The 121,093-nt window shown below is 53.7% G+C and overlaps 4 protein-coding genes and 1 long non-coding RNA gene across 8 annotated transcripts; 2 read left to right on the forward strand and 3 right to left on the reverse strand.

The window, feature by feature from the left end:
• Nucleotides 1-30,925: 30,925 nt before the first annotated feature.
• On the reverse strand, nucleotides 30,926-33,060 carry LOC119109080 (uncharacterized). Its single transcript, XR_005095389.1, has 2 exons — nucleotides 33,025-33,060; nucleotides 30,926-31,122 (listed from the first exon to the last, which is right to left on the reverse strand). It is a non-coding gene; the product is annotated as an uncharacterized LOC119109080 (long non-coding RNA).
• A 9,904-nt stretch (nucleotides 33,061-42,964) lies between these two features.
• LOC119109435 (serpin B4) lies at nucleotides 42,965-61,510 on the forward strand. Its single transcript, XM_037233051.1, has 8 exons — nucleotides 42,965-43,038; nucleotides 53,860-54,066; nucleotides 56,547-56,767; nucleotides 57,505-57,594; nucleotides 58,022-58,130; nucleotides 59,266-59,401; nucleotides 59,821-60,044; nucleotides 60,509-61,510. The coding sequence occupies exons 2-8, from the start codon at nucleotides 53,887-53,889 to the stop codon at nucleotides 60,824-60,826; spliced, it is 1,278 nt and encodes a 425-aa protein (XP_037088946.1). The 5' UTR covers nucleotides 42,965-43,038; nucleotides 53,860-53,886; the 3' UTR covers nucleotides 60,827-61,510.
• Nucleotides 61,511-61,997: 487 nt separating this feature from the next.
• LOC119109436 (pyridoxine-5'-phosphate oxidase) lies at nucleotides 61,998-63,858 on the reverse strand. Of its 2 annotated transcripts, none has more exons than XM_037233052.1 (2): nucleotides 63,796-63,858; nucleotides 61,998-63,066 (listed from the first exon to the last, which is right to left on the reverse strand). In XM_037233052.1, exon 2 carries the CDS (start codon nucleotides 62,997-62,999, stop codon nucleotides 62,280-62,282), a length of 720 nt encoding a protein of 239 aa, XP_037088947.1. In that variant the 5' UTR covers nucleotides 63,000-63,066; nucleotides 63,796-63,858; the 3' UTR covers nucleotides 61,998-62,279. The 2 variants fall into 2 exon arrangements, with proteins under 2 accessions (XP_037088947.1, XP_037088948.1); XM_037233053.1 differs by lacking the exon at nucleotides 63,796-63,858 and adding an exon at nucleotides 63,215-63,238.
• A 302-nt stretch (nucleotides 63,859-64,160) lies between these two features.
• On the forward strand, nucleotides 64,161-72,194 carry LOC119109438 (NCK-interacting protein with SH3 domain). Its single transcript, XM_037233054.1, has 9 exons — nucleotides 64,161-64,601; nucleotides 65,676-65,906; nucleotides 66,436-66,645; nucleotides 67,040-67,243; nucleotides 68,063-68,265; nucleotides 68,705-68,808; nucleotides 69,241-69,459; nucleotides 69,841-70,013; nucleotides 70,785-72,194. Exons 1-9 carry the CDS (start codon nucleotides 64,428-64,430, stop codon nucleotides 70,989-70,991), a joined length of 1,725 nt encoding a protein of 574 aa, XP_037088949.1. The 5' UTR covers nucleotides 64,161-64,427; the 3' UTR covers nucleotides 70,992-72,194.
• Nucleotides 72,195-72,276: 82 nt separating this feature from the next.
• LOC119109439 (RILP-like protein homolog) lies at nucleotides 72,277-96,668 on the reverse strand. 3 transcript variants are annotated; one of them, XM_037233056.1, is made up of 10 exons: nucleotides 96,574-96,668; nucleotides 92,825-93,138; nucleotides 90,470-90,608; nucleotides 89,809-89,939; nucleotides 84,839-85,042; nucleotides 84,360-84,526; nucleotides 83,723-83,827; nucleotides 83,174-83,266; nucleotides 78,159-78,171; nucleotides 72,277-76,228 (listed from the first exon to the last, which is right to left on the reverse strand). In XM_037233056.1, the coding sequence occupies exons 2-10, from the start codon at nucleotides 93,086-93,088 to the stop codon at nucleotides 76,001-76,003; spliced, it is 1,344 nt and encodes a 447-aa protein (XP_037088951.1). In that variant the 5' UTR covers nucleotides 93,089-93,138; nucleotides 96,574-96,668; the 3' UTR covers nucleotides 72,277-76,000. The 3 variants fall into 3 exon arrangements, with proteins under 3 accessions (XP_037088951.1, XP_037088950.1, XP_037088952.1); XM_037233057.1 differs by having other exon boundaries at nucleotides 76,197-76,228; nucleotides 78,099-78,171; XM_037233055.1 differs by lacking the exon at nucleotides 78,159-78,171.
• Between the last annotated feature and the right edge of the window lie 24,425 nt (nucleotides 96,669-121,093).

The raw sequence follows: 121,093 nt of genomic DNA on the forward strand, positions 1-121,093 counted from the left end.
GGTCAATCGTTGCATGAGAACGCCAAAATGACCCTTATTTTGCCACATCATTTGACCTTCAAGGTCAAAACCTGGGTCAAAGGACGGGAAACTCGATATCACCCAAAACCTACCGGCCGATTTGAAAACTGTGAGCACCAAAATATTTACAAGCGGAAGAGCCCACCAAAAGGTCCTAACATCTCAAGGTCACCCTTCAAGGTCAAACGCGGGCTCAAAGGACGGGGAACTCGATATTAACCAAAAATTACCAGCCATTTCTTAACTTACAAAAATCAGAACGTTTCTCACAGAAAGAACAAGCGTCCGTCAAAAAGTCCTGACCTCTCAACGTCACCCTTCAAGGTCAAACACGGGCTCAAAGGACGGAGAACTCCATATCGTCCAGAAATTACCGGCCGTTTTTTAGCTTACAAACATCAGGATATTCACCACAGAAAGAACTAGCGTCCGTCAAAAATTCCTGACCTCTAAAGGGTACCTTTCATGGTCAAATGCGGGTCCAAAAGACGGGGAACTCCACATCACCCAAAAATTGCCGGCCGAGTCCAAACTTACAACCATCAGGACATTCACCACAGAAAGAGCTAGCGTCCGTCAAAAAGTCCAGACCTCTCAAGGTCGCCTTTCAATGTCAGACGCCGGCGCAAAGGACGAGAAAGTCCATATTACCCAAAAATTACCGCCCGATTTTTAACTTACAAACAAAAGAGCTAGCGACCGTCAAAAAGTCCAAACCTCTCAAGGTCACCCTTAAAGCTTAAACACGAGGTTAAAGGACGGGGAACTCAATATCACTCAGAAATTACCGACCGATTTTTAACTTACAAACATCAAAATATTTTTGGGTGAAATCGACTTCCGCGTCCTTTTAGCCGGCGTTTGACCTTGAAGAATGACCTTGAGAAACAACCTTGAGAGGTCAGGACTTTTTCACGAACGTTAGTTTTTTCTGTGGAAAATATTCTGACAGTGGCAGGTTTAAAATCGGCTGGTAATTTTTGGGTGATATGAAGTTCTTCATCCTTTGAACCCGCGTCTGACCACGAAGAAAGACATTGAGAAGTCAGGACTTATTGACGGGCGCTAGTTCGATCTGTGGTGAATATTTTGACAGTTGCAAGTTAAAAATCAGCCGGTAAATTTTGGGTGATATGGAGTTCCTTGTCTTTTAAGTCTGCGTTTGACCTTGAAGAAAGACCTTAAGAGGTCAGGCTTTTTCACGGACGCCATTTCTTCTTGTGGTGCATGTTCTCATCGTTGAAAGTTAGTTTGACCGTTGCAAGTTTAAAATCGAGCGGTAATTTTATGGTGATATTAAGTTTATTGTCTTTGAGCCGATGTTTGACCCTAAAGAATGACCTTGAGAGGTCAGGACTTTTCAACGGACAATGGATTTCAATTTCTCTTGCGCTTGTAAATATTCGATGCTCACATTTTTTTTTTAATCGGCCGGTAGTTTCTGGGTGACATCGAGTTTCCCGTCCTTTGACCCAGCTTTTCACCTTGAAGGTATCGCAGAAGATTGAAGATATTGCAAAATAAGGGTCATTTTTGGTGTTCTCATGCCACAATTGATCTTCAGACCCTTTTTCAGAGAAATCGGACTCGACGCTGAAAAAATCGCTGAATAAATCGCTAACTTCACGGACATGGAGATGAGGGCGAATGACTCTTCTGCTGTCTTCGATATTTTGACATCACGACCATCCCAGCAGCATGATCACAGCGGTAGCGTGAACATAGAAATTCACAGAAAGCCAACACACATGGATAAGGTCAATGGCTACATCGCTCTTACAGAAAGTACAGATATGTTCATCAAGCCCCGACAAAAATAGGAAAGAGAATAAGCGCATTGAAAAAGCGTTAAAGTTGAATAATCACCCAAAACGCTTTGTTAAAAGTTTGCAAAAAGTTAATCATCGAAAAACACAAAACGCATCAGAGGACGGTCGGCCCTTCGTGACTTTACCTAGTGTGAAAACAGTATCTGAGAGGAGCAAGCGTCTTTTAACGCGCACTCGGGTGGAGGGGTCAAATTGACCCCCCCAAAGGTATGTCCAGAATGGTTTCCGAACGGCGCGGCGTAGCCGCGCCAAATTTTGCCTTGCTATAGACAATTGAATAGCGGATCTTTTGACATAAAATTTAGACGTGTCGTGTAAGGTCGCTGACCTATGGTAGGTCAAATTCAGGCCATGGTTTCAGCGAAGGCAATTTCTAGAAAATCGTTAAATCTGACACAACCACGGAGTGTTTGACGAAGTCATGCATCTCTGATATGCTTTTTTAGGCACCATAAATATTGAATAAGCAAATTACGTTGACCTAAGGTCAGGTACGAAGGTCAGACCCAGGTCAAAACAACCTTATTTATTACTCTAGGGCTTGCTGTATGATATAGTTTTGGTGCTCATTTCGAATTTATTGAGAGTAGGAACCGCATTATACATCTTCCATCGACTTCTTAGAGGTCAGAACAGGTCAATGACCTAAGATGACCCGGGTCGACATTTTGCTCCAGGAGCATACTGCCTAGCGTAATCTTGGCCGCTTATTCAAATGCAAAACTCAGAGCAGACTTGTATTATTTTGGTCAGCATGACCTTAAAAAGGTCAAACCAGGTCACTGACCTCAAATGGACTTATGAACTTTGCTTAGAAACAGTTGCCTATGTTCTGGGGACACTCTTGAGGCCAACCTGGAATTTGACCTTTTGTGACCATATTTGACTTGAAGGTCGTGACCTAGGAAGCTTAAACTCTAAGAGAATTCACGTAAAGGTCAAGACACACTGTAAATTTGGTGTTTCTAGCTTTCTTGGTTCCCGAGATCTCAGGGAGGTAAAATTGACCCCCACCCAAGCGAAGAGTATCTAGCCGGCATCCTGGGCGCGTGCTAACACCACATGCTTGTATAGTCACCAAACCGTGTCCAAGCTTTAGAACCTACTTACTTCGCCCCAAAGACAAGTTAAGAACGGGTAAAAGGCTGGAATAATTTACCGACACGCATGTAAATGCGAAAAGGTTTACGTGAGGGAGACACAGCAGAAGGTTAAAGACCAGAAGAGGTGATTAATCGAGAGCGATAAGAAACGCGAATATAAACCATGTAGGCTTATTGAAGCGCGTTCTGGACACATGTCATTGCAACACATGGGAGGCGGGGAAAGTTTAAACTATGAGGCAAACTGGAGAACGAGAAAGATTGAGAAGGATATTTGATTCCTAGAACGAAAAGTGACAAACTTTTGGACAGAAAACCGGGGCACCGATCGCGAGTGTGTCAAATATTAAAATAATATGACTGGAGCAGAAAGAGAACAATGCTTGGCGCAATGCGTGGGGCAATACGTGGTGCGGCAGCGGCCTTCGCGTAAGCCCAAATTATACACGTGTGCGTTATCTTGTTTTAGTATTGCGATATGCCGTATGCGTCACTGTTGTATCGATGCCGAAATGTGGAGTAACCATGCACATGTTCAAGAGGTATTCGCCGTGGCAGTTTCCATGTGGCGTAGGTAAGACTCGAAAGAAATGCGGTGAAACTGTATTGAATTGCGAGCGCACAGTATATGTTTTTTGTTAAAGGTTTGCACCATATGTCTGCGGATGAAACGCAAAATCGTTCATCTGAGACCAGTTTTATAAAAAAAAAAATACCGTCAGTGGAGGAAATTTTCTCAGGTTTTCCTCCATTGAGTTTTATAAACAAAGTGTGCGGCGAAAAGCGCAATGGTAAATGCGCAGTTATTGTTGAAAATGGGCTGATAAAAATCAACCTCATCGCTGCGCTTTTTTAATCAAGGCTGACGTACTTTTATCAAAATACGCCCCAAGTACGTTGCGAATGGCTCGGAATCCTAGCTTCAGGGTGCATGCATCTTCATTGCTTAGCTTGTGTCGTTTTGTTCCCACCTGACTGATGGTGAAATCAACAGCAGGCTATATCAGGCTATTGCTAAGGACTGTCAGTGTACATCATGCTCCGAGATGCCTATGTGGTGCTTTGGTTCTACCCCATGCGTGTAAGACGCAGAAACATAGACATAACATAGGAACATCGCTGGAACAAGCATAGGAACAAGCATAGGAACGTCGCTGAAAACATTTTCCAGGATTCAGCAACATGCTACAGCGTACAGGTGAACCTCGATTTATAAATATTCGCGCTATTGCTGGATACACTTACAGCTTTACCCAACAACATTTGTGCCAACATCTTGCTGCTTGTAGTATGCTAAGACACAGGGGGGAACGGATGGCGTAGCAGTGCAACCTCTGTTAAAATGCTGGATGGAGGGGGGGGGGAGTTTCTGTCAAAAGTTGCCCTTATTTGTGCGGCAGTTCTCCCTGCCCCCCCCCCCCCCCCCCACCTCCTTCCCCCCCCCGCTCCCCGTTCATGGTCCATGCTTGGGTAGAAGCCAGTGAGCTGATGATGATGTTGATGATTTGGGCTTTGGGGCGCACCGACTACGTTGGTGATACGGCGCCCATAACCCACTTTTTATCTAACAGTTGCATGAAAAGGCGGGGAGATAAGGTTACGTCAGATACATGGCATGGGGCTGTATGTCTTCAAGATAACAAAAAATGTGACCGTCATTTACTGAGCTCGAGTCGTCTCCCAACATACCCTAGAGCGTTTGACGTACGGACTCTGATCCAAAATGTCACATGCGTTCTGAGGCAAAGTGGGCACAATCTATCAAGGCACGTCGTACGGTGTAACGATCCCCGCAGCGAGGACACAGCGGTTGGTCTTCCCCGCATAACAGGTATCGGTGAGTTGCGTATGTGTGTCCTATTCTCAGGCGGCATAGCGTCACTTCCTCCCGCCTCACGTTACGACAGCTAGACCCCCATGGTCCCAACCGGAGCTTTATCTTTCTCAGTTTATTGGCAGCATGCACATCCCAACTCGCCTGCCACTGCTTCAACATGCATGCAGGTGCCACTGCATATAGGTCGTTAGCAGGGATTGTCAGAGTAGGGATGCCAGATGCGTTTGTGGCACGCTTTGCTGCGGCATCAGCTACTTCATTACCCGATATGCCAACGTGGCTTGGTATCCAGCAGAATACCACCTGCTTCCAGGATCGGGACAGTGTAGTAAGAAGAGTTAAAATGTTCTGAACGATGAGGTGGGATGAATCCAGAACCTGCAGTGCCATAAGGCTACTAAGAGAGTCCGATAAACCTCAGTGTTGGTCGTCACTGTCAACTTTTATGAAATGGAGTGCTTTAAGAATGGCTCTTAGCTTAGATGTGAAGACCGATGCGTGACCAGGAAAAGCAAAATACCGTGCGACAGGACCCTGCACAAAAGCACGTTCAACACCGGCATCCGCTTTCGAACTGCCCGTGTAGGTTTTCTTATGATCCGGGTGCGACGCGACCAATTCCAAAGACCTAAGCCGAAACTCTTCCGAAGACACCTGTCTATTCTCGAAATGGGAAAGTGAGACATTTACCGCTGGTGGGTAGAGCTTCCAAGGAGGGATCTCGGGTATTTCCCAACGAAACACATGCCGTGTGCGAATACCACATTCCTGCAAAAGTATGAACATCCGCACACAGAAAGGTGCGATCCGAGGTACCCTCCCAGTCAGAAACATACGTAATATTCGGCGAGAAACGACCCACTTGTATGTTGGGTGATCGGGGTACAGTGCCAACTTACAGGTGTATCTAATGCCCAGTATCTTTCTCCTAGTGGACAAAGGGGGCTTGTGGACCTCAACAAGGAGGCTCGCTGTCGGAGAGGTCCTGAATGCACCTGTCGTGATGCGTAAGGCAGTGTGATGTATGATGTTGAAGGAGCGCTTTACTGACTCACAAGCGCCGTCATAAACAAAAGAAGCATAGTCGAGCTTGGATCTGATAAGAGAGCGATAGAAGAGCAAGAGCGTTTTCCAGTCCGCACCATATGGCGTGCGTGCGATGCATTTCAGGACATTCAGGGTTTTAAAGCACTTGGCTCGCAAAGCTTTTATATGGTCTTTGTAAGTTAGGCGGTGATTCAATTACACGCCCAAGAAACGTACCACGTGCTCAAAAGGGATGGCTTCGCCATACAGTCAGATCGCTTCATTCTGTCAGTGACCACGACGGCGACAAAAGTGCACACCCGTTGTTTTTCAACGTGGAGAAACCAAAACCATTCAGCGTGGCCCATCTCTCCAGACGTGCTGCAGCTCGTTGTCACTGACCCTCCATCGCTGAGGTGGCAAGATGGCAAGATCGTCGACGAACAACGAGTGACCAATAGACTGAGGCAATGCATCTCCAGCGTCATTAATCATGAGCGCAAAAAGTGCGACTGGATTAAAACGCCACTTTGGGGCGCACCACTCCGTTGTAAGAAACGGTCAGAGAACTGATGACCAACACGGACGCGAAATAAGCGTTCTGCTAGGGAATTTTGTAAAAAAACAGCCCATTTTTGCACGAATGTCGTGCTTAAAAGCCTTCATGAGGGTACCATGTCGCCATGTGGTATCGTAAGCGCCATCTTTGTCAAGGAAGACAGCTCCCACATGGCGACGCTGTTTAAAAGCAGCACGAACAACAGTGTCCAAGGGAAGAAGATGGTCCAGCGTGCTACAGTGCTTCCTAAAATCACACTGAGAATCAGTAAAAATGGCATGTTTCTCTAAAAAACACGAAAGACGGCCATTGACAAGTCTCTCCATCAGCTTGCACAGTGAAGATGTAACAGAGATGGGCCTGTAGTGAACCGAATCTTTGCCGCTCTTACCTGGCTTTAAAAGAGGCACAACAACAGCTTCTCGCCAAAGGTACGTCCAGTCCGCAGATGGGTAAATGTCGAATCATTTCGTTATGTATCTCGTCAGGACCCTCTGACACGCTCCGAAGCCTGCTAACAGCAGCCCTCAATTCCACCGTTGTAAATGGTTCGTTGTAGGCAAGGTGCATGGAGGTGGAAAAGTCCACTGGACTGGCCTCACAGCGCGCCTTATGACGCAGGAACTGGGGATCAACGTCACCGTCTCCACACCGTTCCGCAAGCGCACGAACGATTTCGTTGGCGACGTCAGCAGGGTGTAAAATGTCCCGCCCACCAACTTTAAGAACCGGCAGAGGAACCGCGGAAAACTGACCAGAGATACGCTTAATCTGCGACCATACTTGCGACATAGGAGTGAAACGATTTAGGCGTCCCACGTACTCTTTCCAGGAGACGAGCTTCGCCTCCCGGATGGTGCGCCGGGCCAAAGCTCTAGCCTTCCTAAATGCAATTAAATTATCGATTGTGGCGTGACGATCAAGGGCCCGGAAGGACCGCCTACGCGCCTGGATAACAGCTCGGCACTCGTCGGTCCACCACGGCACTCGATGTCTTCGGAATGCTTGCGTTCGCTGCACGTAAAAGCGCGGACATGAAGTCTTTCATCGAGTAGTTTGCACCATCCACGTGCTGCGCACCAAATTTCATCTCTAGCTGAGACTCAAACTCACTCCAGTCTGCTTTTTTAAGATTCCATCGTCGTGGTCGACGGCCGAGGACCGCCCCGTCACAGTACTCCAACCACACTGGGAAGTGGTCGCTTCCTGTGGGGTGGTCGGTTACAGTCCACGTAAAAAGCTGCGCGAGCTGCGGGCTCACTAGGCGTAGGTCCAAAACCGCCGTCTGACCTGACGGTAACGTAAAATGGGTCGAGATCCCGTATTCAAAACACAGAGCAACTCCTCGTGAATAAATTGTTCTGAAGTACTCCCGCGCACGTTGCTTTCATTACAACCCCAAATGGTATTGTGTGCGTTAAAATCTCCCAAGATCACCAAATGCGGAGGGAGCTCTGCCATCAGCTGTCTGAGCTCCATTAATGGAAAACTAAGCCCCGGTGACAAATACACCGAGCACAGGATAACCAGGCGATGAATAAAGTGTACACGTGCAGCAACAGCTTGCATCGAGGTTTGTAGCCTGAGCTGATGCGCAGGCACACTGTGGCCCACTGCCAGCAGCACACCACCGTGCGCCACAGTGTCTGCTGGCACATCTTTTCTAAATACTGAGTAGCCTTTGATGGTGCAGTGAGAATCCGGCGCAATCTTCGTCTCCTGGAGGCAGACAGCAACTTGACAACGGTGATTAAGGACAGCATATAAATCCTGGGCACTGGTTCGTAAGCCTCTACAATTCCATTGTAGAATGACCTGCATAAAATCCGCTTAAAAAATGAAGTTTATAACTACGAAGCTAATATAAACATGGGGTGCGAAACAAGTTGACAAAAAACTGTTACAGATTGTAGGAAGGGCTAAACTGACTAGAAGTGTGCCGTTGCACCAGACGAAGGGCCCAACTCCCTGAAGCGTACCCGGGGGTGCACACCTCCACTTCGGCACGCCAACCAAAGTCCACTCTTCGCTCTCCAGCGACTCTCCAACTGGGGAGACCGGTGGCACAGGGGTTGCCGGCGCTGCAGCTACTGGCGGCGCTGCGGGCGTCGCGGACGCAGACGAAGCATCCGAACCCGCTGCCGGTCTGCAAGTCAACCCAATTAGCTGGAGAAGTGCGATAAACTGCGCCAGGTGCATACGGTCCGAGTTGATCTAACGATGAACCGCGTTTGAGTGGGAACAAAACACTGCACTTGCGTAAGACATTTTGGGATGTGAGCTATTGCAGATTTCTCGTGCCTGTCGGAAAGAGATGCGCCGGGAGTACATGATGGAGATAATCTATTTCTCTCGAGAATACGCCGGACAAGCAAGGTCAAATGTCGTGTGCGGATTCTGTTTTTTCTCGCAATTCACGCATTTCGGTCGCACAGCGTTGCAGTTCTCGCTAGTGTGGTCAGTCTCCGCACATTTCTCACTGGACGGCTAGTTGCTGCAGTAATCTTGTGTATGGCCAAAACGAAGACACCGAAAGCAGCGCATATGGTTCGGAATGTGCAAACGAGCGTTCACTTTTACGTAACCGACCATTTTTTCTGAAGGAAGATCCACACGGTTGAAAGAAAGTATAATATTGTTTGTTGGGACCAGGCGCTCTCCTCTCCTGACCCTGATCCGACGAACTTCCACGACACCGAAATCAGACAGGCCATCCACGATATCCCCATCGCTGACACCCTCCGGATCAAAACAGTTGATGATCCCGCGAGAACAGTTTTTTTTTCGTTTTGTGAGCCGTCACCGTGATGGGTTAAGTGACGTCTCGCCTTCCACCTTTATCTCTGGCCGTGTATGTGAATGAGGCTGCGTTCATTCTCTTTTCCGCTTCCGCTCCATTTAAAAATTCCTTTTCGATCGCTCCATTTTTATGCTTGTCATAGCACGTCACCTTGCCATGCCGATCACATTCGCTACGCCGCTGAAAGGGCGAGAGGCTAGACAAATATTTTTCTCTGCTGGCAAGCACAAGAATTTGGGGGCAAGATTGAGCACTCTGCCCGGCAGTCCCCGGTACTTCCACTCTCCCACCTCTAGTCCGCTCCAACGGGGTGGAACGAGAATCGGTCCGTGGCAGCGGTATTTCACCAGTGCCAGAAGGACCGCTTCGCCCCTCCGCCGAAGCAGAGGGACGGTCGTCTATCGTCGTCAACCGAGCCGTCTGAGCTGAAGTGTCATTTCTGTTGGGGTTGGTTGAATGAAAATCTGTGCGAGTTTTTGGAAGCATTCGGCACCGGGGCTCCCCACCCACCACGGAGCCCACCTGGGGGACGGTCCAACACTCACTTGGGAGGTGGTCGCCGCCAGGGCTAACCCGGTGCTATACGGGGCGCACGACGCCTCCCACACGGCCAGGTGTAACCGGGGAGACCCCTCTCTGTCCTGACCATGGTTCAGCGTCGCCGCCCCTTGACCCCCTAAGCCGATGTGAGCGGCCAGGCGCCCCAAGCGGAGACCCGCACGGAGCACCCAGCCGCAGCGCGAGCGACAAGCCGCTAGACCCATGTGGGGCCCCACGGGCCCCCCGCGCCCCCGGATATCCTGGCCAAAAGTGGGGTGTTGGAACGCGCCGTGACTGACCCGCGCGACACGCCCCTCAGCCATCCAGGCTCCGATCAACCCGGGGACGCGGGCGAGGGGGCGCGGCGACCCCGATGAAACGAGGATTAAGAGTAATGAGCGGGCCGGATGCAGGAAAGCGGGTAATGGGAAGGGAGCGGGAGCTCACGAACCGGCAGGGTCGCCTATGCCCTGAGAGGAACAGCTTGCGCTGTCCACCTGTTACCGGAGCTGGGACCCGAGAAGACGCTAGTCCCCTACACCGGCCGAAACCGGTGCCCCTGAGGGGCACCAGTGATCTGAAATCATGAATGAGTACCTGAAGCATTCGCATTATTTCTAGTGGCAAGGGAAACGGGAACAACACAATGCTCCAGCAGATAGGTATTGTATCGTGATGTTACCGGCGTGCGCCTGAGGCCGCCCTGCTCGCGTCGCCAGTGCTGCTGCACCTTGGTACGCCGCTGCCCCGACCGGCGGTGTACTGCCTGGGGTGCCGTCCGCCAGGGTCGGCGCCGCCTGCTCGCCTCGCCGGTTAATGCAGTTGCCGTCTCGCAGCGCTCGTGTCTGGTCTGGGCAGATAGAACACGTAAGACTTGAACATGGCGCAGCCACATAGAACCTAAAGTAAGCTTAATCAAGCGTGAGCAGCACAGTAATTCAAGCAGTGTGAGTTGTGAAACAAGTCAAGATGACTGGATTTCGTCCTCCTGAGGAATTCGACTTCACATCGCTTGAGAGGTGGTCGACCTGGCGTGATCGGTTCGTCCGCTACAGACTGGCATCGGGACCACACAAAGATGACGGTGACGTTCAAGTAGCTGCGTTGATTGACAGGAGGGGTCCGCAGGCTGAGCATATTGTACCAACATTAAAGCTTACTGCTGAGCAGAATGAGGATTTTGAAGTTGTCTCGAAGCTAGACGGGTACTTCATTCCGAAAAGGAACTTTATCGCAGAGCGTCACAACTTTGAGCTTAGATCTCAAAGCTCAAGCGAGACTAATGAATCGTGCATCAAAGCTTTGTTCTCTCCAGCTGAGCACTGCAAATTCGCTGACACTGATGAGCGTATCAGAGATCGCCTCATATCAGGAATGTCTGACAGGGAGCTGTCCCGTAGAATTCAGCTGAAGTTACTAGAGGAGGAAGTGTCTGTAAATACCGCCATTTAGATGATGCGTAATGTCGAGATCGTGAACGGCCGTGACAGCTCTGGTCCGCCTGACATCAGTAGGGTTTGTGCATCGGCGCAGCACAGGCAGCCGCGCCAACAGCAACACCCGCAACAGCAGCAGCACCAGCAGTACAGACGTCAACAGCAGCCTTTCACCGCGTAGCGGCAACAGCATAGTCAGCGTGCTGACTTTTCAACTGCATTCAGATACTGTAGAAGAGCACGTCATGTGTCTCCGAAATATTTTCCCGCTGAGGGAAACATCTGTGACAACTGTCAGAATATGGATCATTTTATATCTGTTTGTCGCTCCAATGGTGTCAGAGCGATTGAGCGGACAGAGTCCATTGAACAACTATCGCCGCCCAACATTTTTGTTGGCGAAGTAGACAAAGCTTGCGCGTCGTGGAGAATTACAGCCCTTCTAAATGGTCAACGAGTCGCTTTCAAAGTTGACTCTGGCGCTGATGTTAGCATTCTGACGCTGAAAACGTGCAAGAAGCTGAAACTGCCGCCGCTTCAACAGGCTTCAAATACTCTGACAAGTGTTGGTAGCATGCTAAAAGTAGAAGGAAAGATGCACGGAACACTCATTTTAAAGAACAAAGCCGAGCCTGAAGTGTTCTACGTTGTTGACTCAGCTGATGATCTCCTCTTCAGGTGTGCTTGCTCGCGCCTGGGCGTACTGAGGTTTTCAGGTGAAGTCAACGAAAACGTCTTCGGAGAGGCAGGTCTCCTGAAGACAGCACCGGTCGGCATTCAGCTCCGTGAAGACGCTGTTCCAGTCGCCCTCGCCACTGCAAGAAATATCCCGCTACCACTGATGAGGCCGGTGGAAGAGGAGTTGAAGAAGATGGAGCATCACGGCATCCTCACGTCGGAGACCGAGCGAACGGAGTGGGTCTCTGCGCTGGTCCCCGTCCCGATGCCGAAGAGCAGCGGTGTCCGTATCACGGTTGACTACAAGTGATTCAACCAGTCTGTGAAACGACAGGTGTTCCCGATCCCTACTCTGGAGCAGCTGACCTCCAAGCTGAGTTGCGCGACGCTCTTCACCAAGCTGGACGCCTCTTCCGGTTTCTACCAGATCCCGCTGGACGAGGCGAGCTCCAAGATGACCACGTTCATCACTCCGTTCGGCAGGAAGAGGTTCCTGCGACTGCCGATGGGGATTTCGTTCGCACCGGAGTGCTTCCAGCGGAAGACGGAGGAGATGCTGGACGGACTGCCCGGAGTCGTCGTCTACATGGACGACACCGTGGTGTTCGGAGATGCCGCCAGCCACGATGCACGTCTCGAAGCCGTCATCAGGAGGATCCACGAGTCTGGCCTCAAGCTGAACAGGAAAAAATGCGAGTTCCGGAAAAACGAGGTCAAATTTCTAGGGATGAAGATCAGCAAGAACGGCATCAGCATGGACAAAAAGAAGCTCAAAGCGATCCAGCAGCTCGAACCGCCAAAGAATGTCAAAGAACTAAGGTCACTGCTCGGAGTAATCAACTTCCTGGGCCGGTTCGTCCCACACATCCAGGAGTGCTTGAGACCACTGAACGAGCTTCTGAGGAAGATCGTAGCATGGATCTGGACACCACAGCAGCAGCGGGCGCTGGATGACGTGAAAGCAGCCGTCACTTCAGCTCCAGTCCTGGCGTTCTACGATCCGGCACGAGAGACGGTGGTCAGCGCCCACGCCAGCAGTTTCGGCATCGGAGGGATGTGTTCTCCAGAAGCACGGCTCCGTCTTCAAACCCGTCGCGATCTGCAGCAGAAGCCTGACTGACACCGAGATCAGATGGGCCCAGATCGAGAAGGAACTGCTCTCCCCAACGTGGACGTGCGAGAAAATGCACATGTTCCTGTCTGGACTGCCGTCGTTCGAGCTGCATCTGGACCATAAGCCTCTGATCCCCCTGGTTAACACGAAAAATCTCGTGGATGCGCCGATCAGATGCCAGCGCATGCTCATGCGCTTGATGCGATACAACGCCATGCGATATTCGTCTCCCCATCGCTCAGCCAACCGGAGGAGCGACTTGGCAGCATGCGAAACTCCGAGATCGGCAGAGGAAGAAGAAGCTGGAGACGTGCTTCAACCGGAGACGCGGTGCCCGCGATCTTCAGCAGCTGCAGCCCGGTGATCATGTTCGTATCAAGACGGAGAAGGGGGCAAGCTGGTCCGAGCCCGCCACCGTCATAGAGAAGCTCTCTAGACGCAGCTACTTTGTGGAGCCCAAGGGTGCTCGCTGTCGTCGCAACTGACGTCACCTGATGCAGATCCCTCCGTTTCAGGTCTTGACACAGCACGGTTCCACGCGGTGTGCTGACCGTTCTGCACACAGGGTGCCCGCTCCAGACCTCTTCTCTCGCTGTCATGCTGAGGTGGCGCCACCGGAGCAGCTGCAACCGCAGCCGCGCGAACCGGCGCCTGCACCACGATCGGTGGTGCCACGGCCACCACCAGCTGTGCCGTCGCCCGCGTCGACAGCGGCGCCGCCGCCGTCGCTGCCGCCGCTGACAGAAGCTGCGGCCCAGCCCTGCAACGCGCAAGTGCCCTAGACTGAAGACCCACCGCCACTGCTCAGTTTCAGTCAGCGTAAAACATGCAGTGGCCGCGTTTTCTGAGAAGCATGAAATGATGCTGATGATGATTGGGGTTTTAGAGCGCGTCCACTTCTATGGTCATTTTGCGCCCATAACAGCTAAGTGTTTACCAAGGTGTATAAACGGCTGTGAATCCTACGTTTTTCAAAAATGAAAACAGCTGTCCGGTGCCGAGCATGCGAGAATCGTCACCAATAGGTTCTGAAAGGGTAAGACCTGACGCATCTCGTCCGAAGTAAAGTGCCCGCTCTTCTCTGAACTGTGGGCAGGAGTGAATAACGTGGCGAACCATGAGTGGTGCATCACAACGAGGACATTTAGGGCGTTCTCCCCCGCACAAAAGGTAGCCATGTGTTGCGTGCGTGTAGCCAATTCGTAATCTGCTGAGGGTTACTTCTTCGCGTCTCAACTTACGTGAGCTTGACGACCATGGACCCAGTTGTGGCTTGATCACCTTTAACTCGTTGCTTACAATGGCGTCCCAGCAGCGTTGCCATTTTCCCTTCACAAAGGTCGCCATTGCAGGGTAAAGGCCCTTGCCGGCAAGGGTAAAGAACGGGTGCAAGGTGCACGCGCTGCCCGTTTTGCGGCCGCGTCAGCACGCTCGTTACCTGCGATATCCACATGACTCGGTATCCAACATAAGACGACAGTTTTACCAGCAAGATCCAGCGCAGTCAGGTGAACTAAAATACCCTGTATAATGGGACAAGGTGGGTTAAAGGTTGTCAGAGCCAACAGGCTGCTCAAAGAATCGGATAAGATCACGTGTGAGTTGCTCTCACCAACTTCGATGAAGCATAGGGCTTTACTGATTGCAACGAGCTCGGACGTGTAAACTGAGGCGTGTTTCGGTAAAGAAAAGGACCGGGTGGCTTGGTCATTCACAAATGCAGCACCAATGCCTGCCTCCGTCTTGGACCCATCAGTATATGTGTCTTGAAAACCTGTGTACGACCCGATGTGCTCCAGAGCCTTCGATCTCAGGTCGCATGGGATCGCTCCCTGTTTGCTGGTGCATGAGAGGGATACATCCACTTTTGGTGGGATTAGCTCCCATGGAGCCACTAATACGGGACGCGACCTTAGCACACCACGCAAACTTATGTCGCTTTCCCGGAACAGCTTCTTCATATGGCCACCAAATGGAATAGCGGACGGCCTTCCGCTACTTTGGAACTTGCTTTCCACATCACGTGAAAATATTGCTCGGTGAGTCGGATGGTTGGGAAATTGTGCCAGCTTGCAAAAGTACCGCATGCCAAGCATTTCCCTTCTCAGTGCCAACGCCGGTTCATTAACTTCCACGGTAAGGCCAGCAACTGGCGAAGTCCTGAATGCCCCCGTCACAATGCGTAATGCGGTATGGTGCACGGTATCTAATAAACGTTTGGAGGAACTCGGCGCGCGGTCATAAACAAAACAGCCATAGTCAAGTTTCGAACGTATAAGTGAGCGGTATATCAGTAACAGTGTTCTTCTGTCCGCTCCATAACTTGTTCGAGACACATACTTCAATATGTTCAATGCTTTAAAGCAGTTGTCACGTAGGGTTTTCAAATGCGGCCCATACGTTAAACGGTTATCAAACTGCAGACCCAAGAAGCGAGTACTGGATTCGTTCGGGATGGTCTGGCCGTATAGCCTTAAAGCCATGGCGGGGCATTGACGACGACGTCTGCCAAAGTGCATAGCGACTGTTTTCGAGGACGAGAAACGTAGTCCGTTTACAACACTCCATCTTTCCAGGCTGATCACAGCCAACTATAAGCGACGCTCCAAAGAAGCAAAGTTTGACGAGGCATACCAGATGGCGACATCATCCACGTAGAGAGAACGACTGACCGACTTTGGGAGGGAGTCACCAATATCGTTTATCATCACAGCGAACAAAGCGACGCTCAGAACACTGCCCTGGGGCACGCCATTATCTTGTTGGTACCTATCCGAAAAGTGTGAGACAACACGAACTCTGAAAGAACGATCGGTCATGAAGTTTGCTAAGAACGTGCCCATGGATCCTCGAATGTCATAATGAGAGAACTTTTCAGGATGCCATAACGCCACGTCGTATCACAGGCTTTTTCAACATAACAAATCACAGCGCCAGCATGTCGTTTTTCCCTAAAACTGGTCCGGATGTTTGTGTCGAGAGCTAAAGATGGTCCATGGTCCTGCGATTTTTCCTGAATCCACATTGAGCAGCCGTAAAAACGCTGGACCGCTCCAAAAACCACGATAGACGTACATTTACCATACGCTCCATCAACTTGCAAATGCATGATGTCAGTGAGATAGGGCGATAGTCGGCAGAGTCAGCCTCACTCTTACCAGGCTTGAGCATAGGGACAATGTATGACTCACGCCAAGACTCCGGAAAACCTCCATTCGCCCACAGTTTGCTGTACGTTGCTAAGAGGGCCTCAACTCCTGAAGTGGGGAGTTGCTTAAGCATGGCGTTGTGAACTAGATGCGGACCCTCTGCCACATTGCGCAGCGATCCGATCGCGGAAATTAGTTCGGCCATTGTAAAAGGTCGGTTGTACGACATCTGCTCCGCCGCACTGAAGTCGACAGGGGATGCTTCGCAGCGGATCCGGTGACGTATAAACTGTGGGACGGCATTGCCGTCACCACGCCGTTCGGAGAATGCGCGAGCGATTTCATTTGCTACGCCAGCTGGGTGTATAATATCACGTCCATTGATACGGAGCACGGGGTGTGGTACAGACGACTGCTGTCCCGCAATGCGTTTGATCCGTGACCATACATTGGATGCAGGTGTTTGGCAGTTAAATTGGCCGATGTACGATCGCCACGATGCCCGCTTAGCCTCTAGAATGGTGCGTCTAGCAGTCGCTCGTGCTCGTCGAAATGCAATAAGATTCTCAGTAGTGCTCCGACGGTCAAACTTTCAAAGGGCCCTCTTACGCGCACAGATGGCGTCGCGGCACTGGTCCGTCCACCACGGAACAGGGGGACGACATGGGGCACCGGATGTACATGGTATGCTTTCTTCTGCCGATCGTAAGATTGTGGAGGTGAGTTCCTCTATCGATGCAGGCGCATCCACCGAACCGGAGGCCAACCTAGTTTCCACCCGTGCCTGAAATTCATCCCAGTCGGCCTTTCTAAGATTCCACCGTTGTGGCCTGGAACCAAGAGCTGCTCCGTTCTGGTAGCGCAACCAGATGGGGCAATGATCACTGCCAAAGGAGTCCTTGTCAACGGACCATGTCAGGTGTACCGCCAGTTGGGGGCTTGCAAAACTCAAGTCCAGCGCCGATGTCTGACCTGACGGCAGCGTCATGTGAGTTCGGGTCCCGGTGTTCAAAAGACAGAGAGATTCATCACGTAAAAAAGTTTCGCAATGCCTGACGCGAGTGTTGGTCTGGGCGCAACCCCAAGATGTGTGGTGAGCATTGAAGTCACCCAGCAAAAGAAGAGGCGGGGGAAGCTCGGTCACCAGAAATCTCATTTCTGCCGTCGGAAATGGAGTACCAGGAGGTAAGTATAGCGAGCAGACGGTTATTGCACGACGCCCAAAAAGTACCTTAGCTGCAACAGCTTGCAGGTCCGAGTGTAAGACCACGCGTTGGACGGAGGCACTGTGGTGCACAGCCAAAAGAACTCCGCCGTGTGCAATTGGATCAGCTGGCATATCCCGACGCATTACGGTGTAGCTCGGGATAGTAAAATGAGAGCCAGGTGCCAGTTTGGTCTCCTGCAGGCAGGCGATGGCCGGACGGCGCTAATTCAGAATGACTCTGAGATCGTGTAGACTAGTTCTCACGCCCCTGCAGTTCCACTGTAAGATACTCGTCATAAAGCTAAGAAGTGAGGGTAGCCGTTACACACCTAGCTCACCAGCACAGCGCGCAGAATATCACAGTCAATACGCCTGCAAGAGGGCGTACTAAAAAGGTCAAAGTCACACTTAAAGACGCAACACGGTTCAAAAGAACAGCAGTTCCACTATAAAAACGTCTGTAAAAGGACGTGTAAAAGAAGATGCAATATCTCACACTTAAAAGATGAGATTTAAAAGAACTGCGCCGCTCCAGATGTAGCGCCAGATATATCAGTTCTGGAACCCAGTTCCACAGATCGGTGCCCCAGCCTGGGGCGGGACCTTCGGCTACCCCCGTCACTTGGGGACAAGGGCCCAGACGGGACACGCTTGGAGCCAGCATATCCCGTACGTGGTGGTGGCGGAGGAGGGGCCATCACTGGGCCCCTGCCCACCACCTGGTGCCGTGGTGGAGCCTCAACCGGTCTACGTGGTGAGGGAGTATTGCTCCGGGGAGCAGGCTCCTTGCCTGCTCTTGACAGCTTGTTGGCTGCTTTGGCCCGCTCCTGCTCAGCCAGACACGCCCTTTTAGCCTCACGGGCGCGCCTGTCTGCCTCGTGGCGCTCTAGGGCTTCAAGCGCCCTTCCAGAAGTGCTTGCAACGGGGGTCACTGGAGACGACGGCAACTGGGTGCTGGATGGTGAGGCCGGCGAAGTCCGCAGGCCCCGGTCACGCTGAACGACCGTCCACCCTTCTCCCTCCGCCGGCGCGTCAGATGATGCCGCGGAGGCTGGCACCACGGCGGCACCGGGCTCTCCGGCACCGGGGAGGGGTGAGACGGCGAGGCAACAACTGGCGAGCCGGCCTCTGCCTCAGAAGGGGCGCGGGGTGCCAACGGCACGGGGGACGATGACATTGCCGATACGGTGGTGTGCACCTGGGACGCCGGTACAACCGACAGCCCGAACGGTGTAAGTAGTTTAATGAGTTGGGTTCCAGTCATATGATCTAAGGAGGTTTCAGGTGCAACAGGAGCCTTGGCCGCTGTGGCATATGACTTCTTAGGGTGGCTCAGTTCATACAGATCCCTCGCTTCACGAAATAAGATGTTGTTCGTTGTTTTCAGTGCAATTATCTCCTTCTCTCTGGCGTACGTCGGACATGAACGATCGAAAGCAGAATGAGGTTTTGTTTTTTCCCACAGTTAACACACCATGGGCTCGCTGCAGTGCACTGATCACTCGGGTGCTCCGGAGAAGCACACGTACCACATGCTGGCTGGTTACGGCAGAAATCCCTCGTATGTCCAAACATCTGGCACTTAAAACATCTCATGGGGTTCGGAATAAAAAGGCGCACCTTCAGCTTCACCTATCCTACCCTTACTTCAGATGGTATGTCAGGACGGTTAAAAGTCAGTACGATATTGTTGGTGGGAGCCAACTCCGCACCCCTGCGCACCTTGACGCGGCGAACATCTGTCACCCCGAACTCGGCGAGGCCGTCGACTATTTCCTCATCACTGACATCTTTCAAGTAAAGCAGTTGATGATGCCCTTCAACGAGTTCTTTGTCCTGTGAACCTCAACGGTCATCGCCACTGACACGTCCTTTTTCCCTTCCGCATCTCGCACAGTACACAAACCTATCCGATGTCATTGCCCGTTTCGTCTCCTCTCCATTATGAAGCTCGGCCTCGAACCCACCGTCCTAAAGCTTATCGCATCAAAGCACCTTTCCAAACTGATCACACCCATTTCGCCTTTGAAAGGGCGAAAGGGACGACAGCGCCTTCTCGGAGCCTCGGAAAATCAAGATTCGAGGGGTAGGCGCTGACGCGCTACCACCTGTACTCTCTGTCCGCCCCCCTTTTGGGGTGCGGGTGTTTTTTTATTGAAGTTGCCATACGTTTACGGGTTTAGGTATTCGGCACCGAGGCTCCCCACCCACCTCGGAGCCCAACTGGGGGACGGCCCAATCACCCAGGGGGTGGTGGTGCCGCCAGGGCTACCCCGGTGCTATACGGGGCGAACGACGCCTCCCACACGGCCAGGTGTAGCCGGGGAGACCCCTCCCCGTCCTGACCGTGGTTCAGCGCCGCCGCCCCTTGACCCCTTAAGCCGCTGCGCGCGGCCAGGCGCCCCAAGCGGAGACCGGCAAGGAGCACCCAACCGCAACGCGAGCGACGAGCCGCTAGACCCGTGTGGGGCCCCACGGGCCCCCACGCCCCCGGATATCCTGGCCAAAGTGGAGTTTTGGGACGCGCCGTGACTGACCCGTACGACGCGCCCCTCAGCCACCAGGATCCGATGGACCCGGGGACGTGGGCGAGGGGGCACGGCGACCCCGATAAAACGAGGATGAGGAGTGGTGATAGGGCCGGATGCGGGAGTGCGGGTAATGAGGAGGGAGCGGGCGGGACAAGGAGCAGGAGCTCACGTACCGGCAGGGTCGCTACGCCCTGAGAGGAACAGCTTGCGCTGTCCACCCGTTACCGGAGCTGGGACCCGAGGGGGCGCTAGTCCCCTACACCGACCGAAGCCGGTGCCCCTACGGGAGAGAAGCATGAAAGAAACAGCATAGAAGCAGCAGGGAAGCAGCAGAGAAGCAGCAGTCTGAGAAGCAGCAGGGAAGCAGCAGCCGAGAAGCAGCAGAGAAGCAGCGGAGAAGCGGCAGAGAAGCAGCAGGGAAGCAGTGGGGAAGCGGCAGGGAAGCAGTAGGAAAGCAGCGGTATGTCGCCAGTAATTTCGTTCATAAGCGTATTAGCATTTATTTGCATTTGCTCAATGGGGGAGATGTATCGTGATGTTACTGGCGTGCGCCTGAGGCTGCCCCTGCTCGCGCCGCCAGTGCTGCTGCACCTTGGTACGCCGCTGCCCTGACCGGCGGTGTACTGCCTGGGGCGCCGCCCGCCGGGGTCGGCGCCGCCTGCTCGCCTCGCGGGTTAATACAGTTGCCGTCTCGCAGCGCTCGTGTCTGGTCTGGACAGATAGAACACGTAACACTTGAATAGGTATCTTGACAGGGCCCTTGATCTAGTCATCTTAGATGCATACACTGAATTAAATGTCTGTTTTATGTGCAACTTAGATGACATTTTCTATTTGCATCCCTAGCTGTGATTGCTTGCCCTCTTCCTGTGAAGTTAGTGATTTATTTAGTGATGCCCCCCCCCCCCCCACATCCAGTCAACCACCTTTACACTCCTTAGCAACAGAAATAGTTCCAATAAATAATATGATAAAGTTGCCTGTTGCTCCCCCCCCCCGCCCCCCTAGCCCCTGGTGCCCCAGATAGCCTCTCTCGCCCATGTGCTGACTTAGTTGTGACGAAACCGCGACTAATGGCTGCGTTCCTTCAGATTTGCCCTCATGTGCTGAAGTGCCTTGTTCAAGTATGTATAACGGTACTGCTTACATTATGGTATGAAATAGCAACATGACAAGCAAAAAGGGGGGAGGGGGGTGCAAAGGCTACCCCTCAGATCAAAGCAGCTAGGTTGATGCACACCTCCGCGTTGTCAAATTCCCATGCATGCAATGGCACAAATACAATGAGAACAGGCTAAGACTGTAACTGTTCCCCAATCGTTAGATTGATGGCTTATTTTGCTATTGACAATGCTAACGATATTGCCACAGCGCATAATTCAACAGGGCAGTCCCTACGAAACCCTGCTGTGTCCCTGTTCTGCATCACTTTTAACTAATGTTCGCTGTGGGCTCCTCGGCGATACTGTGGGCCACGGATTGCTTGAGGCTGCACGTGGGACTGGAAGATCAGGACACTGGCTTTCCATGATGTTTATGAGACCTTAATTTTATGCTTCATTAGTGGGTTTGGAGGTACTACATTTAATCAGGTGTAAGTCCCTCATCAGTCATATGATTCCTACCCCATTTTGAACTCAAGGTTTTTGCACTTTAGGATGATTGTTGAACGCCCCCTCCCCCTTACCGTTGTTGTGTGCCCTTTTGTGTTCAACTAACACATATTTGACGTGTAAACTGAACATGTAGGTGGAGCGTAACAGCCCGCAGATATTCCGGCAAGTGTATACGTAACTCTGATGATTATGCGTGATGTGTAATGATGGTCCGTCTCGCCGGCCCGCTCCTACGCTTCTGCCCCGAGGTGCGGATTGGAGCCGCTTGGCGGCGGGCCGGGAGGGGGGAGTGTTTGAGCGGCGGCCGAGAGGGGGGGGGGGGGGACGTTAATGTCAGCGTCTGACCAGTACAAGCTCTTTCGGCATTATGGCGGGACTCGATGTGAAGTTGATACCTGAGTTTGCTGGATCGGACGGGGCAAATGTCGTGCAGTGGATCGAGGAAATGGAGATGATATGCACGCTTTGTCAGCGCAATGAAGACCAAGCGGAGACGCGACAGGAAGTCGTCATACCGTTGAGACTGAAGGGAGGCACGCTGTCAGTATACCGGCAGTTGCCAGCAGCGGATAAGAAGGATCCATAGAAGATAAAAGGTGCGTTGAAGAGGGCCTTCGCGTTAGATAAGTTCACAGCTTATGCACAATTTATGGATCGTAAGCTCGGGGCGGGGGAATCGGTAGGTGTTTTTCTCGCGGAGCTCCAGCAGCTTGCGTCGCTTTCGGGGGGGGGGGGGGGGGGGTCAGCGAAGGTGGCCTGTGCTGTGCATTTGTGGCGGGGCTACCGGAAGCTGTGAAGCAGGTGTTGAAGGCGGGAGCGCGAATGGATTCGCTTTCCCTGAACGACGTTGTGGACCGGGCCCGCGCCGTGTTACGCGAAGAGTCAGGCGCGGCCGCCATGTTTGCTGGCGCGAGGCGGCCAGTGGCGCCGCCAGGTGGCGGCGGTAGGCGGCGAGGCCCGTGTTTTGCCCGAGGGGAGTTCTCACACATCGCCCGCGAGTGCCCACGTGACCGACGCCTCGGAGGCGGGCAGTCGGCTCCAGGTGGCGGCTCATACCCGGCCAGGGAACGCGAAGGTGATCCACCCGCCCTTCAGTCCTACCGTTGTCGGGCATGAGGACATATTGCCGCTCGCTGCCCAAACGGGGAGCGAGATGAGGTACCTGCGCCGGCCTCCTCTCGGGACTGAGACATCTTACTGGCGCGCTACCGTTGAGAGAGTTGGAAATCGACGGAGCACGGCGCACCGCGCTGATTGACTCTGGGTGCACACGGACGCTGATGCACGGGTCCGTGTGCCGTCGGTGGCGGAGGCGAACAATGCACGTGGTGACTGTGAGCGGCCAGCAGCTGGAGTGCACGGACACTGGGGACAGTCCAGCGCGCTGTGCCAGGTTGCCGGGCAGTGGTGGTGAGCGCCCTGGTGGTAAAGGAAAAGCACCTCGGGTTTGGCGTGATGATGAGGATGGACGCTCTTCAGGCTCTAGGGGGAGTGACTGTCCGCTCGCCCTCTGGCGTGCACATTGTCTGCGAAGAAGTGGGCGCGACGTGTGTTGCCGCAGCAGAATGGGAAACTGAGGGCTGAGAAGGAGGACTTCTACGTGGCATTCAACCCCATTCTGCTGCGCTGGGTGGTGTGGAAGTGGGCCGGGGGCAGCCCGCCGAGTGGGCTGCTGAGCGCAGTGGATGAGTACCCGGTGCCGGCGGAGGCGCGCGCCGAGTACGAGGCAGAACTTGACAATTGGATCAGGGGTGGCTGGCTGCGTGAGTACGATGAGAGACAGCTGGGTCCGCCCAAGTGATCAACACCGTTGGTGGCGGTAGTGTAAAGGACGAAAGTGCGGCCGGTCATGAATTTTAGATCCCTGAATCGCCATGTGACGGCCTTCACGGCCGACGCGGACGTTTGTGTAGAGTGTTTGCGCAGGTGGCGACAGATGGGGGCTGCTGTGGCGCTGCTGGACTTGAAGAAAGCGTTTCTGCAGAATCACGTGGAGGAGGCTCTCTGGCCGTACCAGACCGTCTGGCTCAGGGGGAAAAGGTTCGCGCTGACAAGGTTCGGCTTCGGGCAAAACGTTGCGCTGTCAATCATGCAAACGGTGCTGGACGTGACCGTGGCACAGGACTAGCGTGTCGCGGCAGCTGTTTCGACGTGCGTTGATGACATTCTGGTGGACGAGGCCAAGCTGCCTGCCTCCGAGGTGGCCAAGCATCTCCGAGCCTATGGCCTTGAGAGCAAAACCCCAGAGCGAGCGAAGGACGGCGCTCGCATCCTCGGACTGAGGGTCTGGGGAGGGGGGGGGGGGGAGCCGACTGAAAACCTGAAATGGAGCAGAGACAATCAGATCAAGAACGTGACAAAGCCATTGACGAGGCGAAAGGTGTTCTTCATCCGCGGGCAGCTGATCATCTACTATCAGGTCTGCGGCTGGCTCCGCCCAGCTACCTCGTTCGTCAAACGATTGGTTGGTGAAGTGACGAACGGCTGGGACTATCCCATCGAGGAGGTGAACGTGCTGCGGCTGGTTGAGGAGCTGGTAGCCAGAGTGAAGGCCAACGACCCGGCTAACGGTCGACGGGACGTGAGCGGCGATGCGATGGCTGCCTGGACAGACGCGAGCTCGCTGGCGCTCGATGCGGTCCTCGAAGTAGATGGAGAAGTGGTGGAGGATGCCAGCTGGCTCCGTCGGCAGGATGACGGGCTCATGTCAACCTCTCAGCGCTGGATGCTGTGCTGAAGGGGGTCAACATGGCTCTCCATTGGCGAGCCGTGAACATAGACATCGTCACAGACTCTCGCACTGGTGCTGTAGTGGGTTACGGATGCTCTCAGTGGCAGGGCACGTCTGAGATCGAAGGCTGCATCGGAGATGCTGATTCGAAGGAGGCTCTGTACGTTCAAGTCTTTGCTGGACGAGTACGACCTAAACGTTCGTGTTAGATGCATTCCCTCTGCATCCAGCAGAGCAGACACCCTGACCGGGGTGCCGGGGAAATGGCTACGCGTGCGAGACGCAGCGGATGTAACTGCCGACGTAGCCGAGGCGCGCGGCACTGTCGCTGCCTTTGGTATTGCGCATGTGGTTGGCGGCGATGGTGATGGAGACGGTGTCGGCAGTCTTGCCGGCGCGCCAGGCGCCGCGGACGAGTGCACCACTGTACCGCTGCCCGGGTAACGGCTGGCTGCGCTACTGAAGCTGGGACCGCGGCCTGCGAGACCGGCGCGGGAGTGAATGAGGCGGCCGCAGCAGCTGACGCAGTGGAGGTGCGCCTTCCTGCAGAGGATGATCACGGTGCCGCCCGGAGGGAGGTCAGGAAAATACATCACACGGCAGGACATCCTGGCATCCGGAGGACGTTCTTCTTCGCCAGACGTGTGCTACCGGGAGTAATCAAGGGGTCTGGTCAGGGAAGTAGTGTCAGACTGTGAACTCTGCTGCTCGATCGATCCTGCACCCTTGAAGTGGCGGGGGGGGGGGGGGGGGGAGCTGAGTGTGGACACGGTATGGGAGAGGGTGGCAATGGATGTGACCCATGTTCACGGTAGGGCATATCTAACTCTGAAAGACTGCGGTCCGAGCCGTTTTTCTATCTGGCGTTTGCTGATGCTACAGACAAGCGCTACAGTGGTAGGAGAGCTGGAGTCTATTTTTTTTTGGAACGAGGCGCACCCAGCGAACTGCTCGTAGACAATTATCCTGCGTTCCGCAGCAGGCGGTTTCATGCCTTCGTGACCCCATGGGGGGGGGGGGGGGGGCGGGGCGGAGGTGCGGCTCCGTTTCCGCTGTGCGCACGTAGCGTCGGGAAACGGAATCATCGAAAGATGTCACCATAGTATTAAGGTGATCGCTTCCCGTAAGGGCTGTACCGTGGCCGAAGCGATATATCGGTATAACTTGGCTCCGAGGGATGACGAGACGGCCGACTCCGCTCCAGCTAGTCTGTTATACCGCTGCAGAGTGCGCGTGCAGGGACTGCACGGATAGGGGGTGCAAGGGTCCCAGGGAATGTCGGGGGAAACAGAGCTAGCGGTAAATCGGTATCGTCCCGGGGATGGTGTTTGGGTTCGGCCGCCCCGTGCGCGCTGTGACACGAGGTATGAGTTAGGTGAGGTGACTCGTGTGATCTCTGCTCAGTGTGTTGAGGTGAGCGGCGTGCTGAGGCATGTCAGAGAGCTCCACCGCCGTGTGCTGTCTGAGGGCGAATTTGAGGACGCTGCAAGTGCAGCCGACGAGGACGATGGCGGGCCGCTGGTGATCTGGCCACGAGCCGTGGAACAGAATGACACTAATGATGATGTTGGGGGAGGCGGGCGGGAGCAACCTGGTCCAAGGACGTCCGCGCGTGCACGCAGGCCGAACCCGCGGTATGAAGATTGTTGTTGAGTGTCATATGACTTAAAAGTCAGGGGGGAGTGTGATGTGCAATGATGGTCCGTCTCGCCGGCCCGCTCCTACGCTCTGCCCCGAGGTGCGGGCTGGAGCCTCTTGGCGGCGGGCCGGGAGCGGGGGGGTGTTTGAGCGGCGGCCGAGAGGGGGGACGTTAATGTCAGTGCCGGGCCAATACATTATGTGAGTGAAACCAATGCGTTCCATGATAAATGTGCTGTCTCTGGTTGCAGATGAATGACAGTAGATGCTGCCCGATTTCGAGATCCCGGTATCGAACGGCCCCCATCATGTCTGTCAACTGGCAACGACAAGATCATGCAAACTGCTTGGAACTTTAAATGTTGTTGGCATTGCCATGAGCAAAATTTAGTGTTTTGTTTTTGTTGTCATGTTGGCATTTTCGTCTCCGATGCATATCCTAATTTGTGTTCAAATAGTTTGTGAAAGTAGAGGTAGGACATCATTTGCTATGTAACGCAATCAGGGCAGATATCAGACATGTTCAGCGAATGCTACCAGTTTGTGTGGTAACCGTGTTATTAGGAAGGTAGGTGTGACGCATTGGTAGTAGGTAGCTAGTAGTCTACCTACATGACCATCCTAGGATGCATTGTCCTCTCAGGCACCTGTAAAACGCGCGTTGGCTGTCGAACGGCCCGCCGTCGGCGCTAGCCATGACGCCCCTTGGGTGCCCATGCGCCAAGTAGTTGTAGTTGTAACGTTTGTTTCTGTTCACCACCGCCAAGCGTCGCTGTCAGCCCTGTCGTTGACCCATTCGGCACGCGCCGTCCTTGAAATAGCAGCTGTCGGTAGCATCAGTTTTGGCGGCGCGGTTGCAGCTGGGGGCATGTGATTCGCAGTGGATAAATGCGGGCTGAGATTTGGACTGGAAAGGATGAAAGCGAACAAAAGGAATAATTCGCTTGTCAGGTTTGAATTGTAAAAAATAGGGCATTTTGGCCACAGTAGAACCCTGAACTCCTTAGGATGTGATAATGGATGCCTACGTAGACCAATATACGAACGGGCTCGCGTTGCTTCGAGTGAAGACATGCATGACTGTATAACATAACATAACTGTAGACAAGCATAGCTGTAACTGGTTGTGCATCTGCAGAGAAGCTTACCTGCCTGCCTGGATCCTACATCCCACTAAACCTATTTGCTTAGATTCTACGACCTTTCGATTTCTCTGCCACCAAGGTAAGTTGGTCCTGGGGAGATCATGGAGAAAATGGGGAGATACCCTGGTGTATTTTTTGGTAGGTAGGTTACCGTGTAGGCATGCGCCAAGCAGTGGAATATTTATACGCGGGGTTGTAAGCAGTGTCATTAAACTAGGAGATGAATCGGGCAAGCGGGGGGGGGGGGGGGGGGCATATGCCACGAGATCTCAGTAAACGGTAGTGGATAGGTGCCTAACTGCATGGTACCATAATTCAAACGTCATTTCCGCTAATTTTGACTGGACTGAACCGACGCCGTCAGCGGCATCCCGCAAGGATCAGTACTTGGACCAACATTGTTCATAATTTTCGTGAACGATCTGCCAGAACGAATGCAAAGCGTGGCCAAGATGTTTGCGGATGACGCCAAGGTCTACTGTCGTGTCCTGAGGCCCTGACTAACACCTCTGCAGGCTGACCTCGACGCCCTGGCCAAGTGGTCAAAGGAGTGGCTGCTCCCCTTTAGTGCAGCGAAGTGCAAAATAATGCACATCGGGAACTGCAACCTACTTCTTGGACGGCGCCGAAATCGCGGTCGAGTCCACCGAGAAGGAACTCGGGATCTTCGTGGATTGCCGGCTCCAGTTCTACGTGCAGACGGCGGAAGCGATCTCCGAGGCCAACCAGATGCTGGCGGTCGTGAGGCGGTCTTTTGCCAACATCGAGGCTCGCACGCTGCCATTGCTCTTTAAGACTAACTGACGTTGACGTACTTTAAGTACGTCCGTACTTAGAGTATGTCAACGTCATCTGGGGCCCGTTCGGCAAACCGGGCCAGAAACGGCTGGAACGGGTTCAGCGACGAGCTACCCGGCTTGTCTATGAAGTGAGGCGCCAACCATACCCTGAGAGGCTCAGACTCCTCAGTTGCCCTCGCTGTACTATCGTCGTCGTAGGGAGACATGGTAACAGTGTACCAGCTGTTTCACGGAGGTATGTCGCCTGTCGGAAGAGGAGTTCCTGACAAGGCACAACTCGGAGGTGACGAGAGGACACCAATGGTAGCTCAGAAAACATCGAACTAGGACTCTCATCCGCCGTAACTCATTCAGTACGCGGGTTGTCAACGATTGGAACGTTCTTCCACACTCGGTCGTGTCGTCAACCTCAGTTGAACAGTTCAAGTCTGGGCTTGATGTGTACTGGGCTGACAGCATGCATGAGGTCCCACACTGAATCTTCCTTTAATTTGAGACTGTTTGGTTACCGGACCAGGAGCCTGACCGGGACCGGGACTGGGACCTACAGGCCTAGTGGCCTTTTATCATTCCCGATCACCATAAGGTAAGGTAAGGTAAGGTAAGGTAAGGTACGTTAGCGTCTGGCACTTCCGGTAGGCAACAGCTGCCTTTGAGCCTAAGAGTCGTCACCAGTGAAATTAACGTCGGGTGACAGGACCGTTTAAAAAAACTCGGTAAGCGGAGGAAACGCTTTTTGGTGGTTACTTTTTGGCAAGGAGCGGTGATATATTAAAAAACTGGCTTCTGTACAACTTTTTTTGTCTAGGAGGACGAATTTATTAAATTGCGCATGCATATTTTTTGGCCTCTGTACGGTTTTCCAGTATCTGCCATCAGCGTCAGCTGGCGTCAGCAAGCGTCAGCTACTTGCCCTGATAGTTTTTTCACAGCTCAGATGAGCGGACTTGCAAGCTTTGCGCCATGTCTCGTGCGTTTCTAATGCTTTGACTTGTTCAATAAGTGCCTTATGTTGGCAAAAGCCACCCGGCCTAAATAAATGAATGAGCTACAGACGAAACCATATTGAGGTGTTATTCTGTCGCATCTTATCCTCCCAATCTGTTAGATAGCCTTGGCCCAATTTTCTGTTTATGCGGCAATTTCATCTCACAAAACCATGCTTCAGTAAGATATCAAATTTTCTGAGGCCAGTTTTACAAAAGAGTATCGCCACCCCTTGCCAAAAAAACTCCACCGAAAAAGTTTCCTCTGCGTGCCGGGCTTTATAACCGTTCAGGCACCCAGGCGCCCGCCGTTAATTTCACTGGCGACGACTTTTTTAGACTCAAAATTGGCTGTTGCTCATCAGAAGTACCAGATGCTATCGTACCGCAAACAAACATCTTTTCATTTTTACGATGGTCGATTATGCTCAATGAGTACGGCATCTAGCTTTTGTTGCTACAAACTAGGTGCATCAAGGTCTTGTGCGTGTTGTGCGTGTTGTTTGTTCCGTTTTTTTGCATCGCAGTAGCATATTAACATGTACAATCAAAGCAATGTTCTACCCGAGCGGCAGGCAGTGGTCAAAGGTATACAGGAAGATATAGCTCGGCGTGCGAAACTTTCGCGTTTTCCGACTAGCTAAATACGGTATGAAGCATTCCGAGTCACGTAAAAAGCCAAAAATGTGCATGGCTATGTCGAGCAGAAATAATAAATGTGGTAAGTCACACATTGGTAAAATTCATTACTGAGGCACATGTCAGATCTGAATAAAATAGTACTGCATGAGAAGACGCTTGAGTATTATGGTCGCTGTTCTGTCTGCCTTTGCAGGAAGTCATGTGTTGAGGAACCTTAGCTGCCTGAAAGTAATCGGAGCACGGTAAATAACTTCATGTGAGAGGGTCAGCCCCCGTGTAGGGGAGGCTAGGGAGTGGTCACGCCCCGCCACCCCCCGCCCCCCTCCCCACCTCTTCAGTTTGTTGGTTATGAGTGAATACTCAACCACAAGCATATCACAAGCAATTCAATGAAAATAAGGAAATGCGTAGTTTGAATTATGTACCCAGTTGCTATCATATTGGCAAGATATTGCGCACAAAATGAGAAGAAATGGCGTTTGAATTACGATGCCATGCAGTAAGGTACCTATCATGCGGTAAGGTACCTACCCACTAGCATTGGCTGAAACGCCATGGCATATGCACCCTCTGCTCCCTCTCCCCCGCCTCGCCCGATTCATCTCCTGGTGTAATGACTGCTTACAACCTCGCGTATAAATATTCCACTGCTAGGTGCATGCCTGCACGGTACCTACCTACCAAGGAATACACCAGGGTACGAATACACCACGTCACTTATCTACCAAGGAATACAACCCATCCTCCCCATGACCAACTTACCTTGGTGGCAGAGAAATGGGAAGTGGGTCGTGGAATCTGGGCAACTGGTCTGGTGGGTAGTAGGACCCAGGTTGGCAGGTAGGCTTTTTCCAGGTGCACAAACAGGCGCAGTTATCCATGTCTTCACTCGGAGCAACGCGAGCTCGCTGATGTGTCCACGCTAGGCATCCATTATCACGTTCTAAGGAGTTGAGGGTTCTACTGTGGCTAAAATTCATGATTTTTTAAAAACAATTCAAACCTGACAACCGTATTGTGTCTTTTGTTCGCTTTCATTCTTTCCAACCGAATTTCAAACCGCATTTATCCGCTGCCGACCACATACCCTCAGCCGCAGCCGCGCCGACACAAGCAGATACTGCCAAGGCCCTAGAACAGAGATACCACCGACAGCTGCTATTTCAAGGCGGGTGCGTGACGGAGGGATCGACGACAGATTGACAGCGACGCTTGGCGGTGGTGAACAGAAACAAAAGTTTTACTATTTGGCGCATGGGCACCTAAGACGTGCTATGGTTAGCGCCCGCGATGGGCCGTTCGACAGCCAACGCGGGCTTTGCACGTGCCTGAGAGGACAGTGCACTCTAGGATGGCCATGTAGGTACACTACTAGCTACCTGCTGTCAATGCATAACGCGTACCTTCATAATGACATCGTCACCACACAAACTGGTAACCTTTACTGAGCATGCCACAGATCTACCATGATTGCATTTGCACAGCAAATGGTGTCCTGCCTCTACTTTCACAAGCTATTTGAACACAAATAAACGGCGGAGGCAAGGCTTTGTATTTGAGAAAAAAGGCCAGCATGCCAACAGAAAACATACAGCATTCTCCTCATGGCAATGCCAACAACATTTAAAGTTTCAAGCGGATTGCACGATCTTGTTGTTGTCCCCAGTTGGTAGACCTGATGAGGGCCGTTCGACCCCGGGATCTCGAAATTGGGCAGCGTCTTCTGTCATTCATCTGCAACCAGAGACCACGTCAATCATGGAATGCATTGATTTCACTCACAAAATCATCAAAGTTACGTATACACTTGTCAGAATATCTGCAGGCCATTACACTCTACCTGATGTTCAGTTTACATGCCAAATAGGTGTTAATTGAACACAGAAGGGCACACAGCAACGGTGGGGGGGAGGATTCAACAATCATCTTAAAATGCAAAAACCTTGAGTTCAAAATGGAGTAGGAATCATATCACTGATGAGGAACTTACACCTATTGAATGTAGTACCTCCAAATCCACTAATAGGGCATAAAATTAAGGACTCATAAATATCATGGAAAACATGACCCTGATCCTGAAAACCTGTGTCCTGATCCTCCAGTCCCAAGTGCAGCCTCAAGCAAGAAATCCGTGACCCACAACATCCTGGAGGAGCCCACAGCGAACAATAGGCAAAAGTGATGGAAAACGGGCACAGCGGGTCTTCGTAAGGGGAGGGGGAGGGGTGGAGCTCAGTGAGAATGCTAAGCTTTTATGGCTATTAATATTATATGCATTGATTTGCATATATGTATTAATATGCATATATATATATATATATATATATATATATATATATATATATTATAACCAAGCAAAATAACCAAGCAATATATATGTATGCATGTATATATATATATATATATATATATATATATATATATATATATATATATATTATAACCAAGCAAAATAAACCATCAATCTAATGATTGGGGGAACAGTCACAGCCTTAGCATGTTCTCATTGCATTAAGTGCCACTGCATGCATGGCAATTTGCCAACGTGAAGGTGTGCATCAATCTAGGGGGTAGCCTTTGCCCTCCCCCTTTCTCTTGTCATGTTGCTATTTCATACCATAATGCGAGTCATACTTGAACAATGGGCTTCAGCACATAAGGGCAAATCTGAATGAATGCAGCCATTAGTTGCGGTTTTCTCACAACTTAGTCAGCACATGAGGGTCTAGGTGGGGTGCCAGGGGTTAGAGGGGGAGGAACAGGCCACTTTATCAAAGCAGCTATTAAAACTAGTACTGTTGCCAAGGAGTGTAAATGTGGGTAGGCTGGATAGGGGGGTCTATTACTAAATAAATTAAATACCTCAGAAAAAAGGGCAAGCAATCACAACCAAGGATGCAAATAGTAAATGTCATCAAGTTGCACATAAAAAGAATGCATTCAGGTGTAGGCATCTAAGATGACTAGTTCAAGATGATTGTTAAGATATCTATCTTACACCTATAAGGCGCCTAAGAAGTACTGTGTTGTTCCCCTTCCCTTGCCACCAGAAACAATATGAATGCTTCAGGTACTCACCTATGATCTCAGATCACTGGTTACCACCCAAGCATGGGCCATGAATAAGGGGGGGGGGAGGGGAGGCAGCGAGAGCTGCCGCACAAATAAGGGCAACTTTTGACATCAACCCCCCCCCCCCCCTCCATCCATCCAGCATCTAGACAGAGGTTGCACTGCTACGCCGCCCCCCCCCCCTTCCCTGTGTCTTAGCGTACTTCGAGCAGCAAGATGTTGGCATGTGGGTGAAGCCGTGATATATCCAACAATAGCGCGGATATTCATAAATCGAGGCTCATCTGTAAGCTGCAGCATGTTGCTGAATCTTGGACAAGGTTTTCAGCGACTTTCCTTGACGTCTATGGTTCTGCGTCTTACATGCATGGGATAGAACCAAATCACTACATACACATATCGGAGGATGATGTACGCTGCTGCTCCTTATCAATAACCCGTTTAGCCTGCTGCTGGTTTCATCATCAATCAGGTGGGAACAAAATGAAACAAACTAAGCGATGAAGATGCGTGCACGCTGAAGCTAGGTTTCCGAGCCATTCCAATCTACTTACCTTACCTTACCTTATGGTGATCAGGAATTGTAAAAGGCCACTAGGCCTGTAGGTCCCGGTCTCGTCAGGCTCCCGGTCCGTTAACCAAACAGTCTCAAATTATGGGAAAATTCAGTGTGGGACGTCGTACATGATGTCAGCCCGGTGCGCTATCAAGCCTAGACTTGAACTGCTCAACTGAGGTCGACGACACGACCGGGCGTGGAAGAGCGTTCCAGTCGTTGACAACCCGCGTATTGAATGAGTTACGACGGACGAGAGTCCTAGCTCGAGGTTTTCTGAGCTTCCATTGGTGTCCTCTCGTCACCTCCGAGTTGTGCCTTGTCAGGAACTCCTCCTTCCGACAGCGACATGCCTCCGTGAAACAGCTGGTACACTGTTACCATGTCTCCCCTACGACGATAGTACAGAGAGGGCAACTGAAGGAGTCTGAGCCCCTTATGGTATGGCTGGCGCCTCACTTCATAGACAAGCCGGGTAGCTCGTCCCTGAACCCGTTCCAGCCGTTTCTGGTCCAGTTTGCCGAACGGGCCCCAGGTAACGTTGCCATACTGTGAGTACGGACGTACTAAGATCTTAAAAAGCAATGGCAACGTGCGAGCATCGATATTGGCAAAAGATCGCCTCACGACCGCCAGCACCTGGTCGGCCTCGGAGATCCGCCGTATGCACGTGGAACTGAAGCCGGTAATCCACGAAGATCACGAGGTCCTTCTCGGTGAACTCGACCGCGATTTCGGCGCCGTCCAAGGCGTACGTCAGCCTCGAGTTGCACTTTCGATGTGCATTATTTTGCACTTTGCTGCACTAAAGGGGAGCAGCCACTCCTTTGACCACTTGGCCGAGGCGTCGAGGTCAGCCTGCAGAGGTGAGTTCGTCAGGGGCCTCGGGACACGACAGTGGACCTTGGTGTCATCCGCAAACATCTTGACCACGCTTCGCACTTGTTCTGGCAGCTCGTTCACGAAAATAATGAGCAGCGTTGGTCCAAGTACTGACCCTTGCGGGATGCCGCTGACGTCGTTGGTCCATTCCGACTTCGAGCCCTGGACCCGCACTCTCTGCATCCGGTGAGTAAGGAAAGCCCTGATTCAGCGTAGCAAATTACCTCCCACACCGTAAGCATGAAGCTTGGAGAGCAGACGGTTATGGGGAACAGAATCAAAGGCTTTGCTGAAGTCCAGATACGCCATGTCCACCGGCTCTCCATTCTCTACCGCGGCGCTCCAATCCTCCAGGACCTCTAACAGCTGGGTGGTACAGGACCGCTTAGGGAGAAACCCATGCTGGGCTGCGTGAAGAAGTCCAGGCTCCAAGAAGTGATTAAGTAGGACATCACGGACGAAAGTTTCGAGTATCTTGGAGGAAATGGCAGTAAGGCTCATTGGGTGGTAGCTCGCTGGAGATTGTCCGTTACCCTTCTCGAAGATCGGGACTACCTCGCCAAGCTTCCACTCCAGGGGGAGCCTTTCGGATGCCAAAGATTTTTGGAAAAACATGCTGAGGGGTACTGCCAGGACATCCGCGGACTCGCGAAGAAGCCTTGGATGGAGATCGTCTGGCCCGGGGGCGCTCGAGATCTTCAGAAAGCTCAATTTATTTGCCACTGCCTGGGTAGAGATGCCCACGTCATCCAGTAACGGTCCAGTAAAGTTGCACGGTAACACAGGCATGACACTAGTCCCTTCGTCCGTGAAAACGCTGGCGAAGAATTTACAGAGGACGTTTGCCTTCCCTTCGTTACTGCTGGTCAACACTCCATCATCGTCAAGAAGATAACTTTTGACATCAACTCCCCCCCCCCGTCATCCATCCGGCATCTAGACAGAAGTTGCACTGCTACGCCGCCCCCCTTCCCTGTGTCTTAGCGTACTTCAAGCAGCAAGATGTTGGCATGTGGGTGAAGCCGTGATATATCCAACAATGGCGCAGATGTTCATGAATCGAGGCTCACCTGTAAGCATGTTGCTGAATTCTGGACAAGGTGCCATATTTTTTCACTCCGAACTTTATTTACTTAGGACGCATTTTAATCGTAAAAAGTACGTCGGTCCTGTTTAAAAAAAAAACGCATGGATGAGGTGCAATTTTTTTATCGTTTCATGTTTTACTATAATTGCGCGTTTACCATTGTGCTTCTCGCTGTACATTTTGTTGATAAAACTCGATGGAGGAAAATCGCTCCCGACGGCGGAGGATTTTGGTGAAGAAGATTTGTTTTTCTCCGAACTTTATAACCGTCGCAGGAGGAAAATCTGAAGTAAATTCCATTCATTGGCGGTAATTTTTTACAACGCTGGCCTCCTGGACATGAATTATCGTGCGCAAAGCAATCAACCAAGGTGGCACGCTGATGACTGATCACCTATGTGAAACGGCGGTATAACCAGCTCTCTGCGGTCCCACGCCCACGTCAGAATATTTCTATTCACTGCTTTGTGCAATAGATTTTGTATTGGTCTGGGCTTGACTTAAAAAGCAACCGATGCTTTTAAAATGTTTTGTAAATTGTTTTGCTGTCCGATGCGGTTTTGGACAGCAAGCGATCATATTGGTCGCTAATTACAACCAAGCAGGCTTGTCCACTAGAACGGGTTAATAATCCCCATGGCAGATATCCATAAATGGCATTGTGTCACTGGACTATTAAAATGCATGTGCCCACAATCTTATCACCAGTAACCTAGTCTCCAGTTGAGTGTTCCTATGGCATTTGGCAAGAGGTTGCACTACTGTTGTGACCAGTGCAGGTTTTAATTGTTATGATATTGCTTTATATCGAATATCATGGATTTGTTATTGATGAACGACATTTGTGTTAGCGCAAATGACCATTCACTAACGGCAGTCACGTTAAATGCGATATTTGATGATGCATTATTTTATGCTTGAGGGCCTTTATATCCGTCTGAATAGTGGGAGCATCCAGTTGCTCAATGTCGTACACAGTATGCATTACACTGATTGATTCAAGTGATGCCGGGTGGTATGGAGTGGTGGAGGGAGTGCCCCTGTCGTATGGCATTTCCTTCGCCTCCAAGTAACCCTGCTGTCGTAATCATCAATGTTCATGTCGGAAATCATGAATGCCTCGAACTGTCTGTTGGGTTCCTTGGCCCTGACATCATATGCAACCACAAATTAGAATTTGACACTTATCGACAATTTATCAGGGTTTACGCACTGCGCCGCATGGACAAAATGTTGAGTTGCTTCGCCCCTCCCCCCATGCAATCATCGGCAGGAGGTTGATAGCTGCAAGCAGTCCACGTTTTTTTAAAATACTATTTTCCATTGCCGCTCTCCAGATGTCACATTCAAACTCTTTGCTGGATCTTGTTCTCCACTGATGGAGCAAGTAGTAGCTTTAAAGGTTTCCGAAAAAGCTACTTCTTAACACGCGTTTCGGTCAGGGGAGAACCCTACCGCCGTGTCAACAAAGGCGTCTACTGGCACTCCACTCGCTCTTGATTCAGGTAGTGATTCAGAATTCAGAATCAGTAATTCAGTGAAATAATTAATTGTCATAACCATTAATAATTTAAAGTCACAGTACGGGATTCAGTATAAGGATTCAGGAATCAGGATAAGGATTCAGGATTCAGAATTCATGATTCATGATTCATACCTCCATTTTGATTCAGCCAAACACGTTTGAAAAATGGCAATTAGGAATTAATTAGCTTAAAGGAGCAAGATGCCAGAAGGTCCGCGAAGTCATCTGATTGTCATGTCATTTATAATAATCTTAAGAGGATGCTCCACATTTGAAGATATTGCAGCAAACATCAGATTTGAAAAGCTCACTTGTAACTATTAATATGCTTTAGGGTAAAAATAGTGCTCAAGACAGCACGATTTTTCTCGTAAGTCAATATGCTCCTCAATACGTCATTGCTTGATTACGCCATCGTATCTTGCACAACATTGATTGCGATCCAGTTGACGGCCCTTGTGTCTGGAAATCGTGCTCACAAACGCCAGGTGTAAACGATTAAAAAATTATGTTGTCTTGGCCTCGATCGCCGAGTGGCTAATACAATAGCGGGATTTGAATGATGTTACTATGACGTCATGGCTCCCCGGGTGACCTTAAAATAGTCTCCGCGAGATAGTCCGCACATCTTTGCGGGCGTGTAGCTCATAAACTAGGGGGCTTAGGTTTTAAGAAGAGCAGGGCTGTGAACTGCACCAAATGATCTTCCAGATGGCTATTCAGTTCAAAGCCCTATACAAGTGTACAACATTCTGTTTGATATTCTGTCCCGGGAATCATTCGGCTTGTTTCGGTAAGTTGAGGACGTTCTTGCTTTTGATTATGAGGGTAAGACCACGCAAAGAAAGACAGGAGGGAAAGATGATTTAGAAAAACAGGAACTGCCGCTGACCTGATGACCATCTTCTATGAAAAATTGCCTGATATGGGGTAACCGGACAAAAAGTCAAAAGCCAGGAAGTCAGGGAACAAAAAGTCAAATGACGAAGCTAAATTGGGGAAAAGCCATGTAGGATAAATGTCAAATGGCAAAAATGCAAATAGTCAGAATTCAAAAGAACAAAACAGACGGTAAAAAGCCAAAAAGATAAAGTCAAACTCAAAAAGTCAAACAGCAAAAAGTTTAAGGGCTAGCAAGCCAGATGACAAAAGTGCAATGCTTAAGATTCAACAGTGAAAGTCAAATGTAGCAGAACAAAAAATAACAATAAAATGTAAAATATCCCAGCGGCAGAAGCTAACAGAAATAAAAACTACGGCAATAACAGGTTTCTCGCTCGTCCCCCATTCCCCTCGTAGCATTCCCTACCTGTATGTCAAAAGAAAAAAAGAAAAGTGTAAGTATTCCAGTCAAAATGAAAAAGGCGTCTGAGAGCCCTGAAGCAAGTAAGCTAGAACAAACTCCCATCCATTGCGCGAATTATTCCCACCTCAAATCCAGGGAACTCCAAGGACTCGACACAGCCACGAGGTCTGTGCGTCTCATTCACGTTCAGGCTGGGCCTGCTTTACATGCCAGCATGGTCCCTTGCACGCCTGAAGAGACCCTTTGTTATAGGTGCAGTCAGTGACGGCACAGCAGGGCGGGAGCAAAAGGGCAATTACCTACCCCCCACCCCCAACCCCACTGCCCATCCATAACTGAGCCAGGAAATCCAAATTCGTTTTTCTAGTGCTTCCTGCAACGAGTCGCAAATTTGACTGAGGCTACTACATTAGTACTACTTACAGAGCTCATGGAAAACCAAGCAGCTAATCCCATCCCATGTGGCCATACTATTTCTTAAACTTCATCACTTTATCGAAAAGCTTGATAGAAACCAGCGGAAAATTGTTAACAGTACCTGTTGCTTTTTATTACTTCAACCTGTTACAAATTTTAGCAGGTGCCTTATGTCTAGCATTGTTTTTTTTATTGGTCTCAGAAGCCCAACAAGTGGGGTTACCTATGCCTTTCTAAAACCCAAGATAACCGAGAAACGTGGCACACACTTCTTCCAACTTAGAAAGACATGGTACTACTCTGATGAGCTGGAATAGATTAGAGAGATAAAATTATTGTGCAGTCTTCCTTGTCTACTTCCCGTCAAAGTTCAAGAGACCAATTAGAAAGCCTCGCTTAGGAAGATTCTCCGAGATGACTCCATTCTGTCTAGAGTGTCCTAAACCACCTACGACGTTCTTCCGTAGCTCAAAACCTGTGGCACCGCTCGTCGGCGGGATGTTCTTTTATGGCCATGGGTTGCTATGTTTGAAGGGACTGGAAGCCGATCAGATGAAAGACGTCATCGCGAAAAAATCGTCGTGATGTAAGACACTTGCCCAGGAAGACACAGCTTCCTATCGAGTTTTATGAATTACCTATGCCTTCCTAGAACCCGAGATGACCGAGAAATGTGAAACACACTTTTCCAAATTACAAAGGTGTGGTATTTTTCTGAAGGGTTGTAATAGAGAAGGACGGTAAAAATGTTGTGCGGGTTCCCTTGCCCTCTTCCCACCAAAGCTCAAGAGACCCATTAGACAGCCTCGTACGGGAGGATTCTCTTTGAGGAGACCCCAATTTGTCTAGAGCGTCCACAACGACCTGAAAAGGTCCTCCATAGCTCAAAATCCGCCGCAGTACTCCTCGGAGGAATGCTCTTTTGTGGCCATGGTTTGCTATTGTTGAAGGAATCCAAAGCACATAAGCTAAAAGACATCACATCGTGAAAAATCATCGTTATGTAGGGCACTTCCTCCGGGTTGTAGTTTTCTGTTCAGTTACCACAAGACATCACCGCGCGAAAAAATCTGTGAGTTATGACACTTACCCAGAGGTGTGGTTTCCTATTCAGTTGGGGGAGGGGGCTTCAGCCCCGTCCCCTTTGGGCTTCAGTCTCACAAACTCTGGGAAGAAAGGAAGACTAAATCTGGGGAGAAACCTATTGGTTGGCACATTTTGGGGCAGGTTGGGTCATTGTTTACTGTTCAGCCCCATATCATTTTGAGAAACTACACCCCTGCACTTCCATTACGCTAGAGGGTCCTTTTTCGATCCAAAGCTGGGACCCGGCCTATGCTCCTTTTGCCGAGTTACAGACCCGATAAATAGCTTATTCCAACTGGCTGAGCGGCGCGGGCTCTTCATTTCCTCCCTCCCTCCCCCCCCCCCCCCGCCCCAGATAAGCCTTCTTCACGAATGCCTGACCAGAGGACTTCGGTGTAGTTGGAAGCTCTGGTAATATCCAGGGAAGGGATTTTTATAGCTTGTTCTTCCGTTATCCATTGTACGTTTCCCCTTTTTACTTTGTGTTGCTTGAATTTTTGCGTTTGACTTTTATTGTTTTTAAGTTGCATCCATTTCACTTTTTGCCCCTTTCGCTTTTTGCCTTTGGCTTTTATTTCTTTGACTTTTATCGCTTTTGAACTTTTGAACTTTAACTTTGAGCTTTACGCTTTTGAACTTTAACTTTGAACTTAACGCTTTTGAACTTTAACTTTGAACTTTACGCTTTTGAACTTTAACCAATGCACTCCTCGGTGAATGGCCTTCGCCGCCAGCTTTGCCAATCACAAGCGTTAATTTGTACAGACGTCGTTCATATGTCATCAGTCAGAGGAGAGGTGCTTATTTTAAGCCGGCGGGCCCGTAGCTGACAACGGCCCTAAGCAGATTATGTCGCCAGCTGTCACGACTGCCGCCGTCATGGCGACGGCAGAATCTGCTTAGGGCTGTCGTCAGCTGTTGCGGACCAGGGGTACCACTGTCTAACTTTTTTAACCCTCACAATGGAGGCTACAATGGGATTAAAATGGCATCTCCACCGGTATGAATGACTTCAGCACAAATGAACGTTTATGCTTGGCAGAGTGGGTGGTAAAGGCCATTTACCGTGAATGCAATTGGTTGACGTTTGAACCAGTGCGTTACTATGAACCATGTTATACCCTGCTTCCTGAATCCAAAGTGCATTTTGAAAAGAGTTGCTACTAGAAGCCATAGGAAAGGAATCAAAAGCCATAGTATAATATTGTGTTGAATTCGCGTGGATAGCTAATAGCCTTATTTTTGTACGTCGTTTTCCCCTATTAGTGTCTCAATCTTTGTTATGATTTATTATACGACCATTTTGACGAGAAAGTGTACTGCAAACATACCAGAACACCAGCTGGAAAAGCAAAGCAAATGCAAAGTTTTACTTTTATAGTGGTAAGCAAGGAGTCAAGCCATATTTCTCCCTCCGGAACTGCCACCTCAAATCTAAATTTTAAGTTACTCGGGGAGATTTCTGAGAGAACTGGTGTTACCGATTAAATCGCACGTGTCTGATCTGATCTGATAAGAGAGATCTGATGAGAGGCAAGTGCAAAAAGATGATGTACTCCTTTTAACGAGGTAGCGTGCATACGAAGGACCAAAGACCTTCAAGTTTAACGTTCTGGTGTGTGAGGTAAGGGATTATGTGTATGTTGTACATGGATAAACACTTCTATGTTCAGGCGGGGAGTACATGCACGACGCCACAACAGCAATCGTGCGTGTCGGCAAGGCGAAGTGCCTTGAATATAAGATGATCGTTGTTTCGAACTACGCAAAAAGCTGACACGACACTTTACGAAAAAGCTGCAGCGTTGTAGCTAGCGGCTGCAACGTTTCAGCGTTAAATAAACAAAACGGCTTCAAGCTATACGTCCCTGTGCAGACGCACGAATGCATTGATGACGGTCCCAGTCGTCGACAAAACAGAACCGAATGAAATGAATCATCCAGAAATGTTCAAAATTGGCCAGTTTGGATGAATGATAACAGGCCGAGAATTGCTTAATGCGTTCAATTTAAGGAGGATGCAACGTTCTTAGGCGCTTCATTTGCTAATCCAGGTTTAACCTAGGTTTAGGGTTTTGGGATTAGATGCTATGGATTATTACGATTTTGGTTTTCCTGCCTTGGGTTGTATTTGGTAAGATTCGGGATGTTTTGTGGGCGGGTTGCATCTAAGAACATGGGAATGGATTTAGGAGATTTCATGCGAGAAAACATCTACCTACATACCGAGACAGCGCCACGGACTTTCAGTCGGGGAGTGGACTTTTCCAGAGGGCTTCTCAGATAAAATGGGATCTCCTCTCGGAGCGACTTCAGGGTAATGCCTTTCAAGGGGGTGGAGCATTTTATCCCTTACAGAATTTACATTATAGGTATCATTATCCACGCGGATAAACTTTGACAACAAAAAATCCTGCGCCTTAGCATTCTAATTAATGTACGGGATTTCTAGCCAGCAAAAGACCTCTATCCTTGAGGCATAGCCTCATATTCCATAAAAGGGCTTTCTGATGCATAGAGGAGGGTCCTAATCCAGAACAGGATCACTCCAATTGACAGAAAGGGCCTCCAAATCCGGTAGATGACCTCGCTATCTCAAAACAGAGCATCTTGATAGGGAATAACGGCCTTCTGACGCATGAGAGAGGGCCTCCTGGTCTAGAGATTGGGCTCCTGACGTAAAGGGGTCCCTACTAATCAAAAACAGGGGACTCCTAGTTAACTACCGGGCCTCCCGAGCCAGCAAAAGGTACCTCCTTAGCACAGAACAGAACCTTCTGACAAAAACGGGTCCCTTGATGCAGAATAGCGTCTTAACGAGCCGATTCATTACTTTGGCCTAGTTGTGGGGCCTCCTTGATCCGAATGTCGGTAAGATATGTGCAGCTACAGAACCTTCAGTGTACGAAAAAGGGGCCTCTTAAAACTTGAAGGTGCAAAAACATACTCTCACGTCCGTACCCCCCCCCCCCCCCCTCGCTCGTCGTCCCGCCTCTACCCACATATCGATTAATGGAGGTGAATGGTTCGTGCCAAGCACAAATACTTTACCTGGAGCAAGCCCGCATCGTCTAATCTATCCGAATTACGCGCTTTCGCAGCGATGATCCTAAAACCGTGCTGAAAATATGGATCGGACTAGTCTTCCGCCGTGTGTTGAAGTCCGCGTGCGGAGGGATCGGAGTGCCAGATCGGCGCTTTCAAGAAATGGGTTGAGGTTAAATTAAAAGATGTGACCCCATTCCTTCATTGTCCAAACAAGCTTTCTTTGCCTCGCCCAAAAGGTCGAGGGCGTGCCCAGCAAACAATGGTGTAAACAAACAAAATTTCTCCCAGCAAACAATGTCGGGAAATAGCACCAGATTTTGACGAACCAAGCTTCCACCTGGTGTACGAGGCGACCCCATGCCCTCCGCTTGATGAACGAAATCGAAAATTTTGAATGGCACCCCCGAAACCCATGGAACCACCTCCAGGATTCCCATTCCCGCTCTCGTTACGAAAAGTCTGGACGCCTGCCTGAGTGGTGGCCATCGGATCCGGCCCTGCCCGTGACGCCGTGGATTTCCAGGGCAGTGACGTCACGAGGCGGTGACGTCACGGCAGCCGTCGCCCAGACACGGTCTGGCGGTGGCCGGCCTGGCCGCCTTAGTCGTCAGCGCACAGTCCCGGCGTGAACAGTGCCTGCCCGCGCTCCCGGCACCAGTGACGTCACGCAGGTGGGTGTGCGACCGCCACTGTTGTGGTGCCGCGTCCAGGCTAGGGACCGGCCGCGTCCCTGTAGAAGCGTGCGGTGTTGCAACAGCTCGGGCGTTTCGACACGCGGTGGCGGCGCCCATGGTTGGTGCCGCCGAGCGCATCCGCTTCTAGATCCCGCTCACCGGCCTCTGGAGATGCGCCGTTTTCGCAACCGGTTCGGTGACAGGCGGCCTGTTCCTTGCGTCTTTTGTTGAAGCGGCATAGTTTGCCAATACGTAGGAAATCGCGTTCCCGTTTTGCCACACCCACGGTCCAGCTGCTGACAGAAAATCGCTCCATGCGGTGTAAGGTGCTCGGAACTGCTGACAGAAAAGCGCGGTCTGTTGACGTGAAAAGGTCCGTTTTTGTTTATATTTGGGTCCTTCCTTCATCTCTTTTCACCATTCCGGGTAAATATGGTGTGATGTACACCGTGATGACCTAAAGCAGCGGTCAGACCTCAGCAAGACGCACGTTCAGAGATAGCCCCGTCCCAGCGCCGGGTGGTCGCACCATACTGGATCCATCACAGCTGGAAGTGTGGTAACGTTCACACCAAGGCTGCCAACCGTCGAACGCGACGGCTGAAGAACGCTTACTGAGAGCGCAGTCGTGGCGTTTAGAGGCTGTTTCAGCGGTGTCCGTCAGCGGACAATGACCCTCAGCGGCCGCGACGGAATTTCGCCTGGCGAAGCGACCTGGCTTTCAGTTCATGCGGTGAGGATGTAGTGCAATGCCGCCAATGGTCAAAGGCACAGCGAGTCCGTTGCATCAATGGTAGATGAAGACTCTATTTGGCACCCTTGAGGTATTTTCCCACAACCTCCCCATAGCAGCCGTTTCACTACGAGCTGTCCTTGAAAGACCGGATTTAATACGATGTGTCTATTCTCATATGGCCTGGACTTGGTTTCTGGTGAGTGAGGACAGCGTGCCCCGCCAAAGTCTCCAAAAGGCATGACCGTATTTAACTGTTGTCTTGCTGCTCAAAGAAGGTATCCGAATGCATTACAGCCTAAAGCTTTGAGGAGCGTTTAGTTGCAACATACATCCCGCACCGTCATTTTGAAGTGACTTCGGTGCCGTTACTTTTAGCGTGCATCGATTTCAGACTTGCTCTTCTGATTTGCTTCTTTCCACTAGACGCGTGGGACCGGCGCTTGTAAACACGGCCTAGCTGAAAACCATTCGACCAAACCAGATAGCCTGACCTTTGGCTGTCGTAGAACACCAGTCCAAACAAACCTCGGGCGGTCGTCCTTTGGTGAGTCGCCCCCCTCCCCCCCCCCCCCTCCGACGCGACAGTGGACGGCCGGCGCTGGCAGAGACGCTCCGGGAGGGGCTCGCCGTGGCCTTGACATGCCAACGGAAGCTGATCCGGCTTGCTGACCAACTGGGTCAGGCGGAGATACGCCCCAGACTCGAAGCTGCGGCTGGCCTGCACGCGAGCCTGCCGGAATTAGCGCGGTCACGTGACATGCCGCGTGGTGAGCAGGCCTGGTGCGAGGAGGCCCTTTACTGGAGGGTCCGCGTCATGTACCACAACCTGTTCTAGCCTCGCGTCGGTCATCGGCTGATATCGACGACCGACCGGAGCACAGTTTTGTCTAATTCGCATACAGTCGGCCCACAAATTGGTGGCGCTCTCGTAATCCGGTAGGAGCGGCATGGTTTGTTGAGTGGGTGCTCAGCCTGTATCTACGTACTGCTGGCGTTAACCTAGGTCAACCAAATGTCGAGCCAGTGGCATTTGAACGTCAGTATATGTCAGTGACGTGTGGTGGCTATTGGGGGAAAATATCGCATGCAGATGACGAAGTGGCACTGCCGAGTTTAAACACGATTAAAGAAGAACAAATTGTGCCGGGTTAGTGCGAACTATACAAATATTCAGGAAAAGGTCAACTTCGAACAGTGGCCCTGGCCTCCTTCCCTGGGTTTCGGGGAAATATGAAGGTATGGAAGCAAATTCCTAACTCTTAATGAATACAATAATCACATTTATGGAATTAGTGGGAATATTAGCAAAGAGTGGAAGTAAAAATTAGTTTACGTCAGTGCCCTGAAATGACATTGGGTTTGGAGATCATGTAGTGGCATCGCTGTGCAGAAAAGTTGGCCAAATAAATGTGCGGACACATCAGAATGCGTTATTATCGAGTGTCATGTCCAGCCAGGTTTCCATCCGACATGACCTACCTAAAGCCAGTTCAGGTCATCGACCAAGCACGACCTTAACGCAAAAGTCGCGGTGATTTGGAAATTGATGTAGGATAAGGAGCTAAACTGATCCGGAAGATAGCACAAACCGGTCTGCGGATATTCAACATAACTGTTGCAGGGACGTATACCTGCCCCCCCCCGCGGTGCATCCCCAAGTGTATTAAACTTTAGCAAGAATCAAGGTCAGTACCTAATCGACCGTTTGGTGCTTAACTGCAGGTTAAGCACCAAGCGGTTTATACCTATACCAGCACCAGCATTTTATTTCCTATTATACATTCATACCTATACCAGCACCAACATGGTTTATACCAGCACCAACATTCATACCTGTCTTCCGCTCCGCTGTAATCTTCACAACTCGTGCACCGGATGGACGGCGTGAAAATAATGGTTGTCTTTCCCTCGGACAGGCGGCATTTTCGGCCCCGTTTAGCATCCAGAGGCTCGTGGGCTGCTTCCTGGCAGCTCGTGCTTCATACGTTCAGGTCGTATAACATGTTGACCTTCAAAGACACTTTCCTCTCGCTTCGAAGCAAGCAATGTTCGGATTTGAAAAACTGGACTCTTATCGCTGGAAGGCATCCGCGTTTGGAAGGCGCTCTGGCAAAGCCCTGTCTGCAAAAAGCAGGTGTAAGCTGTTGTGCCATTAAAGCGGCAGTCTCAGCCTCCACACGGGTGTTTGTAGTACGTGGCACCGGTGCAGCACGGGTGCAGCAGCAGCATGGGGAACCAGAGGTCCCCGTCTAGACAGTTCTAAACTGAAAAGTTTGCCGTAATGATGTCTTGTACTGCTGACAGGTTAAGAGGATTTGCGGCTTCGGTCCATGGACTGAATGCGCGAGGTCTCGGGTCGCTAATCCCGGGTCTGCCGCCATAATTCTGGCATGCATAGAAAGCACCCACACGTCCGGCCCCCCTGCCGAGCGAATCTCTGCGGGTCGGCGGGGGGGGGGGGAGGGGGAGGGCAGGCGCACTCATCAGGCAGCCGGTGGGTTGCCGTCGCTTCCGGTGTCCCCATGCCATCCTTGCTCCGAAGACGCCGCGCCACGTGCAGCGGTCTGGCGGTTGGCGTCGGTGAAAGCGTGTGGGTCACCGACTGGCCGCGCGGACCCGGCATTGCCCTGCCGCCACAGTGAAAGGAACCGAAAGAGAAAGCAGGCGGCTGCGTCGCCCGGCGTCGCCGCCCGGCCCGGCCGGCCAGCCAGCAGTGGCGTAACAGTAACTGGCTGGGCCCGTGCGCCGGCCGGCCGGCACGCTGGGGTGGCCAGATCCGGGACGGCGGGGTGCGCGCGCCGGCCGGAACCGGACTGACCTTGACCCGTGCCGGCGCGACCCGACCATCGAAGCAGCGGCCGAACTCCCGCCAGAGAGGCCCTGCCGCAGACTGAACCGTCCGCGAGTTGCGAGCCAGGATCGCGGGAGACTTCTAGCAGTCGTCCGCCTTCGCTATGGTTGACGTCGAAGGTTGTGCTGATGGCTGTCTGCTCTTCGAGAATAGCGAGAACGAAGCTGCAGCGCACGAGTTAGCTACAGTCCGCAGTTCGCAACGAGCCTGCAAACAACCGCAGTCCTCGTCAAAGTCGGTCAAAAATTTCACCGCGCCGACCGTGGTCGGATAGAAGCATTCCAGACCTCCCTGATGCAGTGAACATGCCTTGAGAATGCGCAGCCTGGCGTGACGGGGAGGAGCCCACCGGATGTCTCCCTCATTCCGGGCGGTTTCATTGAGGTTTTCAGAACAAGGATTGCGGCGTTCGTAAAGCTAAGGGCACGCGACCCGTTACTCCGAACCGAAATCCCGCGGCAGTTGTCGTGTCCTCTGGATAGACTAACCTTGTTACGTAAATGGGAATTTCTCAACAGACTGCACGCGCACTGTGCTGGATACTACAGGGCGAAGAATCCAGGGACCATTGAAGCAATTGTCTGGCTTTTTATTGCGTCAGTGCGGCCACCATCGCGATTCTAATTGACCTCTGCTTGATCCTGGACGCTCACACTTGAACCGTTTCCTGGTGCATGGTGCATGCATACGGTTCTGGCTGCGAGCAAGGCGTGAAGATCTGTGCGAAACCCAGAAAGGAATTGGTATTGGATTTGATGTTTTCCCCTTTGCTGGGCTTTATGACGATGGAAGCCTGTGGTGTTAACGCCTGACTAAGGCGGTAAGAAGAGCCCGGCAAGGGCGGCGTCTGTCGAGCGGCAGTGTAGCCAGAGGGCCGCGTGTGGTCTACATTCTGCGACTCTAGAAAGCCGCGAAGTGGTGGCGGTAGTAGGCCCTGTAGATAGCAGTTTTTGTCCTCTGGCCATGAAGTATAGCTCTTGAACCACCTTTTGATTCCTCCTCCCAAGATTTCGATCCGCCGAGCGCCATTATTCGCAATTTTGGTCATTTACGACAGAAATGATTCAGTCATCTGGCATAAAAATAGCTGGTTTTGTACAGCTATATGTGCCGTCTCTTCAAAAATTCATCACATCCGGTGAAAAAGTTGAAAACTGTCGTAAAGTCCTCAGAACCGGGTCGTTCGAGATGGTTATGTTGCATAGCAATCAATAAAAGGTGAAAACTCACAAAACTGCCTTTATATAAAGCATAATGGAATTTAAAAATGCTGTAACTTAAAACAGACTAAGTCGCATCCACGAAACCCAGCCAACACCGTTACACCCGATGATGTTACAAAAAAATACGTTCGTCAATTATATTCTTGATATTTCAGTATGCTACCAATCTCGACCACGGCGCTGGGAAAGCACGTTATTTAGGAGACCTGCAGCGTGAGGTGGTCTGCGAGTTCTAAATATATGTTGATCTTGGTTTTTTATGTGGGAAGGTGCCGGCGTACTAGCATCTGTCTTCGTCTCCATTGAAGTACTTTTATATAAACAGTCCTTGGTGCGGCCCAAGGAATGATTGCTGTATTTACCAGCGGCCGGATACTCACGGCTGAGGGGTAAGGAGCGGTACTGAAGATTGGTGGCGAGGAGAGAGAGCGTGGGCCCTGCCTGGATCAAGCAAATTAGCGCTGAGCCTACACATATTAGATTATTCAGATCCGTAAAAGTCTATATACCATCCGTATCCTTAAAAGGCTATGGCATGAGCTTTTTTAATGGACGCTCGCACTTGTAATTTCGGACCAGTAGCGGTAGTACAACATGGCCAATAAATCGTGCCCAACGTCTTGGGCTCCCCACTCCCGCGTTGAAAATGTTATGGTCGTGACTTGATGTCGTTGGGTACGAGTCCTGGGGTGGGGGTGCTGTTTTGCCTAGCTGGCAACTAGCCGACGAAGGCCGGCCTGGCCCGAGACGATCGTGTTCGAGTGCTGTTTGGCATGTTAAGGTCTGGCTGGTAAGACGGACACAGGCAAGATTATCCCATGAGCGGTTGGCAAGTTTTTCTGATGAACTTAGGACGCACGCAACGACCTGTCGGTGGCAGGTGCTCTGTACCCCAGACCGCTCATGCAGGGTACTTAAAAACCACGTTTTAATTATTTGGGAGCGGTGGGGCGGCGTGCATCTGTGCATGCTTCAGCAGCATGTTTGGCCATGTATGTTCACCCTGGCTTCTTTCTTTCTAGGTAGGTGGGGAGCAGCTGAGCGTCTACCTAACTACCTAACACTTGTTACGCTGCCTGTTCCCATGCTCCGGGGAGAGGATCACGTGTTGTAATAAAACAAAAACGCCAGCCCCTAACACGACCCTGCAGCCAACGTGTGGTGGCTGACCTGCTGTCCTCCGGCGCGGACGTCCGTCTGCCGCTTCGGGTGCGTGCTCGGGAGCGGTCCGCAGCTGAAGGCCCGCCAATGGCCTGGGCGGACCGGTGCCTGTCCTCTCGTGCGGACGTCCGCCCGCCGCTTCGGGTGCGTGCTCGGGAGCGGTCCGCAGCTTAAGGCCCGCCGGCGGCCCGGGCGGACCGGGGCCCCGACCTCGTCCCTGGCGGTGCCTGACAAAACGCAGAGAGCGACTGCCTCGCGTCAGCCATGCTGACATGTTTACACGCCGGCCGGCCGGGCGGACGGATGGACGGACGGACGGACGGACGCTGGCGGACAGACCGGCCGCGCTGGCCTGCCCGCCTCGCCCCCTGGCCGCCGGCCGCCACGTGACCTCGGCGAGGCCTTCACCTGCCCGGCCGGTACGGCCCCCGGAGCCGCCAGTTCAGGCGCCGCCCAGGGGAATGGTCCCGGTTGATACGGCCCCCGGAGCCGCCAGTTCAGGCGCCACCTCGGGATATGGGTGCAGCTAGCACTGCCCCGGAGCCGCCAGTTCAGGCGCCACCTCGGGATATGGGTGCAGCTAGCACGGCCCCCGGAGCCGCCAGTTCAGGCGCCACCTCGGGATATGGGTGCAGCTAGCACGGCCCCCGGAGCCGCCAGCTTAGGCGCCACCTCGGGATGCGAGTCAGATCATCTTGCCCTTGCATGTGTGTATATTGGCTTCTAATCGCTAAATTTCTTTCCTCAAACCGGACGCCGATTCCCCTCGGTGCGATGAGGGAACAGCAATGTCCTGCCGTATGTTTAGACAACGAGGCCGTGTGCGTGTCCGGGACAGATGCCGTCTGCGTGTTCGGGACAGATGCCGTGTGCGTGTCCGGGACAGATGCCGTCTGCGTGTCCGGGACAGATGCCGTGTGCGTGTCCGGGACAGATGCCGTAGTGCCGTGTCCGGGGACAGATGCCGTCTGGCGTGTCCGGGACAGATGCCGTCTGCGTGTCCGGGACAGATGCCGTGTGCGTGTCCGGGACAGATGCCGTCTGCGTGTCCGGGACAGATGCCGTCTGCGTGTCCGGGACAGATGCCGTCTGCGTGTCCGGTTGTCTCTGCGTGACTTACTGTCCCGCCGCTCAGTCCATCAACCATGATAAGGCCATCCCTTCCAGCCTTTGTCCCGTGATCAAATTAATCAAATGAAATGGGATTAGGATGAAACCGCATTCTGCAAAAAGTGGTGTAGGAGCGGGCGATGGGTCCAACATCAGTTGACAGCGAGTTGTAGAAATAAAACACGAGAAAAAGGCTGCATCCGGTGATCAGTACGGTGCCCTTGGCGGCTGTCATTGTCTTTGTGCGCCTAGTGATAATGCAGCTAGTGGCAGTTTTTCTCTGGCAGTAATGATCGGTGTAGTTAATTCAGGTAAAGAGGATTTGGGAGGTGAAATATTTCATCTTCTTTATGGGAGGAATTTCAAACTAAATATTGTGGATTCGTGATAGAACTGTGCCAAACGAAGGATAAACACACCGCAAATGTTGGCTGTGGACTGTAAGCAAAACACTTCTGAAGTGTTTCCCCACTTACGCGGTCCGACCGGAATATTTGAAATATGAACTTTTTAGTTTGCAGTTGTGTTTGGGTTAAATGTTAGGCCAGAATGTAGTGTCGTGTGGAGGATACTGCAAACAAATGTTTGGCGGGTACCACTCCCAGCATTCTTCAATGTCGAAACGGTCAAATTAGACTGGTTAAGTTATACTGGTCTTAGACTGGTCGAAACGGTCAAGTTAGACTGGTCTTTCCATGCTGGATGATATGGCCGCTGCCATACCACTGTGCCGCGCTTTCCTTCCACAATCGTGGCAAGTTAAGGAAGATTTCGAAATTTTGTTACATAGTCCACCCCGCTTCACAGATCTGCGGATATTTTGGATCTTTCCAAGGATCTCCCCGCGGCTCCGCTGAGCTCCGCTGTCTCCAGACTGTTTTGGCCGCTCCAAGTCCCAAAACTATCCAAACCGACCGCGTATACTTACACATAAGCAACGTAAAGTTGAGATAAACGGACCATGACACTTGACTACAGCACAGCACCACTTCACGCTTCCCGCAAACCGCTGGTCGGTAGTGGGACGCGTGGCGCCGGTTTGGCGACGTCCGCGCCGCTTCTCGCCGCGTGTTCGTCCGTCCGCCCGCCCTGCTGGTCACGCCTCCCACGCCTATCGACGGCGTCCCGGATCTCAGCTGGAAAGCATTGTTTGGAGCCAAGCCCGCTGTGCAGCCCTGACCCCGATAGCAGGAGCGGGGTCGCGATGCGGGGGTCTCGGGGTGTCGCGTGCTGGATCGGCCAGCGGCATCCTTCGGCGGCAGGAGCGCCGTTGCCTGACATTGCAATACCGATTGACAAATGTGCGCGTAACGTAAAGCTTCACTCGCTTTGTTCGAACGCATTACTGGAACGCGACGTGTCATACGTAAGCCAATGCGCTCAGTGGCAAAGAGCATGTATAAATGGCCGGTAAACTGGGACTTAAGCAGCATTTGTGCGCGCTATGAATTGGTAGGCAAGCTGCCGTCACTTGCGAGGAGTCAACAAGGTGCATTATGGGGTTGCCTTACTCCAGAGCTCATATTCCGTCTCCGTTAGCCGCTGACACGTGTCGCAACAGAAAGCGCGTGACTGCCCTCCGCGGCGAGAGGCTGGCACAGTGACTGGCGGTGACGCGTGAGTGCGCGGCAGCACACGAGCAGGCGTGTGCTGGCGGCCCGTGGATAACACACACGTCAGGAGCCGATTGGAAAGACTGGCAGATGCTGCGAGGTTTGTGTTCGTATCCAAGTGGGGTCATCATGAGCGGAGCTTCTAAAGATTTGTCGGAACACCAGCAACAGATTTTTCCCAAGCGTTGAATTGTTTGCTTTTTTAGTTTCGGGCGATGTTTTGTTCATTGGATCAAATGTGATGATTGGGGGTGGGGGGGGGGGGGGCGGGGGGCACCAAAACGTTAAGAGAGGTGTAAGGTCACTCCGGAGGGATGGAAACTCCACCCATGATGTTTGTGTGATGCTGTTTATTCTCAATCACTCCAGCAGTTAAATGTGCTGCAAGTCGCGTCGGGTTCGAGCAGCACCCACCTCCGAGCCGCACAATGGCGAGTGACCGGAGGCCGCGGGTGTGCGGTATGCATGGCCTCGCCGCCTGTGACTGCGTGCGGGAAATACCTGTCACGGATGTCGGGAAAAACCAGCGCGCCCCGCACGCACAAACACGCCCGCACTCATTGTCGGCGAGCCCCAGTCCGGAAGCATCGAATCGCGCTTGGTTCGCCGAACGCTCGCTGCGACGAACGTGACGAACGTCCCAGGCGGAACGATCGCCCGCCGCCACCGAGCGAGAGCGGCAGCCCCCTGCGTTTGCGTCAGACCGCTTTAGCAGGAAGCTGGGAGAATCCGATCCCTGAGCACGCAGCAGCCAGCGGGTCCCACGCCCTTGTATACGTGCTGCGTTTGGGCGACACCCAGCTGTGCAGGCTGCGTGCAGGCAGGAGAGGGATGTGCGCTCCAGCGACGCTAAAGGTCACCGCGCTGCTGCTGAGCAGGGTGGAAAATTTACCGCAGTAATGACGCCGAGTGACGCATTGTTTTCGTTCGAACGTAATTGCCCATATGGGCATTTTGGGCGATGGCATTTCAAGGTTTACGTCTTCAGCTGATTATGAATGTTACTGATGAGCGATCCGCGTGGCGTGACGTCATAGGTTTGGTGGAGCATAGATGCGAGCAGAGCTGTGTGTGGCACAAATACCTCGCGATTTTTTGCGATTTTTCTTCCCTCAACAGAATGATGCCGCGTTGTGATACAAATCCGCAGCTATATTTGCGAATTTCGCCGCAAAGAGTGAACAGATCATCGTAATTATAGAACGCTAACCACCAGGCACGCTCCTTATACTCTGTCATCCTCAGCTGTCGAAGATGTGCCTTCACCCGGAACACTCAGCCGACCTCGTCCCCGGCTGACCTCTCTTTCCCAGCTGTCTGAGCCGTGTCTCCGACCGAACACACGGCTCGTCTGCGTCCCCTGACTGACCTCTGCTTCCCGGCTGCCTGGACCGAGTGTCCAGCCAGACACACGGCTCATCTCTGCTCCCTGCCTGACATCTGCTCCCGGCTGCCTGAGTTGCGTTTCCAACCAGACAAACGGTTTATCTCTGTTCCCTGACTGACATCTGCTCCCGGCTCCCTAGACCACGTGTCCAGCCAGAGCCACGTGTCCAGCAGCTCATCTCTGTTCCCTGACTGACATCTGCTCCCCGGCTGCCTGAGCTGCGTTTCCAACCAGACACATGGCTCATCTCAGGTTCCCAAGGTTCCCTGACTGACATCTCCTTCCCGGTTGGCCTCGCCTCCCCCCCCCCCCCCCCCCTCCCCCGGCTACATGAACCGCGTGTCCAGCCGGACACACGACTCATCTCTGTCCCCTGGCTGACCTCTGCTCCCGGCTCCCGTGTCCAGCCGGACACACGGCTCACCTCTGCCTTCCGCCTGCCGGATCGTCGCCTCTGCTCTCGGCCGCTGTCGTGCCGTGGCTCTGTCGCCCCGTCACGACAGCTGCCGACGACCGTGGGGGTGCAGCGGCCGGGCTCCGGGCCGACCGGCGCTCGACCAGGACCACGGCCGCGAGCGGACCGCGCGGGTTCGACACTCACAGCAGTCGGTGGCGCTGCGAGCTGCGTCTGTCGTGTGTATGCCGTTCACACGCGCCGCGCGGCCGGGGAAGTGCGCGTCTGACAACGCCGCCCAGCAGTGCTTCGTGCTGAGGACGGGGTGGTCGTGCTGTTTCAGACCGGGCTCAGTTCAGCCCAGCCCAAGATGCAGCTTCTCGTGGGTGCCGCCGTCCTGCTGGCGGTCGTCACCGGCTCCCTCGGCCAGTGCCTGACCTCCAACGACACGGCCATCAACGCCACCAACGCCGCCAACATCTACATCAGCGGCTCGCATAACTTCAGCATACGCCTCTTCCAGAAGCTCTACTCGGGTGACGCGACCAAGGTGAGCCGAATGGAATTCTTATGAGCGTCGGTTCGTGGTCTGGTGATAGTGAGACCCTTTCCAGCCCTTGCAGGATAAGTTGCAGATCCTTATTCATCATGACACGATGAATGATACAGTCGCAATTACTGGCTGCATAACTCATTACATGGCAGTAACAAGGCCGGTCATGAGCAGCATTTTCCCCTCCAGAGCTCCAGCAAAGCAAAAATTCAGCCAACATGTTCAGAATTTCCAGAGAGCCCAGAGCCTTAGTACGTTGGCTGGAGTGTTTCGTATATCGATCGTGACAATTTGCATGCTAAAAATCACCCGTGTGTCATGTATAAACCCGTCCACCTTTAACCAGCGCATGCAGTCGCCCTCAGCTCACGTTGCCTGCCATGCTCACTTCACATGCCAGTTTTTGGCCGTATTTTTTTGCAGTTTGTCATAGTTTGTCGTGTTGGCGTTGGCGTGTCACCACATTCACCTTTGCATGACTTCATTCGGTGGCAGCTGCATACGACCTCTTCCCAGAACGTCATGCATGCCGCGTGCGATCAGGGTCACCGAGCCGCCTCGCCGTGCGCGAAAGGAAGCGGCGGTCACCGCACAACCATATCCCTCGCCCGTGTGTTGGAAGCAGCTCTCGCGCCCGAGCGGCCCCCGCCGTCAGCGATGGTGTGATTTCTCCGAATACTCGGCGGCAGCGCGGTGTTACTGGCGCGATCGCTTCATCTTCCCGGCCGCCGTGTCGTCACTTTAGGGGAAGTTGGCCCTGCGCATGGAATTCTGCGCCCGTGAAGGCTCACCACCACCCTGATATCTAGTCGGCGCAGCGCTTGGGAAATCAGCCACGCGACGTGATGCCCCTCTTCTGCGGATCTCACGTTTACGCTACAGTTATGTGGAACTGAGCATGAGTCCACATTCGGCTCCCTTGGAGCAGGACGCCCATTCGAGATCACGTCGGTGTTCAGAGCGGAGCTGGGATCTGCTCAGGGCACGCCCGGTTCAGGCCTCGGAGCTGGGATCTGCTCGGAGCACGCCCGGCTCAGACCTTTTTGTTGGTCAGACGTGTGCCACATCCGGGTTCGGCTAATCTATTCCGAATCTGACTCAAAACGGGTTCGATTTTGGCTCTGATTTCGAGCAGCTCAGTGCGTCCTTGGTCCGACTCCGATTCCGTTGCAAGGAGACCTGGCGCAGTTTCGTAATCGGCTCCCATGAGGCTGACGTTGGGGACAACAAGTATAGAAGATATTCATTTTGTAGCCATATTTATGATGGCTAACGGTGATGGCAAAATCAACTCGAAAAACTTGATTGATTCCCGTCTCATAAAACGGCTTCAGGGAAATCAACTCGATCCTGACTCAAGAAAAATACAATTGACCCTGGGACCAAGCACAAGTCTGCTCTTGATGGGCACACATCAGGGCGTGCGGGTAGACGTCATAGGCTTTCTTTGGAAGCGTTGAGGACATTTCCTTCACACGTGTTCCGTACACGCGAAAACCTGCTCCATCACACTTGCGAATGACCGCAGCATGCCGTGCCGACAAGGAATGGGGTCTGAAGAACTGCGACGGTCGCTTTCTTCTGATCTTGCTACATTGAAAACCAAAAGCGTATGGAGCTCCAAGTGTCACCACCAAAGTCCTGAAACAGCCGAGGTCTGCCGTAATTTCCTGGCGAAACGTGGCCTGCATTAGTGGTCCGCAGCGTGTCGTGGCCCGGCGCACTGTCACCCAATGCGGCGCCACCAGCCCGGGGCGTCACAGCCGGGCTGTCGGCGTCACGGGCGGAGCGCCGGGCCCTGCGCGCCCACGCGGCCCCGCCGCCGTGACGGCCGGCCGGGATTCCCGTCCGTGCCGTCGGCTCGTGCCGCTGCGGCCGGCTGCGGACGAGGGGCGGTCCGACCTGAATCAAGGCCGGGTCACGGCCCGTCGGGCTCGGCCCGCTCCGCTCGTGTCGCCAGCGGCCTCACCAGACCGGGCCGAGGCCAGGACGCGACTGCGACCCCCCCCCCCCGCACACCCCGTCTCCCACCACGCCGTGCAGCGCGGGCGACCACACAGGGGTAATCCTTGACCGCGGTGCCCGCTGAAAATCGGTCAGGGTCCGTCCTTTTTGCGGACGGGTCCTTTACTTGGAAGAGGAACTAACTGGCATCGATCTCTAGTGGGACGAGGTCGTTTTGCTGTCGAATTAGGTTAAATGGATATCTGGGTCTAAAAAATTTTGTCAACCTTGGCACTGCAATGTTTACCGTCATGCCTGCGCTGCAATTTTATTTATTGTTAGGCTTTATGGACGTCAAACGAAAACGGTGCCGAAAAAACTGTTTCTCGTTTATGCTTAACGAATGTCGGCCATGGATCGTAAATCGAGTTCCCGGACGAAAGACAAACGATGTGTCTCCTTCCTTACATTACTGAATCTCAGCATTGCAAACATGCTGCCGCCCCTTATAACCGCCAACGGTCCTCCCACAGGAGCGTAACCTGTTCTACTCGCCACACTCGCTGTGGTGTGCCCTGTCTCTGGCCTACTTCGGTGCCGAGGGCGATACGCAGACGCAGATGGAGGAGGTGATGGGCCTGACACAGCTGACCAAGGTGGATGTGCTGCGCGCCTTCCGCTTCATCCACTTCTGGGAAGACGTCCGCAAGATGGACGACACGGTCGGCAAGAACACGCTGCGCGTGGCCAACAGGTGGGCTCCAGAACGGGGCACGATGTGGTCCCTTACCCCCTCGTGGCGGAATGGCAGAGCCCGCGGCTCCGGACGTCAGCTGAACACAAACAAACTAACAGCATCTCCGATACACTGCAGCCGTTCGGGGACAGCTGAACACAAACCAAATCAACAGCATCTCCGATACACTGCAGCCGTTCGGGGACAGTTGAACACAAACCAAATCAACAGCACCTCCGATACACTGCAGCCGTTCGGGGACAGCTGAGCACAAACCAAATCAACAGCATTTCCGATACACTGCAGCTGGTCGGGGACAGCTGAGCACAAACCAAATCAACAGCATCTCCGATACACTGCAGCCGTTCGGGGACAGCTGAACATGCACCAACTCAACAACATCTCCGATACACTACACCGTTCGGGGACAGCTGAGCACAAACCAAATCAACAACATCTCCAATACACTGCAGTCGTTTGAGGACAGCTGAACACAAACCAAATCGACAATATCCGTTACGCTGCAGCCGTCCGGGAAGGAAAATGTGTTTTAATTTCATAATTTTCGCCGCAGTACAGAGAACTGAATTTAGCTACTATTACCTGTAGGGCGGGGCCAGCTCTTTTGCACACTGCTTGAGAGATTTAACATGACATTTCCTGACGGCGCTTTACGGTTACTTTGAAGATAAAAATTCCTGAAGGAAATACAAAGTTCACTAGGATGGCTGCCTGATGAAGGTGCTTTGTTCCAGACTTTACTTCGACAAGAATGAAGATGTGAAGGAGTGCATGAAGGAATTGTTCCACAATGAATTGGAAATGTTGGATTTCATTGGAGCCAGGTAATTCTTGATTAAGACTCGGACAAACATCGCGTTCACTAAGAAGGTGTGAATCGTTTTCGTGTTGATTTTTCGTGCTGACTATAGATACAGCTAATTGGCATATGCATGCGAGATGCATTCAGTATGGAAATGCGACGTCAGTGCAGTTACATGAATGTATCGATAGCCTCACAAGGGAGCGGACCTGGTCGCAAGACATCGTCTTGAAAACATTAAAAGCGTACGTTGCGTGAATGACAAAAGCGAGTATGCCATCTGCCCCTGTAGGCACTGTTATACGTGATTCGACACCGCACACGTTGTCAGTATAAATAAGTCGAGAGCTTCTGCAATCACCGTAATCTCCGTCCCTGCTTAAACCTAGGGCGGAACTAGACGTTACGCGCGATAAGCGACGCACCACCAAGACGTTACCATGTTTCAGCGAGGAGTCTCGGCAAACTATCAACTCGTGGGTGGAGACGCAGACAGCCGACAGAATCAAGGACCTGATTCCCCCGGGCGCCGTGGACGCGACAACCCGCATGGTCCTGGTAAGAACCTGTCGTGCCCCACCAGCCAGGGGCGGAGCAAGCTCAGATACACTGATGGGGCAAAGGTGTGCTTGTGTTCATCTTGTACTACAGTTTCCGTTCCTGTGAACGTGGCTTCTTCACCGGTGTGGTGCGGTGCCGCCATGCCATCCGACCCCGACAGGACATCTCTCGTCGCTGCAGAGACGAGGCATTTCTCACACAGGCAGCGAGACCCCACGCATTAAGCAAGGCTGAGCTGTCGTAAAGCAGGCCGCCTAGAACATCGCTGCATCGCAACATCGGAACATCAGAACATCGCTGCGGCCACCCGGCGGCCATGTGCACGTGCGCTAAAACCAGCCGAGGCTGCGTCTTGCGCGGCGTGCGTGCGTTGCGCCGATCTCTTCACCCCCTCCCCTCCCGCGTCACGGATGTGCCGTGTTTCGTGATGCTCCTGCCGGGATGTGGCAGGCTAAAGCTTCACACGCTGCGCATGCACGCGACTTCCTGCCCTGCGCTGCCCTGCTCTGGTGCGCATTGTCCTGTCCTGCCCTGTCCAGACTCCATTGCTACCCGCCCGCGGGGTACGCCGCGCCGGCCGCCTCCGCACTGGAAAAACCCGCGGTGGCCGTTTACACTGGACAGCGGAGTGGACGTGCCAGGCGCGTGACTTCAGAGGCTGCTGCCCCCCCTCCCCCCCCCGCACGCGTCGCCTGTTTTTGGGCCAAACTTAGAAGGCGCATTCGACTCTGTATCTATCGTCAGTTTGTTCTACGCACTGCGTCGTGGTGATGATGAAATTGTCGCGGGTCGCGCCCTGTGGGTCATAATTCCGCAATTACGACCGTAGTTGGACATTGGTGAGACACGTTGGTGTCACCAGAATGTCGGCCAGGTCAGTTGAGCTTGCGCTCACTTTGAGGAAGGCTGATGTGGTCGTCGCCACACCAGTCACGCCGTATTTTTACTTCATGATGTACGCCATGTGGACTGGATGGTATTGGTTGCTCGACGACACTCCCATTGTCTTTCAAATCACTGACAGTCTTCAGAGAAATGCGGCGAGTGCCACGGTTCAGACACGTGACGGGACTCTGCTGACCCTGGTCCAGTCCGATTACGCGGTCTCAGCCGCGCTGTTTACACGTTTCAGGCGAACGCGGCGTACTTCAAGGGCACGTGGGACTCACAATTCAAGCCGGACAGGACCAAGCCGGAGCTCTTCTACTCATCGAAGGAGGAAGTCACCTTCGTCAACATGATGAAGCAGAAGGGCCAGTTTAACTTTGGTAAACGGGAACTGTTCGCCTGACCGGGTCGCATCACGCGCCACCTTTTCGCTTGATTGCACAGGTCATTTTCCAGCGATGTCAGTGACACCAAAATACTATTCAAGGCGAAACATCAGACAACTCCATGCGCTGAAGCGCAGCGGTAGAGGTAGCTTCGTACATCCTGCGTCATGTTCATGATCTGGAGCTGCATGCGGCGATGGGGTCGGTTCCCCGCGCAATTCAAAACATCAGTCGGTTAGGCCTACTACGTCTGAGTGCACGACCTGCAGACGACTGAAATCGGATGAGGACTGATTGTTGTGCCCCAGGGTTTGAGAAAGTCACACGCAGGACTTGGCAAACAGCGTACTTTGGCACAGCCAGCCTACGGAACTGATTGCCGGCCATCTCACCCGCCGCTGTTTTGCCGCCAGGCGTGTCGGAGGAGCTGCAGGCGCACATCCTGGAGCTGCCGTATCAGGGCGACGAGATCAGCATGTTCATCCTGCTGCCGCCGTTCATGGAGGGCGCACTGGACACGACTGTGTCTCGGCTAACGCCCGAGCTGCTGCGCCAGACCATAGAGTTTATGTGGCGCGTCGATATCCACGTGCAGCTCCCCAAGTTCCGCATCGAGGAGAGCTACCAGATGAGCGAGGTCAGGGGCCGGGGCGGGGCGGAGCATCCGCACGCTGGTGGTGGTGGGGACCCCTTTGTGGCACCTAGGCAGGCTGCAACCGATCCGAAGTTGATTGTAATGGATGCTTCTTCGCCATGAACTGGTCACTGGACCTGAAGCTGAACCGTGAGGAGCTGTGGCCTGAGCTGTGCTCTAAATATTTGTGATGGTATTCCCATATGTTTGCCGTACGGACAATGCCATGAGATGACTCGAAATGACTGCGCTTGCAGCGTGCGGTGACCCGGAAAAGCAACTTAAGATTGCACGCCATGACAATCACTGTGTTTATTCGCACTGTATTGTGTATGCTCTACATCTATCAGCAGTCTGTGCAACAGCTGTCTTGGGTAACGTCATGGATTTTTTCTAGTTGATTTCAATGTTCCACGTTGGGCAGTCCTCACGAACACCTCTGACCGTGTCTCGCGGGCGTGCTTCAGGACCTAATCGACCTGGGCTTCGAGAACCTCTTCAACGCGTCGGCCGCCAACCTGAACGGCTTCTCGCACTCTGGCAACTTGGTGCTGACCAGAGCGCTGCACAAGTCCTTCCTGGAGATCAACGAAGAGGGCGCTGAGGCGGCGGCGGCCACGGCGCTCATCACCATGCGCACCAGTCGGCCCTCGCAGCCGGAGCGGTTCATCTGCAACCACCCCTTCATGTACGTCATCTACGACAAGATGATGCACACCATGCTGTTCATGGGCACTTTCGAGCACCCCAAGGCCGCGGCCCTGTCGCTGGACAAGAACGTCTGAGCCGGCGGCGGCGGCGGCGGTGGTCGAGACGCCGAGTCTTGGGCGCCGAAGGCATCTCGAGGCGTCGACGGCGTCGCGCGGGCCATCTGAATGTGTGATGCGTGGTGCGCACGAGTGTGGGTGTGGACGACCCTCACCGTGCGGGACTGGGTGCACCGAGCGGCGCGTGAGGGGTGGCCAGGGAAGCGCCGGGGACGGCCGCCGGGACAGTGGCGGTGCTCGGACGCCGGACGGCCGGTCACCGGCCCGGCGCAGTGCCCGCACCAGCACAAAGTGCACGCGCACCAGATCTGCTGTTTGCCGCAGCGTAATGATGACCTCCGGGCACCGATGGCCGGTGGAGAGGGCCGTGGGCCTGCCCTCGACTCGGCGGTGTGCATGGTATCGGGCGAACACCAGAGGCGGCCGCTGTTTCACGCCTGTGTTCTGCGCGAGTCGATGTGTGACGTGTTATTTTATCGTGGCGTGACGGAGGCGATGCAGGATGCAGATGCGTCCGGTGTCAGGCGCAAGTGCTTGATCCAAGCACTGTCGCCTCGTAAGCGTGAACTAAGCTGTTAATGACAATTTTAATAAAAATAAACGTTACATGGGCTGTAAAAGAATATCTCGCGCAGGTTATTTGATGTAATTTCTTAGAAGGCGTTCACTTGTTGGTCCAATAAACGTGGCACGTGATTGGGATTGATGGTTTACCTTTGCAACTTGGCCGACTTCATCTGTTTTTGGCTTACTTTGCTGTCTAGTCTCGTTATGCACCACATGTCGTCCAATATCGAGCAGAATGACCCGCTCGAAAGGGGCAAGGGCGGAGGAAGCTGTTTAGCTTCTGGGGGGGGGGGGGGGGGACAAGAAATGAACCGGCTTCCAAACATCGATACCTCAGGACCGAAAACGGCCTCGCGCAATGTGAGGAAGTGTCGCTGAAAACACGGTATGGCGCCACAACACAACGCTGAAAGCAAAATCCAATATGTCTAAATTGCTAAGTGAAGCCGGAGCCCGGTTCATTTTTTGCATAAATTCCATTCGGGTGGCGAATGTAGCGAAAATACACCCCAGCAAGTGCAATGTGAACATTCATGTTTTGCATTTGCAAGGAATCTGAGGCTTACTATTTTGCTCTGCCCCCCCCCCCCCCTGAATTTGCCATTGAACTTCACAAACAGTATGAAAACGACATGATATATTTTTCCACAATGGGCTATATCCGTAAAGACCGAACACGTGGAGTACATCGCATTATCGCCAATCATTCTGTACGCAGCATAGGATTAACAAATCAGATCAGGCGGCCCCGAAAATTGGTATAAGCCCGCGACTAGCGCATGCATAATTCGCATGGGAAATCAACCAGCGGAGCGGCAATTTTCCCCGGCGCTGCACCTTGCCCATCGGCGAAATCGCCTCCCGCACCGGCGCACGGTGCGCATCCACCGCTAGCCGCCGCCGTTCAGGGGGCCAGCCGCTCCAGCACCCAGCCGTCGTCACCACGCCGCACGCGAGGGTCGTCGTCGTCGCCGTCCACTGGCCGCCGGAACCGTATGCGGTCGTGGATGCGTGTCGACTGGCCCTGCCAGAACTCGACCTGACGCGGCTCGACGATGTAGCCGCCCCAGTCGGGCCGCGGCACAGGCGGCCCCTGCTCCGGGTGCAACTGGCGCAGCTCGGCCTCGCGCCGCTCCAGCTGGCCGCGGTCGGCGATCGTCGCGCTCTGGCGGAACAGCGCCGCACCGATCTGGCTGGCCAGCGGCCGCGAGTGGAAGTACGCGTCGGAGACGTCAGCCGGCAGCCGACGGACGGCGCCCTCCACGCGCACGCTCCGGTTCAGCGCCTCCCAGTAGAAGGTGAGCGCCGCGCGCGGGTTAGCGTCCAGATCGGCCGCTTTTCGACTGCCGTAGTTGGTGAAGAAGCGGAATCCGTCGCGGCCGAAGCCCTTGAGCAGGACGAAGCGGCCGGACGGCGCGCCGTCGGCGCTGGCCGTCGATAGGCACATGGCGTTCGGCTCCAGGATGCCGGGCGTGCGGGAGGCCTGGTCGAACCAGTCGCGGAACTGGGCGATCGGCTCGCGCGCCACCAGCTGGTCCTCGGTGAATGCCTCGCTAGGTGCCTTGTAGGGGTGGCGCATCGACTCGATGTTCACCTCCGGATCACCGACGCCTGAGTGGTCCATCTTGCAGTGACGAAGCCCGACTAGCGAAGTCACCGCTGCCGAGCGGCCGGCGCTGAACGGTGATATTCTGGGGAAAATGGCGCACAGAAAAATAGGAGACATTCAGCTCAGGAACGCATTCAGGCCAACGGCGCGACTCGCAGTCTTACAAGCAGGGTACGTATCTGTGGATACTGGCTGGTGAAATCATGCGGCAACAGCAATCATGTTCGCACCACGGCAGCCCTCCCCCGTTCCCGTCCTACTCTCAGACTGAATTACATAATACATAAGCCAGGTCTTGTCGACAATGTGACTGCGCATGCGTCCCAATGAGCCAACGATCTTGTCGTGTCCGAACACATGCTTCTGGGTTTTGATGTGAGCTGAGACCAACCAATCAGCTTTAAGTGAGGCCACGCCGCCAAAAACTTACTTTTTTCGGGCCACCCCTGTACGACTTCGAGGTTTCAAACTGCTTGGCCCTCAAACAAGTTCACGTAATGCTACCCGTTGCACACAGGCAGGTAATAAGGCATCAATATGCCCACTGCAATGCGCGCAACATGGAACTGAATGCAAATGAGCACTCGAAAGAATCACGAAGTATCAGTGATGGACGACTCAGTAGTACGTGCCTTGAATACCTTAATTTCGTTCAACGAAAGAAATCCCGGTCATACTGTTGCAGTTATCCAACTACCTAAACATTAATCAACGTGCGAATGTTAAGCCTGTGGCCCTTCAAACCTTTGACAGTTCAGTCACACCTGTGCAGTAACAACGGGTTCACAAGCGGTCACACAGTTCTACTCACGCGTCAACAATACGAGGCAAGAGCACCGCCCACCGCAGCGCAACTTGACGGTTGACAAACAGAACTGATCGAAGTGCGTTAAGTCCCAGACTAATGACGGCCTTGATATAACATTACATGACGTCATTGCCCCTTGGCGGTAAATACAGTAGTTGTCTTTTTTGTACAAAATTATGCTTTATAAATGTCTCTTTTTCTTACCATGTGATTACAAGCGCTTGTTTTCCATTTACAAGTGTAACTAGTCCTAAGAAGTCGCTTAAATTGCGTCACCTGTCATTATTGACAACAAAGCATAGCATCAGACCCATGGCCTGATTTTGAACCAACCCTTGAGCCGTGGTCGAAGTGGCGCAATTGTTTCGAAGGTTTCTGCGGGTTTCAAGCAAACATTCCGAGCAAAATCCAAGCAAATATTTCTTCGCTTTAATTTCCGGCGCGTGTTGTCATGATTAGCAATTCATTATCAACGCGTAATGCAAAAGGTTTCAAGTTATGTTGACCGGGTAGAATCGTTCTAAAATGGGCCGGGGTCAAGATATTGGGATTTTTGAATGATTTTGGGCCTGGGCTTCCGCTGCGCTGCCTAGGAAAACCAAGTCTGGGATATATCTGCCAAAACTTCCACAAACATGCTGAAAGCTCAATATCCATTGCAAGCCCCCCATCCAAAAGCCCTGTCTTTCTCAGCTGGTGACAGATTTTTGCCACTGCACTCACCAAATAGAGACAAGGAGTGGTGGCTTGTATTGTCAAAAGAGGCAGAAGTGGGCTACATTCCAATGAACTATGCAGCTTTTCTACCTGTAAGTACTGCACTTGTTATTGGATTGTGCCTTGTGTGTATGTTTGGTTGAATAAGTGCTAGCCTGTAAAGTACAGTACATTTCAGCCAAATTCCATTTGTGTTATGTTTGGTCAGAGAATAAGCAGTATTTGCCTAAGCTTCTATTGTATGGCTTGATGTAAAAATTGTAAATGATGTGCTAGATGGCTTGAAGGCATCCACAAAAAGCACTTTGTTGGTACTTTGTGCATGGATGTCTTAGTGTAGCTATTTGGTAAAATGTATTTTCTGTTTGCCTTCTGTATGCCTCCTAACAGCAAGTGTCCCAAAATTAGCAAATTGTGTTAAAAAGTGGTATTGCATAGAAAAGGTAGCTCTCCATATGGTTCAGGATGGCTTTTATGCACAGTGCATTCAGAAATAGCATGAAGACTTTGGTCACACTTGGATTATCTTTCTCATGGTACCTGTTAGTAACTAGGAAATGAACCTGTGCCAACACCCAGTTGTGCAATATTTCCACAGCTTATGTAGTTTTGTGTAATGATGTGAAAAATAGACATTTTAGAAATAGTGTATGGTCATAACATATTAGATAATGACATTGTTGCCAGTCAGCTAATTACATGTTATCCAACATGTAACAGACAGGTAAGCTAACCTTGCCTGTCCCCCATGGCCTTCAGTGCTGGCACGCTTGAGAAGACCACCATGTGACACTAGCTTTAAGGCCTCTATTACAAATGCAACTTAGCCGGATTGTGCTGTTGTGAATAGCAGATGCTCTGTAAAAAGAACACAGGTACCATACAGAGTGCTGATGAAATGTGTTATATTTTTACACATATGACACAAGAACAGCTTTGGGATTAGCCCCGAACTTTTCCATGCAGTCAATTTTTCCATCTTTTTCCTCCAATTTATACCCCATCTTTTCTACTCTACCCACTTTATACAACGTGAATTTGTTGAACATAACTACCTTGCTACCGTGCTGCCTGCCTCGCACAATGTACAAGCGCATTTATGTTTGGTGTGTGCCAGTGCTGAGTTGGGCACTGTGTCACAACTTGGACTGTCCGACTTGCCCCAGGCAACAACGCGCGACATCACGCAGTTCCTGCACACGGCCGGCGAGCGGCTGTCGGCGGGCCGGCTGCCAGCTGACCAGCGGGCGACGCAACTCAAGCGGCTAAACCAGCTGGCCGAGCGGTACCGCGCGCGAGACGGCAGCGGCGAGCGGCTCTTCCGGCTGGAGGAGCCGGCCGCGCGGCCCGTCTCTTCGCTCTCGCTGTTCCCCGAGGGCGAGCCATCGGAGCACGAGGTGGGTGGCGGAGCGGGGCGGACGTGAGAGGGCATGCTCTGGGCGAGCGGAACGGAAGGGATGTGGCCGAGTGTGGGTCTGGGCTGCCCGGGGCTCGTCGGTCGTCACCGGACGATTGTGATGTGAATCATTCTTGAATAAATATCTCTTACTTGAGTTCGATGTGCTGTTCGCGATATGCCTTATACTGGCTGCCTTCTCACCTTTCCCCTCATCTAAGAAATCAAACTTCGCAAAATTGTCAATGCATTTCTGAGCTGTGACCTAACGACCCATGGCCCTGCGCGCGATGTTCATATAACAGCATTTGTGTATGTACGAAATTTAACGAGCACCCATTTCATTTCTACCCACTGGATGGTCAGCTGGCGAGGACTCTGCACCCTCCCTGACTGAGCCAGCGGATCTTAAACTCGCCACAATGTTCCCCGATGAGTGCGATCTCGTGTGGACGCTGCTGGACGTCCAGCGCACTGGACGGCAGGCGCAGACCCTGCTTACCCCCCCCCCCCCCCGCTGTCATCCGTAGACGAACGGTGACTGCCGCGACCAGACGCCGACGCCGACGCCCGAGCCGGAGCCGGAGCCGGAGCCGGAGCCGGCCGTCACGCTGCCGGCGGCCTTCTCGCGCGGCCTGGTGGACCTGGTGCGGCAGCACACGGCTGCCAGTCACCAGGCATCACAGACCGCCGTCCAAGCGGTGCTGACCGCGCTCAGGGACGTCGCGCCCGCGGTCAAGGTCAGGCTCAGGTCAGGGGCACTCTCGGGGAGGGGGCTGGGGCGCGGGACGCTCCAGCCCTGGCCAGTGTGTTTCACCATTGGGTAGGATTTCAGTATGTACGTGCCATTGGAGAGCAAGCGCGGACGACTACCGAAAAAACGCGATGCGTGCGTGGCGAAACGTGGTGCGGGGTTTTGCCCGTCTGAAGTATGTGTATTTGTCTTCTTCTAGATTCAGGAGCCCTTGCTTACTCATTACCTTTCCTGCCGCGCTGGTTTGTTCTTGTTGCTCATTTTCTCCATAAAATGTATTCGGTACACAGTCACGTTTCTGTCCTTGTCCGCCCCGGCCGGCCTGCGCTACGTGCCGCGCCGCCCGCCAGCGCCACGCTGACGCGTACGCTGCGCCGCAGCCGGTGGCGGAGCTGGCGCTGCAGCAGCTGAGCTGCGCTGAGCGTGACGCGGCGGCGCTGCTGGACTCTCCGGACGGCCGCCGGCTGCGACTGGTACTGGACGAGATGACGGCCTGTGTCAACGACCAGCAGCAGCGCAGCTGGCGCCTGCACGACGACGAGCCGGCCATCATCGAGTACCTGCAGGAGCTGGGCACCATCCTGGTCAGGCGGGACGCGGTGGCCACGTCCCAGAGCGGTTCTGTTCTGCCCAGGGCAGGAGGAGGGAGGTTGGGGGGGGGGGGGGGAGTGGGTAGTGTGGAGCATCTGCCAGCCTCGCGCTGGCGGTGGTGTCAGGTGAGGGTGGCGAGAAGAGGGTATAGGAGCTGAGCCCCCACGTGATCCGGTCTCATGATGATAAGGATGAGGGATAGGGATCTCGGGGATGATCCAGTCTCAGGGCTTGATGCTTCGGAGATGATGAGCCGCATGGGAGTTGGCGGTTAGTTGCGCCGGGCATGTTAGGGCAGTTGCGCCGGGCGTGTTAAAGATCCGCAAAATAAACGACGGGCTATATCATGCGGTTTGTGATCCCCACATTCACGCATTTTTGCAAATGGTCGATTACATCTGAAACGCCACTCGCTCCAGGTTGTCAAGAATAGAGCAGCCCATAATGTTCAGTCTGGAGCACCGCCATTCATCAGTATCAAACGCTGTGCTGTCGACCAGGTGGCGGTTAGCTGTCCATCCCATCCCTGCTGACCAGGCCACCCTGTCTGTCCTGTCCCTGCCGACCAGGCCACCCTGCCCGTCCCTTCCCAGCGGACCAGGCCACCCTGTCTGTCCTGCCCCTGCTGACCAGACCACCCTGTCCGTCTCGTCCCTGCTGACGGGGGCACCTTGTCCCTCCCGTTCATGCTGACCAGACCGCCCCGTCCGTGCTGTCCCTGCTGACCGGGCCACCCTGTCCGTGCCCTCCCTGCTGACCAGGCCGCCCGGTCTGTCCCGTCCCTGCTGACCGGGCCGTCCATCGCCCGGCAGACGGACGCCGATCCGGCGGTGTCGCGGGGTGTGCTGGAGGCGGACCAGATGGCGGCCGTGCTCTCGCTGGCGCAGCTGTTCCAGATGGAGCCGCGCTGGATCATCCGACGGCCGCTGACGCACGCGCTCGGCCTCTGCTGCGGCCTGCACCGGCAGGCCGTCAGCCTGCTGCTCAGCTCTGTGCTGCCCTCCGAGCTGGCCAGGTGAGCGCCGCCGGTGCAGTGGTGCCGACCGGGGGCACGCGCGGCGGGCTGGGGTCTTCAGTATCAGACACGGTCCTCAGCACTAACTGGGGCTCTCAGCGCCAGCCAGGTTCTGAGACCTAGGTGGGGTTCTCAGTATCGGCCAGGGCAGCTGGGGTGCAGCCCTCATGACCAGCTGGGGTGCAGAATACATTTGGCTTTTGCTATTCAGATAATTGTCCCCTTCTGATGTTCTGTCGTCAGCCAGTTCGGTCCCTTACGCCCCAGCACAGGGACTGGATGTTGACTGCCTTTCGGAGTCCTTCTCTCCGCCCTTGAGTTTAGGCAAAAGGCACGTGTCATTTGTTTGGTCTGTGAGTGTTTACTTCCTTCGGCAGCGTACTGTAGAGATTGTCAGCACAGCGCCCCGTCTGACCCGTGTCTCCGCCCCCGCCGGCAGGGACATGCAGAGTTCTGTGACGGACGACATCCGCCTCAGCCACTCGGCGCTGCTGCTCGCCATGATCCTCTCCATGGGGGAGAAACTGCCGCACTGTCACACCGGTGAGTGAGGGCCGCGCTCGGCGCTCGGGAGGCTCAGGAGGCTGGCGGTGGCCGCCCAGCGTGGCCGTCGGCCGGACGAGCCGCGAGGGGTACAGGACTGGCCCGTAGACACGTCTGGCTGCGACTGCCCTCACACGAGTGGCTTACGGCGCCGTGCCACGTGCTCGTTACTGCGCTCTTTTGGGTCGTTTATGTCGCTTCACATGTTTTGATGCTGTCTTTTACAGCTCTCTTTCGTGACGTTTTTACTGACCGAAAATGGACAGAACACCGTCAAAGCAACAACCCAAAAACGGCCCGGGCCGTGCAGTGTCTGCTCGTCGTAGCTGACGGACAGACTCGGACCCCGGTTGCTTCCCGCCTGCCGGCCTGGCCTGAAGGCCCGCCCCGAACGGTCGGCCGCCCGACCCATGACGCGTCTGCTGCCTCCAGAGATGCTGGGCATCGAGTTCGTGACGTTTCTGCTCTCCACGCTGGAACAGCCGCCGGCCGACGTCTCCGACGACACGGTCGACCTCCTGCTCACCGACCTGCTGGCGCTCAACCTGCAGTACGAGCTGCCGGCCGACAATCAGCTGCTGCTGGCGCTGCGGCAGCGCAGCAACGCGCGCGTCTTCACCGAGAAGGTCATGCTGCTCTTCAACCGCGAGGGTGAGCGGGCGCGGGATGAGAACGGCGGCAACTGGGTATCCAGGCTGGTGGGGGGTGTGGGGGAGGGAGTACAGTTGGAGACCGGTGATGGATGGACATTGCAGGCGATTCGAGCGTGCGTCGGTGGTGGTGTACTGCCACGGTGGCCGGTGACGAGAAAGGTCTGGTGTTTGGGCTTCTTTGTTGGTGCGTAAGACTGCGCCGAGTGGATTGTCAGATACGCTGCACTGTTAGCAGGAATCCTGCGGAGGTCCTGCCGGTGAGCGGCGTCCGGGCGGCCGCCCGCCGCTGCTCCGGCTCTGCCGGTCGGTATGTCGCGGTGCTGCGCTGGCCGCTGGCACTCGGCGCGCCCCGGCGCCTTACCCTCCGCCCGCCCGGCAGAGGACCCGGTGCGCGTGTTCGACCACGAGCCGGCGCCGGCGCACTCGGTGGTCAAGCTGATGGTGGACCTGTTCTCCGAGCCGGCCACCAGCCAGCTCTTCTACACCAACGACGTGCGCGTGCTGCTGGACATCGTGGCGCGAAATCTGGCCGATCTGTCGCCGGGAGACGCGGTGAGAGAGAGGGGGGCGTCTTGGGAGGTGAGAGAGCGCTGCTCGGAGGCGGGGAGGGGGCGGCCGTCTGCGGCGCGGGAGAGCGGTGAGGAGAGGCGGCCGTGGGGAGACGGGAGGCGGGGAGGGGGCGGCCGTCTGGCGCCGGGAGACGCGGTGAGAGAGCGCTGCTCGGAGGCGGGGAGGGGGCGGCCGTCTGGCGCCGGGAGACGCGGTGAGAGAGCGCCGCTCGGAGGCGGGGAGGGGCGGCCGTCTGGCGCCGACCTAGCGACGCGCCAGTGAGGGCTTTGGAGCACTGACGTCAGGCTCAGTCGTCAGGGGGCCACTAGTGGGCCCCTCGTCCCTCAGACGGGACGGGATGGTGTTCCGACGTCATTGAAAAGGTCGCATGGCGCCGCTGAGAAAACATTCGGGCGTCAATGAGATGCTGGTCTGGCTTCACTGAGTTAGTGTTCTGATGTCAGTGGAGTAGTGTTCTGACGTCAATGGGACAGTGTTCTGACGTCAATTGGGCAGTATTCTGACGTCGGTGGCCTGTGCGCGCTCCCTGCGCTGACGTGGGTGGTGAGCCGTGTTCATGAGCGCGTGGTGCCTGTTCTGACCAGGCCCGGACAGTGCCCTAACGACGTTGGGACAGTGCTCTGACGTCAGTGGGACAGTGCTCTGATGTTGGCAGTCTGTGTGCGCTCCCTGCGCTGACGTGGTGGGCCATGCGCGGCGCCTTTCATGACGTCAGTGGTCCGGTGTGCTGACGGCGCCGCGGTCTGCGCGCAGCGGCGGCACGAGTACCTGCGCCTGTGCGAGCGGCTGCTCTCGTCGGCCGGCTACGCCGAGCACAGACACCGGGCGGCCGACCTGCACCGCTGCCTGCGCCGCATCGCCGCAGAGGACGAGCTCGAGGGAGACCCCACGCAGCCGCGCGACCGCCAGCTGGCCGCCACCGCGCTGGCGCTCCACGCGGATCTGTTCCAGACGACCTGACCTGACCTGACCTGACCCGGCCATCGCTGGCTGCCACTGCGCTGGCACTGCGCGCGGACCTGTCCCAGGCAACATGACCTGACCTGACCTGACCTGACCGCCGCTGGCCGCCACCGCGCTGGCTCTGCACGCGGATCTGTTCCAGACGACCTGACCTGACCTGACGGGTGATGACCTGACATAACCTGAATCAAACAAACCAACGTCTGGGATCGAACGTCAGCCGTCCGCTGGCGCGGCGCACGGAAGGTGTGATGTGTGAGCCATGGTGACGAGGATATGCCCCAGCCACATGCAAGGCGACGCCCGGGCCTGAAGCGCTAGAACAATGGTGTTGGCAGCGTTACAGACGTGGTCGTGCCACTCTGCGATAGGGTAGCGTAAGTACGTGAGGAGGCAGCATCTGTGTAGGTAGGACAGGTTTGCCGACGCGTAGGCTGTGGCTCCAGCGATATAACTGAGCAGTCTAAATGAGTCGAGGCTAGGCAGGATATTACGTAATGCGCTTCGCTTGTACCGCTGCATGAGCTGCAATAGGGCCGCAGTGATGAATATCTTTGGGTCTTACGTCGTGGTCCAGGACGTGCTATGACGGCCTGCGCGCTCACGGCAGCGTCTCGCTGCAAGCGCCTTGTCCGCGGACTGCCGGGCAGAGCCCGCGCGCCCTCTGCAGCGGCCGCTTGTCCGCCAGGGGCGCCAATGAGCCGGCGCCCCCGCTCTAGTCTTGTGCATCTCACTAGTGCTGTATCGCCTGCGAGCTTTGTTCGCCGTCGCCGTGTTCGCGCGTTTACTTGGGATATGTGCAGCTGATGTAGTCATTCGACGTTCAGGTTTGATGTCCATCTTGGGGTGCACGCAACTGAATGAGCTTCAAGCAGCGCGTGTGGCAATTAAGACTGTTTATGGTCTTGGCCTGCCTGCAGCCGGACCTCCGCTCCGCCCGTGGAGTGGGTCGGTCTGCCTGCTGACGAGGCCACTGCCCGCTGCCGCCGCGCCGCCGGCTCCCGTGTGGCGAGTCCCCCCGGCGCCGTACGCTGTGGACCCCGGCCACATGGCCCTGCCCAGCCAGGAGCCTCGGACTCCCGCGGGGTTGATGTTGCTCCTGTCGCGGCCGCTGTGGACGCCGCATTTTCCAGTGGTGGTCGGTTGTGCGCTGTTGCTTCGAGCCAGCGGTCCTCGGCCTCGCGCCGCAAATACACGCATAGCTGAAACATCGGGTCTGCTTCGCGACTCCACGCGTGTTCGGAGCAGACAGACAGACACAATGTTATATGTGTATATTAAAGATGCTGACAATCAGGCGGCAGTTGGGGTGCGGGCAAAGCGGGCCGACCAACTGGCGTTCGCAGTGATGGGCGCATCTCGGGCAACCAGTCGAAGGTGAGGATTGGGTTCGAGCTTGGCGATGCTATGAGTCACAGCGACCGATAGGCAGGGCATGCTTATCACCGTAGTCACCGCGACCAATCGGGAGAGGGACAGGTTAACGTCACTCGAGACACCTGCCAATCGGAGGCAGGGTAGGCTGCACACCACCAGGCGGTGACTGGCCGAAGGTCAACTAGGACTGACGTCGCCAGACAAAGCGACCAATCGGAGGCAGGGTACAGTGACGTTGGCGACAACAACGACCAAACGGAAGCAGGGCAGACGGACATGGCCGCATCACTGGCGAACATTGACACGGGACAACATTCAGCCGCCACCCCATGCACACCTCTCGAAAACAAGGGACGTCATGAGAACTGCAGAGGCTTACTTGTGCTCATTGCGCGTATGCTCACTGTTGGCCCCGTTCGGTGGTGAATCAATCACGGATCACCACGTGAAATGTGTAGCGAGCCGAGGCACGCGAGTGAAGGTAAAATGCTTCGGTACGCCTCATCGGCGCCACCTCATTTTGAACGAAAGATGACATAGGCATTGGCATGACGTAAGCCCTTCTTCCCGTAATCGTTGTGGTTAAAATGCAAAAATACAAAAATATATTAACCCCGAGTCCCCACTTACTGGAGACAAGTCAATAAGCGCCACATCAACAGCCGCTTCAGGGGCAATGGCGTGACGGGACAGATCGCGGGGTTTTGGGACGCCGCTGTTGACAATGGACCCGTATCGCTACCTCAATCCTACAATGCTAACCGCTTTGGTGACGCAGGGACGCGGGAAACAGGGCGTGGGAAGGGGGGGGGGGGGGCTGAACCTCCCAAACGAACATTGAATATTGACCCTGATGGGCGTTGAGAGGTAAGAAATAACCAACCAAAAATGGCAATCGGCCACGAACCTTCGGACTTTCCGTTGCCTCTGTGGTACTGGCATCTTTCACATCGTTGTAATGCGCAACTTGAGCTGGAGGGACTCCAGCGTGTGGACGCCAGGAGTGCAGACGCTTAGCGCATGTCGTACGTGCTTCTCAAGCTGCCAGAGATGCGCGCACGCGGAGCCCTAGAGGACTGCAAGCCTTGGGTAAACCCGTGGGTACCCATATGAAATAGGCAACGGGCCGCGTTGGGTACAGATTTGGGGAAACTACGGCGTTGGGTAAAAGTATAAGGAAGGCATGTACGAAATGTTAGGGAGATACTTCAACACACAATACATTGTAACATACTGTACTTTTAGCCAGGCTTAGCTCCATTCACACTACCTCAGCGCTTTTCAACACAAAGGAAACTGATGTGAAGGGCTATGAACTTTCTTTCATTGCCTATTTAGAACCAAAGTGACAGCAAAGTGCTGTCGGATGGATACCCGATTGACTTTTCATGGGCGGCGGGTGGAAAAGGCGGGGTGCAAGCTGGATTTCGCAACAAAGAGAAACACTCCAAATTTGAAATTGAAAAACTCATTTTATCGCGCCTGTGGAGCGCCCAGCTTCTCGCATGGCGTATAGCATCACGTGTTTACATCACATTTATTTGAACGTGTTTATCCCAGTTTGCGTCAGCATTCATTCACGTACAACTTAATGCATCACAGTTTGGCAGGGGACGAGGGCACGTGCCCTCCTGAATACATCTTGATATATTTAGCACAATAAGCAGCGGATGGATTGGGCAAAGGAAATCTTATCCGTTAAGGTTCTACCGCGCCCCACGACATGCGCGTATCTCTGCCAGGTTGGGAGCTACAGATTGCGCGCCAACTTCGACACCCCCTCACACCCACAGAGGTCATTCCACCACGTGAAGTTCGCGAAGGGCGACCGCGACCACTCCCGATTGCCGTGTTCTCAGCGACGGGCGGCTGCGACCACACGCTAACGCCGTGTTCTCAGCGAGGGGCGGCTGCGACCACACGCTAACGCCGTGTTCTCAGCGAGGGGCGGCTGCGACCACACCCGATCATCGTGTTCTCAGCGACTCTGACGCGCTTCAGTCATCCCAGTCTCCCTCCCCCCCCCCCCCATTTCAAAAGAGGTGGCCTGCTGGAACTGAGATATCTTACTTGATATGCAGGATACGCATGTGGTACATGTAGGTAAAGCAATGCAACAGCTGCGCATAGTGCCGTTACAACAGCGGGCGGGGCATTGTTAATAAACCAACGCGGGTGTAAATAAATCATGCACGTGTTAACAGAGCTGCATGCATAGACTAGTACACCACTCATTACCCAGGTACGCGACCTACCACAGATCACATTCACAAACGTATCCACAGCGCATTGCGGGGAATGCGTTTTGGCGACTGATGGCCGTTCTCGAGGCCGCGATAGTTGGCTCCACGCGGCGCACAACCGGGGACGACGGCCACACCGCCTCGGGCGACCACAGCAAACTCACCGTGTGGCTCTGGCGCTCACCGCGGTGACGCTACAGAGCGGCTCCGGTGCTCCTCGTGGCGTCACTATAAAGTAACTCAGGTGCTTACCGAGGCGCCAGAGAGTAACCAACGTGCTCACAGAGCCAGTCCTCGCAGCAGCGCCAGGGAATAACTGGCGCTCCCGGCGGCGCTAAAGAATAACTGGCGCTCCCGGTGGCGCCAGATAATGGCCGGTAATCACGGCGGAGCCACAGAAGCATTCTGTTGTTGACAATGGCGCCAGCACGGCTCGGCGCTCACAAATGCGCCAGAGAAAAACTATGGCACCCACCGCGGCACCCGAGGAGGTCCGTCTACGCCGGTGGCAGCGGCGGCGGTCTTCTAGCCTGTCGCGGCCACGGCCGTAGCGTGGCACCCTACCTCGCTCGCCTCCTCGCCGGCGGGCGGCCCACAACTACGCTACGTTCGGGACCGACGTCCGCGCAACACGCGAGACACGAACAACAGATCTAGCCGACTACCGCTACAACCTAGCAAAGCCAACTGGCACTGACAGCGTGGGGTGGGCCGACCAGCTCGACAAACACACACGCACGTACGCACGCACGCACGCACGCACGCACGCACGCACACACACACACACACACACACACACACACGCACGCACGGATCGCCGGCGGCAGGGGCCGCAGGCAGATATGCAGCCGAACGAGCAGGACCAACCGACCCCGCTTGCGTCTGGTCTGTTTTTGCAGACCAGACTAGCAATGCAGACTAGCAATGCTTTGCAACTGCAGACTAGCAATGCTTGGCGACGGCGCTAAGTGGGTTCAGATCGACATCACAGCTCAATATAAAGAGCACACTTCCGTGCGACCGAAGGCGACTGAATAGCAAACATGGCGCGTGGATGAACACAGGCGTACACGCTTGGTCAGGATTGCAACTCACGGGGCGTGCTGGTACAGGAAATAGCAAAGGTCTATAGCGTCAAACGATCGATTGACTAATACATGTGGACTAAAACTACCGACGCGAGCAGCTAAAGCTAATGCTGCGCTTTGACACTTAATGGCCTCGTTTATCGCGCGAATGCACACACAAGGCAAAGCCTCTGCACTAGCACCGAAATGTTGCGAAACTGACGCGTTCTAACACACTGACTAAAATAAATATCTCGCACACGGTCGCATATAGATCATAGCTTCTCGTGGCGATCACCACACGTCATGATCATCTGGTTCAGTAAAAACAGCTGCCCACTGTCCACGCCCGGCCCGGCGAGTGGCCTGCACGCGCCGGAGACCGGGCCGCTGGCCTGGCCAGGGTACGGGCCGTGTCAGTGGCGGCCGGCCCGGGCCGGTGATGGCACCGGGCGGCCCTCCGACGGCAGGACCGGGCGAGAGCGAGAGCGCGCGCGGCACGCTGGTGCGCCGCGGCTGGCTCTCGCCGCCGAATAGACGGCGGAAGCTGCAACAGGACGGGCAGCGCGCGTCAGTGGCCTGGCTTCGAGCGCGCGCGCGCGCGCGCCGACAGCGGCCCCACCCCGGTGGTAACGTAGCCCTCCCAATCGACTAGGGGGAGAGGCTAAGTCAGATGTGTGGTCCGAGTTGTCGACTGCTGTCTGCTGTACATATGCGATTCAAGCACGGGTTCTTACAGCAGCTGTACGGCAACGCACACCAGTAAAGACTAGATGCCACACAATCCAGCTGTTATTTTCAGGGTTACGGATACTAAATCACATTGAATAAGCAAGAATAAATGCAATACTATTGAGGCATATAGAGAAATGAGATGCTGTTCGAGCAGATTGAATGCAAACAGACGCATTAAAAGCCTGCGCAGCCAGGGGTGCGAATGCTGTTTGTATGCGTGCGACACTGAACACCGACAGCTAAAACAAATGTGTAAAATACAGAAAGAACTCAGCATAAAGGCATGCGCAAAACCGGAAATAAATCAATACTTTCCCTTCGTTTCAGGTACCTAATTCCTTCACTCATTCATGCATTCCTCTCCCTCCTATTCATTCCTTCATTCGTGCGCCTAGCTGCACCGGGCAGCGATTACTTTCCCCAAAAGCAACATATCCTTATCACGAGTCAGACGTTACTGCCGATGTGGCAGGAGATTTAAAACCGACACTTAGCTGGTTCCTGATCATTCCGAGCGTCGCCCTCTGCCACAGACCGGCGCCGCACGGCCCACACCGCAGACCTGCACCGCACGAACCAGCACCCGTACCGTCTGAACCCACGCCTGTACCGTCCGAATCCACACCTGTACCGTCCGAATCCAGACTTGTACCGTCCGAACCCGCGCCAGAGTCGGCCGGGACGCGTAAACGGGTTCACTGAACCCACACTGGAACCCTCTGAACCCGACAGTCCACCGCCATACCAACTCGTGCATACACACGTTGGAACCCCCTGAACTCGACGGTCCATCGCCATACCAGCTCGTGCATACACATGTTCACTACTGCCGAACCAGCGCTCGAGCGCACCGACCCCACAGCGGTACCCAGCACCGTCAGAAGTACCCGGACTGGCCGCCCCGGACGACCCACCCCAGCTGGAGCGAGTCGGCGCGCGCCTGGCCGACGGCGCGCGCCCGGCCGGCGGCCGCCTGCCAGCGGGCGCGGCGCGTCACATCCTCCAGCCGGCCGCCCAGTGACGACCACCTGCAGCGGCCGCGAGGTCAGGGCAGCGGGACGGGCACGGTAAGGGCCCGGAGCGAGGGAGGAGAGGCCCGGCAGAGAGACACAGGACAAGACCCGATTGCCGTCGACACCGAGGACAGGTATGCAGCAGGGGGTTCGGGACAGAAGACCATCCTCAGACCAGGTATTCCCCCGCGCTTCTACAGTTTTCGCTGTGAGCTGTATATGTGGTGTTTTAAGTGGGCGAGAAACGCTACAATCTACCGCTTTACCACAGTCGGCTTTGGACGCCATAAGTTCGCCTAGCATAAACCACCTCACCGGCAAGGCACTGCCTAACCGTAACTTCCTGGACAACGCAACGAACAAAACGCATCATATTTGCAATTCAACGATGGTGCAATAATACGAGAAAGATGTGTAACTTAAAAGAGACGAGCGGAAAGAGATACAACACAACCAATTGTGCCATGCCCACATCAAGCACCGGCTGCGCGAAGCTACCAGCCGCGCTCCAGCGATCTCCGGGAGGGAACGGAGGCGGCTGAGCGCGCCGGCCCGATCGGCGGCGGTCACATCGACGCGCCGCGGCGGGCACCGGCCGCCGGGACGGCCGAGCAGGCGGTTGCACACACTGGCAACGGCACGACGCCCGCGGGCGGGCGCGCGGCTGACCTCTCACGCGAACGGCAGCCGATCAGCGACCGCCTGGGTCGACTCCAGCGCGCGGCGTACCTGGCGCATGATGCTGCAACACCGGCGCGGGCGCGCGACCGTCACAGCGCCGCTCGGCACGCTCCAGTTCGCTCGCGAGCCAGCCGTCCAGCCATCACATCGTCCAATGACGGTCACCGGACAAAAAGTCAAAAGCCGGGAAGTCAAAGGATAAAAAGCCAAATGAAATGAAGTTAAATGACAAGATGTCAAAAGAGAAAAATTAAACGCAAAAAGTCCAATAGGCAGCGTTAAAAGGGTTACAAGTTAAATGGATAAAAAGACAGACGGCAAAAAGCCATAAGGACAAGCCCAATGCTAAAAAGTCAACATATAAAAGTCAAATGTAAAACGTCACGTGGGGTAAAAGCCAAAAGGGATAGAGACCGCTCGAATAAGTCTTCCCAATCGTCCCCCACTTCCTCCACTTACAGTAAAAAGGGGAAAAAGACGAGTCTAAATCCAAGTCAACATGAAAGAGGTATCTGGAAGCCCTCAAGCAAATAAGCTAACAAAAACCTCGTCCATTGCGAGGGGCACTTTCAGTTCACATTCCGGACACTCAAAGGTCTCAGGAAAGCCACGACGCCTCTGCGTTTCATTTACTTTCAGGCTAGGTCTCCTTTATATTTCAGTATCGCCCCTTGCACGCCTGCAGGGGCCCTTTAGTTGCTGGTGTGGTCAGGGATGGCACAGCAGGGAGGGGCAAGAGGGCAGCTACCCACCCCATCATGGCACTAGTAGACCCAAATTCCTGTTCATGAGACCCTTTCTGCATCAAGTCGTGAATTTTCCTGAGTCTTCTTTACTTAATGTATCGACTCACAGAGTGAATGCAAAACTGCGTAGCTAATTCCATCTCAGTGCCTGCTCATACCATTGCGATTTTTAAAACTTTTGACAAGATAGCCTTTACAATGTTAGTACCTGCGTACCGTATGTATAAAATTGCTGTTTTTTGTACTTTCATCATCTCAGTAACCTAACAAATTGTGTTGCATATGCCTTCCCAAACTCCAAATGACCGAGAAATGCAAAACGCACTTTCTCGAAATTAGGGAGAAACATGGCACATTTCTGAGGAGTTAAAACACAAAATGGTGATACAACTGGTACGCAGGTTCCCTTGTCTTCTTTCCGCCAGCTCAGGAGACCCATTAGATAGCCTCGCCCAGGAAGTTCTTCTACGAGGAGGCTCCCTTTTGTCTAGAGGGCCCGAAACCACCTGAAAAAGTTTTCCCCCATTCCAAAATACGTGACACCGCTCGTTGCGGGAATGCTCTTTTATCACCATGGTTTCCTATGGTTGAATGGATCTGAAGCAGACAAGCTAAAAGCCTCACATCGCCCCCCCCCCCCCGGCCTGGTCTTCAGTTTCTCGAACTTTGGGAACAAAGTGGGCCAAACCTGGGGAGAAACCTATTTGTTGGCATATTGTGGAGTAGCCTGGGCCATTTTTTTTACTGTACCCCACCACACATTCATTTTGAGAAACTACGCCGCTGTCCTTACCATCATACGAGAGGGCCCTTTTTCGATCAAATGTGGGACACAGTCTATGCTCCTTTCGCACAGTCACAAAGCCGATAAATGGCTTGTTCCACTGGCTGAGGAGGGCGCGCTTCATCCCCTTTTTCCCCTCCCCGCGAACACCTGACCAGAGGCCCTTGGTGGGTTTGAAACCCTGTGAAAGCCAGAAAAGATGATTTTTATAGCCTGTTTGGCTAATGTCCATCTTACGTGTATCCGTTTCAACGCTTTGTTATCTGGCTTTTTTTACTTTCATTCTGTTTAGACTATTTGACCTTTATCGCTTCTGACTTTTTGGCTGTTTGACTGTTTGCATTCGACTTTCATCCTTTTGACCTTTTGCCCTTTGACTTTTTGTATCTTGGACTTATTGTCTTTAAGCCCTTTTTGCATTTGACTTTTGTCCTCATGGACATTTTACCCTTTGATATTTTGCTTTTCCTTTCGACTTGCTTTCCTTGTGACTTTTTGTCCTATACCTCCCAATGGCAAACGGCCAACGCCGACCTGCGACGCTCGGTCCAACGGCCGCCACCAATCACAGCTCGATGGTACGACGGTCGGAGCAATGTCCGGCGCTGGGATTGGTCTGAGGCCGGGCCGTAACCAATCACAGCGAGGCGACGAACGACGGCCGGCCAATGTGCGACCAATCACACCCCGGCAACACATGAGCCTCAAGGTCGTGCGGTATGATTGGCTACAAGCCGTATCGACAGAGCAGCTGCCAATTACAGTCCAAAGACACCACCGTCGGGTACTGTGATTGGTCGACGATTGTGCCGACCGAAAAATCGCCAATCGTAGCCCAACGCACATCGGCACGCGTCCGTGTCCAATACCGTTATTGGCCGGCGGACGTTCCGACCGCGCGCAGTTTTGATTGGGATGTCGTGAGCGCTTCGTAGCTATATCGAATGAAAAATGCAGCGCAGCTCATGCATTACGGAAGCCTCCCACGTGTGGTGCAAACTAGAGTAGGCACCGTAGGGCCATGCTCTGTCCCCCTTCCCCAAACAACTTGGACGCGGTTCCTACGGTAGTGCTTTGCGCCTGTCTCTGCTGCTTTCGTTATTTACGCAAAACAACATGTCACGGAAAAACAGTTACACACAAACAGCAGAAATGCAACCAAATTCCATGAATGGCGACCGCCCTTCAAGCGCGCATAATCAAGCAATTTATTGAAGCGAAATGGATTTGACCAAGGCACGCTCGCATGCCGGTGACATGGTTCAGTTTTTTCACAACGATCGACCCACACCCTGAATTCTGACTAATGCTTTATATCGACAAAGTCATCACGTTACACGCTGCCGTTTTCTATCCTGCCACATGGTGGCCCACTCATTTACAACATAACGCTGACGACTTCGCCGCTACCAAATAATGACATTTGCGTCTCCTTTATGGGGCTACAAGAGCGCATTAGACACCTGAGGCAATGTTCTACTGACCAATCTACTGACCAATCTAACGCCGGTTGACGCCCTGAAAAACTTCATAACAGTGGCCATGAAACGTCACAGAACAGCAAACAAATATTTGTCTTTTCTGAATATTCAGATAGCATTCCTCGGAAACTCCGTAAACGGGCGCGTGATTTCTTAATGTTTAAACTTTGCAGAAGTGTTACAGTGCAAACAAAACTCAGCAAAAATAAAAATACTGGACGAGCCAGGTGAGCATGGCGCAGCCTACATCTTTCACCCGTTAACGGTTTTAGAAGGCCGGGTACCTTCAAGCTTCAACAGTCTTATGTCACGTGATGCTGGTGACTTGCGAGCGAGGGAAATACACAGCTTGGGCGAGCTATTTTGAGGTTAGGGCTTCGGGTAGCTAACCGGCAAATATCTGCAATATTTGGACTGAAAAATTGGGGAAAACACGACGTTGAGCGTTCCACGCACAGTACCACCTGAAGAAGCATAACACGTATGACTGCACATGACGAAGAGTGTCTACCACCACGCGCGGGACGTGTCTACATAGGAGGATAAACGAGACAACTCCACATGGAGAAATAATCCTTAAACGTTCGAAGAGTGGACCTATCAGCGGGGAGAAGCGCTATTCAGCAGTTCCGACAGGGTGAATGTATGTACACATGGACGCAGAGCTGCTCAGCGGTTCAAACGAAGCACGCCACGTAGGTGCAGAAACACTCCTACGCAGCAGACTGAACGGTGTGATCACGCAGAGACTTCCCTCAGTACAAGCGGGCGCAGACGGCCTCCCCGTAACGCACTCTCTTCGACGGGACGGGTGTGAGGCAAACGTGGTACGACTCCACTAGCAGAGCCAAGGGTGGCACTTTCTAAAATCGGTGGGTGGGGGGATGAGCCAATATAGCTGACCTGATCTACCCCAAATCCTTATTTCTCCAAGATTTCGGTCACTCCTTGGCACTTGTGTTCTCCAAGGCAACTACGACAGGTTTAATAGGTTCCCAAATTGTTTTGATGTTGCGGAATGACATCCTATTTGAAGCCGATGTGACAGTGAAACGTTTGGGTACCCGACACCAGGTGAGCAGCCTGCTTGAGATGTGCTCGAAAAGGTTGTCGTTTCTTAGCGCCTTGACCCCGGTCGTGGCAGTTATTTGGGCTTAGGGGCACGTCGCCGACATAGGTTATTTCGCGTCCGACCCGCTTCACACCTGCCATCGCGGCCCGTGAGATGATGGCAACAAAATCCGCCATTAGACCAAACCGTAGTCCGCATGCCTGTCACACTGTTTGGGGAAGGGGACAGGGTATTTTACACAGGGGGACAGGGTACCACGACAGCCTAAGCCTCGTGTAGTCGTGGGAATATGCATGGATTGGTTGGCAGTTCCCGTTATTTCCAACCCTCCGTATCGACACAACAGAAACGACGGTCGCATGGTGGCAAGCGAAGGTGGTGGTACTGTCTGATATTGCTTGCAGGCGGGGGGCCGGATAGGCCGCCCCGTCCCGACACAGGGGCAATGCAAGGACACTCTGCATCACACGGCGTGCACGATGCATGCGCGCGCCCCATACAGAGCTCAGTCACCGCATGGGAACCCCGCAGGGGACCGACGCCAGCGGCTGGTACCAAACGACAGTCCAGCTACTTTCTACACGGGCCCGCTGAGAGCTCCAAGCAGTCTGCGCAACGCGTCGCCCCTGTGCCGACTCGCAGCATCTTCTGCAGTCACATGATCACGAGTAGCTGCCGGGGTTGGCAGGCCGAACCCAGCCGCCCGGGACCCGGACCTAAGACCACCGGCGGCCGGTCCGGTCCGTCCGCCAGGGCAGGCCGAGCCCACCCGCCCAGGACCCGGATCCAAGACCACCCACGGCTGGTCCGGTCCGTCCGCCAGGGCGGGCCGAACCCCACCCCCCAGGATCTGGACCCAAGACCACCGGCGGTCGGTCCGGTCTGTACGCCAGGGGCCGCAGTGCCTCCGGCGCCGCCCTGAGCGGCGCGGCCGGGTGCGGCGCGCCGCTCGCTGCCCGCCAACTGCTCAGAATACTCACAGACGGCGGATTCCCGACTCGGAGCGTTTCCAGGGCGCGTCGTCCGGGTCCTGCGGCAGCGGCCCGTGCACCGGCAGGTCCTCCTCGCTCACCCTGCAGGTGGACGCACCGGCGCTCGCTCAGGCCGGACGGCCGCGCACGAGGGCCGGCGGTACTGGCTCGGCCCGAAACTGACCGCCCGCGCAACACTGGGAGCACTATCCGTGCCCAAGGGCACATGGCCGGGGACAGGTGTGAAATGGGACAGCAGCTCCTATATAAATAGACAGGGAGATCGTGGTGCTTTACAGAACTGATACTCAGCCCGCCACACGAAGTCTCCCCCTGTCCCGTCAAGCGAAAACGCTCTTGTGCAATGTAAATAGTTGTTTGTAAACCCAATGACACCAACAAGTCCAAAACAGTGATACTTCTAACGATACACTCAGTCAAACGCGCGATTCGAGCAGTCGCTAACAGTCCGACACGTGCGCCCTGCCGCGAGCGTCTCTTGGTTGACTCCCAGCCCAGCGGTACCTCAGACCACCACGACCACACGACAGCACTGACTTTTGCTGGTCGAGCTCGTTCTGCAGCGATGGCGGCGAGCTGAGGTCCGAGCTGGAGAAGCTATCCAGGTCGTCGCTGGGCGGACACAGGATGGAGCTCTTCGACCTGCCGCCGCCAGGGACGCGTCAGCCACTGGTCCGGCGGATCCGTGGGCCCGCCTCGCCACATCACGGTCATGGTGAGCCCCTGACCCCGAGCTACCTGAGCTGGTCTGAAGCTCCCTGTGTCCAGTGCGGAGGGTCTGTGCAGGGTCAGACAGTGGTACCCACGTGTCCGGCGCGGAGGGGCAGTACGGGGTCAGACAGTGGTACCCACGTGTCCAGCGCGGAGGGCCGGTACAGGGTCAGACAGTGGTACCCACGTGTCCAGCGCGGAGGGCCGGTACAGGGTCAGACAGTGGTACCCACGTGTTCAGTGTGGAGGGCCGGTACAGGGTCAGACAGTGGAACCCACGTGTCCAGCGCGGAGGGTCGGTGCAGTGACAGACAGTGGTACCCACGTGTTCAGCGTGGAGGGCCGGTACAGGGTCAGACAGTGGTACCCACGTGTCCAGCGTGAAGGGCCGGTACAGGGTCAGACAGTGGTACCCACGTGTTCAGCGTGGAGGGCCGGTACAGGGTCAGACAGTGGTACCCACGTGTCCAGCGCGGAGGGCCGGTACAGGGTCAGCTCGTCCTGCAGGTCCGAGAGGCGCGCCTTCAGCTCGTTGCGCTCGTTAAGGATGTCGCGCAGCTCGCTGAACGTGAAGCGCGGCCGAGCCGGGTCGTCCCGGTCGTACACCACCTTGTTCTGCTGGCTCGTGTCCTGCGACGGCCGCGGCAGCGTTCACGACAGGCGCGCGGCCAGAGGTCACCCGCGCGCGCACACGGCGGCTGCCACCGGCCTCTGCGACGGGCCACAGGGCCTGCGCAGTCCAGCCCAGCCGCAAACTCATGTCTAGCTGTCCAGTTAGCAGGAGCCGCCACGAGCCCAGGCGGACCACACGAGCATGCACGCCAGCTGTTCCTCTTTCAAAGCTCCGCACACCAAATAACCAGATTAACACGTCACACTGTTCCGATTCTACGCATTTATGTACCGGTGGCAGCATTAACCGTTCACGGAATAACATCTCACCACAGATTGAGACAGATCCAGGTTTTCCTTCTGAGCGGTGCCAAGCTGCTGACGCAGTCCTGTCATCTGTCGGCGGACGTCGGTAAGCTCGACCTCCAACAGTGTCCGCTCCTCGTTGAGCTGGCGCTGCTGCCCGGAGGCGACGCGCTGTCGCCGCTTCTGCTCCCGCACCTGCTTCTTCAGGCGGTCCATGTCCGACTGTAACTACACAGAACACACACGGGCACTGACGAGAGAAAACCCGCGCTGCCAGCCAATACCTGAACGCTCTCCCCGATGCAACAGAACGATCGACACAAATCAGTGATGTCGGTCAACAGCAATTTGTTTTCGGTCACTGTACGAGCATATCGTTGTCATGACCACAAAAAATGTATTTTTGACGTCGATATCAGCAGAGCAGCCGAAGCACCCAGCGCGAGGCTCGTGGTCATGTGCATTCATGTTCACGTACTACTCGGGGGGGGGGGGGGGGAGGGAGACGCCATGGTCAACACCATGGAATGGATGACGCATCGGATCGACTCTGGACATGTCGTCATCGTCACCCAGGTATGCCTAAGTCGAACTCTCGACATCCTTAACCGCGACGTCCACCCGACCAGGCCGCAGTGACACGGCATCGATCCTCGATGGTTTCAAAGTTACCTTGATGGACGGCGGCAGGTGGTGACAGGTGGTTCACTATCCCTTCCCTTGCCCTGCCGTGTCCCTCAGGGGTTCCCGTTGGGCCCAATGCTCTTCAGCATTATCACGAACGACCTTCCATGCGACCTGTCTCACGGGCGTCTGGTTTCATACGCCGACGATACCCACCTCCTCGACTCCGCCCACCCCGACCACTTGTCCACCCTAAAATCCCGACAGGAGGAAACCATCCCTGTCCTCCAATCTGGCTTCACTGCTAATTCTCTGAAGATGAGCTTCATCAAGATCACGCTTCTTCTAGTCGGCACGCCCAGGCCATCAAAAACCCTCATCCTTCCATCTTAACATCTCCAGCTTAAAATTAGCCGCCTCACCGTTCGTGAAGATGATAGCGGTGACTATCGCTCATACCCTATCCAAGGAGGGGCACATATCCAAATTAGTCAAAAAGTGCAACTCCATCCTGTCTTGTCTACAAAGATTCGTCACCATTTCTTGCCCGCAGCTCGCAAACTCATTATCCAGGCCCATGTTTCACCCATATCCTGTACTGCCTCTCAGCCTGGGGCGGGGCCGCCGCCTGCTGTCTGGGCCAGGTGCAAAAATTCGTGAATTTCGCGGCCAGGATCGCCTCGGAAGCGCAGGGTCAAAATTATATTTCAACGGTCGTGAGGTCACATGGCTGGCGCAGCATGAGTGACCTCGCTACGCGCCGCGTCCGCACTGGCGCCTTCAGGGCCCGAAATGACTCCCGTGCCTCGGTGGCGGTCCGGTCGCTGTTCACCCTCGGACCGCTGTGAGTGAGCGCATCACGAGTTCGGCAGCTGGCCGCCGCTTTGGAGATGCCCCCTTTACGGCCGTCTATGTCGCGTAGGGTGTTTTCATATCGGCCAGCCTCGTGCTGGAACCACCTGCCGCCGGCCGTTATGACCTCCCGGAACCGTGCTGTGTTCATGTCTCAACTTGACCAATGTCAAAAGAGCGGTATGGTTGACTTTGTGGGCCTTTCTCAAGCTCTTGACGTGTTTGCGTCATTGCCGCATCTTCGTTTTTATCGTGCAGCTTGTAACCCACAGACGCGAATCAAATCTTAAGCTAAACGTATGGAATGCTCCGCAGTAAATACATGACAACGTGAAAGGATTAAGTAACCGCCTAGAAGTACAGCTACCATTCATAATTTGGATCTCACCATTTGGATCTTGACGCAAAATGTGTCCTTGTCGTTACAACAGCCACCAAAACATTTTCAAGATTTCGGTTGCGTCAGAGCGACAGTTCCAGATTTATTTAAAGGGAGTGTATTCCAAAATTATATGGGGTTTTGAACTGAAATGGCCAGGCCTGAAGAGCTTTCGGTGCTGTTCACAATCCTGCCCTTCTTAAGACCTAAGTACCGCTAGTTTCTGAGATACACACTCGCGAAATGGGGAAAGGCATATTGGTATATTGGTAAACAAAGGTATATTGGGGAGAGTATTTCAAAGTCACCCTGGCATTCATAACGTAATAATAACGTCATTAAATCCTGCTATTCCATAAGCCATGCAGCGACCAAGGCCGAGAAAAATGTAATGGTCGAGCCGTTTATGTCTGGCGTTCGTGAGCACGATTTCAAGACGTAACGACCATCAACTGGCTCTCAATCAGTGTTGTGCAATATGTGATGACGTAAAAAAACAATGACGCATTGAGGCGCATTTTTACTTAACAGAAAATCGTGCTATTTGGGGCAGTTTTTTCACTTAAAAACACCAATAGTTATAAGCGAGCATGCTTCGCCGTCATATCTGATGCTTGGAATATCTTCAAATGTGAAACATTCATTTAAAAGTCATTTTGGTGAAATCTCATACCAAGGGTGTCTTTACAGACGTACAAGTTCACGAAAAATTACATTTGTGCAAAATTGGCCACGTTAAGCTTGAAAAGGCATGACAAGCTTTAATCGCCTACTTTATCACATTGCTGGACAAAAGTATCCATGCTTAAGGTTACGACAGCGTAAGGTCAATCGGCGCGTGCTGCTTAATCTCCGTCCCCCCGCTGCTGAGCATGGCGTCTGAGCCGCCACGCTGCAATCGATGACAGTGCTGCTCTGACGTCAGCAAGGCAGCCTGGCCTCTTTACCAGAGGGATTCTGAAGCTTTATAAGAGGGCTTGGATTTCCTCCGCTATGGCCGCAAATGCGCGTGATAGCTGCTCTCTGCACTCAAGCTCTGATTACACCGATCAGAGATATAATCCCCGTCCCTAGGGCACTGTGGTTGGAGCGCCAGTCTCTGCACTCAAGCTCTGATTACATCGATCAGAGATATGATCCCAGTCCCTGTGGCACGGTGGTTAGAGCGCCAGTCTCTGCTCTCAGCGAGCGGCGGACGCAACGGGTTCGGGACGCAATACCTGCACTGAATTCCAGTCCGACCTAAAGCGGCGCGTTCACCCAAACCCATAACACTCCGCCACCGGACGTCCGTGTCACGTGTCACGGCACGGCACATCCACTACACCCGGCACTGCCTGACTATCTGACGGGGCAAACTGGTTCCACGGCTCCGACCACCCAGGTGCCGGGGCGAGCCCTCACGCAGCGGGCCGTGATGTGTGCTGACTCTGATCCCGGCGATACTCCAGCCGACTCCCGTAGCCAGCTTTACTTCTCGCACAACTGTGGCTGAACTTCAAGGTAATCGACATCACATAGACATCAGCGAGACTCTTCGGCTATATGACCACTCTTGGTCGGTGCAAGATGCTGGGTGAACTGAAGTGATAATTTCCCTTCCATTCGAATGCCTAATTGTGATTTTGACCACACAACAGTAAATATGACAACAATTCGTGGAATTCGCCAAACTATTTTCTAGTTCAAAATTTAGAAGGTAGGCCACTACTGTCAATCGCGATTTAATTGGATACGCGCACGACGCATCCCAAAGGGAATCGTTGTGGCGCATTAAACGGCGCAAGGCCACGCCATGGCATGAATCATTTGTATGGGTGAGTTAAGAACGAGTTCATGAACTCATTGCCAAAATAACATTTCACACACGAATAATGCCAAAAATGGATTAATTGCGTTTGTGTGGGTTCAATTATACATTTAGCACATTTCACCAAGATAACATTTAGCACACAAATAATTCCAAAAAATGACTTAATTGCGTTTGTGTGGGTTCAACCATACATTTGGTACATTTTACATGTGCTACCACGCAGCTTTCAGTCGTCAAAGGCATCCATGCCGCGTGCCTTCTCCGAAATACCCGACGTAGTATCTGCTGAGCTAATCCACGCGACGACGTGCATCGCGTTCCCTTCACAAAAACATGTAGCCAAGCTTAAGCAAGAGTTCTATGTACAGCTCTGTCGCCCAGACAGCCGCGTTAAAGAACATGGGTCAAAATCTAAGATGAACGTGCGTTGTACGGGCAATAGTGCGCCTGTCGCAGAACTCACTGGTCGTGAATACCACAACCCGCCAGCTCCCTCCCTCCCCCTCCCGCAACAGCCCTTTCCCCGTGCCCCACCTAAGCAGAATAAAGCCGGAGTCCCCGCAGCCGGCCAAAGTGGCGCACCGGCCGTGTCTGGGTCCGCATGCTGTCCGCCAGCCCAGGCTGCCGCTAGGTTAAGCCGGGCTGCCGCTGGGTCCAGCCCGGGGCTGCCGCTAGGTCCAGCCGGGCTGCCGCTAGGTCCAGCCGGGCCGCCGCTAGGTCCAGCCGGGCTGCCGCTAGGTCCAGCCGGGCTGCCGCTGGGTCCAGCCCGGGGCTGCCGCTAGGCCCAGCCAGGCTGCCGATAGGTCCAGCCGGGCTGCCGCTAGGTCCAGCCCGGGGCTGCCGCTAGGTCAAGCCGGGCTGCCGCTAGGTCCAGCCCGGGCCTGCCGCTAGGTCCAGCCGGGCTGCCGCTAGGTCCAGTCAGGCTGCCGCTAGGTCCAGCCGGGCTGCCGCTAGGTCCAGCCGGGCTGCCCGCTAGGGTTCCAGCCCGGGGGCTGCCGCTAGGTCCAGCCAGGGCTGTCCCGCTAGGCTCAAGCCAGGCTGCCGATAGGTCCAGCCGGGCCGCCACTAGGTCCAGCAGGGCTGCCGCTAGGTCCAGCCGGGCTGCCGCTAGGTCCAGCCGGGCTGCCGCTAGGTCCAGCCGGGCTGCCGCTAGGTCCAGCCAGGCTGCCGATAGGTCCAGCCGGGCCGCCACTAGGTCCAGCCGGGCTGCCGCTAGGTCCAGCCGGCTGGCGCTAGGTCCAGCCCGCTCCTCGCCACGCCGAGCGCCGGCCGGCCGGTAGCGCCGGCGTTGCGGGGAAGGCCGGTGCCCCGGCGACGCAGTCCTACCTTCTCCACCTGGGAGTTCTGCTCGTGCAGCTGGGCGTCCTTGACGGACAGGTCCTCCTTCTGGCGATCAATGACGGCCTTGAGGCTCATCAGAACCTTCAGGTCGGTCTCTGATTCGTCGGCTTCCGGCCCTGGCAAGGAGTGTACATTCAGTCACCACAGTCTGGTAAGAAAGCCATGGATACGAACGATGGCCTACACGTCATCGTGCCGACCAATGAATGCGACGAAGGCCGTGTGCATGCTTTAAACCGAGCGCACAGCTACGGGAACCCATGCTAATACATCTGACGCATTCCATCACGTGCATCCGACGACCATGTCATGTAAGTGAACGACTAACGCAGCAGTGTGTGTTGCTAAGCTATAGTCCACTGCCTCCGCTTTCGTAAGGTCAGGTGCGCAGGCAGCGGACATTCACCAATGCTCAGGCGAAGGTCCATGCCAGTCGTGTCCATGTCGACCAGCGGTACATTAGCCACTGTCTGATCTGTTTCCCAATCAGCAGGTGCGCTAGGCGTCTCATCGGAACGCATCGGTGACGGGTCATGTAATGGTCTGGTTCCCACCAACCAGCAGAGCACTGCTCGCTGGTCTGGTCCGTGCGAATCGGCAGAGCATGGCGCACTGGCCTGGCCCAGCAACATCGAGCGTTACGCACTGGTCTGTTCGGGCGCGTCGCCGTTCCTCTCCGCCTCGCGCCGCTCCACCATCCTCCGGTTCTCCGTCTGCAGATCCGTCACCATGGTAACCAGCTTCTGCGTCTCCTCGCGCGTCCGCTCCTCAAACTCCTCCAGCTCCTGGGTGCGGCGAAACACGCGGTCAGTGACACCATCGAGGCTGTGTCCGCGGCACAGCGCCGCGGGCGTCCAGGTCGCCGACCTACTCCAGCTCTGAACGCGCTGTACCTACCACCGGCCGACTCACGGCCAACTGACGGCAACACATTTCAGGCCGCGAGGTCTGGGGTTCGAGCCCACTTCCTGCTTTGTTTTCGCTTCTCGCTCTGCAACCTTCCCGAGAAATCGTGGCGCCAATGACCGCAATTCTCAAGTATGCATTGTCAAATAGCCGGCGACGCTGCGGTTGATAGAGTTACGTGGGTCACTACTCGAAAAAACCTTGAAATCATATTGATGAAGCGCACATTACCGCTGTCAATGAGTCAGGCTGTGACTTCATCTTTTGCTACCTGGCGTATGAGGCGTGTTTGTATCATTAGGACTTTACGACGCACTCAGCTGCTGAGGCTGTATGGTGACACTTGCCTCTAACCCAGGCAGGAAGGTCAGGCACTACGGGAAACCGAAACCCATACCTCTGGTTCCTCAGATGCGCAGTAGTTAACGCAGACGCGTTACCCACTTTATTATCGGCACCCCTTGGCGTTTGTGGCGAGCTGGGGTCATTCTGCATCATTTTACATGAGGAGTGATACGAGCACGTGGTCGCCATGGGGTGCAGAGCACACAAACCATCAGGGAACCAGCGGATCATGGAGGCCAACGACGAGGGAGTTGGGGCACAAACGGGTGGAAATCACAACGGCTCCACCTGTGCCTTCCCCTCACCCCCTCCCACACTGATTGCTCAGCACACGTGTTGCCACAGTCGCCCACGATTCGTCACACACGAGGGCGCGACGGAAGCCAGAGGTACATTTCCGATGGAGTTACGCAAAATGGCGCGCCGATCCTGGTGCGCACAGCTCAACATGGCGCCAAACAAAACAAGGCCGCAAGCTGTCCACGCAGCAGCCAGGGGTGGGCTCAGGGCATCTGTCGCGTCAGTCCTGTCAGAGGGCATCACAGCGCGAAGACCAGCCATGCATGCAGGGCGTGGAGTCACGGCTGTCACGAGATCACGGCTGCACCACAAAGTGGAAGCTGAACGGAAGTTAAGTTAGGCTCCGCCAAGTTACGTTTGGTTCGGCTAGGAAAAAAGCAAGTGCGGGTTGGTGTCTAACATCTGGCGCTTCTGCTATCAAGCACAGAAATCGTTTGTTTCTGACGATAAAAATGACATGCGACGATACGCATAACGGATTGGTGCCACGGTGGGAAATAATCGCCTGGCACTTCTTGTCCCGGATCTCATCACATCCGAGGATGGTGATGAGGCATATGCTGGTCAAATTACCGCCCATGTGAGGTACGTTTATTTTGGGCGAGTCCCGTGCGTTCTTGAGTCTATGGTCTTTTCGGTGATTCGCATGCACATTCGGGATATTTCCACAAACGCCGAGCGCGACCACGCTGTTAGCTGCTCACCAAAACACACATCAGAACGCACGAACATAGACCTCATCACTTTCCATGCGTGCCGAGTGATCGCGAGCTCGTGACATGGACCGCACGAGCAGCCAGCTGTAGGTGCACCCATTAAAAAAAAATACAGGGGAATGCAACGCACGTCATCGCGTCCCTTTAACGGGGTGCCAGCGACCGCGATGGCCAAACAAACGCACAGGAGCTATGGCGTATACCAACACTACGGGCATGATAAAAGGCCCCAACCAGACTTCCAGCTGAGAACAACTGACGGCCACAATATACTGCAGCCAGAGCAGCGACGTCAGGAAGCGCAAGCACTGGTGCCAAGATGTGCTCTTGACAAAGAACTTTTATGCTCGAAAATAATAAAAAGTATTTTCAATGCTGCATTCATAACTTCAATATGCCTCAAAAAGCAAACTTGCCACTCTGAAGTGCCAAACTGCAAACAATTATACAGGTGCGCTTGGTATCATGTTCCTAAAATGTACGCTGGGAGTGATGCTAAAATGTAATTTGTCCCCTCAAGCCCTGAGCCACCACACCACCCACAACAACCAAAACTTTAGCATGGCAAGAAACAAGCCGCTCCCCGCCGTCCCGTCGTTCGCATCGCCCCGCAGACCTCTACGCCGTCCAGCGTCCTCCTCCCCCCTCCCCTCCCTCCCCTCCCCTCCCCTCCCCTCCCCTCCCCTCCCCTCCCCCCCCCCCCCCGGAGCGTCTCTGGCTGCCTCGGCACCCACCTTCTCGAAGCGGCGCCGCTCGGCGGCGCGCTCGGCCTTCTCGGCCTCCAGCCGCTCCACAGTCTTGCGCAGCTCATGAAGCGCAGCGCCCTCCTGCTCGCGCTGCAGCGACAGCCGCTCCAGCTGCTCCAGCGCCTGGATCACCTTGGGCACCAGGCTGGTGAGCGCGCCGGCGCCGAACGTGTCGATGATCGTCTCGAACTCGCGGCCGATCTCCGTGGCGATCTCATACACGTCGACAGGCTTGAGCGCACGTGCCGCCATGGCGGCCGGCCGACAGGACCCGTGTGGCACTATTGGTCACCCACCTTCTCCTGGAGCGGGGTACACGCTGGTTAGCATGGGGAGTGAACAGCAGCACTGCAGTTTGTTTGCCTGTTTTGTAATGTATTTTGGGTGCACAAAGCAGGCTGACACTGAATGTGACATGTGACAAGACTCAAGCCAGGTCTGTGTTTGGTGAGAAGATCCTTACCCCCAATATCAGAGACTTTTTGTATGATTTCCAGTATTGTCAGATTCAAATGGACACACACACACACGCGCGCACACACACACACGCACACACACACACACACACGCACCGCACACGCACGCCCACGCACACGCACGCACACGCACACGCACACGCACACGCACACGCACAGCACACGCACCGCACACACACCCCCCCACACCACACACACACACACACACCACACACAACACACACACACACACAACACAGATATTATATATATATATATATATATATATATATATATATATACAGCTAAAAAAGTAAAGCCTGAATTCATCACAGTATTTTAGCCTACTGTAAGTGAAAGACCAGTATCTGACCAACTATGCCATCAGGACAGTATGATTTTGGACAGTACAGTGATAATATGCCTATTTTTCACCCTGAGACTTAATGCGCATTTCAATATATAGATACTTTCACAAAAGCTACAACTGAAAATGAAAAGTAAGAAAAGGTCATAAGTTTTCCAGCATATCAATGAATCAAAATATGTCAACTATGCGACAACAGCTTATGAAACACAGTGACAAAGCCAATTCTGCTCCTTCCATATGCTCTTAACCTCCCTTATAAGATTTGGAAAGGACATCAAAATACATGGAGCAGCAAGGCATGGAACAATTTTGTATTCTTAACAATTCTGCCGTCCAAAGTCATAAACACGTAACTAACATGTTCATCGAAATGGAGTTATTAGTATCATTTAATTCGTCTCGACGAGGCGCACATTTTGATCAAGTAAAATGAGCATGTTCATTATTTTAAAAATAATTAAAAAGGGATATAAGGTTGGTAGATTCGCGTATGAGTAGTGCCTGTAAGGTTTTCCAAGGACAGAAACGAGTAACTGACACGTATCTGTGAAACGCTAGCCTAAATGGTTTCCATGCGCTCCGTTTTCCGAGTCAAAAACGCGTATCCGTTTACATACGCGATTTTGTCACCGACGATCAGCGACATTACTGTGTCAAAAGCGCGTATCTGCGAAGTGACGCGTTTTTGCCATTGGGAGCCGTTGTAAATTGAGCAGTTATGCGTTTTTGCCATAGGAAAATGTTTGTTTCTTCAAGATGTTTCCAAATCCTGCAAATACGCGCATCTTCACAGCGGAGGTGCTGCGGCCATACACGTGCGTTGCAGTCTTTTTCGTTCAAAACACAGGCAGATGGATAGAATGGGAATGAGCGATGCTCTCTAGGATCGTTTTTTAATAAAGACCGTGAACCGAGCTTCGGTATGTTTATACCATGGGTCTTGACCGTGGTTATTTATCATTAAGAACCTACCGCCATTCTTTCATGCACAATGGGTACACTTGTCACCATGTCTGATGCTCTACATCCAGCAAATGCTTCATTTGTACAGAGACGTTCCCCATCCCTGAATTACTTATGAATGAGAATTGGAGACACCCTTCTCTGTTACCGTGGAGCTGTTCAATCGCCCATATGATCCTTAGCAAGTGCATAGGAGAAGAACAATTCACTGGCATTGTTTTTGCCGAGATAAGAGATGTTGCTGAGGCCCTTTTTACAACTGACAGAAACATGTATATTATCAGATATGCGTTTTTGCCCAGATACGCCTTTTTTACTTTGACTACCATTAGGTTTCAATACTGTCTTCCCATGTCAAAAAACATCCTGAAACATCCAAACAAAAACATCCTCCTGAACAATTATGAAATTGCTAGTTACATGTTTTTGACTTTTGATGGCAGAATTGTCTGTCATATAAGAACTGGGAATACTAATCCAGCACCACACACTGCTACTTCTGTTGTCCTAAATCTTGGTGTACAGTAACATACATGACTCATGAACTCAGAGAGCTTGAACACACACACATATTCATATAAATGACTGGGGCCTGGAGGTCCCTAGCTGCAATCTATAGCAGCAGCTAACATTGTGTTCATTCACATGTTGCAAATATTACTCATTCACATGCCACACTCTCCACAGCAAAACATAGAGCATCACAGGCTTCAAACAAGAGACCCTGCATGCCATACAACCTGTAAGGTAATCAGTTTCACAGTGACCCATATATCAGATCAAAGTAGCATAGCTGTATGTGGGCAGCAAAATGCCTGGTACTACTGCAGTTACCTAATTATAGCCTGATTGTTGCATTTGACAACAAAAACAGATCATTATGTTAGAATGTTAGAAGGCCTTGAGCTCAAAACAAACCTGTTTTACATTAATATTGCTTATGATAAAATGATCATTTAATCAACATTTCTAGGCAAATGGATGGCTGAATCTTTTGAGAGCAAGACCTTGGTATATGCTTTAGGACTGGCCTACTCATAATGTCCCTTTCCCATCCTTGCACTTTGCCAGGTTTAAATATGGGAGTTAGAAATGATCCTGAAGCTGAAACAAGATCCCAGAGTTCCATTTGCATGAAACTCTATGAAGTTCTAATTCAACTCCTGAAATCCAAGCACATGTCTATGTCATTGTTCACTTTGGTACCTTGCACTGTAATTTTAAACTGTTCATGGACTTATGTTATAACCACACCATACACCATAAATAATAACAAAATGAGAACCTTCTTGGGACACCTGATCATCTTACCTTTAGGAAATAATAATTACAATAGTAATGGCCAGTGTCAGTCAAATGCTGTTCTGTCACACTAATGGCATAGCCACTAATGAGACAAAGGGTTGCAGGGGACTGGGTGGGAAGTTTAGTCAGGCTGATGACAGGCTAGTTTATGTCGGGTTAAGTTAGGTTATGTTCACTGGGTTAGGTATGGTTAGGTTGGTTAGGTTGTTCTTTTACATACTTTCCTTAAAAGGTCATTCCCACTGAGGAATTGTACACAGATTACACCATTAGAGCAATGGTGCTTGTGGGTGAGGCATGTTCCACCCCTGGAGTGCTTCCGTGTAATCTATAGAAATCGTTTAAGTTTGAGGGTAAAAGTGTATATGCACCAATTGCATGATTATCTACCTTTACTGGCATAGGCGAGGCAACTTATGTGCAATCCTCTTTTGTAACATGAGGTGCCTGTAACACGCCTACCTATACCCATGTCTCATGGCAGCGCAATTCTAGTTTAGGTTTTCAGACACCAGCAGACCAGCCTTAGCAGTGCGATTAGCAATTAGCCTTGCCCGTAAGGCTCGGTGTTCCACTCGTGACATCCGACTTTCTGTCATACCATCTGCTGTTACAACTGACCGATCGGTCGCATAGCCACTTACCTTTCAAATGCGGTTAACAGCTGTCAGCCACAATTCTTCCCGGAGCCCGCTGGGTGCCCCCACACGGGCTACTGTACCCCTACCACACGCCCTTGACCCAGGCGACCAGACTGACGCGGGCTGGGCTGCCTCATACCAAGGTCGAGGGGCAAAACCGTCCGGTGATTCACGCTTCATCTTCGCGTAACGTTAACGTGACGTCACTGAAACTGAGACTTTAATGCGCGGCGGGCCACTGGGTGCTGCACTTCAAAATATGCCGTGGGGTAGGGTGTCACTTTCTTAAACCGGTGAGCGATCTTGCCCGAAAAGGCTGACGCAGTCTTCCCTGATGCTGATTTATCTCCGGATTTCCACAACTTTGATGTTATATAAAGACTGATTAATATTTGGTAGATTTAGACTCGTTTTGCTGCGGATGCATATATTCCCATTTCAAATTAAAGGGAGTGTTTCAGCTGAAGTAGCTATTAAGGCTCATTCGGTGCAGTTCACAGCCTTGCACTTCTTAAAATTTAAACCCTCCGAGTTTCTAAGCTACACACCCGCGAACATGTTGAATGAACCAGCTGTGCAAATTTCAGTCACGATTGGCTGTTGCTGTTTCTTTTTATTAAAGCCCTTCCGACCAGAAAATATTATTTTAGGGCTATGGGATGAAGGAGAATGAGAAACAGTGGGGCAGGCCTACATGCGCATTGGGGTGGAGCAACCGCTGAGCGTTAGCTTCGCGCAGGGGACCCCTCTGCGGGGTGGACGCTGGGCGCCCGGTCGGGGGGCCCTCTGGATCCGGGTATGTGAATGCAGGTCCCTCCCCACCCCCAGGGAGCCTCTCGGTCCACTCGTGGCTGAGGCATGCAGCCTGCCCGGACAAGTAGAGCGTCGCGAGGATTTTGGAGCATGCTGTCCCTATTGGATCCGCCACTGGCCCAAGAAGCTTAATAGGTAGGGCCCGACTTCAACAAACTACAAAGGGCCATCCATTCAAATACGAGGTACCCAGGACACAACATGGATGGCCCTGTAGGGATCGAATATGCCAGAGCACGCGAACCGGTGGGGTCACCGACAAGAGCGTAGGGCCCTCTATTCAAATAAGAAGTACTCAGGGCCCAGTGCACGATCGAGACCTTCGAACGATCGAGTGTGCCCAAGCAGTTTATCAACAGGGGTCACGGCAGGACCGTACGGCCCTTCATTCAGGTAAAAAGTACCTAAGACCCAGATGGAGGGTCCCTGAAGGATGGAGATAACCAAGCAGGTTATCAGATGCCCCGACAGAAGCGAAGGGACCTTTATTCAAATATTGAAAACCAAAAGTAAAGGGAACCCGAACAATCCGGTGTGTCTGAGAGCAGGTTGGAGCCGTGACAAGTGTGCAAGGCCCTCTATTCAAATAGGGAGTACCCAAACACCAATTTGGAGCGCCCCGAACGACAGAGCGTGAGCAGTCAGGTTAACAGGTGGGCCCCCGACAGGAGCGCAGGGCCCTGAGCGAGTGCCAGAGAATTGGAAGGGCACTAGACCAGTGAAGAGGGCCCATGAGCTTATCGTGAGTGCGTCAGTAGGTCAACCGAGACCAATGTGAAGGGCCCCTGAGCAACTGAGAACATCCCGGTAGGTCAACACATGAGGCCCCGACTACAGCGTATAAAATCTTTCGGACTTCTGGAAAGAACCGCGGAGGGCTCCTGATAGACAAGGGTGCCCCGGCACGCCAACAGGAAGAGCCCAAGCAGCAGCGCAAGGCTCCTAACAATTGGATCGCCTCGGCAGTTGGATACAATGGGGCCCTGAAACCAACGTAAGGCCTCTGCACAGCGTCGTGACTCGTAAACTACCCCAATCGCCACCCTCTCAATCAGCGAAGAATGGTTTTGTCTATTCGCTGGCCCTTCACTTTTGCTTGCAACTGTTGTGGGTTGCCTGAAAGCTCAAAGATGTCGAATTGTGTCATGATTTGTGTTAAAAACCGCGTCTGTTTGGCCGACTGTGCACCCTTTGGGAAATATATCGGCCACTTCGAGGCTCAAAGGAGGACCGTGGTTACATTCCCTCCCCCTCCCCCCTCTGGGTCCGCCCTGTCTCTGATTAACGTGAAGGCGCGGAGCCCCTCAGACGTGCTCATCTTCCTAAAGACACTGCCGTTCGGGATGGCGGCGGTGGTGATTGTTTTGCCAAGAACGGAGATGACATTTTTTGCGCAATCTGGAATCTTCGGCAGGACAGGCCGGGCTGATATTGGGTGGGACAGGCCATCCACGAGACAGGGCAGAATCCTAACAGGTCCGTTTCTGCAACACCCCTTTCGTTCAGTTGCCCTGTCCGGTTTCGTCCTCTCCGTGCGGTACGACACGGGACAAGACGAGCATCACAGAAGAGAACGTTTACGATGGCCACCCATCCTACGCTGACCTGTCCTGCTCAGACATGCTTTAATCCTCCCCGTATTGTCCCAGCTAGGGTGAGGACGGGTTGGGGCGTGAACTGGCGACGGGACACAGAGCGGGACGGGTATGTGGTCCAAGTAGTTTCATTATTTTGGGTCATATCCTATTGAGTTTCTGTTGAGCCATGCCTAAAAGTTTTCGCACCTTTAGTTCCAGCACAGCTTACCAGAAATACTTCAGTTACAGTTGTTGCCATGCATTTAAAACATAATTAGGTCAGGCAACGATCGGGGCGCATTTTTGCGAGATTGCGGTCAACGCTGGGGGCCGGGTTGTATGATCGTCAATGCTGGAAGATGTTGTTTTAGCTGCTAAAAATTGAAACGTGTGTTCTGATCCCAAATTTCAGATTGTGGGTATAATTGGGTGCCCATTACGTTTCAAAGAAGACTGCATCGCGACACGATGAGTTTCACGCGACGATTGGTTTCGGCACAATTTCATTGACTTAAAACATGGCAGCAGTTTAGTTCGCTTAAATGTTTCGACTGTGTCGTGCTATCAGGCATCCGTAATATTTTACTCTCCAACGATTATATGAATTGAATGCTTCGAACGATGCAATTCATATCACATCCTGCAAAGTATCCCAGATTAGCTCTTAATGCGGAGCGTTTTTTTCCGAAAATGTTTTGTCCTAGCGGTGCCGAACGCGGCGTTGAGATGTCGTCCACGATGGAACACAACTAGTCGATCGCTAAGGGTAACACTAAGCCTCCATCTCAGATGGGAACATGGAAACAGACAGCGCCTTTAATATGTGATTTTTTCCGAAAATGTACTGCCCTCGCGATGTCCAACGCGATGTCGAAACGTCCACGATGCAGTAGAAACAGTCGAACGTCAAGAACAACCTATATCCTCCATCTGAGATGTAAACACGGAAGAATACGACAGTTTTTAAATGGGCTTTTGAAGCTTGAATGATATTTGTTGGAAGTTTTTACTCCTTAAAAATTACACAACACTCTAGTTTGCAGGAAGGCTTGACTTCTGTAAAGTATCTCACTTGACCGACAGCGTAAGAGTAGACCAATCAAAACCCAGTAATCAGCAAAATTGCCCTGCGCCCAAGATGGCGTCCGCGGACGACGAAAGCGACGAAAACAATGAGAATATGGAATCGTTTTTCTCATCAGAAAATGATAAAATGTTATTACCCATCTATCAGGTAAGTGAAAGAGTACAATGCGCCTTTGGCTCGGGGCTTTTGTTGTCAGTTAGCCAGCCTGGAAGCACGGAATGCCGCGGCGTGCTCGTTTTCTCGTTCCATGCCGGACGCTTGAGAGTAGATGAATGTGCCCAGTCGTCATCCAGGATGAACATTTTAAAACATAATGTTCCACAAAATTGCCAGGACGATAAAACTCTTTTTATGATAGGAAATGGTACCGCTTCCCAAGTTTGTTGGACTGTGGGGTTGTAACCATCCTCATTGTTTTCTGTGGTGTGAGCTGTGCTTACACACATTGCTATACATGTACTTGAGGTCTTAAAACGATGTTCAAAATGTCAGCAGGTAAATTGAGGTTATTCCCCTCACCATGGTTGTGGAAAAACTTAAAATTCTTTGGCTGAACATGGTTTGTAGAATCAATTGCTCTGATGTCAAAGTTGCCTAGGTCTGTGTGCTCCTGATATGGTGCCAAGGCTTGGAAGCATCTGCTTCACCAGTGATACACAAAATAGCCTATATTTATTGTACATGGTGTGCCCCAATGGGTTGCTTGGTGGGTTTCCCATTTTGTGTGCTGAAATCACACTTGCAAACTAATGTTTATAATATTGATAGAGTACTAGTACAAAGTGAGGGGTTTCAGGTGATTCAACTGCATGCCTAATTGAGCAAGAAGATGGATAGATAGTGTTCTTTCATTTCTGAATAATTTCCTTTGTTGGACATGCCAGCTGTACTTATTTATTTTATGTAAGATGATGTTAGCCATGACATAAGGTTAAGTTGGCTACGTGACTTCATTTACCGTGAGTTTGTATTTTTCACACTGGGAGCTGCTAATTGAAAAGGCTCATATTGCATGTTATATTGCATTATGCTTTCTGAAACTTTGGCAAAAAATTGCATAGCTGGCCCTATTATTTCTACATGTTTAATATTTCATTGACTTATTGTTTTTTTTCATGGGGGGGGGCCTAATCTGGTGCATAAAAAAGCAGCAATTTTAGAAGCATCAGTTACAATGCTTGAAGCATGTATAAAATACCCTACTGATGAATGAATGACATCAGGTTTATGTAAATATAAAAGGGCATGTCTAAAACTGCCATTTTAGAAGCTGCTTGATATTTCAACAAATTGCTTTGTATTGATACATAGTGTAAGCTAAACTAACTGAACACTGATGATCAGCTGTAATTCAAGTTGATTCTTAGCCCTGATGATTATTACAGTTACTTACCACATGCTTATGGATGGGATGTTATACTCACCATACCATGTGCCTTTACCAAATATTGTGTGTTTGTTATAACTAAGCATTTATATTTCAAGCCTGGGCTGCAGCATCCTGTTCTGATGTTGATGCAAGTAAGAGATGTTTCTGTGATATTGGCATCGAAACTGTACCTCCTGGCACATTGAGGATTGTTTTTTATATGAGTGCCCACATCTTAATTATCATAATTATCCATTGCATCCTGCATGTACTGAATTATTTACAGTCATTCAGTGATTGCACTGCTCATTTTTTGGTGCTGCAAAATTTGGATGCTGGGTGGTGCAATATATTGTATTTGGCACTTGCAAAGATGATATTTTGAGGCTGCTACACAAGAACCAATATTTGTGTTATGTCTCATTCAGTACCTACCACTTTGTGGACAGTTCCATTTAAAATGTATTGTATTCAGTTAACGCCCATAGAAATACGATCACTGTGCCATGCCCTGTTCATAGGACTGTGCTCCAGATTTTTAATTTGGTTGGGTTATTGCACCAATATTGATGGCAAGAGATTACATATTACATGTGCTGACTGTCAGAAGTAAACATCATGTGTTGCTCAGGGCTCAACTGACTTTCACACAGACAAGAGATGTCTGGGTCACTGGGTACCTGTCATGGATGATGCTCCTTTGCACAAAGCTGTATTATATTTGACAAATAGTTGTATTGTGTTTGACTAGTTTCTACCATCTGTACATCAGCACCCTCAGGTGGTCATCAACACTGGTGGCTGTGATACCAGTTTTACAAATCTACTGCTCATTGTAATTTTTGAAGTTATGGAATACTTCTGGCTGGATTTACCAAGGAGCCCTGTTGTGATCCCAGTGCAGGGTTGGCTTCATGTTATTTGGATGTAATATTGGGGCTGTGCTGTGGCTCTGCTGGGAGTATCTTGGGTCATGTTGCAACACTGTCAGCTCTTTGTTGTGGTTGTATAAGGGTCTATGAGGGTCACAGCTGAGCTGTGTTTGGCCTGGCCATTAACATTTTAGGCACATGCCATGACTGGTTGTGCCATGGGCACACATGTATGATGTTGAGCCATTCTGAGGCCATTCTGGGTCTAGGACAGAATGAGGTCTGCAATAAAGGCCTAGTAATATGCCATCAAAAATTTGTGATATGTGATTGGCAGACTGGTTGGTGGTGATGTCAGGTGACAGGGCTAGTGACATTGGTCACCCAGCCTTCTCATGGGCTGTGTTATCATATCAGGTGAACTTACAAGAAGCTATACTCTTTTCTTGTAGCAGGGATCACTGATCCAACACTTCACAACAAATGTGGTGTCAAGGCCATGCCAGCAACAGTATAGCACATCAGTGCAAGCTTCATGCTACAATGTTTTGGCTGGGAGAAATACAGTTGGCAGCTTTTAGCACACTTATTGTGGGGCACCATTCTTGGAGCTGAGAGTATTGGATGATGACCAGCACCAGCACCTTTAAAACCATGAATCCTGGTTCAGTACTGAATTTCTTTTCCAGGTGACTAAAGTTAGCTCATAAATGAATCATGAATTCAACAGGAATGGTGGCAGGCTGTCAATTATGGATGGAGCCTCTGGGTCTATGGGAACCTGTAGTCCTGTACAGGCTCTCCTGTCCCCTGTCCTCTCCTGATAGTACCAAATCCACCAAAGTACACTAAAAGGAACAAGTGAATGAGCAGTCTGTTCTGTTTGAAAATCTGAGCCATACCCTACATGTCATCTTTGTGAAGCTCCTTCCCTGTTTTCAATGCAGGGATGTAATCTGAGGCACTTAAAATTCCAATTTTGGGGGTTTGTCATCACCATGGGCTAGAGAGAGAAGGAAGGAGAGGAGACAAGTCCTCAAATGGTCATAATTTCAATGTTGCCTTGTGCATGGTAGAGAAGAGGTCAATTACATGATTGCTGAATTAATGATAAGTTATGAGGTATTAATCATAATTGGATGCAGCTGAGACATTCCTATCTTGGATTCATTGCTATGAGAGGCGATGCAGTGGTCAGGAGTAATCTGTAATCTGTCAATGAATCTGTTATGTGCTAGTGACCTTGATTAGGTCCAAATGTCCCTACATGTTCCGGGGTGCACTGGGACAGGCGGGTACGTGGGTCGGATCGAAGCAGTTTGCCCGGAGATCCCATTGGTATTAGATGCACCAGGATCCCCTGATGTTTGGAAAATTAGGGCTGTAGTGTGCACTGGGTGTGTTTAATCCAAAACAAATCAAACCTGCTGACATTCAATGTCCCAACTTGAGGAAAACTGTGACTATTGGTCATAAACATACCTGATGCATGCAATGTGCATGGCACACTCCCAGCAATTAGTGCAGTCACCTTTTCAACCTGGTGCGTAGGGTGGCCCATGGGAAAGGAAACGTCCAAATTATTATTGTTAGAAGTACCCTGGCATTGCCAGACTACCTCCAAGGCAGCAGCGGGGTCGGTTCCTACAGCGCAGCGACGCAATATTACTGTGCAAGTGTAAGCATACGATGCAACGCGCACCCGTCACCATGAATCAGCACTCTGTTTTGGCCGCGTCTTGTCCGGGCCCAAACGCGGCCCTCGTACCCTCAGAACGGGTCCATGTACGCTCCAACACGCCCCCGGGGTCTCGGTGTGGTCCCTGGACCACCCATGCCCGAATTTGCCTGCAACATGAACGCTGAAGTCAAGTCATGTTTACATTATTGATACCGCGCTCAGTCACATCTGGGGAACTAACGAACAGCTGATGTAAGCGCATTGAGGACGACGGCTGAGCGCATCTGGTGGCTACCACGGACGTCACCGATTGTGCAGAGCTACTTGCGGAGTTTTCAATGCGAACCGCATGACGGCACGTTGATCGGCTATCTTGAAAGCATAACAGCTACATTAACGAGAGGAAAACAACACAGTAGGTCATGACGACTGATTATCTGGGTCAACCGGATGAACGGGGTGCGAATTGCTGATCTGTGCAGCTTTCAGCGTGCCCGTATAGCACAGAAAACGTCGGCATGATGACGCTGAACTTATGACGTCAGGGTGCTGAAATTTCGACGCGTGGCTAAGCCATGGCATATTTGTGGGCTTAGTGAACGTGACTAGGCGGAATCTTGGCTCAGCACGAGACTTTTATGCCGTGGCATTTGCCCATTGTAAGACTGCTGTACTAGTTGTTATGCTCAAGGTGCTAGATCTTGGTGCTTGTCGGTTGATTTGTGTTCAGTTATGTTTGGAATGTGGTTGGTGCCAGCCAACTACCACGATGTGTTTCCTATAGGTAGTTGTGAGGAATTGTCTGCTGTTAGTACTTACATCATGTCCACAAGAAGCGTTTCCAAATGTATCCAGTATGATGTGCAGGGGGTAAACATAAATTCACGCTACCAAAATTGTCGCTCTTGCAGCCTCTATACACACAATTCATTGGTTGCTAATCCGTTGGCTTTGACCCCGAGCCTCAACATCTTACCTGTCCGGCCGGTTTGCCAAGCCTGAGGCGCCTGGTTGCTGGGCTCGCTTCCCGGTTCCATGCTGATTGGCCGATCTTGAAGAAAGGGAGGAGCAAAAGGCAATGAACCCTGAGTCGAGATGTGGTAGCATGAAATGCTCCATATCCCCGCCACCCAAGTGGGCGAATCTGGGAGTTGTCCAGAAGGCATTGCGGGTATGGCTCGCCGGTGCGCCGCGAGTGTGTGTGTGTGTGTGTGTGTGTGTCTGTCTGTCTGTGTGGGTGGCGCCGGGCCGGCGCGGCTGACAGTCGGTTTGTGTGCGGCGCAGTCGCTGGAGGTTGCCGTCCGGGACCTGGCCCGCTCCTACTCGGACCGGATGGGCGCCGTGCTTTCCTCCTGGGAGAAGCTGGCCGCCATGGCCTCGCACGCCTGCCCCGACGCCCTGCTCCGGCTTGCTCAACATATGTACAGGTGGGTACTGCGTCAGTGGCGTGCACCGGCGACAGCTCCCAGACGGCCAGCCGGTGCTCATTGATGGGTGGCGCACTCCGCAGTGTTTTCACCCGCAGCGAACGTGATGCGTGCTGCTTTGTGTTTGGTATCAATCTAAGTCGGATGACACGAAAATTTGCCTGATTAGTATGTAGGCTTTCAGCCATTTGGGCGTTGTAGCATGCAGACATCCGGGTGGGTGGAGTGCTGGCATGCTGACGATTCGGTACTTGAGATGCAAGGCGCTGAGGCCTGTGAATGCCAAACACGTGCTGAGCCTGAGTCTGGCATGTCCGACTGTCCACTGGACATGCCATGTCGGAAGTGGTGCGTGGGCAACAGTAAGCAGTGCTAAACGTATCTGAAAAAAAACACTGCGACAAGTCGTGAATTTTCATTTGCATGCCCAAAGAACCAACTGCCAGAGAAAGGAAGGCATTGTCATGAAGTCAGAATTTCAGGAGCGTGTTCGTCATTTTATAGAAAGCAAGGTTGGAAAGTTACAGTACCCGAAAGTAGCAGCAAACTTTATTCATATAAAAGAAATGGCAGACTTGCATTACCCACTTCCTCAAAACCTAATGACACGGTGAATTTAAGTCCTGCATAATATCCAATATCCCTAGGCATATATGTGCAGCTGTTGACCCTCACGTCATGGGCATCAGAAAACGTCTCCGCAATGGGAGGTAATGTGTGTGCCAGTGGATGGGTTAAACCTTGCTAGAAACTTCATTATTTGCAGCTGTGCACCAGGGTAATTACAATAGGAAAGTTTATAGAAAGACAGGATTTAAAAGCAGGGAGCAACTTGTGCTCTGCACCCTCATTAAGGTACACATTGGACTTCATAGCGACGTCTTTTTCGAATATGTCCGAACCTTCATATATGTTCAAAGCAAATGCTTGTATCGCAAGCCGTAATCCCGCGCAACATGCGACCATGGCGTGCTTGGTCAACGTCAGAATTTTGCGGTGAAAGCCTAAGGCGCTGCCATGCTCGGCCCGGTCCGTCACACCCTTTGACGTCGCGTGACCATCGGCATGGCCGGTACCGCCAGTCGCAGATCACCTCGGTCAGGGGCAGACACGTCCCTGAGGGGGCTCGAACCCACCCCGTCATGGATGAGTGAGTCGGAGGCTCACTGAGCTTTCTAGATGGAAAAGCCCTTGGTTTAAACCTGGTTTTCTACCATTCCACCATATGCCCGCCATTGTGTTGGCAAAACATGGACTCGTGAGGAATGATGAGCTCCTGCGAGGGATGAGAACAGTTTGAGATGTGACGAATTAAAGCAAGGTTTCAAACCTCAGAAGCAGCACGTATGCCGTTGTTTTATTGTGTCACTTGTAATAAGAGTTGCGGTGCAGAAGAGACCTTGCTCATGTCATGAAGGATTCTGTTGTTATCGGTGTTTTTGGGGTGCGTGGACTGCAATGGTCATCTTGCACCCCATCATGGATGATATTCTTGATGTCACAAGAATCTGCTTATTTCTAAGCTAATTTTCAAAGGCTTTGAATTAAAAAAGACCTGATAAGGTATGTAGTGTTGTTTAAGTTTTCCTTTCAAGCGATCCATGAAGCTAACTTCATATGGCATTGGTATTTTAACATTATTTTGTCATGTGTGTAAAATAAGGACCGCTGCAATCCAGTGTCCTAGAATTGTGGACTTTGGGTGTAAAGTATCACCCTGTGAGGAGGAATTTCGCACTATTTTCCCCATGCTTTGTGAATTTTTCAGTCTTACCTGATATTGTTCAACCACGGATACCTCGATTTAAGAATATTTTCCTCTCGGAGGTTTTAAAGTGACATCCAAGTCCGAGCTTACTTGGAAAATACCAGGCAAGGTATTAAATACCTTTGCCTGATTACAACGATGCATGCTGATGAAGATGTTAGCCACATAACTATAGTTTTACAAGCTTGGTTTAAATACTTGTGGTTGAAAGTGTCAGTATTCCTGACAAATAAGGAGGTGTCAAATATTGTTTTGATTACCAATTTAGCATGCTAAAGGTTATAGAATATTTCCAGATCATGTTTAAAAACTGCTGTGAGGTTACATGTCGTACCTACGTTATAACCGGCCATGCCTAAACATTACGCAAGAAACTTAGTCCTTGCCTGGGACGGAAGCCTAAGCCAGCTTTTAAAAAAATGTCCGGGCTATGGATCAATGTCACCGTGATTGAATCCTGCCATCCGTGCTAACCCCGCCACACCGCGGCCGCCGGGCGTGTAATTGGCAGAGGACGCCTCATGTGACGGGAAATTTAAAAAGGGACTTCATATAACCGTACCAGGTTACTATTTCCAAGTTAACTTCATTATCAAAATGAGTGCAGCACCGATGGTTAGGACTTACCGGCGAAACGTCATGCTTTTACTCATCGACGTGGTCTTTGTGGTTCATTCACGCCAAATGTTGATGCCAAAAATGTTTTCATCTATGCAACAAGTGATTAGTGAAGGCACCCGTCGGCCGGGAAAATTTGCTGTAAAAGCACCGCAAATCACGTTGCACAAGTAGTTTATCCACAGGCTAACAAAGGAAAAGTAAACCCTGTCGAGTACGTTGTGGTTGGCGATGTTGTATCGACATGCACGCCGAGCGTTGCTTGAGTGGGAAGGAGCCCGTGGCAATAGTTAAGCCAAATTACGAGATAAGATGGTCAGTTTTAGCTCCTTTTTGAAGGAACGCGGGAAAACATGGCTTGCGGTCGGAACTTGACGCCTTCCACCTATGTAGTTAGGTTTAAATGAAGGTGTGGTGGATGTCAACGTCCTTGAACAGGTGACTGAGCGGTTTCTCCTTCGCTATGTTCTGTTTGGGTTGTTCTGAGTGTGAAATTCGTCAAAGCTAGCACTTCCGATGGTCGGAGAACACCTCAGCTGTTTGCTTCCTGGGTCCCGCACCCCCCCCCCCCCCTCCGTATGTGGTGTGAAGCAGTGGGACGAAGTGTTGTAGTGACGAGAGCGATCGACTGCCGACGTGGACGTGACAGTCCTTCCCTGTTGGTCCAGCGCAGTGGCCGCGACAGGGGGGCGCGCCGCGGACGCCATCTCTGCACCGCCTGGCGCGCCGGGTCGGCCCGGCGCCCCCGCCCTGTCGCCCCCACCCGTGGTCGCAGGCCTGCTGCTGCACGCTGTGGTAGACGGGGCTGGTCACCTCACCGGCTCGCCTCCCCCTCCCCCTCCCCCCTCCTGGTGTCGCGTGGCGACACGACGCCACCATGCGGATGTTGGTGGTGTTAATGGCGAGCCGTGCTCCATAAACGTCGGCGTTCGTTGGAAAATGTCGTCCAAAGAGGAAAACAGCCCCTTTTTAGGCGAGAGTTGAGTCTCTGGGGAGGGATGGGTTTACGGGGCGAGTGATGCCACCCCCGGAGTGACACTTCTGATAACAGGAAAACCGATAAATGGCAGCACCGTAAAACTTGACGCAGCTGGTCAGGCATTCATTTTACATGCTTTCAACCGCATTTGACACCAGTGTGTTGCATGTGCCTGCATGACGCAGTGCATGAAGACCTGTAGATCCATTTTTACCACAATTGTCAGCTCTTGGCTGATAATTGAGAACGGCTGGTGCTTGAGGCACGACACTGTAGTGAAAAGTTGAAATGATGGCAGGCATGCAGACCACTTTTAATAGATAATGCTTTTGAAGGAGAAAAGAAGGGTTATGATCTTTGATCCTAACCTTAGTTGAGTTCTAAGCAGTTTTAGTCTGATTCAGAACACGATTTTACACTCATGGTGCACTGGTGCATGTGTGCCCAAGGTGGTTCTCTAGGTTTCTGATAAATCAGAACCCTTTTGAACCCTTTTGGCTGGCAAAGTGATGTTTTAGGTCTCGTAAGGTCGCAAGATTTGGAGTTCTATGCATTTCGGTTAGCTTGACCCGGAGTGTCCGTTGTCGACCTTAAGCTGCCAAATCGGACACCGTGGGACACTTTAGATACCAGAACGCCTACCAGTGACGTGGATCTAGATCAATGGCGAAGATTGCTTGCCGCCTCCTCGCCATAAAGGCTAGTGAAAGTAACTCATTGCCAGCTCATCGAGGGTTAATTTTATGCGCCCTTCCGTATATTTCAGACCATGATTTTGCTTGCTAAATGATGCAGGGTTCCGGCGCTGTCCGACTGCAGCATACAGCATGCGTCCGAATCCAATCGTACGACTTAAAGTGTGCGAATTGTCGATGGTAAGGAAACCGACCTGTTTTCCCCCAAACCCTACGCCTGTAACCGGACGGTGTTGTTTGTCGGAAGTTTCCGCGCCGAGCCTGTGCCACAGGCAGCATTCCGGGACAATGCTCCGCGGCTGCCGGACTCGCGCGAACCGGCGTCGCGTCCGCGCCGTCAGGTTGGCGGCACGGCACACCGCCGGGCCGCCGGCCCCGGAACCGAGAGGCCCCGGGACTGAGAGGCCCAGCCTACGCAGGCCCGGCGGTGCAGCGGGGTCGGGGCACTGCGCTGGTTGGTACACTGCAATTTGCCACACGTCTGCCACGGAACACCGGTGCTCTGCGTAAGCTGGGATCGAAAACGGCATATGTTCAGGTCTTCGGGGGTCAAATCGGTTTTGTGTGATGGCGTTGATTGCACGAGGCCTCCGCAAAGGGGCCGTTCCATCGTCGGCTCCGCGCTGCTGCTATACACCAATCACTTGCGGACGGGAAGTGTGATTTGTTGCGTGGTTTGGATCCGGTAAGCTGCCCTGGTTCTCAGTTTGACCAGTTTCGATTCGTGACGGGACTGCGGAGTGGCCTTCGGCTGGCCGTATGGTGCGAGTACAAACGATCCGGTGGCCGTAGTTTGCCAAGGGCCTCAGCGTGCAGAGCGGGCCAAGGTGGCGGCGCCTCTCGTCGCCGGTGTCCAGCCAACTCGCGGCGGTTGAGACGCCGGAAACGGCACGCTTCCGGTGCTGCTGTCCGGTGTGTTTGCCTGCAGAACTATCACAATCAGGACGTCCGTCGCCCAGGCCGTCCGCGGCGGGCGGCCCGCGGCGCTGATTGTTCGACCCAGAAATCGATGAGATCTCGAGGTTAGCGAGCCGAGCCGACGAGCGGGCCGAGGAGCCCTTTCAGGCGGCCCCGGCTCGGCCGGCGCGCGCGACGGAGGCACGGGGCGGCGGGTCCGACTGCCGCGCCGTCGAGACGTTGGCCGCTGTCGTGGGCGTGAGCTATGGCGGGCCCCGCCTGTCCGGTCGCCGAAGCGGCTCCGTGCCTCCGATGCAGCTCTCGGCGGATGGACGGTTGTCGCGGTGGTACCGTGGTGCGACCGGAGTCTGTGATGGGAGTCTGGCCAGCCAGGCCGCTCGGCCGGCGCGTGGCGCGGTATCCGTGCCTGGCGTGGCCCTCCGGGTTTGTGGAAGTACACGCCAGGCGCCTAGCATGGCGGCCTTTACGTTTGAAAAGGCGCTCCGTTACCCGCTTTTTGCAAACGTTGCAACCGTTTTGCGGGAGGTTGAAGCAGCCGATGGATATCTTACTGTAACACTTCAAGGTGCTTAAACGGAAGGCTTTTAAAAGCTTCTTCAAGGCTTTTGCACGGAAAGTTGCAGTTGATATCGGCACATTGAAGCGGCATCTCTATGTACTCCGTTGCAATGAAAAAAAATTGAACATTACACAGACGAGTAGCCGGCGGAACTAACGGTGGGATGGCCCTCTCCAACGCCCTCGAGCACTGTGGTCCAGGTCGGCACCAGGTCAATGACTGGCCGGCTTGGAAAACAGCATGTATGCCTCGCAGCTGTTGGCGCGACTCATACGGGTGGGCTGGTCTTTGGGGGTCGTGCTAATGCCAGACCCCCAAATAGGGGCGAGTTGCTGACAAGTATGAAGGTGGGTCAGTCAGTGTTGCGTCCAGCAGATCGGCGCACGGGGTGCCTTTGACAGTTGATATTGACACTGACATCCACAGTGACATTTTGCCAGTTGGTCGTCCTGTCATATTTTGCTAGCTCCTAAAAAGGCACCCCGATTTGTGCTAGGTCCTTTTGGCCGGTCTTGATAATCGCTTGAACACTGCATTGCATTGTAAATGTACAGATTTTCCGGGGGCTCTGCTTTCGCTTTGTTCCCGACGTGTGTCATCTATCATCAACTATGCAGTGTGGTCAGCAGCCGGCGGCGACCGGTCCGATGCCGGCTTCGGCTGCGGCTGCGGCTGCGGCTGCGGCTGCGGCTGCGGCTGCGGCTGCGGCTGCGGCTGCGGCTGCGGCTACGGCTACGGCTGCGGCTGCGGCTGCGGCTGCGGCTGGGGGGCGGCCGGCCGTGACCGTTGGACCCGTGGCCGGTGGCCGGTGGCCGGTGGCCGGTGGCCGGTGGCCGGTGGCCGGTGGGTCGGTTGGCGCCGTGTCTGGTTGACCGGCGCACGGGGTCGCGTCGCGTCGCGTCGGTCTGTCCCGGGCGCTCCTCGGCCCACGGCGGGGTGACGACTCGCAGCGGGAATTTCCGATAGCCGTGGTAGGTGTATGTCGGATTATGCATAGCAGGCGATAAGGTGGTGCGAATTACGCTGCGGAAAACATTGACAATGACGTGGACTGGTGTTCTGTTAACTACATTGACTTAAACATCTTGGCTACATAACTACAACGTCGCTCCAAAGTTGCAGTTTCTGGACGCGCTGGCAGGCGGTCATTTTGTGTCGCCAAGTCCGCTATATCCTGGCGATCTGTACACGCCGATTCACCTTGACGCCCGACATTTTAGTTGGCGTCGTGGGAAACCTGTTGCCGTGGAAAAGTGCCGTGCTCCTTTTACCTCACAACGTTCACGATATCTGGCTGTTGTCAATGGGCGTGAAGTCGTCAGCCGGTTGTGGTGGCGAGGGGCGGTCAGTGAGCCTGGAGTCGTCAGCTGGTTGTGGTGGATCGGGGGTTGGGCTGGCGTATGGTCAGCCCGGCCGGGCCGAGGGCCAGATCAGCTGGAGCTGGGCTGGCGTGCGTCGCATGCTACGGGTGGGAAGGGAGCTCTGTGAACGTGCCAGGCTTACCGGCACAGCTGTTGTCGAATGGTTCGCACATCAATCAACGACACGAGCCTGTCGCCAGGAGGTGAATGAACGTAAAGGGCGATGCACGTCAGGACCGTGGTGTCGCCTGGAATGTCACTCGCACTGGTTTGTTTAGCACTTAAGGCAGCGAAATTCTACAGTTGGGAACACTGGGGCGCGGATGAAAAAGGTGCGCGCGGCAAACTGCTCCGCGAAAACTCGCTGCATGTAATTATCCATTTGACCAATGGAGCGGATCTCTTACCATTTGACAGGCAGAATGAACGAAGTAGTTGGTGCGCCCTAAAACACCAATCATTACCAGTCATTTGCATCACCCCAACCAGCCATTTTCCAGCATCGAGATTCCCCACAACTCATCTCGCCACACTAAGCAGAAGCGCTGGCGATATGGTGCTGCAGAGTCGCGTTCCCAGCGCCTGAGCGCAGCCAATTATACATCACCCAGCGCTTGAGCACAGCTGCTTCAACATCACATCAGAAAGATCTGAAGTTATTGGGTCTATTGGGTAAGATCTGAAGTTATTGGGTATATGTGGCGGTGCCGCGTCTCCCTGCGTTGCTCTGCGTGCGTCGCGTTGCCCTGTCACTAACAGACCGTGGCAGGCGGGCAGGCCCCCCCCCCCCCGTGTGACCTCCCTGCTCGGCGCGTGCCGCGTCGCCCCGTCACTAACGGACCGTGGCCGGGTGGCAGGCGGACGCTGGAGCTGATGCTGCGCGGCGACTGGCCGCACCTGTCGCCGGTGGTGAAGACGCACCTGACGGTGACGGTGCAGCGGGCGGGCGCGGCGCTGCGCCGGCCGGCCGCCGCCCAGCTCTGCCGCCGCCTCGTGTCGCTGGTGGCCGACCCGTGGGGCGCGCCCACGCTGCGCCACCTGCTCGATCGGCAGCCGGTGGCCGAGCGGCCGCTGCTCGAGTTCTGCTGCCGCGAGGCGGCGCCGCTGCTCACGCTCCGCCTGCAGACGCTCTGCGAGTCGCGCTGCGAGGACCTGGCGCTCGCCGTCGTGCGCCAGTGTGTCAGGTGAGAGACGGCGAAGTGCCGGCCGCTTTAGCGGGGCCCGCCACCTGCGCTATGCGTGGGGCTGTTCACGCGGCCGGGTCAGTTTGGCTGTCGCTGTGCGCGTGTGTGCTGTGGCTGTGGCGTCGAGACTGGCGCGTCATGGGTTTGTCTGGGTGTTTTCCAGGTGCCAAGAGCTTCAGGACAAGTCATTCCATGATATGTGCTCCGAGACGCAGCGCTTGTACTTCTTCGATCTCTGTGTCACTCTCCTGTTTAAGTACAAACAAAGGGACGATATTATAGCCATGGTAAGTGCTCTGGGTGATGCTACAGTGCCGTACGTTTGATTGCAGACGGGATGTTCATGTCTTGGCGTGTTGCATGGTAGCCCTCTGCGTTATGGCTTATTTCAAAGCCGTCCGTGCCCAATCTCGGCTGGTCTTGGTTGCGCGGCAGTGGGCCCGTCCTCACGAGTGCAGGCTACGCCAGGATCGTTTGTCGCGGTAAAACTCACCTTTAACGTGGGCGGACAACCACGCGGGTTGGCTCGGTTTTGTGTGTGGACCTGATCCGGACGGGTCTGGTCCGGTGCGGTCCGTCCGGTGCGGTCCGGTCTGATTCGGTCCGATCCGATCTAGACCGGTCTAATCCGGTTTGGTCTGGTCTGGTCCGATCCGATCTGGTCTGGTCCGGCCTGGTCCGCATTGGTCCGGTCTGGTCCGGTCCGGTCCGGTCCGCCTTGGTCCGCATTGGCGGGTCCTTTGCGATCCGCCCGTTTTCGCGGTCGATATTTCGAGCGAACACGTTCGTATAGATCCGGCCTGCTCTTTTCTGCGACGTATTTGATGATAAGCAAATCCGCACTCGGTTGGCAGCGTCTTTGGGTCCACCAATTGAAACTAATTGAAAGCACCAATTGAAAATGTCGTGTTAGCATACCACTGTGTAGCCCAGTTGATATAATAAAGCCCACTAGTGATGGGCGTGAACTGAGGGACCGGTGATGCCGTGGGGCGATGTGCCCCTGCCGCGCGTCACCGTGCGGTGACCACCCCTGCCCGCCGCCTGCCCCGCAGCTGAAGCCCAAGGCGGGCGCATTCGGCGTGGCGCTGGTGCGCCGGTTCGCGGCGCGCCGGGACGCGCGCGACCGCGTCTGGAAGACGAGCCGCAAGCTGGCGCCCTTCCTCAGCCAGGTGCTGCTGGTGCAGGCGCTCGTGCAGGCCGGTGCCGACCACGTGCGGTGAGTGGCGCCGACGGACAGGCTCTCCGGGACCAGCTGGCGAGGCAGTGCGCTTGAAGGGAATGTTCCACATTCAGGATGTTGAAGCTAGCATCAGATATGATGGAATAAGCTCACTCTTCACTTTTGGTAACTTTTCGGTGGAAGAGGCTGCTCTGGACCACGCAGTTTCACTGCTTAGTTAACATGCTCCTCAATGCTCCATTGTTCGATCGCGTCATCGTAGCTTGCACAGCATTGAGAGCCAATTGGCGGCCGTTACATCTGGAAATGGTACTCACAAACGCCAGATAGGAGCGACTTGGCAACTACATTTTCATTCGCCCAGACCACCGCATAGCTAATGGGATGTCAGGCTATTAATGACGTCATCGTGGCGCCGCCGATGCCTGAATGACCTTGAAATAGTCTACCCGAAATAGCCTGCGCATTTTCGCGGGCGTGCCGCCCAGAAACTAGGGGAGTTTTAGGTCTTAAGGACAGGGCTGTGAACTGCACCAAATAATCTGCAAGATGGCCACTTCAGTTCCAAACCCCATACAACCGTGAAAGGCTCCCTGTAATGGCTGGTTCAGGCTCGCTTGGTTACGGCACGACGTTCACTGCTGCGGTCAATGCGGTTAGCAGTGAATTGACCGTCGCCGGGAAACGGACGCTCCGCCGGATCGGGTAATGACAGGCTTCAGGCGTGTGTTGGCTGGTGTTTGGCTTGCTGCACAGACTATACTTATTGGCTGCGTGGCTGGGCAGTCATTGCGCTCATAATGAGGGAGGGTACAGTTTCTGTGCGTGTGCGTATGCGTGTGCTTGTGCGTGCGTGCGTGCGTGCGTGCGTGCGTGCGTGCGTCACCTTCCCTGGCAGTGTATTACACGCATGCAGCGTTTGGTGATGTCCTGCGGGGCCGGCGTCCATCTGTCCTGCGCAGTGGACCGGTCCGGTGGCTCTCTCTCTCTCTCTGTGTATGTGCGTGTGGATTAGCGGCTGGCGCGGCTCTGCGGTCCAGCCCGTGCTGACCGCTCCTCGGCGCGCCGGCAGGGAGCTGGCGGCCGAGTGGGCGCGCTTGATGCGGCTGGACCAGGCCGAGCCGGCCGAGCTGGAGACGGCCGTGCACAAGCTCAGCGCGCGCACCGACAACGCCAGCCACGTCATGGACCTGGAGCGCGGCGTCAGCGACGTGGTAAGCTCCGCGGTTGCCCCCCCCCCCCCCCCTCGGCTCCTCCCGCTGGTCCCGCAGTGCGGCAGTGGCCGGAGCGTGCCCACGCCGTTGGTCGACATCGCCCAAATGACGGCGCTGTACGAGTCCGGTGCGCTCGTCCCGTTGCTTCGGAAACGATTTACGCCGCTTGTTTTTCGTTGATAATCGTCCGGCCTGCAGCGTGGTGTAGATAATGCTGTGTTGTGGAGAATAGGTGGAACGTCACTAGTGACGAAGCGGCGTGTCTAGGGCCGATGTCTGAATCCATGCTTGGCGCGCGTTTGTCTGTCGCCTCCCCGCCCCGCCATGCCATGCCGTGCCGTGCCGTGCCGTGCCGTGCCGTGCCGTGCCGTGCCGTGCCGTGCCGTGCCGTGCTGTGCCGCCCCGCGCCTGACGTCCGTCTCCTTGTATCGCAGTTCGACAGCCGGCTACGACCGCTGGCCATCGAGCTGTGCGTGCGGGCGCTGACACTCGAGACCAACCGGCTAGAGCACCTCAAGCTGCTGGAGGAGGAGGAGTCGGCGGCCGACGAGCGGGCCGGCTGCCGGCGCGCGCTGGCCGCTGGCTTCCAGCGGCTGGCAGAGCTGACCGCCGACAACGCGCGGTGCAGCCGCGAGTGCGTGCTCTCGGCGTTCTCGCTGGAGCCGTCGGTGGACAAGCTGCAGCAGCTGGTGCGACTGGCCGGGCGCAGTGACAGTGTACAAAGCGAGCCGGCCGCGCGCGTCGACACGGTCGTGCAGGCGCTCATCAGGCAGTTTGCCAGCCTGGACAACGAGCGCCCCGACGAGCAGCCGGCGGCGCCGGACACGCCGCCGCCCGCTCCCCCACGCTGCTGCGCCGGTGCCGCGGACGACGCGGGTGGCGGTGCTGGCGTCGGCGGCGGGCCCGGGACGCGGTGCGACGCTTGCGCGACGCTGGCCGGCGGCGGCCGGCGGCCTTCGCTCTCCGAGTCGGACCCGACGTTCGTGGCGTGCGCCGACGGCCTGATGGATCAGCTGCGTGCGCGCGACGCCGCCACGCCGCCGCCGTCGGAGCCGGCGCCGGCCGACCGCGAACTCCTGGAGGTGCTCATCAAAGTGAACCGTGACGCTGACGAGAACTACGACGTGCTGCGCGGGTGCGGCGCGGCTCTCGACGCGCTCGGCGTCTCGGAACAGTTGGCCGCCGACCTGCTGGTGGTGCTCAGCGCCAACCGCTGGAAGGTGCTCTCTTGGTCGCGTGACTGGGACGACCTGTACCCCATCTGCCGGGCGTACCTGCGCGACCCCGAGGGCCTAGTCAACACGACCAAGGAGCTCAAGTTTCTTGACATCGACTACAGTCAGTTCATGAGGAAGAACGAGGAGCTGGACGAGTTTTACGGGATTGAGAAGGGATATGAGCGGTTCCTCGACGGCTCCGATGATGGTGAGTTAGATGTTTCGGATTCGGAGCTGCCGATCCCCTCGAACGGGAAAGTTTCGGAAAGCGTCAAAAAGACGAAGAGAAGTATTCCAGCAAATTGAAGGAAAGTTTGTCACAATTGCCGTCAAAGAGTGATGTGTCGGAACCGCAACCAACTAAGCGTGCATCAGAACTGCATGCCAAGAAGATCGTCAAGAAGAAGCTGCATGGTACAAAAGCCGTTTCCAAGGTGGCTGACCCGGTGCCACTGAAGTCCGTGAAGGTCAAGAAGGAGAAACAACTGGCAGTGAAGCGGGTGAAGAAGTGCAAGCCGCTGACGGTGGAGGGCAAGCGCGTGACGACCACCATCAAGGGCGACGGCAGGAAGGCGTGTCGGCCGCGGGGCCGGCCTAAGAAGGAGTCAACCACCTCCACGGCGTGGAACGAGAGGCTGGAGATGCTGCGTCGTTACATGGAGGAGCGACAGCTGCTGGCGCAGAAGACGCCGCCGCGGCCGCCAGATCCGCCGCCGACGCCCGGCCGGCCTCCTTCCGAGTCTACCAAGCAGCTGCGCCTGTACCGGCAGGAGCGGCCGCCGTCGGCCGGCCGCAGCGAGCTGCCCCGCTCGTCGGAGCAGGGCGCGCCCACCATCTTCTTCCCGAGCGTGCGGCTGCAGTCGAAGCTGTCGTGGGAGCCGCCGCCAGCCGGCCCGGCTCGCATCGGCGAGGGCGAGCAGTCGAAGCCGCACTCCCAGCAGGACGGACTGCAGAGCCTGATGCGACGTCGCATGAGCGACACGCGCATGAAGGCGATGGCGGCGCTGCGGCAGAAGCTGGCGGCGTCGGTGGCGGGCCCGCCGGCGCCGTCCGGCCCCAGCCAGTCGGCCGGCTCCGACGAGAACCACCTGAATTCGGCCAACGTGCCTGAGCGGCGGCCCAGCCTCAAGCACGTCCGCATCCGCAAGAAGCCACTGAAGGACTCTGCGCTACGGAAGGTGCGCATCAACCGACAGAAAGTGCTCAGTATGTGGGACACTCCCCTGGACGTGCTGGAGCCGCCGCCGCGCGCCGACGCCGACCCGGCCTTCGACTTCGGCCTGGTGTCCAAGTTCGCGGCGGTGGTGCCGCCTCAGGAGCATTTGGTGTACCCGGTCCACTCAACGCCGCCGGCCGCCGCCAGCGGGCCGCAGCAGCCGCGCCGACCGCGCAACAACCGCAACAGCTCTGGCGGCAGCGGCGGCGGCGCCGGCAACAGCAGCAGCAGTACCAGCAACAACAGCAGCGGCGTGGCGACTGCCCGCAACCGCGCGCCGTCCGGTGGCAGTCGCACGAAAAAGGCGCGCACCGACGGTGCCGAGCCGGCGGCTGGCGGCGAGCCGTCCCAGGCGCAGCCGGGACCGAGCAGCGGCGCGCCGATCGCCGAGTCGGCGCCGCCCGGCCGCGCCACCATCTCCTTCCAGGAGGTGCTGCGCAAGGTGCAGGAGGACAGCGCCGGCGAGCGCGCGCCGACGCAGTCGAGCCAGGTGACGTCGGCTGGCCTGAGCCGCCTGCTGCATGGCGGCGGCGACGGCGAGCAGGAGACGATCACGCTGTACCGGTCACAGGACACGTCCGTTTCGCAGACGTTCATTCCATCGAGCAGCCTGACGCCGACGCTGGTGGCGGCGGCCGGCCAGTCGGTCAACAGCGTAGCGCACTCTGCCAGCGGAGCGACGGCCACGCCGGCGCGCACCAGCGCCGTCGTCCGGCACCCGCTGGTGCCGGACGTCAAGCGTGTAGTGATCCCGCTGGCGCTGCAGCAGCAGGCGGCCCGGCTGCAGCAGCAACAGCAACAGCAACAGCAGCAACAGCAGCAGGGCCAGGTGAGCCAGCTGTCACGGCTGTTGAACCAGCGGCTGGAGCCGCCCACCAGCAACGCCGCTGCTGCCGGCGCCGCCGGCGGCCAGGACGACTTCTCGCTGCTGCTGGCCAGCGCGCGGCCGCCGCCGCCAGCAGGCGCGTCGCAGCTGTCAGAGATCCTCTCGCGGCCTCTGGACACGTCGGCGCCGCGCCAGGTCAAGACGCGGGAGCTGGCCAGCCTGCTGACGTCGCCGACCGCCGCCGCCGCCGCCTCGCCGCAGGCGTCGTCGGACATCGCCGTCAAGACTGAGCCGGCGCCCACCGACGAGGGCCTGGTGGGTCGCATCGCCGATTACCTGATGCGCTCCTCGCCGCAGACGTCCGAGCCGGAGCCGGCGGCGGCGGCGGCGGCCAGCGCGCTGCCGGCCATCTCCAGCCTGCTCAAGGTGTCGGCCTCGCCGGCCACGCCGCAGCGTGCCGCCGCCGCCGCCGCTGCCACTGCCACCAGCATCGCCGCTAACGCCACCGCCACGTCGGCCAACGCCACCGGCACCGCCTCTGGCTCGGGCGGGCAGCCGGGCATGCAGACCGGGCAGGTTCTGGTGCTGAACAATCAACAGAAACTGCCGCAGAGTATCCTCCTGCATGGTCAGCAGTACACGCTGGTCAAGAAGGATTCTCAGGTAAGCACGGCGATGGTCTGTTGTAGGCCATGTGACCGTCTGTTCATGGCGCCATGACACGGCCGGAACACGCAAGGTTGGTGCCGAGTTCCATTAGGAGTGGAGCCGTTGGCCAAAGATTTTGTCCGAACTATAAATGCCTGGCGCGAACCCATGCAGGTTTCAACAACGATTGGCTTAATATTTTCTAGTTGATAAATTGTGGTTCGGTGACTTTCAGAATATGTATGAATGATGGATAGCCACGCACTACTTCCCTGCACTGTTCCGATGTGACAAGATCATTCCACTTGAGAAATGGGCGATTTGTAGCCTGCGAAAATTCGCACAGCGCCGGTGGAGGCTGGGCTTGGTCACTTGTTGGTGGTCACGGTGGCGGTGGTCACTTGGTCACTGGCTATGCACACTGGCGCGACGGCCTTGTTTGGCACGGAAATAATCAGTCTGGTCTGTTCGGAGACGGGCGGCAGGGGGCAAGACATTACTGTTGAAACTACAATTCCTGTGCTAGGCTGGTGAGGTTAGAGTCTCTGCGAGGTGCTACGCTTTGGGACTACTTTGGGACTACTAAGTTGCCTGTTTGGTCTGAGCTACCCAAGGCTGATTTGCTGGTAGAACTGTTGTGGGTTCTGCAGACGGGTTAGAGTTCCACAGCAGGGTCATGCTTTCAGGTCAGTTCGGGCGTGGGCTGGGCTTTGTTGGCGCAGGTCTTGTGGTAGGAGCGTGCATCGTATGTATTTGCTAGTCATTGTGTGTGTCTCTTGGGCTGATACGTATTTCAACAATGTTACGCAACATCCAAGGGTGTTGTTTTGCAAGATAAGTTTGAGGTGTACTGAGGTGAGATCAAATGGATCAAGCTACAGCCTAAATATTCCCAATGTTGTGTTCCCCTTGTGTTTGGTCCACTTCCTAACGTTGGGAGACTGGAGCTCCTGAAGAAGGAAATTACACCGCTAACAACACCTTCGACTAATCTGGGATTATTTGAATATGGTTCTTGCGCTTGTGTGGAGATTTCATCCTCTCAGAATGTGTAGTGAGGAATTATACCAAACTGTGGGCGTTGGTCATTAAGCCACGGCTGCCTGCTTTTGAAGCCGCAAGATGTCATGGATTAGTTGCTCATGAAATGGCATGCGCTGCAGAAGGGGAAGACTTTTAAGTTGAATATGGCTTCCCTGTATTATAGTTTTTGTGCAGTATAATTCCATCATCCTTTGTCACCAACAGTTTTGTCATGTTTGATGCAACTTAATAAAACGTAGGTGTAGAAAATTCGCGTACAGCCAACGA

The sequence above is a fragment of the Pollicipes pollicipes genome, unplaced genomic scaffold (genome assembly GCF_011947565.3).
Source record: "Pollicipes pollicipes isolate AB1234 unplaced genomic scaffold, Ppol_2.1 Scaffold_7231;HRSCAF=8579_pilon_pilon_pilon, whole genome shotgun sequence".
NCBI lineage: Eukaryota > Metazoa > Arthropoda > Thecostraca > Pollicipedomorpha > Pollicipedidae > Pollicipes > Pollicipes pollicipes.

Bases quoted from the DNA above. Each gene is read 5' to 3' on its own strand.
- LOC119109436 (XM_037233052.1), bottom strand. From the start codon at position 62,999: ATGGACCACTCAGGCGTCGGTGATCCGGAGGTGAACATCGAGTCGATG.
- LOC119109438 (XM_037233054.1), top strand. From the start codon at position 64,428: ATGCTGAAAGCTCAATATCCATTGCAAGCCCCCCATCCAAAAGCCCTG. The intron at 66,646-67,039 runs GTCAGGCTCAGG...GCTGCGCCGCAG, and splicing joins ACGTCGCGCCCGCGGTCAAG to CCGGTGGCGGAGCTGGCGCT. The intron at 67,244-68,062 runs GTCAGGCGGGAC...ATCGCCCGGCAG, and splicing joins AGGAGCTGGGCACCATCCTG to ACGGACGCCGATCCGGCGGT.
- LOC119109435 (XM_037233051.1), top strand. From the start codon at position 53,887: ATGCAGCTTCTCGTGGGTGCCGCCGTCCTGCTGGCGGTCGTCACCGGC. The intron at 57,595-58,021 runs GTAATTCTTGAT...ACCATGTTTCAG, and splicing joins TTGGATTTCATTGGAGCCAG to CGAGGAGTCTCGGCAAACTA. The intron at 59,402-59,820 runs GTAAACGGGAAC...TTTTGCCGCCAG, and splicing joins GAAGGGCCAGTTTAACTTTG to GCGTGTCGGAGGAGCTGCAG.
- LOC119109439 (XM_037233055.1), bottom strand. From the start codon at position 93,088: ATGGCGGCACGTGCGCTCAAGCCTGTCGACGTGTATGAGATCGCCACG. The intron at 89,940-90,469 runs GTGCGTAACGCT...ACTCCTTGCCAG, and splicing joins CGACGCGCCCGAACAGACCA to GGCCGGAAGCCGACGAATCA. The intron at 83,267-83,722 runs GTCAGTGCTGTC...GTCCACCTGCAG, and splicing joins AACGAGCTCGACCAGCAAAA to GGTGAGCGAGGAGGACCTGC.